The sequence below is a fragment of the Lepisma saccharinum genome, chromosome 11, assembly GCF_977018435.1.
Source record: "Lepisma saccharinum chromosome 11, izLepSacc3.1, whole genome shotgun sequence".
NCBI classification, from domain to species: Eukaryota; Metazoa; Arthropoda; class Insecta; order Zygentoma; family Lepismatidae; genus Lepisma; species Lepisma saccharinum.
In genome coordinates this window covers 46786320-46930498 of record NC_139239.1, presented here as the reverse complement: position 1 = coordinate 46930498, position 144179 = coordinate 46786320, and the positions used below count along the sequence as shown (strand labels likewise).

General features: G+C 38.9%; 1 protein-coding gene across 1 annotated transcript; it reads right to left on the bottom strand.

Annotated features, from left to right (window-relative positions):
• Positions 1-47650: 47650 nt before the first annotated feature.
• Positions 47651-118046, bottom strand: LOC145995229 (5'-nucleotidase-related protein-like). Its single transcript, XM_083131793.1, has 11 exons — positions 117611-118046; positions 77866-78050; positions 74367-74573; positions 73124-73223; positions 72494-72586; positions 69313-69486; positions 64295-64555; positions 63019-63147; positions 61115-61294; positions 49610-49756; positions 47651-47917 (listed from the first exon to the last, which is right to left on the bottom strand). Exons 1-11 carry the CDS (start codon positions 117876-117878, stop codon positions 47808-47810), a joined length of 1854 nt encoding a protein of 617 aa, XP_082987919.1. The 5' UTR covers positions 117879-118046; the 3' UTR covers positions 47651-47807.
• Between the last annotated feature and the right edge of the window lie 26133 nt (positions 118047-144179).

Here is a 144179-nt window from a genome sequence, read left to right as displayed (position 1 = left end):
TCCCAAAAACTTCGACGGCTAAAACATCGACGGCTAAAACATCGACGCCAAAAACATCGACACCAAAAACATCGACACCAAAAACATCGACACCAAAAACATCGACACCAAAAACATCGACACCAAAAACATCGACACCAAAAACATCGACAGCAAAAACATCGACGGCAAAAACATGGACACCAAAAACATCGACGGCAAAAACATCGACGCCAGAAACATCGACGCCAAAAACATCGACGCCAAAAACATCGACGCCAAAAACATCGACGCCAAAAATATCGTCGCCAAAAACATCGACGGCAAAAACATCGACAGCAAAAACATCGACACCAAAAACATCGCTATTTTTTGTCATTAAAGTCGTTAATTTATAGTGCAGTCATGTTTTATTATTATTTGAGGAAGGCGGAAAGTAGGAGGAGCCGAGTAGAAAGACTGGGGTGAGTAACAGAATGGAAAGTAGAGGGGCGCTAAAACTCCAACTCGCCCAGGGGAAATTTATATCTTGATTCGTTCCATGAATAGGATTTTGAGTTGTGATAATAGCATCATGAAGCTATAGCTCTTCTTTGTTTCGACCAAACATGCCTACATTCGTCGATCTTTTTTTTAGATTTCTTATCAGCCATGGTTGTTGTGCAAGAGCGGCATTTTCATTGATTCGATTATTTCGCGCTGCACGCGCACCTTCTGACATCAAAACAATATTATTATTAGCACCTGATTCTTGCCCCAAAGCTCAAACAATGGAATCGTAAACAATGCGAAGTGTCATGTTTCCTTCTGCTGCTTTTAACTTCATAGACGGGATAGTTGTATGCTCGTTATATTGTGGATGTGGAAGAAATGTTCTTTTATGACTATGGTACGAACCGACTGAGGGCCCCTTTGCTTTTCCTCCCCCGCCCACCTTCACATAGCAGACCCCTTGTGACAGCCACCGGACAGAAGCCTTCAAAACATCGTCTCTCACAAACATCGGGGTTTATCCGCAACTGATATCAATTCTGCCAGTCACACCAGAAGGGTTTCAAGAATTTTTGTCACAAATGTAGATTGTGCATGAAGTGTTTTTAACAAACAACGTGTTTTATTTTTTAAAAATACACAGCCTTATATGAACTTAAGAAAATAAGGAGAATAATTTAGCTGTAATTTTTTGCTAGTAGTTTGTGTTAGACATAAATATACAGGTTGTCGCCATATACATAGGCGGATATAGAACGTGTTTCTGAAATGATGTCCTCCTGCATCCACATATTTATAGGAAATTTTCACTAACACGTATCAGTTCCTCTTTCGAAATTGCTTCAATTTATTTCTTCATATTTTCTTTCGATTCTTCTGATATATGGCTTCCGGTATAAAAGTTTGGCAGCTCGCCACGATGACGTTAGAAATATGTATGTTTCTTGTGCAAGGCATCGGAGAGATTTCTGAGGAGTATGTTTCATTCGTGTTCCAACGTCGTCTAGTTTATCCTCAGTAAGCACATGCCGTTTTTATCTTAACAAGAGCATACCCTATTTTCCTAAATTTGTTCACAAGTAACAGATCACTCTGTCTGTGTGAAACAGGAACATGTGGGAATTCTGCTGCAAAACGCCTTCTGACTTCCCTACAAGAATCCGTAATGACATAAGAGTCGTATATAAAAGTTCGTTGTTTAAAATTGTACGGATAGCGTGGCATTATTAGACTGCAGAAAGAACTGGCAATACATAAAATAAAACAAAACAATCTAAAACACTTGTTAACAATTTAACACTTCACAAAAACGTGCAAACTGGACAACAGCTGTCTGGATACTGAAGCACGGACGTGTCCAATGTCAAGGTCAGCGTACAGTTGTGGGTTTAAATGCCGGCAGATGTGCTCTTACTTTCCGACGCGCTAGCCGCCGCCCAACGGCCACCTCGGCCGTGAAAGGCAGTGTATACGTATATCCTTATCGCTAAAAATTTCGAGAGAGAGAAATACGACGTTATGAAATCAAGGAGTTAACAAACTATGAATTAGAAATATTAAAATTAAGCTCCACACCCAGGTAGTCTGGCAATAAGACTGTTGCCTTGTAACCAAGTGTACCCGTGTTCGATCCCTGGTGGGGGTACATTTCATTAAGTGGCTCGAATTCCACTATAAAATACTGCAATTTGTGCAAAAGTCAGCACGATTGGGCAAGTTAATGCTCTTCGGAGTCTTAGTATGCCTACATTCCCCAAGCGTGCTGATTTTTGCACCGTATTGCAGTATTTAGTTGGTTGGATTTATATTAACCTCATTTCTGAGGTTAGAAAATAATTTGTGCACTGTCATAGTAGCCCATTTCGATTCCACCATGTGAAGAGAATATTAAAATTATGATTTATTAATTTCTAAATTAAGGGAAGGCTTTACTAATTGTTAATTGGATTTGGCCGTTTCAATTTAGAAAGTTCCGAATTTATGAACTACGGAAAGCTGAAACGTTCAAAATTGCCTTTAACGAACTTTATAAGCTTTGTGTTATTCATTAACAGTTAAATGCAGTGGAGGCGATTGGGTTACAAAAAACTTGGGGGGGGGGGGGCAAGAACAATTTACTTTCTCACCGTACATACGGTTTAGCATAATGCGGGGGCAAAAGCGGCCAAAAGTGTGTGTGTGGGGGGACATTTGCACCCCCGTGCCAACCTAATCGCCGCCACTGCACTAATCGAGAATCAAAAAGTTGTTCCATCCCTTAAAAATAATATCCAGGACTATTTTGTTAAATAACTGTTACATTTGAAGGAATAAATACAGCACTCAACCTCCAGTTACCAATCCCATTACGAAGGTAACCCATGATTTGCTGGAAAGTAGAAAAATGTTCTTTCACATTTAACTAGTGGCGGAGATTATGGGGGTTTCAATCTCAGGTTCAGATTGAAAACAACTACACATATATATATACACACACACAATATATACTGAGCTTGAGCCTCGAAATCTCTTGGCTACAGTTAAACATGGAGGTGGTGGCGTTATGGTCTGGGGCTATATGTCAGCCTCAGGTGTTGGAGAACTCGTCTTTATTGAGGGAACTATGGATAGATTTGTCTATTTGGATAAAAAAGGTAAAGTGTTCCCCTGTGCATAGCAACACGCCATGAAGGCGTATAGGGGGTGTAGGGGTAACGCCCCACACTTTCTTGATCCGGTCGTGAGTGGGGGTGATGTGATCAGCATCACGCCCCTGACCGCCTTTACACCCCAGGGTTTCCCCCAGGTACCCATGTTATTCGACGCTGGGTGGGCGCCGGGGCCGCTTCCATCGTTAGAAAAGTTCCCGGATTTGAACCGGCCGGGGATCGAACCCGGGACCTTTAGCATGGTAGTCAGACGCGTTACCGACTGAGCCACCGCGCCACCATATCCAATATCTATTTGGATATTCTGAAGAATAATTTGCAGCAGAGTATCAATCATTTGAGTCTTGGGAATGATTTTTACTTCCAGCAGGACAACGACCCTAAACATACAGCTGAGATTGTCAACCTTTGGTTGTTATATAATACTCCCCACACACTCAAAACTCCACCTCAGTCCCCCGACCTTAACCCCATTGAACGTCTTTGGAGCCATTTGGAAACCAGACTCCGAAAACATGACATAACAAGCAAGAATAGACTGAAAGAGGTCATTTTGAATGAGTGGCACAATATTACATCTGAAATAACCACGCCTCTTGTTCATTCCATGCAAAAGTGACTGATAGCTGTTCTCCATAACAGAGGAATGCATACTAAATTCTGACGACATGGTATTTGTTTCTTTCTTTTCTTCAAAGTGAATTTTTATGTTGGTGTATGAATACTTTTGTCCAGCCAAAGAAGCGGGTATTGAGAATGTATTGCATTTTATTTTTCTACAAGCAGCATCTGATATTTATTTTTGTTGTCAATATACTGTTTGGTGCATACATGGTACAGCATTAACAGTTTTGACTTCCTTATTGTTTTCCTAGCTGCTGCAATTCGTCCTTTCGTCCTTTCAGTTCCACTGTATGATTACTTTTGTCCATCACTGTATATTAAGAGCCCGGTCTCTGGCACCGTGAGCGATCAACAAGCTAATTATTCTCGTGTGACCCACGAGGGGTTAATCGGAACTGAACCTATAGTTTAAAGAATCCATACCACTGTGCAACTTTCCTCCACCGGGGATCGAACCTCGGACCCCTTGAATCAAATACAAAAGCAGTACTGATACACAGTGAAGGCGCTTCGTTGTGCGACACCCGGGGAAAATGTCTGGAGAGGAAGGGGGCAAGGCAATATTGCAAGGGGGCAGTTGTATTACTTGCACACGGTGTATACCAGTGCATGTACCAAAAGAAATTACTACGGTCTCCTGCGTGTAATGAACAAGGAATAACAATAGTCGGTGGTCTTTTCATCTTTCATACGGAGGAGCCTTCCTTTCCCTTTCCCCCGACCACAAACGCTGCCGGCGAGAAGTAATAAATGGTTACCAGAAACTAAACAATCACGTTCACTGCGCAACCTCATTGTTTGTAATTTTATCAATAATAATAATAATAATAATAATAATAACGTCTTTATTGAGAGGGCCTGTCTCGGCCTCGCGGACCGTTCTTACAACAATGAACATTATACATTGGTAGCACGGTAGCACTATAAGTTGGAAACTTGAGTTCGCTCATTACACATTGTTCGTTTCACTGAAACACTTTATAATTTAGGGTAGCCAATCTCAAAATATTCGGGATTAGATCTGAATTCATTAGTGTGGAATACTTTGTCAAAAACTGATTTTCCCGTCGATGTTTTTGGTGTCGATGTTTTTGCCGTCGATGTTTTTGATGTCGATGTTTTGCCGTCGATGTCTCTGGTGTCGATGTTTTTACCGTCGATGTTTTTGATGTCGATGTTTTTGATGTCGATGTTTTTGATGTCGATGTTTTTGGTGTCGATGTTTTTACCGTCGATGTTTTTGGTGTCGATGTTTTTGCCGTCGATGTTTTTGATGTCGATGTTTTTGGCGTCGATGTTTTTGGCGTCGATGTTTTTACCGTCGATGTTTTTGCCGTCGATGTTTTTGCCGTCGATGTTTTTGCCGTCGATGTTTTTCCCGTCGATGTTTTTGGTGTCGATGTTTTTGCCGTCGATGTTTTTGCCGTCGATGTTTTTGCCGTCGATGTTTTTGATGTCGATGTTTTTGGCGTCGATGTTTTTGGCGTCGATGTTTTTGGCGTCGATGTTTTTGCCGTCGATGTTTTTGCCGTCGATGTTTTTGCCGTCGATGTTTTTGCCGTCGATGTTTTTACCGTCGATGTTTTTACCGTCGATGTTTTTGATGTCGATGTTTTTGATGTCGATGTTTTGTGCTGTCGATGTTTTGTGCTGTCGATGTTTTGTGCTGTCGATGTTTTGTGCCGTCGATGTTTTGTGCCGTCGATGTTTTGTACCGTCGATGTTTTGTACTGTCGATGTTTTGTACCGTCGATGTTTTGTTGGCGATGTTTTGTCGGCGATGATTTGACGCTACACCAGTCAGCACAAGCTCCGGATTCGATTTCCGGTGTCGATTTGTTTAAGTGCCCAGTAAATTTAGTCCCGATTAATGTATTTATGCTATATTTGTTTTATTCTTGTACTATCTAGAAAAGGATTGCTTAAATATTTTTGTTTGTTGTAATATAATGCTGTCAATATTTTTTTCAAACGCTTTGTCATCACTTTTGGATCCTCTGTGCCACTCTTGCTAAATCCGCCAATGCACACAACCCTTGTATAATGATATTTTTTCAGCTTTTGCTGATGAGAACCCTAAACGCCGATATTTACACAATCTCCTAGCTCACAGTAGCACTGAAAGAAATAAGGAAAACTTGAATCGTGTTTGTCTTCTTAGCACGAACACCACATCATTTATAATTACGTGAAGTCACATTCTCCAGAGAACAACTTTGAATTGTCACTTTCAAAGAAGGACAAACCACCACAATACATAAGGATGCATGTGAAAGTGGTGCTATTGTTGCCAGGTCTACAAAATTAACCACGTAAGTTAATTACCATATCTTTGGGAACAAAATTATAGTTCTAAAAGCTTCCTGTAAAATGTAAAAATTCCATGAACATATTTTGCTTCAGTCATGAATGCGCTGTTTTTAAGGGTTGTAGTTCAAATTTTGAGTACAGCTTATGCTCGTCTGGGCTGCTTGGATCCGGACCTACAGTTTAAAGTTGTATCTCAATTAATGAATTGTTTGCCTAGCGGAAATCGAGCCAGGGACACATTGCTAGTCGGAGTTTATGTTACAGGTTCATAGGCATTGAAAGACTAATAACTTCATGGCATCCATGCATTAGTCAGGGTTTGTATCCTTCGACCTCTGGCTACATAGTGCGTTACACTGACCACTAAGCCACGGAGCCCGGCGTCAAAATGTATTTTTAGTAAATTCTGATTGCTTTAATTACTTCTCCTCTAATTATGCTTTAAAGAGGAGACTCATACAGCCGTCATTTTCCTTACACATCAGTTTTGCCCTGTTTCGAACCCTAGTCTGCATGAAAAGATAGTAACATGTGGAAGTAATTACTAAAAAAAAAGAAGCTTAAGGTTTGTTTTCCACCTTATGCACAGATAGGTTAATCGGGACTGCACCTCCAGTTTAAAGTGGGATCCGAACTACTATGTGCCTCCACCGGGTATCGAACCCGGGGCTCTTTGATTACAAAGAGAAGACGTTACCACTACATCATCGGGGCAGTAGCGGATTCTGCCTATTCGCACATACGCACGTGCACACCCAAATAAATCTGTAATTACAGCGCCTTGAATAACGTAGTGTGGAAAACGACCCAAGAAACTGGTTCCCCAGACGGATGAGAAACATAGATGGCAGTGCGAGCAATCTCGGTGCTAATTTTCTTATGAAAGTAATGCGGCTTTGTTAGTTTTTGGAATATATTATGTAGATTTGTTTGTCTTGAAAGGCGGTACGTGAATTGATGGAAACAGTTATATTTGTGGAGTGATTTGCAGTCACGAAATGACATTAATTTGGAAAGAAAAGTAAAATAAAATTAATAAATAAATGGCATCGTAACAAAAGAAGACACATCGCAAAGTGATTACGGACGTCAGGTGTTGGATTGTGTACTAGAGTTTTATTTTTCTATGTTATTAGAATATAAATAGTATCCTGAGAGATATTTCATACCGAGGCGACAAACCACAAGTGTCGCTTGGAAGCGAGCAGTCCGTAATCAATGCAGCCTTTCGAAACGTAGGGACACAAGCTCTGACTGCACCGTTTCCTCAAGGAGATTTTACACCAAAGCGACACGCGACAAACGATACGAGGATTTCACACCAAAGCGACACGGGTCCTTCGGTCCAAGGCAACTTTCACACCGAAGCGACACATGTTGCTTGGAAACGAGCCAATCAAGAGCAACATTTCACATCGTAGCTGCATGACGGGAAGCACAGGCCAGCGTTCGGTTGGTGAAATCCTCAAGCGATAAGTGTCGCGTGCCCCTTATCGCTTTGGTGCACAATCTCCCTAAAGCAAGACACTCATTGCATCGCGCATGCGCGAACAACAAACCACGGCAACACGTTGCAAGCTATTGAGGAAATGGCCCAGTTTGAGCGACGCACAAGCGACAAAGCGACACGCGTGACTTATCGTGTCACCTAGATCTGTTGTTGTAATGTGCGGTTTTTCGTGTCGCCTATCTGTTGTTCGCACAATTAGCAGCGAACGCTTGCCAATAGACTGAAGGCACCATGTCGCTTGTCACTTAGTTGGGAACTACCCCTGTAGCGCGTCGCTTCGGTCTAAGCACCCTTCCTTTAAGGAGCTTTCCGACCGAAGTAACAAGTAGCACGCGAATACGCCATATGAACGTGTCGTTTGCTGTTTGGACCCTCATGTGCAATGAATGCTATTTTACAGTCTGGAAGTGTGTTGCACTAGTGTGACAGTGTGAACATCCCATGTCGCTTGTCCCATTGGTTTGAAAGTTTCCTTACACTCATGTCGATGGAACTAAGAAAGTTTTGTGGGGTTCCCCTTGTCGTTTCATGGAATCATCATTATCATCATCGCCGCGATTAGTTTAAAGAGGAAGAAAAGAGACAGTAAATATCCAAAATGCAAATGCTTCAGTGTGTATATCTTTAAAAGAAATGATGATGATGATAATAATAATGAACCTAATTCATACACAAAAATTTAGTTGTCAAGAGCATTCCACGCGTATTTTTTCTCCCGTATTATTAACGAAAATATGACGATAACAGGACGTGGTCGGCTGTCTAGAATGTTCGTTAATATCTTCGCGACCACTGTACCAAATATCATAGCAATTATCACATTCATAGAAATGCTTCATGGAAAAGAATCAGACGTTGCAGCGAAAACTCCATTTACTTCCATTATAAGCAGACGAATACCAAGAACCGGGTTCAACACCAGCGCCTCTAGCGGATCATTTTCGAGTGGAACCAGCCAGAGCGCGCAGAACTGTGCCGTTTTCCACACTATGTTATTCAAGGCGCTGTACTGTAATGCAAATCATTATTATTATTATACTTATTTAATGAACTCTATTTTCTTCGGCCTCCCCGATGGCGCAGTGGTAGCGTCGTCCCCTTGTAAAAAAGGGGTCCCGGGTTCGATACCCAGTGGAGGCACATGGTGGTTCGGATTCCTCTTTAAACTGTAGGTCCAGTCCCGATTAGCCTTACTGTGCATAAAGTGGACTTAAAACACCAAATCAATCAATCAATCTATCTCCTTCGATACATCAAGTGTTCCCACGCCGCTTCACCAAGAGAGGTGGAGGAGAAGCATGCAATCAGTGATATCAACCCGCGTCGACCGAGGCACGCTCGCACAATGCGAGTTTCGTTCCCTCTGACGCTGTTGCATCATTTAGGAAACCCATGAAGGCAGCTGTCGGTGTGTTAGCAAATGTAGTGTTGCAAACCCATTCCATTGAAGATTATGTAAAGGAGTCGAGGCAACCCATACATCATTGCAAATTGAGGGATTTCTTTTTAGAAAAGCGAAATTTCGATGGTATATTGTCCCTCTCATTTTATCCCGAGCATGACAGGAGCAAGAAAGAAGGGGGAGGGGAGAAGGGCAACTGAAAGCGAAACGGGTGTATTAAACATGCCTGGTATTGCCACGGAGCATATGGTAATAAACTGTCCCTGTGGCGCAGTAGCCGAATTGTCAACCCGCGCGGAGGGAGCATACATCAATCAGTCAGCTGTTTTGCATTGTGTGCCTGTTGAAGTGAATTGTTGTTGAATTGGTGTTTTAAGTCCACTTTATGCACAGTAAGGCTAATTGGGACTGGACATACAGTTTAAGTGGGATCCGAACCACTATGTACCTCCAGCTAGTATGGAACCCGGGACCCCTTGAATACAAGGCGACGACGCTGTGTGCCTGTTACTGCGTTGCAAAAATTGTTTAGCCCTGTCAAAAAAGTCGTTCCTGTTTCAGTGCAAATTGTTTGACTTCATGATGAATAGGGAAACTGTACATAGCGAAAGCAGAGACTTCATATTTAACGTTGTTCAATTTTTGGGAAGGGAAGGCAAAATTATGAAGTACGAAGCAGGGCAGAGTGGACTGAGTGAGTACAGTAATTTTCTTTAAGATTTATTATTCTCTTGATTTTGCTTGATTTACTTGGTTCGATCAGTCTGTCATTAAAAATAAACAACAGCTAGATTGATTACAACTGATTTCCTCCATGTGACAAATTTCGTAGATTAGTATATCCCGTAACATCCGTCACTTGTGTTTGAACATGCATTTCGATTATAACACCATTTAGCCTTGTTTCCATGATATGAAAAACTCAATATGCTGACCAAGGCATAAATTTAAAATTCCTGCCTTTGTCAACATATTGAGTTTTTTCATGTATTTCGAGTCTGAATATGTAGAATTGCAAATGTAAGCTCAGTACCTTAATTGATTGATTGATTGATTGATTTAGGTTATTTTACTTCGCGTTTTGTGCCTCTTGGCTAATTTGCGAAGATGGGGATGAGTGATGAAATGATGAAATTGATGAATGGACATTCACAAACAACGAAGCCCGAGCGGGATTCGAACACAGGGTCCGGCTCCGTACCTTATATTAAATATTTTAAATATATGTACCGTTTAATTAAATTGATTTAGAATTTTTGGACATATTGGAATCACAGAGACCCTTTATATTGTTAATACGTATATTTGTGTGTTCATATGCGTTAATGGTGAGATTCGAAATACGTTGATATAGAGACATCTGCTTGTATACCTTTGAAGTTTTGGAAAGTTCACGTTGAAAGCCGGAAATTATACTTTAAGTTTATCATAATCTTAGAGTGGTCACCCTGTATTAATCTCCTTGTTCATCAATATCAGTGGGGCGGGGGAGGAAATTTTTACGAAATAATACAATAGTATTGATATTGTACATCGGTATTTCTATGTTTTGAGTGATTTTGTCAGGTTATCGAATGTTGAATTACATATTGCACAATAACATCGCTCTTCTCGTGATTGACTGGATAATTTCCGAAATATTTGAAATTTGTAAAAAAATCCGTGTTAAAAAATCATGAACTATAACTCTGTCATAGCCTCATTTTCAGTGAAAGGTGACCAAAACTTGAGTTGTCAATGCATTTAGCATCATTATGTACGCAAAAACGGGTGCAAATATTTGAGAGGGGTGATATAATACTTCTTCTGGATGTAAGACTCAAGTGTACACCCATAGAGCCAGACGACCAGTCGCCACTGCATCGGGGGACTCTAAAAATACGAGAAGTCAAACGACACCAACCTCTGTGAACTTCCCGTGCAACTCTTGGCGATAGGACAACCCTATTCTTGGGCAAAGGTTTTTAATAACGTCAAAGCATCTTGGCAATGCTCAATGCTCTGATATACTTGTACTGGTCGGAAAACCATATCAGATAACTCTAAACCGATTAATATTCATATAACTTTGGTTGTGCAATCTTTCACGCTCAATTGCATGCGGTTCAAACTTTATTGCACAGATAGCCCAGACGGATATTAATCTTTGACCAGGATTTGTGAAATACCAAATGGTTACAACATTAGCGGCTTTAAGTAATAGTGTGTATAGGTTTTGTCTAGTGGATTGCGTTGCCATGGTGCATATATATTTTTTAGTCGTAAAACGATAACTTCTGTATGTTTCGGATTTTTAGGTTTGTGCATTTGTGAGACACAGACGTCTGCTCTTTCTTGATAACCTGAGTAATGTCAAGACTCCTATCTTGGCACGGTTACATATTCTAAACCATGCAGGTAATGGGTGGTGGCCCAGCAGTGTTTCTTAAGAGAGTTAATAACTCCAGATATCAAACGGAGGCCGCCGTTCGCCATCGGACGATGGTTATCTATTGTCCTGGTAATCCGCTGGTCGTCGTAGGCAGTAGTAAGGTTAATCCTTTTTCCTAGAATTTCCCTCCGTGAAAATAAAAAATACCCTTTTCTTCACAAAAAGTATTGGCTCCCTTTATTAAGTATAATTATATATAGGCTAATCCCCTATTATCTGTGGGTCGACCAAACTCCCAGCCAGTGCACGTTTGTTCTTTCACCAATTCAATCTACTCAACATCATTGTCGCCATAAGACAAAAGTAGCAAAAAAAAAAAACAAAAAAAAAACACGTAAAATAACAAAAGTTGAAAATGTAAATACAAAATTAAATCTTTTCACATTCTAAGCTACAAACGAGCCTGCTCCATAAGTAGGAAGTCTTCAACTTCTTCATAAATTAATTGAATTCTCATTGAAGCATATGAATTAGACACGAGTCTTCCGTGCTTGACGTTAGTTTTCAGTCCTGAAACTGGATACTTTATAGATTTTTTTAAGGATGTCTTTGAACAAATCGATAGCATTCGTAGAAGCACTGGCTGAAAAATTCACACTATTCCAACTTTGAACAGCAGAAGAAGTACATAACTTCGCCACGCGTAGGCGATTTCAAATATTCCAACTAGTCAAACAATGCCAAGCTGATCCATTTCTGAGCAGCTTTCATTTCATGTATGTCAAGTTTAATACTAAGATTTTGCCTGGATATTGTGCAAGGATTCATGTAGGGTTATGAGGAGTTTATTTTTAAAATGATTTACTTCATAAACTGAATTTACACTGAATAAATTCATTTGCACTCTCGGGTAACAGAAAGATTAATGTGAAGATTCAAAAAATTAATCACAAAACCTACAGGACAGACTCTCTTGATTTAATCATTGTAATTTATGTTTGAACATAGTCACCCGAAGGATCTAGTTTCAAGTAAGATATGTGTAAGCTTAATTCTGTGTGTTTGTTTTCTCATCACCAAATATTATCACATCTCTTAGCAACAATAGCCAACACAAAAGATCAAATTTATTATATGTATATTTTAAACGATTGTTGCAAATGGTTTTTCAAAATATGTGTTTATCTCAGACTGTACGTTTCATTCGATCTATGTTTTAAAGATATATTTTACGCATATTATCGACTGAACAAATGTTTTAAAGCATGATTCGAACTACAGAAATACATGCCTGCATTCAAGAATTGAGACCCAGATTAAGAACCACTAAGCTATCGGATAGTGCAATTTATAGAAAGAGACGACGTTGTTTTGCTGTTGAAATGTCTTTATGACACCCGTAGCTTCTCACATTTGTTACTCTGACGACTGAACCATTGCACTTATAATTGCTGGATGTCGAAATTGAAGCAATCTACAATTTGTTCAGCAGGTCAGATTGTGGTACTGTTTAAGACGCGCCATTTATTATTTCGACACGAGGATAATAGTTTATCGAAGTTATTAACGTCATCGTATCCTAAGCATCGCCCTTGGCGCGCAAAGAATGCTTGACAGGACATCTCCCATATCATACGCAAATGCCTGCTTGCACAATTGTGTTCGCGTTCAGATATATCTGGTTTCGCAGTGCTCATATCAAGGAATGTCTTTGATTGCTTTATGTTGCGGTCACACGCTTGCTGCAGGGAAAATTGAATTCAAGTGACCACACCGTATTCCTTAGGACACCGCAGTCGCTTGCATAAATCCCTCTCTATACCAAGGTCGAGGTGGGGTAATAAAAAGCTAGAGGTCTGAAGTACCAATAACCAAAAATGTCGTATATACATTCCAAAGCATCCGGTACTAGAACGTTTTGCTCACCTAATAAGGGAAGATAGAACTTCACGTCCAAGCCTCCAGAATTTCGCAGCAGATAAGCATAACACCTCCTTCTCCTGACGCTCTTTTTTTTATTTGTTTTTGTCTCACCCTTTTCTGATCGCCACCCCTCACCTTTTTGTCCTCTTCTAGTACTTCCGACTTCCCCAATTACAACCAGGTTCACTCCGGTAGTAACCGGACATTTCCTTGAAGACTCATTCTCATCACTTTCGTGCCGGCCCCTGTGGCGGAGTGGTTAGCACATTGCGCCAGGGGTCCCGGTTCGAATCCTGGCCTGGGCATGGATATTTGTGACTGTCCATTCATCAATTTCATCATATCATCACTCATCCCTATCTTCGCAAATTAGCCAAAAGTGGCACAAAAAGCGAAGTAAAATAATGCAAAAAAAAAATCATCACTTTCGTGCTGCGATACTCTTGCCTATACCAACCAGCATTCCACCATTCATAAATGAATGAATGAGTTAAATGACCTAAAAATTCTTACCTGAACGTTAAGGGGGGGGTCAAAAGTGCAAGGCTGTTAAGGGATTTGCACAAGACATACACAACATGTTTAAAAGTTAAGGGGACACTAAAAATGTCCTCAGAGACAGTGTAAAAGGCCCTTGCTTCTGAAAAAACTGAAAGCATTGCTAGAAACGCTGCCATCTCCCAACATGTATGATAAGGGGTCGGAAATATGAAAAGTTTGTCTGAGGACATTAAAATCGGCACAGTCGATAAAAATGTGGCAAACACTTAAAACAACGTTACATACATGGGACTGCGGAGAGTCCAGCCCTTGCAGCAAATGACGATGCCTGAGACGACTGTGTCCAATGCGAAGCCCAGTTAAAATGGCCTCTTTTCAACCGGAGAGACAGTACGAGGAACGCCATGCACCGAGTAGTCCAAAAATGCGCTACACTCAGCACTATGGCCTGGAAGGGAGTAATTCCAGAGTACACTAAGCGAATCAGAAGAAAATGACGACTCTCTGCAAACTGTGTCTACGGTTTATACATAAAGTATAAAGTATATAAAGGGAGAACCCCCTGAGAATGCCCGCCTCCACCCGCATACTTTCGGGGGTATGCGCTTTATGCCCTGTGTACCTTTATATCTCATATATTTGCTCAGAATTTACCGGTTCTCCCGTTTATTTTATTTTTCACTTTATTTATGTTATTGTTACAATTAGTATAAAGTATAAACATACATAAACATAATTGGGTTATTATATGTGAGTTTATACAGCTAGGTTAACGGAGAATTGAGCGAATGCAGGATAGAAAACAACAAGATAATGGGAAGCGTCCGTATCTTTCATTAAAGGTGCCAGCCATCCTTTACCTCAGGGGAAGGCACGGGAAATACTCAGTTAAAATGGCCAGTCACTGGTTGTAAATCTGCGACCTTCTGTTTCTCGTCTCCAGGAAAGGAGAGTCAAGACATTGCACACCAAAACCTTCTCCTGATGACTGGTGCTGGAAGTATAAAGACGGTATCAAAACAAGACGTGACTCGCCAGAATCTCGTGGTCTCGTCTCGAGATGTAAATCGCCGTCTCGTTCTCGGTCTCGTCTTCAATGATATAATACGTCTCATTTGGATTTATAAACATCCATCTCGCTCTCATCTTCAGTCCCAAAATATTATGACAACATAGACAGCGTATCACGGCACAAAGAATATGGAGCAGGTTCTCAAAAAGGGGGGGGGGGGGAGCTATTCTAAATAAAGTATTTTCCTTTTGACACCTCGTTTCAACTCTACGAAACATTGGAAAATGGAATTTTATCCTTAACATATGCAACCGTGCAACAAATGCTCAAATTGCCACTAGTTAACGGTCTTTGTATTTACTATAAACAAGATATAATTCATCTATGCATGATGATATCAGCTTAGTAGCATTTGTAAAATGACTCTGGTTTGGATAAGTTTTTCAAGAACGAGACCGAGAGTCTCGGACTCTAAGTCACGTTCTCGGTCTCGTCCCGACAAGCCTCGAAGCGTTTGGTCTTGTTCTCTTTTCGAATTTTGCAATGCCATCTCGGTCCCTTTAAAAAATAAAGGTCTTTTCTTTCTGATTGTGATCTATCGTCTATTTAAAAACCTTACCCATAGATTCACTACTTGTACTTGCAACGTGAGGACATACACCTAATTCGTACCCTTTTCATTAATCGTGCATATTTTGACGATCTTGAAGTAAATGGGTAGCTTTTAAGAAGTTATACCTCCTCTTTCTTTAAGTATGTAATAGAAACGTTTTTAGTGAGGCAGCAGGAACTTATTAACATCTCTCCCTCCCCTATATTTTGATATAATGCCCAGTGGAGTCGCCAAACTTTAGGATTGGCGATGATTTTACGTCTGCCCCTCTAGATTAACCGTGACGAGGAGAATTAATAAAATAAATTAGGGGACGAACACAAATGTACAACCATGTCTTATCCAGGAGTCGAACCAAAGAACCCTCCACATCGAGGCCGGTAGGAAATGTGTTAATAACATGCGATGAAAATTTGTACCTGACATCAAGCTTCTTAGTGAACTATTCTTTTTTTTACCGAAATGCTAAAATAATCGTTACAATATTGCCACCTTAACCTCAGCAAAGATACCATGCTATTCAAATTCACTTGTCCCACCTGTTTGCCTCCTGGTGGCTTAGCAGTAACGTCATCGCCTTGTAATCAAGGGGTTCCAGGTTCGATACTCTGTGGAGGCGCATCGTACCGTGGTTCAAATCCCAGTTTAAACTGTAGGTCCAGTCCCGATTAGGCTATCTGTGAATGAAGTGGACTTAAAACAACAATTCAACAACAAAAATAATGATGACGATGAGGATGAAACTGTGATTAGGTTAAATATATGAAAGAATGAAAGATAGACAAAGTATCCTTGCTGAGATTCAAACCCAGAACCTTCTTAGACAAGATTGTGTTGAACACTCGATGCGAGGTCAGCTCGCTTTCTTCTGATAGCATAATCTAAGAGGGGTCAAGACTTAATGTCTTTTTTACTCATCAACAGATTTAAAATATCCAGTTATACAATGTATGTGTGATAATATGTAGGGATTACACAAGCAGGAAGCAAATTTAAATCTCGATCAGTTCATGACCTCCAAGAAGCAATTCGTTAATGTCATTCTTAAAATTATACATTTTGTTCCATGTGTTTTCTAGAAAAAAATGTAAGTTCAAATTTACCGTTTTACTAACTGTTTTGGAAAGAGTAAATTACCAGATCTTTACATGTATACAAAGATATACATTGACATGTGAAAAAACGCAGAAAAAAGGTTTGCGGTAATCGGAAGTTTGAAAGTCGAAATTTCGTTCGCATTTTACACACAATAGAATTCTTTCGCAACTTATTTATGGGCCACTATTACGAATTTTATAATTTCCTCCTGTTTGTATTTAATAAGAGCAAATACTTGGCAGAAGTCAAATTATAATATTGACTTCTGTCATACTTTAGGATATTTTATGAGGCGATGGCTTAGTAGTTCCGCTATCGCCTTGTAATCAAGGAGTCCCAGGATCAATACCCGGTGCAGGCACGTTACACAGCGCTTCGAATCCCACTTCAAACTGTAGGTCCAATCTCGAATAGCCTATGCGTATAAAGTGGACATAAAACAAATTTTGACAAAATCTGTTTAGTTTTGCCAGCAGTTACTACAAGAAAAACACTTTAAATCAAATAATTTTGGCACTTACTATATCTCGTCGTATGAGAATCATAGGAACGTAATTCCAAAAATGCTTTAGTTAAATAATCCCCTCTGAGGAGTTCTATTTGCAGTCAGTTCAACGTATCTTCACTAATCCTTAGCAGTTAGGCGGAGTCACGCAACATAAATTTGCTCACTATTTTTAAGAGTCGGACATATTCCTAAAAATATGTACATTATTTCCTCTCCCCTGTAAATTTGATAAATTGGAGTTACGTCCCTCTGTTTCTCACACGACCATATAATGTGTTTGTTTCCTTCTCGAATCAAATGAATGATGTAAATTACTCCCCTTCTGACCCCCACCTCCTCTCCACATCCACAAGGAACTCTGTAACCCCTTAACCAAGCGTTCGGCAGAGGTCACGAGCTATTTATGATAACCACCTACTTAGAGCACGAGACCATTGAACGAAGATTGCCCTCACAGGTGTTAAACATTAATGACATGCGTGCCACTTCTTCAAACAGTGCGGTACAAATTCCTTTGAATGTTAAATCCATAGGCATGTTAAATCGACTTGAAATGTCGCTAAATGCCATAAAAGAGAAAGAAAAACATCCGACGATTGTTTAACTCCTGCACAAAGGAGGTTTTCGACCTAGTTTTTGCACGGTAGGGAATGTTCCAACTCGCATTCACTTGTTCCCTCTGTTCTTGTGACAGGAAAATAAAACACGCAATATCGATCTATTTTGTGCTTGACAATCGTCATATTGGGAAAACTCTTTCAAAGTAGCTAAAAACTGTACATTTTGCAGCTCACCATAATTTGTGATTTCACTGTTGAAGTAAAGTTTTGTCTTTCCAGTAACTTAGTGTTTATTTGGTTTACGAGAACTAATAAACTTAGACCAGAGGTTCCCAAACTTTTTCGTTTCACGGCGCCCTTAGTGTTCCAAGACATTTCCGCGGCGCCCAAGTCAGAGTGTAGGCCTATCTAACACTTGCAACGCTCAGTTAGTGTTGTTAGGTTGCTTGCCTTAAGTTAAAAAATAAACATATATTTTAATATTTAAAATCAGAATGATTTTACATGTAAAAAGTACTAAATAAACACATATTTGGAACAATCGTATCATTGATTGAATTTCAGTGAAAATATTGGAACATTTCGCGGCGCACCTGTAAGCCAGCCATGAAGCCTCTTCTCAAAAAGCTAAAAATATTTGTTAAAACGCTGTCAATCATCTCCCAACATGGTTGATAAACAGCTGGGAAGATTAAATGTTTGTCCGTGGAATGTAAAATCGATACATTCGGTAAGAGCAACGAATCCCATTCTGCAGGTTCTTGGCTGGCAAAAGTTGTACTAGAACATCTCACTGACAATTTTTAAAGATGTTTTATCATTTAGATTGAATAGGGAAGATTTTGGGTCCAAGATTGGTTTGAAACAGACAAAAAAAGAACTGAACAAGAAAAAAATTCTCTAATATTAGAGTGCATTACCAATCTGACAATTGTGTTATCATGATTGACCTTGAACAATAACATATGACATTACACAATCTATCACAATCTATTAGATGTTACTTTAAAACATATATTCATATCTCAAGTCTATAATACCAAGGATTCTACACGTTCGAGAATAATGCATGATATTGTTTTTAAAGCTAGCAGAATTGATTAATTATAATTGTAATGTTCATTTCGCTTTGATACGACTGTCATTCATATTGAAGTTTACATGCGTTGCCATTACAATAATCAAGATATCATAAAATTGCTTCGCGACAAAGATCAGCAGCGTGCTATCTTAAGATGAATTGTGCTTCTAGAGAAGAATTATGTTGTTGCTGGTAGGAAACAAGACAATGGACTCACTTTAGTTAAAATGTTGATAATTTCAGTCAGAGATTGATTTCCTTGTGTAGTTCTTCTACCTCTTTCTGTCAATGACGTCACCTGAGAATTCCGTTCGGGTGAGCTGAGTTTGGACGAAGCATTTTCAATTGGACTTTGTTTCGTTGTTTGGGCCACTAAGCAGGGCTCGAAATGGACCGGAGCGGCGTTCCAGTTCGTGAATATCTGGAACCTTTCCGTTCCGTTTCGTCACAAATGGCAACGGGCCGTTCTGTTTCCTTCATTATTTTTTTCTTTTTAGATATTTCACTACGCTTTTCTTTTCAGTGTGAACTAAATTGTCATTCATACGTATAAGCTTCCTCTATACGTGGAGATGCGTTGTTGCCTTGAGGGGTTTAGCAAAGTATGAAAGCGTCTATGTCGTCGCCTTATCGTTTTGTCTCTTGTAGTCCTCGATATTACTATTTTAATTGTTAATTCTTATCATTATTTGTCTTGCGATTGTTTTGACAGACGTATCCTCTTGCACACGATCTTTACACAAATTCGACTTCTCTTTTTACGACCGCAGTTTCATGGCATCGCTTTTGTGGATTGTCTTCTTCGTGATCTTCGTTCATTCGTGTCCCTTGTCAACTCCATTTCGCAAAAACATAGGCACCCTGCTTGTTAACAAGTAAGATTGATTCACATCGCACTATCTTTCTGTTATAAAATAACGTTATTATTATTAGTACTTGTATTTTATGTAAATTACTTTTCTTTATTTTCACAATTGTCATTTTTCATAAAAAAAAGTAAAGTGCTCCCCTGTGCTTAGCACCACGCCATGAAGGCGTATAGGGGGTGTGGGGGTAACGCCCCACACTTTCTTGATCCGGTCCTGAGTGGGGGTGATGTGATCAGCATCACGCCCCTGGCCGCCTTTACCCCCCAGGGTTTCCCCAGGTACCCATGTTATTCGACGCTGGGTGGGCGCTGGGTGGGCGGGACCGCTTCCTACGTTAGAAAAGTTCCCGGATTTGAACCGGCCGGGGATCGAACCCGGGACCTTTAGCATGGATATCACGGTATCTAGTGACATGTGAAACGCAGTTCGATATAAATTATTTTTTGTTTATTGATTCATTTTATGCACAAACATGAAAGTGTGAGGTTTGATCTTATTTTGTGAATAAACTCGTATCCGAGCCAGACGTCGGGAGTTGGGGACGAGTCTTTCCTGAGTGACAGCCGCCGCTTAGAACATGACATATTTGCACCAACGCGAAGATAAGGGAAGATTATTTTCGCCGCTACCAGGCTTGAGTCGCAGCGGGCGGGCTAACCCATGTTCACGGATGACCAGAGAGATCAGCTGGAGCTCAAGCCTGCAAGGATCGACGACGCGCACTTGACCGCGTTTCAAGACAATGGACAGAGGTCATTTCCATCCCCTGAGAAAGCGAAGCCAAGCTACCTGAGCGTGGGTTTCAACGGACGAATTTGAATCTCTCTTAAATACGCGGTGCTACCATCCCAGAAACAGTTTTTACCCGGATTTCACAGAGAGAGCATCTCCGCGCTACACTCTCACGTGATCATTGTTTTGTGTCCGTGGACTTTGTTTCCTTACGTACTGTGAGCGACTTGCGGATAGGGAGTTACCAGTGTGCGCCTTATTTTGGTGAAGATTACGCGGTGATTTGTTTTTGCCAAGCGTGGACTACATAAGGATGGAGGGCTAAAGAAGATAGAGAAGGGGGGCGTCGCTTCCCTGACGCCTGCAACGACGCCGAAACCAAACACTGCCCAGAGCCCGAAGGACGCTTTCAGATCGACGTCCCAACCAAAGCCCGAAGGACGTTTCCAGAGAGAGATGATTTCAGATCGACGTCCCAACCAAAGCCCGAAGGACGTTTCCAGATCGACGTTCCAACCGAAGCTAGTTACCAGAGAAAGAGAGGGAAGGATGATACCAGAACGACGCCCAAACGAAGCCCGGCACCAGAGATTCCTGACCGGCGCGTGACCACGTACACCCGACGCTAGTGACAAGAGGAACGCCCGAAGTTCTGAGGAGGTGCAAGTACACCATATCGTCGCAATTATTCTTCGTCGCGATCGACCTCGGAGGACAATTTCGCCACAAAGGAACCGTGTGCAAGTCCCGCGTCCAGGAGAGATGAAGGACCACGCCGTGTAGCAGAGCCTGGTACAGTATACTTCAGAGGGTCTCATGTACATGTAAACGTGCGCCGTTATTATCAACACCGTACAGTTAACGCCGACGTCTCACTTATTTGCAAAGTTACTCAGGAAAACCCAAACCTAACTTCCGCGTCTAAAAATTGTTTTGGTATTGTTATAAAAAAGGGTTATTTCATGTTCAGATGTTCTAATTTAATTGTCTGCATTCAGGGTTAGAAGCTCCATTTCATTTCTTTAATATTTAGTATAAATTGTCAAAGTGTGCTCCATTTTTGTGTAACCGACCGCCCCGTCGCGCCATTTAATTTGTCAACAGTTGACTGATGAGTCCTTTTTAATTGTGGAAAGCGTAGTTGTTTTTATTGCAAGGTCGTGTGCGTGAAATAGTATTATTTGTTGCATAGTGGTTTTTAAGGTAATTTTTGCTCGCGCCGACGATTGATTAGTGTATTCCGGCAGCTGGAGCCAATTAAGTTTTTGCATCCCTATGTAATTGAGTAGTTGTTCTCATTGGACGAGAGAGGCTTGTGTCTAATGCCCCCGTCCGAGAAACTTGTATAATGTCGTGCATACGACTGGGTGCAAACGTTCATTCGAACGAAAGATTTAACCACGCCGACCCAATTGTCTTAGTTAACCGCTTTCCGAGGGCTGGCACTTAAGTTAATTTAAAAGAGCACAGGAGCTGGCAGACAAATGCCCTAAATTCACATAAAGGTTTAAAAATTAAAAGGAATGCTATGTTAATGAGATCCATGATTTGTATCCATACTTCACATGTAAAAATACCTCAGGTGTGTGAAAGAGAGAGAGAGTGAATGAGTGAGCGTTTGAGGAGGCTTTGTAAACAGTGGTTGATTGCAATATTTCTTTGTTGTTACAATATATATTCACTTTTTTACCGTTCGTCAGTGTTGTTATTGGACGTTTTTCAGGTACCAGATATTATGCTATTAGTGTTTTATGAATGTTCGAATCTACATATCAAAGGTAAACAAAACAGTGTAACATTTCAAGGTATTAATCTCCGCCTCGCAATAGTATGACAATAAACGACCGTCTCAGTACCGAACTTGATAACTGGACCGTGAGTCACGACCGGTCTCCCGTACACGTAACGACGTTTGGCCCCGTGCCGGGGTATGATTGACACGTCATTTCGGGGGCCGTGGGTGCACTCGTTACATTTGGCGCCACGAACATGGGACGGCAACCTTTGTCATTCCTTTCCAAGCAAACCAGGTTGCGAGAGCGGTAGAAATTTCATTGTTGTATACGTCACGCATAAAATTCTTGTGTTAGGTTCCTGATGATTTTTGTGTTTTTCGCTTTGTATTTCGAGGGTTATTTTCATGTATTTGTCATAGGTTCACGTGTAAGGACACGTTATTGGGCGTAATTGGTAACAATAGGGCAGATATTTTTTTTTCGGCGAAAGCAGCAAGGGCAGCTGCATAGGGCATTTTTATGTACTTTTTGTGTATTTTTTTTTGGTTTTTGGCGTAATTTATGGCATCAGGCTTAATTGCGGGATAAGGGATTCCCGACGGACCTCCTTTTTCTTTTTATGTATCGATTCGTAATTCACATTTTGTGTGAGCTCGCGTAAGTTTGCGTAACTGTTCCTAAGTGCGACAGAAGATTGAGCAGATAATTAAGGAAAGGCCTTCATGAGATTAAGAAATCGTCGCATAGACTGTTTGAACAAGAGTGACGTCATGATGGTTTGCAAGGTTTGTGGGCAGGAATTTTATGATTTCGAAGTCGACAGCGAGGGAGATTCCGGACCGGTTTGTCTCCAGTGCAAGAGCCCGCCAGGAATGGAAAGGGAGATACCAAGTGCCCAGGGGGGTACATCGTCACGTGCGGACAGCGACCACAGCAAGGAACAAGATGACGTAGGAAGTGGCAGTGGTGCCAACCAATTCCAGCTTATCCTCCAGATGCTCCAAGGGATGCGTACCGACTCCGAGAGGTTGCAAGCCAACATGCAAGAAATGCGGACCGAGATGCGGACGATGTTCCAAGGAATGGAAACCAGGATGCAGACCGACGTACGAGGGATGGGAAAACGCCTCCAAGGAACAGTTCGCGCCTCCGGAGAAGAAATGACGCAACAACTCCTCCCAACGATCCAAGAATCCGAGGCTCAAATCAAACCCAGGACCGAGGAGACCGACGCTCGCATCATGAATCAAGGAGCCAAGGTGGCAACACTGGCGCAGAGTGTACGTGAACGAGAAGGAGCCTTGCAACACATCGGCCAGCAAGGTGCACAGCTGGAGTTCCTTTGCAATCGGAGCAACGATGCCCTCGAGCGACAGGTACGGCGAGCAGCGGGTCTAGCGGAAGGGAATTCCGAGAAGATAAAGGGAATCGAGGAAAAACTACAACAATTGAACGTAGCCGACGTTCCGGGATCACCGCGAGAGCCGGCAGCTATGATGTCATCGCAGCCAGCTGAAGTTCCTTCGCCTTCAAGGAGCACGAGTGACGTAAGACCGACTAAATGTGTCAGCCGAGGAAGCGAAGTGGAATCGGGACTACATCTTCCATCGCCGCGACCGTTCGAAGCCCAAACTTCAAGCCGGGACGACATACGGCCTGAACCACTGTCGGCGGGGAAAGCTCTGTTCCCGCCCGAATATGAGAAAAACTTCAAGAAGTTCTCCGGGGACGTCAGGATATCGCCGTCTGCTCTCGTCGAGGAATTCGAAGCAACAGCCCGGGAGTTAGGACTGGCGGATGGAGAGCGATTGCTTGTACTGAAAGGCTGGGTGCAAGATCGAACACAGAACAAGCTGGATCGGAATGAAAGACACTTTCATTCGTACTCGGCGTTTAGTGAAGCCTTCCTGACGCACTTTCCACGCTCTATGCAAGTGAAGGGAAAGATCAAGAAGCTGTTTTTCATATACGACGGGCCGTATTTTTGCAGAGAAATGCAAAAGGTGGAACTGCTCCGACGAAAAGCGCCAAGAGTGGTTAGCGCGATATAAAAGCACGAGCGCGTCTTTGGTTTGAATTCTGATCAGGATGTGAGGTACATTTATCCTATTTTTGTGTAAATTATTGAGTGTATAATATGTTTATCTATTATGTAAATTGGAGGTATCATTTATATCATGTGTTTTGTGTTATCGAACTGGTTGACTTTTCTCGTACAGGGTGTTAAAAAATTTGTAGTCAAAATTTCATGCCCCAGAGTAGTAAAAAAATTTTATTCGCCTACAGAATTTTTTGATCGGAAGGAGGGCGAGATATCACGGTATCTAGTGACATGTGAAACGCAGTTCGATATAAATTATTTTTTGTTTATTGATTCATTTTATGCACAAACATGAAAGTGTGAGGTTTGATCTTATTTTGTGAATAAACTCGTATCCGAGCCAGACGTCGGGAGTTGGGGACGAGTCTTTCCTGAGTGACAGCCGCCGCTTAGAACATGACATATTTGCACCAACGCGAAGATAAGGGAAGATTATTTTCGCCGCTACCAGGCTTGAGTCGCAGCGGGCGGGCTAACCCATATTCACGGATGACCAGAGAGATCAGCTGGAGCTCAAGCCTGCAAGGATCGACGACGCGCACTTGACCGCGTTTCAAGACAATGGACAGAGGTCATTTCCATCCCCTGAGAAAGCGAAGCCAAGCTACCTGAGCGTGGGTTTCAACGGACGAATTTGAATCTCTCTTAAATACGCGGTGCTACCATCCCAGAAACAGTTTTTACCCGGATTTCACAGAGAGAGCATCTCCGCGCTACACTCTCACGTGATCATTGTTTTGTGTCCGTGGACTTTGTTTCCTTACGTACTGTGAGCGACTTGCGGATAGGGAGTTACCAGTGTGCGCCTTATTTTGGTGAAGATTACGCGGTGATTTGTTTTTGCCAAGCGTGGACTACATAAGGATGGAGGGCTAAAGAAGATAGAGAAGGGGGGCGTCGCTTCCCTGACGCCTGCAACGACGCCGAAACCAAACACTGCCCAGAGCCCGAAGGACGCTTTCAGATCGACGTCCCAACCAAAGCCCGAAGGACGTTTCCAGAGAGAGATGATTTCAGATCGACGTCCCAACCAAAGCCCGAAGGACGTTTCCAGATCGACGTTCCAACCGAAGCTAGTTACCAGAGAAAGAGAGGGAAGGATGATACCAGAACGACGCCCAAACGAAGCCCGGCACCAGAGATTCCTGACCGGCGCGTGACCACGTACACCCGACGCTAGTGACAAGAGGAACGCCCGAAGTTCTGAGGAGGTGCAAGTACACCATATCGTCGCAATTATTCTTCGTCGCGATCGACCTCGGAGGACAATTTCGCCACAAAGGAACCGTGTGCAAGTCCCGCGTCCAGGAGAGATGAAGGACCACGCCGTGTAGCAGAGCCTGGTACAGTATACTTCAGAGGGTCTCATGTACATGTAAACGTGCGCCGTTATTATCAACACCGTACAGTTAACGCCGACGTCTCACTTATTTGCAAAGTTACTCAGGAAAACCCAAACCTAACTTCCGCGTCTAAAAATTGTTTTGGTATTGTTATAAAAAAGGGTTATTTCATGTTCAGATGTTCTAATTTAATTGTCTGCATTCAGGGTTAGAAGCTCCATTTCATTTCTTTAATATTTAGTATAAATTGTCAAAGTGTGCTCCATTTTTGTGTAACCGACCGCCCCGTCGCGCCATTTAATTTGTCAACAGTTGACTGATGAGTCCTTTTTAATTGTGGAAAGCGTAGTTGTTTTTATTGCAAGGTCGTGTGCGTGAAATAGTATTATTTGTTGCATAGTGGTTTTTAAGGTAATTTTTGCTCGCGCCGACGATTGATTAGTGTATTCCGGCAGCTGGAGCCAATTAAGTTTTTGCATCCCTATGTAATTGAGTAGTTGTTCTCATTGGACGAGAGAGGCTTGTGTCTAATGCCCCCGTCCGAGAAACTTGTATAATGTCGTGCATACGACTGGGTGCAAACGTTCATTCGAACGAAAGATTTAACCACGCCGACCCAATTGTCTTAGTTAACCGCTTTCCGAGGGCTGGCACTTAAGTTAATTTAAAAGAGCACAGGAGCTGGCAGACAAATGCCCTAAATTCACATAAAGGTTTAAAAATTAAAAGGAATGCTATGTTAATGAGATCCATGATTTGTATCCATACTTCACATGTAAAAATACCTCAGGTGTGTGAAAGAGAGAGAGAGTGAATGAGTGAGCGTTTGAGGAGGCTTTGTAAACAGTGGTTGATTGCAATATTTCTTTGTTGTTACAATATATATTCACTTTTTTACCGTTCGTCAGTGTTGTTATTGGACGTTTTTCAGGTACCAGATATTATGCTATTAGTGTTTTATGAATGTTCGAATCTACATATCAAAGGTAAACAAAACAGTGTAACATTTCAAGGTATTAATCTCCGCCTCGCAATAGTATGACAATAAACGACCGTCTCAGTACCGAACTTGATAACTGGACCGTGAGTCACGACCGGTCTCCCGTACACGTAACGACGTTTGGCCCCGTGCCGGGGTATGATTGACACGTCATTTCGGGGGCCGTGGGTGCACTCGTTACATGGTAGTCAGACGCGTTACCGACTGAGCCACCGTGGTCACCGCGGTCATTTTTCATTATTTGTCATTTATTTTTTAATCCTTCCTCGTATATATTCCCTTCCATCGTCTCTCTCTCTCTCTCTCTCTCTCTCTCTCATTCACTCACTCACTCACTCACTCACTCTCACGCACATTGACAAGGATTGATTGTAAAAACATCCAAGTGGAGAAAACACATCAGCTTCAATAAATATTATTATTATTCTTAATCATCATCACTAAAATGTTTTATTTAAAAGTTGAAAATTTTCTCAACATTGTTGTTTTGGAGAAAATATGGAAAGTTAGAATCCAAAATATTTCCCTAAGAGAACTCGGGGATCCTTTTACGTTTCGCAAATTATTCCTTGCATGTGAATGTGATACAAGGCAAAGCGTCTCTTGTCCATTCTTTTCCTTACTCATTACGGCGATAATAATATTTTGCTGCTTTTCAAGGATTTCTGAAAACTTGTCTTCCCTTGCGTGCGTACGTATATAAAAATATATAATTTGTGACGTGTGCTCATTGTTTTGTCATGACGCAAGAATGCAATCATGCATGTCTTAATTACTACTAGTACACAAGCTGTTAGTGGGAAACAAAGGACATATGAGAGCGTTAGCAACTACTATACGGGGCACGCTTTTAGAAGGAACATGAGTTCGGCCAATACCCAGCCAGTGCTACTGCGCTGTTGCCAAACTAACTGCCAGCGCAAGGGAAGGACAGAAGATTCGCGATGTGTCCATTATTTTGATAATGCATGCACAGTATATATGAGTAAAGTGAAATTATATAGTGAATATTTCTACACAGGATTATAATATCATATCACTGTAGCATATACGAGAAACCCATATTACCTGAAAGAAGCTTGAAGGTATTTATTCATCACCGCTCTCATCGTCTTCCTCCGTCTCCGTGTCACTGATTTCACTCATTTCTGAGTCACTCTCCTGGAGGTTAATGATTAGATTTTGCACCCTTGGTGCCTGTACTACTGGTGCTAGGTTTTGAGAGTGACATTATTTAAAATAAAAAGAACACACGGAACACACACTATTGCAGGAAAGGGCTGTATTTAATCTTTTCACAAACTGTTCTTTGTAGCGCACGAGGGAAAGATAAGCGAATAATTTTACACCGGCCTTGCTACGAAAACGCTGAACTCAAACAGACCCAGACTTTCAATGTTCGAGAACGCCCAGAACAATGAAGGGTCATTGTTTATATCGAGACGTATTTAACACCCACAGTTTTCCCTAGACACAACTCAGCTGCGTCAACACGGTGGCAGCGAAAAACACAGGCGGAAGGAAATGAAAGGTGATGTTTCCCTTGTTTTTTCAAGGAACGCTAACTCCGGCTGTATGCGACGGAAATTCACGGGACTTGGACAGTCAGGTTCAAAATGTATTTCCTCATCTTATGATGAACCTTAATGTGGCGAATTTTATGAAAACTTCTTGCGCGCAAGAAAAATACAGAACACGGCTTTTACAAGTAACTTCCGCGCCGCAGTCTCCTAACTGTACAACGTTGCACTCCTGCCATTGGTTGATCGCCATACGTTGAAATCCACATTGATAATCACCTATAATTTCATTAGCATATGGGGTTAGTCTTGTTAAAAGAATGTTAGATAATATTTTATATGTTGTTGAGAGTAGAAAAATTCCACGGTAATTATTGCAGTTCATTTTATCACCTTTTTTAAAACACAGGAACAATTATGGATTCTTTCCACTGTTGAGGTATTTCTTCTTTATTCCATATTAAACAAATTAATTTATGAATTTGACATATTAATGAATTCCCACCATATTTAGTTAACTCAGCTGGTATTAAATCAATGCAGGGACGTAGCTAGGTTAATCAGTTTGGGGGGGCCAAAACGTATATTTTTTTCTATCAAACTATTATAAATTAATAAACTATTTATACACCATATATATGTGTGTAAGGCAAGGGCCTCCTCGGTGGCGCATGGTAGCATCGTCGGACTTGTAATCAAGGGGTTCAGATTTCGATACCCGGTGGATGCTCATAGTGGTTCGGATCCCACTTTACACTGTAGAACCAGTCCCAATTAGCCTTACTGTGTATAAAGTGGACTTAAAACACCAACTCAATCAATCAATAAATTGGAAAGGAACATCACTTTCTTTTGTAGCCCCCAACAGTCTGCGGATATAGAGTCGCGAAATCCACAGCCATTATTCGGGAAACTAAATGCAGAATGAACCCATTAACTTAATTGCTGTACACCAAGAACAATGCTATTAGTCTTTAGATTTGTAAATTTGTTCGAAGAAAATTCTTCTTGTTGCTACAGTTTTAGTATAAAATGGTCTTTCAGTACTGTATCTGAAACTTTAAATAAATAAATAAATAAATAAATATATAAAACCCTCTTTCGTGGTTTTAAATGTAAAGTGCGGGAACCAGGTTTACATGTATTGGCAACAGTGCAAATATGAAATGTGTGTGTAATGAGTTCAAGCTAGGCATCTCATGTAAACAGTTCATATGGAATTGAATCCGGTATCTCTTAGTTCAAGAAAGGGAAAAAGGGACAAGCAATAGAATTCTGTTCTTGGAATTTGAAAAGCATGGGGATATCTTTTGTGAACCATAAAATAATTAACCCAGAAAGTTCTAGCCACCCGCAGCTAAATCTTCCTGTTCCTGTCGTCCTTTCGACGCTCACGGTGCCAGTGCAGAGCCAGATGAAGAGAAAGTGCGGGTTTGGAGGGATCCTGGATCTGGTGTGCAGCAGGGAGGAAAAGTGAATTTTCAATAGGTGTCAGACTTCCCTGACCGGGGCGAACCACAAAGCCATTAACCCTCCAGTACTCGCGCGGGTGACCATTGCCACCCAGCCCATTTGTTTTTGTTACCGCCAAGCAGTGTGATGGAAGGGAGAGATGGGGGCTTCAGTACCTTCCCCCTACATTTCCAGCTACCTGACTAGTGTGAGTTTGTATGTTGTAGTGAGGAGTGGCCCGTGTTATTGCTCTTGAAAGTCAGTTGGGTGACACTTGTCCCCCGCGCGATTAACGGCGTTATGAATGCACCAAACCGTCCACGACTCTGTAATAACTCTCTTATTTTGGACGTATTGCTTGGTGAGAGTTCCGGTGAGGATGATGTTGTGGAGAATGATAGTGACGATGGTGGAGATGACCATTTAGATGTCCAGGACTGTCTCTTTGACACAGAAGAAGCAGATGAGCCACAAACGGACCAAGTGAAAAATGCCGAAAATGACCTGCCGCCAAATGCGGAAGAAGAATCCAGTGATGAGGAGGACATCCCATTTGCAAATTTATACATTTTAAGAGACCAGTTTAAGACTGTAATGAAGTGGAAGAACTATCCTCTCAGCCCAGAAATGTACGAACCATAGCTGACAACATTATTTTGCGGCTGCCAGGACCAACTAGACAGGGTAGGGAAGCACGCAGTGCACTTGATTGCTTTGTACTTTTTAACGTTATTGGAACTATAGTTACATCAACCAACATTTACCTAGGTATATTCATCATATAAAGGAGCATTTTAGCCGAGAGCGGGACGCCAAACACACGAATGTTTTTGAAATTCGTGCTTTCATAGGCATTTTGCTACTAATTGGCTGTTTTGGCAGTAAAAGGAAAAAACTAAGCAATGTGGGACAACTCTGCAGGGACTGGTGTGGAAGTCTATGTTGTTAGTGAGAATAGATTTCATTTCCTCATGCGATGTCTTCGTTTTGATGACATCGGAGATCATCAGCAGCGAAGAGAAATTGATCGGCTTGCGCCTATCAGAGAAGTCCTAGAACTTGTAGGGCAAAACTTGTGGTCAACGCCTCAATCATTTACAAGTTCAACAAAGCTGCAGCTAAGCCACCTGCAAGACGAGAATTCCTGAAAAGTTTGGCGTTGGAACTCATACTAAAACCTCTGATTGAGAGTCTCATCCAGCTTCCTTTCATCCCTGCACATCTGAAGAGAAGAGGAAAGGCCCTTCTTGCAATCGAAGAAACTCTTCAGCCTGAGCGCAGACAACAAGGTAACAGTAGAGGTCGCTGCTATCTGTGTGGGAGGGTAAGAGACTAGTCAACCAGAAAACATTGTTGAAAATGTGGACGTCATATCTGTAGTGATCATTCATCAATTCTTTGTCATTGAAATTTTCAACCTACAATATGCATAAAAAAATATTACGAGTAACAAACATTGTTGTGACTATACTCTTTCTATATGTAAAATGCAGGGTACGCTTTAGCGATTTATTTTGCCCTGTAATAAAGGCCAAGTTATGATAATATATATGTTTATGGATTCTCAATAAAGCAGTCTTTCAGATGAGCAAGGAGTTTTACAATGTTACCCTGCATTAAAAAAAAGTTACGGTAGCCTAAAGTTTAAGATATTTTTTCCATGCAAAATTTTGTTAAAGAACGATTTGGTATTGTTTTCTTTACAATACCTGTTTCATACAAAAATAATTAAAAAAATATTTTAAGTGTCCCTAGAATAGATTGTAAATATAACAAAACAAAAAAATCCACCATACTATAATTAGTCTTTTCGAAATAAATAAAATAAATTATGGGTGACAACTGTCACCCGCGCGAGTATCCGTGTTACGGGATGCCGCGCGAGTACTCGAGGGTTAACTGCATCCTCTGCTATCTCCTAATACATCTGTTTGTGTTCAACAAGCAAGAAACAGGGAAATAAAGAAACGCCTTGCTTGGGTTCGTGCTACTGAAAATTGAAGAAGTGTTTCAAACTGCAAGCAAAATTTACTGAAGAATTATTTTGCAATATTTGTCATCAAAGTAAAATTTCCAGCAAATACAGAACAGTTTCCCGGGGCCACGTGGACGTTTGCCGGGGCCAGTGCCCCCGCCTGTCCTCCCTAACAACGTCCCTGAATCAATGCCAGGTGCTTTGTTATTCTTTAGCCTTTTAATAGCATCTTTAACTTCAGTCAAGTTAGGTTCTGGAACTAAAGGTTCTGCTGTGTGTACTTCATTTACTTCTGATTTATCTCCTACATGAACATTTAAAAGGTCATTAAAGTAGTTCTTCCATCTATTTAGAATATCGCTTGGGTCAGCTAGAAAATCACCGTCTCTATATTTTATCAAGTTTACTTTAGGTTGCCACCCCTTTCTAAATTCATTTACACCTTTATATAAATCTCTGATAATTTTGTTTTTGCTGTTTGTTTGAATTTCGTTAATTTTGCTTTTCAAGTAATCTCTTTATTTACTTCTAAATGTGCGGTTAACTTCTCGCTTTATTCTATTATAATTGCTTAGATTTGTATCGTCAGCGTTATTTAACCACCTAAGTCTAGCCTGATTTCTTATTTCTATTAGATTATGACATTCCTTATCAAACCATGGCTTACTTTTTCTCGGTTTATGGTATCCTATACTTTCTGTAGCTGCTGATTCTATTGCATTACGTATGTGCTCCCAATTCTTATTTACATCTGTTTCATTTATATTTTCATCATCATTTAAATCCTGCAAAACATCAAATCTATTTGACAGTTTAATTTGGTAATCTTTCTTAATTCTTTCATCAGCAAATTTTCCTGTATTAAATTTTAGAACTTTTAGATTTTGTTGCTTATGATTTATCACTGAGAGTCTTTCTCTTAATTTAGCAATTACTAAATAATGATCACTGGCACAGTCAGCACCTCTATGTGTACGAAATAATTTCCAGTATCAGAACATAATTTTAAAAAAATACTAAAGATGCTGACCAGGGCAATCCTTATTACATAATGAGACACTATACTCGTATCCTTTCAACCCTATATTAAAGTCTTCCTCAGACTAAGAACGGAACTACTTTTATTTTCTTAAATGAAAAAAATAAAATGAATTATTTCATTTTAGTTCGGTTGTTAGTCTCGGCCCTGATATAATGTTGGAATGTTACGTGTTTTCTTTGCATAATATTATAATGTCTTTTCTAACATGAAAACAAGGCTTATTAATCTTGTTAATTTTAAGGTGAAAAGATGATAATTGTACTGCGAAACATGCCAAATCTTTGTTAAAAGATTATAAATACTGGGAATGCAAGTTATAGAAAGTTATAATTTTAAGAATAAAATTGATTTGAATTCACTTTTTTAGGTAAGTCATTTTTTTTTTAAACAACACCTAAATATGGAGAAAGACATTTCTGAAGCCTCCCCCCTCAAACTGCATTCTGGTAAAACCGAAGACTGATCACTAGTTAGAATCATCCTGTATTTTTCCTTTTCCAGCTTTCTAAGAAAATATAAAGTAAAAATTCGTAGAAAACTGCAGCTGGAGTGCATAAACTGCGAATTAAGCGTTCGCGGAAATGTAATTTCCATCCAAGTCACTAGACGCATCCACTGCGCTGTCATTAAAGCTTTGCCTCCCGAGCATTACGCCTTGTTAAAGAGTTCCTGACCCAATTTTTCAGCAACGAAAGGCCTGCTCTCTTCGATTAAGTGACGCTTCATTACTTGCCCGTCGCCAACCTTAATCTGACGTTCTGTAATTGCCTCTAAACGCTCTTGGCTCATTGGACGGGTCGCTGAACCCAAGTACGTATGCTACGGCGAGACTTTTCTGAACGAAAGAGAATGAACCAATTTTTTCCAGAAACAGCCGACTTTTCAAATATACGTATGTTATATTGAGAAGCAGCAGTTGTGTCCAGGAGACCCCACTGTGCTATAGGGATTAGGGACCCCCCAGATAATCCCACCCCACTCCCAACGGTTGGTTTCGTACCACGCTCATTGCTGATGAACATATTTAAAGCAGAACCTAGCTGGAAGGAGAGGCATCAGCACTTTGCTCACTCTGAAGTTTACAAATCCATGCACACTGAGAAAATTTCCCACCCTGAAAAGAACACTCGCCCACCTGTCTATGGCACTGTCTATACTCTGTCTTCGGTATCTCTGGAGCAAGCGAACGAAAACAAGTCTCTGCGCAAGTAGTGACCAATGAACACGTGAGAAGGAACGGGATTGCGTGGAGGGAGGGAAGTGACTGAAGTTACCAGCCTTCGCAGCAGCGTGTACTGCCCACTCGATCCCTCCCCTCCTTCTCTGCCGCAATGCTCGGCGTTGTTCCACAGATTCCGGGGACAGAGCATATAACCATGACAGATGGAAGGGGGACCATGATGCGCGCTGCGTCATAGGAATTTCTTGAGTTTGTGTTTAAGTCCACTTGATGCACAGATAGGTTAATCGGGACTGGACCTACAGTTTAAAGTAGGACGAATCCTGTGTCTCTCCACCGGGTATCGAACCCGTGACCTCTTGTTTACAAGGCGACGACTCATGAATTTTTGAATACGGACAAAAATAGTGAAGGACTTCATATCATTTCGAAGTTCGTTTGCAAAATTTTCTCAGAAGTTCAAACCAGAACATGTGTATGGGCAGTGCTCGAAACATTTTCTTCAAAGCTAGGCGCCAGCTCTGAAAATCAGGCGCCAGGAAACCACCTATTAGAAATTGTGCATACTACGTACAGTATGTTTCAAAAGTTGCGCAATCTAAACTATGAATAAATATAATGAAAATCGTAAGAGATATTTACACCGGGTTTTCTGCACTAAACTAATCCTGTAGACTATCACTGGGTTCATAAATTAATGTTAGCATTTATCTAAATAGAAGCAATTACATTATTTTAAAAACCATTGTTAATTTTCTGAAAACATCTGAGAACTGATTTTCAACAATAAATACCAACTCAAACAATTTGTGGGATCATTTGTTGGTGTTTGACTGGTTGTAAAACAGTTGCTTTGTGAGGTACAGCAGAAGCAGGGCATTTTTATTGGAAAACCTCTTGCACATGAGTGTAAGAATGAGTAGTAAAATACTTCAGCAGTGCACACGCACTGCTCCAATGAATACGCCATGCTGAATCAATTTAAAAAACGGGCACAGTAGCGGCGAAAGTGAGCCAGGGGCAGCCTAGGATTCTCTGAAGAGTCCAACTTCGGCACAAAATCTTGATTTACGATTTTTCACGTAAATGTATAGCCAATACTTACGAGTAAGACACATGTTGCATGCAACTGTTGGCATAATTTCGACCGGCATTTTTCACTCAACCCATAAAATCGCCAGTCAAAAATTCATCAAATGTTGCACGTGACCAATATTGGTCGCAAATGACAGACTGACATGGCATCAGTCATCGAAGGTCTAATTATGACCCTTCGATAATTTCTTACATATTTTTTTACTCAGATGTTCATTTCTGGAAAAAAATTGAATGCTGCTTTCCGTCAGTTATTAATTTATATAATTTTCTGTACGGAGTGAACTGGTGATTTTAAGCATCAAAAAATACCTCAATGGATGAGGCTTTATAATGCAGAAAACCCGGTGTAAATATCTCGTACGGTTTTCATTATATACATTTCCAAAGTTTGGGTTGTGCGACATTTGAAACACTCTGTATAAGATGCTGAGCATCACTGTATTCAAAACATCGCTAAATTATTTCAGAAAGCAGGAAATGGGGGGACTAAGAAATTGTTACTGACTCTATGGAATGTTCACAACGTTGACAAAAAAAAAAAAAAATAATTTGCTAACTTACGCTGTACTGCAATTTGAACTTAGAATCATCAAAATTTCGTACATATTACATCAAAAGATCACAGTCGCCAGGCTGAAAGTTTTAGTCGCCATGGCGACCTGGCGACTGGAATTTTTCGAGCCCTGTGTATGGGTATATATTATTTTGAAATGATGTCATTACGGTGTATACATCTTAATCTACCAATAAATGACTCCTTCCCAGGAACGTTTAAATCGCATATTGATGTTCATATTCACCTTGGATAGAGGTCACACGGTGCTGATTACGTAACATATTTCGTCTCGTGTTTGTTGTTTACGTGTGTGAGTTGCTCGGCACCTAACTACTTATTATGTAAAGTACTCCAATTTATTCCCCTTTCTGATTTTGTTTTTGCCAAGGCATTTCATTGGTTTGCTTTCTGAGCCTTGGTTCAATAGATAGCATGCATGCAACGAATGTACAACGGTTTAGTCCTGTGCAAATAACGTGCCGGGTTCATTAGCTTCAAAGATGACGTAGATCAGGACAAAGCGGCGGCTGGAATTGATCCTAATATAGATGTCGCAATACGTATTTAGTACGAGCTATAAAAAGTATCCTTTCATTTCTATCCACGTTGAAGTCACGACATAACTGTAGCAAGAAACGTGGTTTCCTGGGGTAGCGCGTGGATGGGTATTCCCAAAAATAACGCGTTACTGCTACTCAGGTTCGCCGTTATGGGTGTACGACGTATGTATGTCACCGAACAGGGCCTCGTGCTTTGGGTGGAGGGTCTCGCGCGTATATACTATATTTAAGTCTTTTATTCACATTCATTTATTGTGCAAATGTGATCACATTAGATTAGATAATAGAAAAGAAAAGAATCCTTCATTAGCGATACACCTCCGTTTCTAATAAGCATACGTTCTATAGAAAAAGAAAACCTACGTTTCACACGGAAACAGCGAGCCTGCTGTGGAAAAAAAAATGTAACGCAATTGATTTTTTTTGTTTGTGACCTCAACCTTCTATCGATTTCCTGCCATAAACTCTGTTGTTCTAAGCATCTTCGTCATTCTTTGCGTTCAAGCTAGGAGGCCCCGCCCTCAAATTTGAGGATGTAGAATTTACGATGAAGGAAGATGACAAGAAGAGGATAGGCCGTGGCAGAGAAACTTGCCCCGGCAGGATGTGAAAATAAAGATCTGGAGATACTTTTATTTCAACATCGTTTTCAAACCCAGATTATTACCGAATATTACCACTACACCAATGAGCCAAAAAAGCTTACCCAGGGTGGTATTTGAAGAGTGGATGAGAGTGAGTTGCCCCTCTAGTTTCTTCATCCCCTCCTGTGCTAATTTTTTGCTCCTGGCGAGAAGGTTATGTATGTAATTTATATAATATCCTAATGTTTAAGGAGCAGTTATTTGAAATTCCTTCCACTGGAAATTTTTAAGTAGCACACGGGGTTCATCTAACCTCGCCAGATTATCAACAGAAGGTGATGTGGCGTCCAAATTCGACTTCGATGATATGATTGACGACAGCTACGCAAAAGATGAGAAATATGAGAGGTAAGCATTTCCCTCAACTATACCATACCAAATGAAATATTCATACTTTCACAATACCAATGTATAAAGATCCGTGTTCGTAATGGAAATGGTTAGATGGGGGATATTTGCACCACAGTAATCTTTTGAAGTATTGGCGAGGATAGGAACACATTAACTACAGATCAAATTTTTCACATCAGACAGACACTTGAAAAAAGTGGGAATATACGAGTAATCAAAATGTTCATTAGCTATTCATTGATTTCAAAAAAGCATATGGTCGGTCAAAATAGATAAATTATATAATATATTAGTAGAGTTTGGACTTTGGAATACCTAAGAAGCTTGTTAGTATGATAAAAGTATGCACCAGTGAAACAGAAAGTAAAATTCGTGTGGGTATTAATGTGTCTGACAAATTTACAATTCATGATGGGTTAAAACAAGGAGATGCATTATATCCCTTGCTCTTTAATTTTGCCTTAGAATATGCTGTTAGGAAGGTAAAAGAAACTAAAGAAGGACTAAAATTAAATGCCATGACTCAGTTGTTAGCATATGCAGATGATGTAGACTTATTAGGGGATGATATAAATACAATTAAGAATAATGCTAAAATATTTTTCAAAACTGCTAAAGAGATAGGTTTGGAAGTTAACAAAGAGAAAACTAAATATATGCTTACAGGCCGAAACCAAGTGTTAGGTAATAATCAAAATCTAATTATTGATAACAACTCGTTTGAACCAGTTTCCAAATTCAAATACTTAGGAGTAATATTAACAAATAAAAATTATATTAAAGAGGAAATAAAAAGTAGGCTTAATTCAGGAAATGCATGTTACTTCTCTCTTCATAAACTTTTGTCTTCCCGTTTAATATCTAAGAAACTAAAAGTTAAAATATACAAAACAGTAATTTTGGCCTGTAGTATTATATGGATGCGAAACTTGGTCCCTTACATTGAAAGAGGAACATAAATTGAGAGTATTTGAAAATAAGATCCTTAGGAAAATATTTTTGGCCTAAAAGGGATGAGGAGACAGGTGAGTGAAGAAGGTTACAAAATTTAGAAGTACATAATTTGTATTCATGTCCAGATATTATTAGAAAAATTAAATCAAGAGATTTAGGTGGGCAGGCCATGTGGCACGAATGGGAGAGGAAAGAGGAGTTCACAGGATTCTTGTTGGGAAACCTGATGGTAAGAGACCAGCAGGAAGACCAAGACGAAGATGGAGGGATAATGTTGAGATGGACCTAAAGGAAATTGGTAGGGATGGAGAAGAGTATATAGATCTTGCTCAGGATAGGGACAAATGGAAGGCCTGTGTTGCTGCAGCCAGGCACGTATCCAGAGGGGGGCTTAGGGGGCTCGAGCCCCCCCCCCGAAAGTTTTAGGTTTATACTAGATAAAATGAGGTTTTTGGTTTCTTGTGATGTGAAATAAAATAATGTGACAATAATTTAAGGAGAGAAATAATTATCGAGGCAACATGAAGCATGTTTTATACCCTTGTTATTGTTAATAGCACGTATCCAAGGTGGGAATGAGGTAGCTCGAGGGGCCCCCCCCACTCAGGAAATTTTTCAATTTACACTAGATAAAATTCGATTTTTGGCGTCTTGAATATATGAAGATAATAAATTTATAAATCTGAGAGAAATTATTATCGAAACAAGACGGAGAGCGTTCTATAACCTTATTATTGTCAATAGCACGCATCCAAGGTGGGAATCAGGAGGCTCGAGCCCCCTTCAGGATTTTTTTCTGTTTACACTAGATAAAATTAGGATTTTGGCTTCTTGAATAATGTGATGATAATTTGGGAGAAATAATTATCGAGACAAGACAGAGAATGTTCTACAAGTATAAGCCTGTTATTGTTAATAGCACGTGTGCAAGGTGGGGTCGAGGTGGCTCGAGCCCCCCCCCCCCCTCAGGGATTTTTTTTATTTTTCACTGGATAAAATTAGGTTTTTGGCTTTTTGAATAATGTGACGATGATTTAAGGAGATAGACAATTATCGAGGCAAGACGGAGAATGTTCTATAACCCTGTTGTTGATAATATTGCACGTAAACTTTTCTTGCGCTTTCGGTGTTGTCGCAGCGCACTTGAGCACTATGTAGAAACTTGTCAGCATTTGGAAGCTGCACAACAAAGGTTCCGCCACACGTAGGGCGATTCGTTGTAATTTCTAATCTCTGGAAGGCAGGAGAGGGTACGTTCTTGAATGAGAAAATGAGTCAACTACTGGCAATATTAACGAATCGTTTTATCTGCGGAACGTTCTAGAATATAATGAGGATATAAATACGCAGATTCAATTTTTCGGTTGATCTGTATAAAGAATTGGTTAATGAGATTTCAGAGGTAAGTGTGACAATTCATACAGTCGATTGGTGATCAGATCAGTCAGCGTCCTCTGGTTGCTTTATAACAGTGGTTTCCAACTTCAAAAGGTCCGAGGGCCAAAATTATATCCAGCAGTTGATTGGCGGGCCGCATTTTTTTTTTGGGGGGGGGGTGTTAAAAATTACAAAAATTGTAAGTACTGAACTGAAAATGTAGTACTTTCGAATGACCTAAATTTCTAAAATGAGGCAATAAAAACAATGGAATCACAAAATCAAAATGGTATAATTACAATTTATTTCACAAAAACCCGATACCTATGGATGAATTGAAAGAAATGAAAAACACACCTTACAAATAAGAGTCCTTCATAGTAAGTGTTCAATGTGAGAATTGAGGCCGATCTGCTTCTTTTATTAAAGTTGGAATGTCCACTTCAATTTCTGTATTTGAAAGTCTCAGAAGGTGAAGCAGTGAAGAATCTGCCAGTCGGCTTCTGTAGCGGTTCTTGATGAACTTCATTGAAGAAAAAACACTTTCACACGTGTAAGTGCTGCCGAACATCGATGTCATTCTTTGCCCAAAACTACGAAGGTTTGGAAAGCGTTCCTTTGAAAGGTATTTGAAAAACTCTGGCCCCTTTTCTTGCCTAGTTTGAAGGAACACATCGCCTTGCAAATCACACAATTCAAGTTGGAGAGAAGCTTCTTGTTCTTCGATGTTAACGCCAAGAGGATTGCTAAATAGCTGGATGCTGCTTTTAAGTTCTTCAAAATCTTTAAATCTGGTGTCAAACTCATCCATTATTTCTTTAATATTTGCACTGAATTCAGAAAAGTCCAGTGTTTCTTCATCTTCTGCTAGCCGCCGACAGCTTGGAAAATGGACCAGGTTATTCCTCTCCAAAGTAACGTTGAAAATCTTCAGTTTATTACGAAACCCATTTATGTTTCCCATTAAATCTGACACCAGCTGGTTTCTTCCCTGCAGTTTCAAGTTCAGTTCGTTCAGATGGCCTGTGATATCTGTTAGAAACGCCAGTTGTTTAAGGAAGTCCATACTCTGAAACTGTTCCAGTTGTCTTGCGTCCGATGAGGCAAACTGTTCAAGGAACGCAAGGATTTCATTTCTTATTGCAAAAAATCTCTGAAGGCACTTTCCTGCACTCAACCACCTCACATGGTTAAAAAGAAGTAAGTCGTCATATTCTGCCTCCTTATCCTCCAAAAACTCTCGTAACTTTCTATGTAGAAGGGCTCTGTTCCCCCCTCGAATCTTGTTTATTATTTGTATAACTGTTTTAAATTCTTCATTTAGTTTCACTGATTTCCCACACAGAGCCATTTGGTGAAGGATGCAATGAAACGCTGGACAATTTACTCCACTTTCCTTAAGCATTCCTACAAATCCAGATTTATCTCCTGTCATCGATTTTGCTCCATCTGTTACAATGCATGAACACTTATCAAAACCTCCGATCTTATCTACCGACATTTTTACCGCATCATATATGTCCTTCCCTTTAGTGGTTCCGTGAAGAGAGCAGAAGTCAAATAATTCTTCGTTTGTTGAAAAATCGTCTTGCGTTATACGTACAAATATCAAGAGCTGACTCACATCTGTCTGATCTGTACTTTCATCCAGACACAACGAAAAATAGGAACTACTTTTAACCATGTTATACATTTTTTCTGTTACTTGTTCTCCCATATCCATAACCCGTCTTTGTACAGTCTGGTTAGAAAGTGAAACTGATTCAAATTTGCTAGCAACGCTAGAGTCCCCGAAAGCCTTTGCCATTTCAATTGCGCACCTTTTCACTATGTTTCCATCAGAAAAAGGTTTCTTTGCCTTAGCAAGTTCAAGTGAAACTGCATAAGAAGCATGCAGAACTGACGTCTGCCCCTTTGTAAAACTGCTAAACATACCTGTCTGCTGTTTGACTTTCTTCTTCAGGTCCACAATTAACAAATCCCTAGACTCTTCTTCATATTTTCCGTATCTTTCTTCATGCTTAGTTGTATAATGTCTCTTCACGTTATATTCCTTGAGCACATATAATTTGCAAACACACCAAACACTGCAGCTTTCCATTGTTGTTCGTAACGAGGTAGTCCTTTTCCCAACGTTCTTGGTAGGTTCTATTTTCATTTTCAATCTTACGTTTTTTGGAGATATTGCTCATTTCGATATTTGCACAAACTTTAACAATTAGTTACAGTACAATCCGAATTGGAACACTCGAACTCACTTCGTACTTCGTGCGTAGTAAAACAGATCTCTTTAGCGCCGCTCTGCAGTTTGTTTCTAAACACACAGAGTGAAGCCTTCGCGGAAGCGGACGAGTTCATTCCGCATAGCGAAGGGGTGAACTGCATGATGTGAAGAGAAAGTTACGTCACTTTAGATTCTTCTGATGATCATTATTGACTGCAAAATAAATTCTATCTGTGATATTGTCTTTCTTCACAGAGCTTCCGTTCCTTCAGTAAAAATACAACGTATTTTAATAAAAATACATAAAATTAATGTATTTTGCAAACTGACTTCGCGGGCCGCAAAAAAGGGCACCGCGGGCCGCCAGTTGGAAACCCCTGCTTTATAAGATATAGTGATACAAGTGATACGAAAATGACGACAGCAGAACTTCCGGGGCCTCAGTGTAGTGCTAGTTCGGTTCGAGGCCGAAGAGATCAAGGTGTGTCTCTCTCTCTCTCTCTCTCTCTCTCTCTCTCTCTCTCTCTCTCTCTCTCTCTCTCTCTCTCTCTCTCTCTGAAGTGAATATTTCAGCAGTACCGGAGATTAGAGTGGTTTATTAAAACAGAAATAAGCTGCATAGTTCAACTGAAAATCAAAGTTTTGAGTGATGATTTAGTTTTGCCAGAACTAAATTTCGTATATGCAGTCCGAGAATTTCATGGTATAAAAAAATACTTTTGTTTAAGCCTACAGGGTTCGAAACATATTCAAACACTTAACTACCATAAAGAGACAGCCGAAAATTTTATGAATGTCGAGAATAGAAAGCAAGAAGATGTTGCATATGTAGACATTTTAGGTGGAAATTGCAGGCTCTACCAGGGCCCAAATCCGGGCTCTACCAACTGAGCCACCTAGCCATCCTTGACTTCAACCGATTTTTCGTTAAAATGTCTACATAGTACATGTCCTGTGTATATCAAATCGTAAGGTGTTGCCTGTGTAGTGAACAAGCTCAGAAAATATAGGAGAGAGAAGAAAACCGAGGAGCATTCCCACCGGTTGAGGATAATTTTTTTCTGTGGTCAACAAGAGCTACTACTTCGAGGTGACAATGACAGTGGCCTAATAAGGGAGATTTCACACCGTGTCGCCTGAAGATTAGATTTGTGCGGCCTTTTGTGTCGCTAAGGTGTGAAACGTTGCTGTTCATGGGCCCATTCCAATCGACATGTATCGCGTGTCCCTTCGGTCTGAAACCTTCCTAAGTCTTGAAAATTCAAGTCACAAGGATGGAAAATTATGGCCTTGTTAAGGTTAGGTGTGAAAGCAGGCAGACGACAGAACCCTAAAGGATCATATCCAAACCTGTAGGAAGAACGCATCTTACTTCAATCTCCAATACGGAATGATAAAAACTTCTGGTGAGTTGATTTTAAAAAATGTGTCCGAGATAAAGAGAGGCGTGCCCAGGATTTTCGGAAGGGAGAGGGGTTACGCATACTATTTTTGGTGGTCAGTCCTGATTTTGCCATTTATTTCCTGTCTTTGACGTTCCTCTTTTTTTTTTAAAAAAAAAAAAAATGAATACTGGGTCAAATGGGGTTATGACCTTACCAACCCTCCCTTGGACACGTTACTGGAGATAAATGAGTAAGCATTTGATCATATTGGGAGAAGAAACATTAGATGTGTTGGGAACGGAAGGGTTTTCACTGTGCATTAATTGTTTCGTGATCCACCTGTATTCGAGAAAACTTCCTTTGTTTCGTGCCGATATATGACAATACAGCAGAAGCTGTGACAGGCATTTTTGAACACTTGTGAGTGCTAAGGCCTGAATCTGAACAATTTGGTGGGTTTCGGCTTTTATAAGAGCTGCAAGCATGGGAGGACAAGACACGTTAGTGGTGTTCAGGCTCGAATCAGAGAGAAATATTCGAGAGTTATCTGCGTCCAGTTCGCAGCCCACAATTTGAATCTCACGTTGTCGAGTGGATTGTCTATCCCGTGCATAACAGCTTCGTAAAAACACTCAAAGACACCATAGATGTTTTTACGCCTGAGGAGAAGAAATGGACAAATACACATACTGAGATGGTTCCGGCACACAATGTTAATGCACGGAAACAGAGGAGTCGAGTGGTAAAAAATGTTCCGATTTCACGTTCTGATTAAAATGACAGCCTTACAGTGGCGACGATTTAAGGGATAGTTGCTCCCCATTTTTTATTTTCTTGCCTCAATTATGGCCTCTTAATGTTAAGCCTTGTCTACCAAGAGAAAGTAAACTTTGCTTACAACACCCTCCGCATTCCCATCCCCCTTACGTTTTGGAACCCAATTGCAACCACTGGTCTTGAACATACAATTGTGAGGTTCTTACATCCCTTAAAAAATGGTGTTGAGCCCCCCCCCCCCGAAAGGAATTCCTGGATACGTGCCTGGCTGCAGCCATGAACCTTCGGGTTCAAGAAGGCTAGAGAGTTAGTTAGTTAGAAGGGTGTAAGGGTGATCCTCTGCAGAACTTGTGTTGTGTCCTGTCCATGTGTGACTGTGATTGTCCTGTCATCAATTGCATCTTATCACCATCCATCCTCACCATCGTAATCAGGCAAAAAGTGGAGGAAATAAATCAAACCGATGTAGAGGTTGGGAAAGGAAATCCAGAGGGGAATTCACCAACTCCACCCTTCCTTAAATTCGAACACTGAGTAAAAAGACAGAAATTGAAGCATTTTCAATCTGTGAGCAGATAGATATTAAATGATAAGAACGCCTCCATTTTTCACAGAAATGAGGAAATTATTAATTTCGATTTTTTTAAATTGCCTGTTAATCCATCATTTCCTACGATCAATTATAATAAATTGTATATCCCTCGTTTTAGAACTATTAGGGCCTCCCCTCCGTGCTCCCAGAATTATAAAGGTTTTTACTTACCAAATTCAAGAAAACAATGCTCAAACTTCCTTCCATGGGCGTCCGGAAGGGGGGGCAAGGGGGGGCCGTGGCCCCCCCTGGAAAATGAAAGTCAACAAAAAATTATATATTTCACACATATAATTTAATTTCAGCCACAATAATGTGTGTTAATTATTGCACGAACATGATAAATTCAAATTTAAGCAATGTTTTTTGAGGGATGAACACTATTATTGGGGAAAATATGCCATGTTGGCGCCCCCCTGGAAAAAAATACCTTCCTTGCCCCTCCCTGGAAAAAATCCTGCGGACGTCCATGCTTCCTTCCTTACTTCTGCCCAACACTAACCACTGCATTCCTTTAGGAATTCATGCTAAGATTTTTCTTAGAAAATTTGGAGCCTCTGAACTTAACATGCTGAATCGCACACAATTAAACAAGACATATCGGCATAGTTGGACAGCATCCAAAGTCGCAATAAAATAAAATTAGTAGAAATGAAACATGGATTTCAAATAACTCAATAAATCTTCCTCCTATCTGTCTTTACAAAATTCAAAACTTTAGAAATCAAGCACGTTAATTTAACACGCCTAAGTAATATTATTTCATACAGACTGGTCATTCAGAAAGAGTGCACGAACACAATGGAAAATTTAAGGGAGCTTTCAGATCGAAGCGACAAGCAGTAGGCGACAAATGACACGTGACCAGTGCTGGATCTACAAGGCGCAAAACCCCGCAGTGCGGGGGGGGGGGGGTGGGGACAGAGACAAGTAAGTTTTTAGGGGGCCCTCATCCATTGACATAGTACGGGATTCGCGTATATAAAAAATATACGTAGTTACTCAGGAGGACAGAAAGAATACAATATATACAGGTAAAGGTAAAGTTAAAGTTCCCTGTGAACATAGCACCGTGCCATGAAGGCACATTTAGGGTATGTTGGGGGTAGGGCCATACATATTTTCGAACAACTTGGAGCTGATGTGATCAGCACCACGCTCCGGCCGCCTTTACCCCCTCCCCTCCACCACCGTATACCATTTGATTTGAGGCTGGGTGGGCCCTGGAGCCGCTTTATGCGGGGACAAAGCCGGAAAAATTCCAACCTTGGATCACCCACCTCGGGTGTGGGAGTCAGGCTAGAATTTCACGAGAAATGCAGTGGTGAAGTTTTCTTCAACCTATCTTTAACCAGAAAAATGTTGTGACTGAATGATTGTAAAAAATGTATCATTTTCCAGGTGTGAGAAAACAGTGTGTGTGTGTTTATATATGTATCTCATCACCACGGGCGCCGAAACCGAAGGGGGGGGGTGCGGCCCCTTCAGTCCTAGTTTGGCACCCACCTATAGAGGGCCCAATGTATATCTTTTAACATATTACATACGTTTTGCACACAGAAACTTCGCACACAACAGGTGGAAAATTACACAGGATTCTGCTCTGAAATGGGTGGAATCAACAGGGGTTATAAGGGGTGTTAAGGGACTTTTGAATCACCCTGTAGGCCCTTGTATGCGAGTGTGTGTGAAGGTAGGGAAGTACCTTTGGTAATATTTTGCAGGGGGCCAAAGATTTGTAGATCCGGCACTGCACACGACATGGGGGTTTCACACCGAAGGGAGAAGCGATACGCGCACTTCCAATCCTTACACACTAGCGCCCATCAGACCAAGGTGACACGATGCACGATAGTGAAGAAACAAATGTCTTGCATATAATAATAATACAAATTATTATTAATAATATTTTAAATATTATTATTTATAATAATAATAATTATTGTCGTAGTTATGATTATTATTATACAATAATAACTATTATAAACAAACAAAAATAAATACATTTTATTTCATATTTTTCTTAGTGTTGTTATTATTATTTATATACTTTTCTACTTGGTCCCCCAGATGAGTGAATATCCAGCACAATTGTTTCCCATTATATTTTACAGTTATTGTACTGAAATGCATAGTTATTCTATTTTGTTATTAACTTTTACATGAGAAAGCTTTAAAAGTTAGGGAGAAATTTCAGTCCAAATTTATTTGTCCTCTCACACAAAACTAATTTGAAAACTGTGAAACCATTTTGTCATCTAAAATGGTAGAAAATGAAAAGATCATAGCCTGTTTCTTGTATTTTACACTCATTCTTTCCATCTAATGTATTTGTTACTTTCTGTTAATTTCTGTTACTAACAATAAAAATAACAAGTTTTCTGCTTCTTTGTAACTTCTAATGAACGATGCCAATTTCCAGGGGAACGGCGGACCAGTTTGAACTCACTCCCCACTTTCCAATGCCCTTGTTATTACAGGGAAAGTAAAAATATGATGTAAAAAATATAGATATCTAGCTTATTTCTCTCTAAGACCCACGGAAATTTGTATTAAAAAAGCTACTCTACGAAGGAAAATAATGAAAAGTAAATGGGAAATTCAAGAGTAATAAGAATAAAAAAAAGATGCTATTTTCTACTGATGAAATAATCCATTGTTATTAATTACTATGATGCATAAGTTTTCGTACACACTGTTAATACAAGACGATTCATCCGAATCCAATCCTATCTTTGCATGGGCAGCAAGCTATATTTGACAAGAATGAATAAACTTCATTATACATAACAAACAGCTTAGGGGTATTTTGCTCATTTAATTTTTAGTGCTGAAATACCCATTCTAATGCTATCAAGTAAAAAAAAAAACTTACTTAGTTTTATAACGGATTGATTTGGTTTATTTTAGTTTGCTTTTATGCCACTATTAATGAGAATGATGAAATTGATGAAGGGACACTCGCAAAGAACATCCATGTCCAGATTCGAACCCAGGACCCCTGGAATCGTATCATGCTGTGCTAACCATTCTGACATGGAGGTTGGCTTGTGGTAATATTGTCAACTTATAACAAAGGTTATAATCCCTTCCTTGATAGCATACTGGCAACATTGTCACCTTGTAATCAAGGGGTCCTGGGTTCGAGACCTTGTGGAGGCACATAGTGGTTTGGATCCTATTTTAAACTGTGCATAAGTGTACTTAAAACAAACTTCAAGTTTGTTCTGGTTTGGATTTCCAGTGTGGCCACATTGCACAGTTATTCGCATTCCACCCAGAACTGTATGTCCAGTCGCTATTGGTTTATCTGAGCATGAAGAATTGTTTAATGTGCAAGAGCTTTTCTTTTTAGCTTGATTACAAGCATTACAGATGTATATTATTTCTAGTTCTGAGAGTAAAGCTGGAGTTTAGATATTGAGATAAGACCATGACTAACAGAACCGCCCTTTTTCCCACGGTGCTGCATCTTCTCTTGTCTGGGATAGTTCCAACACTTCAGAACATAAATTTAAAAACTGTTATATCTCTAACAAAACTGAAAGTGATTTCCACTTTATCGTTAATATTTTATTCACATTACTTTTTATGTACAGAATGTTACATCTTTCACCACTCACATACACTGAAATATCGATTCTAACTATCACTTGTAAAACATCTACAATACAATTTAAGATGTATCCACCAGATATCGTATGTCCTTACGATAAGAGAGCAGTTGTGGAATCTCTTCTTTGCCTTATTCGAGGCATGGCATATCTCACGAAGAGAAAAGCTGCAATGCTGAGAACAAATACGACCACCAAGGTAACTGCAAACACAAACAAATGCTTAAGTGTTGGGGTAAAATCACACGCAGGTAATTTACCTTTAGTTGAATGTACATAAAAGTTTAGAGGAACTTCAAAGAAACTGAACCAGAAAGGGTAATATAAAATTCATCATTTCATTATTTTATTCTTCAATTCTTTTGAAACAATTTTCGTAAGGGTTTGTTTGAAATTAGAGTGACCAACTTTGACAATGCCAATCCAGTATAGATCCTTAACGATGGAATTGGAACATGTAACATAAGCTATATTGTTTTGTATTTTTTTACTTCTTGTTGTGAGACTGTTAATTTCTTAAACGACTCCTAACAGAGGTATTTTCAGTAAAAGTCATCAAGCAAAATAATCTTAAAGAGAACCTTTATCACCTGTCCTCTAATAAATTACTTAAACTTTCAATATTGCACTCAAATTTCTTTAAACAAACACAGACTTAAAGTGGACACAGATAGGCTGCACAGTAGTGGTGAAGAGTCCTCTTAAGAAGAAGGCAAGCAATGCAGTACTCCAAACAAAAAGGGGGAAAATAAATTATACAGCCCATTGCCCCAGTTTTCCTAGGAAAGAAAGGGTATTTCAAATAATAAAAATAATAACAACAACTCCTCTCTCAAGGCTTTTATTTCTGAACAAGGCTTAGCATTAAGAGGCCATAGTGTGGTTGCTGCTCTGTAGCATTCTGTTATCTTTCAGGGTTGAACCAAATGTAGATGGAGATTTTTCCAGATTTTTCAGTGCCTGCTTCAAACTACACATACATATCTCCTCAACCAGTGAATCTACAGGCACGAAACAAAATCCATTCTCTAGACGAAATTAAGAGCTATGAATTTGGTCCAGTGACTTAAGGACGTAAATTATATAGTCTGTTACAAATTTGCTGTTATTTGCATCAGAAACCAACTTTACGCTAATTCTAAAAATTAAAGAAAATATTTGAAGCTTCTTAATTCAATTAAGATTGATGGTAGCTCTATCAAACAAAAAACATAATTTATCAAGCGAGATATATATATTATATTATTTTTTACTTTCCAAGGTGAATTTTCATGCCATTTTTTCAAGATGGCGGCGAACATACAGGTCAGAGAGTGGTGGACTCTTCAGAATCGGATGCTTTACATATTTTTACTACAGAAGCAGTTGGATTCATTTCTGTTTCGATTATTTTCTCAGTTGGCCAAAAACATTATTCGACTACATTAACATTTTAAAATTTTGTTAAAATTAATCAGAAATCGTTTTGAATAAAAGGTATTATTTAGGCATCCCAGCTAAGGCTTGACAAACAGGACAAATTTGCCACCTTATTCATAATATTTGTTCAATTGAATCAATTGGTGTTGGTCAATTATTTGCCAATACAGTGTCTTGTTTCAAGGTTTCGTTACCCTGGAAGAAGAGAAACTGATGGTTGCATAATACACCAATATATTATATGTATGCTGTATTATTTGGGGGTGTATGTCACCCTGCTAATGATGTCCATGGTTAAAGATGATAGAAGTAATCTGAAACATGGTTACTTGCATATATTCTGCTGCTGGAAACTCAGTTTATTAAAATTTTGAAAATTTGAAATCCAAACTTTTAACATTGCAGATCTCTCTTATTGATTACATTCTGTTCAGTTTCAGTCCGTTAAATTTGTTTATGTTAATAAGTGTACTTACTAATCACAACTTCAGCTGTGTCGTTGGGGCAGGAACAAATTTCCTTTGGTTCTGGTGTTACAATAGATATCCTTCCTTCAAAATGAGGCATCATCCATGAACTAGATTTTTCATATTGACGTCGAACGGCCTCTGTGATTGTGAAGCCTATTTGTGAAATATACTTTTGTTAGCTCATTCCTTGCAATATATATACAGGTACCAAGAAATATACCAAACAGAAAAGGTAGCTGTTTGCATCGAATTCCACTTTTTTTCCCTTTAAGGTCGATTAACATCATAATCAGTACTCAATTGTAAGACTATATTTTGCAGTGCTGAGTGAATGTTGCCTTTTTTTCCCAACAGTTAGAAGTATTCTCACAACAAAATATAGACTGGTATGCACTGGAAACGTCTTTGTATTTGCTAATTTTACACTGAGAGAAAGCTTTTTGCATTGAAATGTTCTGTTTTGGGGACAGATTCATCTTATTATTTTTACAGTTACTAAAGGAAAACATTAAGATGAAATTAGTAACTCGATAATAAATCAAGCATTTTCTCACATTAATCTATTTCCCAAGTATTCTCTGTTCCACTGCTGGCTCTACTCAATTTCTATTCTTGATACATTATTGCATTTTGAACAACTTTCTTAGATTCTTTTTCAAAGGAAAGTTATTTTTATGGAACTAATACCATATTTACTCATGTATAATGTGCACTTTTTTCCAAAAATTTTGCTCCCAAAAACTGTGGTTCGTATTATGCACGGAATAATTCAGACAGCCAACATGAAACCATACAGGGTCATTCCATAATTTTGGGACACTTGCATTGATTTTTCATGTTTACAGAACCCTATCATGTTATATATTGTTGTAAAGCTTAAAGCCTGCAGTTTCTGAATATGGCAACAGTATTCCATTCAAGATAAAGACACTAATGTGAAATGCGGTTGAAATAAGTTCATCACAAAATGAAGGAACGTTCGGATTTCCATGGTGCTTTGGATGAAAGAAAACGTAAGGAAAAAGAAAACAATAATTAAAATGTATTACTGGCCAGATAATATATATATGGAGTGTGTAAATCCCTTGATGGAAGAAATCTTGTGCTGCTAACTGCTAGTTTGAAGGTCCTGAATGTGCCTCATATAAATGTGACGTTAGTCATGGAAAAAGTATATATTTTGAAGTTCTTTTAGAAAAAGTAAAGATGGAATGAGCAAAACCACGTATAAATGTTTGAAGGACATTTCACACGATTTTTCACTATGTAATGTAATGTTCTGTGACACCAAGCAAAGCAGTGCAACTCTGACGGAATTCAAGCATGCACCTTCTGTCACATGGAATGCATATCAGCAGTAATTGTTGGGCAAGAAATAATAGAAAATAACTAACTTCCTGCGGACTGCAAATCCATAATGTCATTTTGATCTCGCTTTCTACTATTTATTACAGAATAAATATGGTATTTAAAGAGTGAAAGCTTTGGGATGCTAAACACAGTGGAGGGAGAGGGGGGAGGTGGCATGGGTTGGAGACTTATTGTTTACACAAGAGGGTATTCTCCTCTTGGTCCACATAGCAACAGGTGACTCATTGAATAGGTATGATGTTATTCACTCTTGATAAGCATAGCAACAGCTTTACGACCTACAACTAAGGAAGCCATTTCTTGAAACTGGATTGTACTGCACATTATATATGAGATATCATTTTTTGTAACTTTTGTAACTCATTAAAAACCAGGGTGCACATTATTCACACACGCGCTCTATACACGCGTAAATACGGAATCTAATTTCCTTGAATATTTACATATACAGGGTGTTTCGTAAGTTCGTTTACAACGCTTGGGAGGTGATTGTACGAGTGAAAATAAGGTGGAAAGTTCATGTAACGAAATTCCGGAAACGGCTTTGTTGCTGAGTTATTGATGTTTGAAAACGTGGGAAAATGATTTTCCAAAGTGAATAATGGCAAAACGGGTGGAGAGAAGTAGTGTTGTTCACGGGACGGGACATGTCCCGTCTCGTCTCGTGTCTCGTCTCGTTTTCGAGACGAGACACGAGACGGGACAAGCCTTTTGAAATTCGAGACGGGACGAGACGGAATGCCTTTCTCGTCTCGTTTTCGAGACGAGACACGAGACGGGACGGGACGGCTTTTGAAAAGTCTCGTCTCGTCTCGAATGTCTCGAAAAAATAAAAGCAAAATATTTAATCAGTTGCAAATACTTGTTTGCTTGGGAAAAGGTATTTCAATTAGAAACGTTGATAAGCGCGTGTTAAGTCAAAATAAGACTATTCTAGAGAGAGGAATGAATGAATGAATACCTAAACTTATTTTCAATACTCTTTCGAAACACAGGGTTACTCCCCATTTTTATTTTTCAATTCATTCCAGGTTAATAATTTTATGTTACGATAGTACTCCAGATACTAATACAATTCTGAATAACATCAAGTAAAAGGGCAGGTAGAGAAGGTGGAAGGAGGGGCCAAAAGATCGTGGAGTATCTGAGTCCGAGATTTATCTTGTAAACATAGTCTCAGCTCTATAGGTTGGAAAGATAAACGGACCGACGGATAGGGTTTATTATTATTATTTAATTTTTACATCAAAGGGTGTACAGAAGTGAATGTTATTAGGAAGTAGGAAAAACATTGCGGGAAACATGGCAGTACAAATTGATAAGGAGTTGTTGGGAAAGTTATTAAGGAGTCCAAGATATTAGCAAGACTAAGAGAAGGAGATAATTAGGAACAAATAATCTTGCATTATCCCACTCCGAACAGCTGAGAGCTAAAGAGGAGGAGAAAATACGGGAAATATGGAAAGAAGTAATTTGGTGATTTTAGTGTTTACAGGGAACCATGACAAGATTTTAACAGATGGTTATTTGCGCGGGTTGCGAAATTTTTAGAATGTTATGGAAATTTCGGAAATGTCTTTGTTGAGAAAATTCTTGTTGTTTCTCTCAGGCATTCTTCAGGTGGTTGGATTCGATTTTTTTTACGTCCGTTTGAAGATTATTTCCAATGCTTTTTTTTATTTATTTATTTCTTATTTAAGGAGAATACTATTCCTTGGATTGTAATAACGAAATACTGAGGTTGATATAGAGTAGATTTCAAATGAAGGAAGTGCACTAAGTTCTGTATAATCGTCGTAGAAGGAAACGTTGTTCTATGGGGACTCCCCAATGGTACAGTGGTAGCGTCGTCACCTTGTAATTAAGGGGTGCCGGGTTCGATACCCGGTGAAGGAACATAGTGATTTGAATTCCACTTTAAAGTGTGGGTCCAGTCCCGATTAGCCTTTCTGTAAATCAGATGAAGGAATGTTGTAGCTGTTCTTTTTATTCTGTGAATTTAGCCTTCAAGTTTATGAGCAAAATACATGTAGTATCTACTGTCTACATTTTCAATCGTTACTAAACAAATTTCACAAAGTAGTTTTATCAAACTTCAGAGGGAAGCTGACACCAATGTCAGGGTGGCGGGAGCCTGTTTACGGCCAGGGTGTATTCCAAGACTATTTCTCGCCGTTCCTCACTGACAGAGGTTTCGCTTTGAACAATGGACATCGTTGCTTCAGGGGTTAAACACCAAACATAGGGGCGAGGTTGACCTGCAGTAGCGGGTAAGTGCCATAAATCCAGGCATAAAGTAGGAATGAAGGTTGATGCAAGGGAGGGGCAATAAAAATTCTGTAATTTGCTTTGCTTGCTGACAGGAAGTTTTGCAGGAAAAGCTGAAAAGGAAAACGGCACAAGCTTCCATTTCAAAGGTGAGGCTATCAGCAGCGAAGTTATTAGAGGGTTGGAAGCAGTGACGACGCCAGAGGAGGCAGGGGGACACCCCATGTCAGACACTTCGCCACCCTCCCCCCCGGGCCCTCCAACTGAAGTTAATTAAATATCGAATAATAAGAGAGTTCATTTATAAAAGTATGACGATTTTCACCTTTTCAAAGTGGTGTATTCTGCATGATATCACTTTCCTGCTTATACCAACTTGATTAACAAATATTAATTTGTTTAGTATATATATAGCTATGTGTATGTGACTTTCGTTCAAGATTCGAGCGCCGACCTGGCCATAGGTGATTTCTCATTCATTTATGTCCTGCAATAGTCGAGATTAACCTAAGTTTTGACCAGTCTTAAGAACTGGGAAAAAGTGTTGAATGTGGATGGTTTTAAAACATCACGAATATTTTCAGGACCACAAGACATCATCTGTAGTACGGGCAAATTATTCTAATCGTGGTCGTTAGTGACAACGCAAATTATTAAAAGACATTCAAAGTTGATTCAAGATTTGGTTGGTTGGTTGATTTGATGTTTTAAGTTCACTTTATGTTCAGAAAAGCCAATCGGGATTGGACTTATAGTTTAAAGTGCCTCCACTGGGTATCGAATCCAGGACTAAAGGTGATCGAAGAAAACCCGTCACTCCATGTCAGTTTTTGTGGATTCATCGCGGTTTCTTACTATTCAGGGAATTGAATTTCGAGATGATGAGTCTGAGGAAATCGTAACAAAGGGAATTTCTTCGATACTCTTGAAGTTAATGAGGGGATATTATTTGGAAATATATTGAACGTGAACCTTAAAATGCAAATTACACTTAAAATTCGATTCAAAACATATCGCGGGCAGGTAAAAGAATGCTTATTAGGATTTGCCACTCTTCAATCATTGAATGCAGGTTCGCCCTTTCTCGTACATATCAAAATCGAAGAATTTCTTCCCATGAACCCCATAGGTGCCTGTAATTGTGTAGCACAGACATACGTTGGAGTGGTAGAGTAAGAGTAAGTAATGTCAGGGTCAGAATATTTCTTGAATTATGAGATAACTGTAACCTTTGTCTGATTTTTTTATCCTGTGATAACATTTCCCTGAAAGGTGAAACACAAATTTTGCCCAAAACTCTTCAGCATTACGAAGATGATTGTCCTTAAAATCTTTGAAAAGGCTTGCTCGAAACAGGATGCTGGATGCAAACTGCCTCATTTGGCTGTTCTTGCCATTGAGAAGAAATGTCAAGTCCTGGACGTACCAAAGGTGGGCAATGTGTTCTCCAAAGCACATAGAGCAGAATTCTCCTACAGGAGAAGTGCCTCACATTGTTTCTAATACTTAAGAAGATTCATTTCTTCCAACGTCACGTTTAAATTGCAAGAAAATTAAACTCTTCGAAGCATTTTTTCGTCATTTATATTATTATCTTATAACTAAAATATTTATATCAGTAGTTTCATCTCAAGAAAGACGATGAATTATAAAATTATGAATGTCTTCCAATACTGAAATAGGCCACTAGAGACAACGCAACTTATCAATAAATAAGAATTAATGTATTTATTAAAACGAATCATGTGGAGATAAACTCGTAATCAAGAAGTAAATTTAGGCAGTAAACGTCAACTCTAAATAAAAGACAAACACAAAACACCATACATGAATATAATAATAATTATAATAATAATTATTTTTATTATTATTATAAGTATTATTATATAAAATATGTGTATATATGTGTAGTGTTTTCGGGCGTTTTAATGTGACTGCCCCCTTACAATATTTTGTTGACAGCCTTCCGCCCCCCCCCCCCCACCATCCAGTCACATTTCCCTGGCGCCGTCACTGGTTGGAAGTAAATTTATTAGGACGAGGAAAGTAACATTAGCTGTTGACAGTGTTGCACCAAAGGACGTGATGTGTGCTACTGTTTGTATAAATTATAGGAAATTTAAGCAAAAAATTGTAATTGTTGAGACTTGAGAGTCGTTTCCTTCATTTGATCGTAGGAAGAGGTTTTCTGAGACAGAGTGGGATTATTTTACACATACATGAGAAAGGGTGGTTGTTTAAAGATAGAGGCGTATTTTGCACATTTTTTAAAAGTTCAGATAAAACGAGAATTTAGCCTTACTCTTATGAAAAGAAATAACGCAGTACAGGGAAAGAATAACTCTACACATTTCTCGCACCTGGTGGGATGCAACCCACATGCACAAGATGATTGCAGGAAGTCTATGAACGAGGATGAAGAGGGATATGTGAAATTTGACTTAGCTGCGGGTGAATTAGTGGGTTCTAATATTCTTAAGGTTGATATTGGGTTTTAATCCACTTGATTCACAAATAGGCTAAATCGCGAACCGACCTACAGTTTAAAGTGCGATCCGATCCACTTTGTGCCTCCATTGGGTATCGAACGCGGGGACCCTTGATTACAAGACCTCGACGTTATTACTACGTAATCGGGGAGGCACCCAATTTGCACAAATATGTTGATTCCAATAACACGTTATATGTATAATCTGATAATGATGTACTTTTGGTGCATCTAAACATATTTTTTTCAACTATAGCATGTCTAAAAGAATCATTGAAGTTGGGATTTTTATAACTTCAGGAGGCACGGCTCTGTAAATGTGCGATATAAAATATATGCAGGTTTGCCTTCCATACGTGGTGGTTTTGTCACGTTTCTTCGCTTCGTACAACATACACTTTTGCAGGAACGGCTTCTTGCATCCTCCTGGGGCCTTGCTCTAGCTAAACAAAAATATATTTCTTTAGCATAATCGAGGGTTACTTTTTTATGCCGAACAAGGATTTTATTGCGATCGTACGGCTTTGAATGACAGTATTAATGAAGATTTATGTACACTACTACTTATAATAATGAGAATAAAATATTAATCAGGAATTTTATTTTTCGTCAAGTGGACTTAACATCCTTTTTTGTTATTTAGCAAATATTCAATTCATCACCTTTTTTGACATTAAACTTCTTGCCAGGACAGTTGTTTTTATGCAAATTTTGGCGATCTTAACTACACGTAAGCTAGATATTAGCTAATATTCGTGCTGTTATATTACTATTCTTCTACAATCTTTGTAACATTTCATGTAATAACAATAATAGAATTGATAAATTTACATATTCAAGTGAATAGACCTATGAATTATATTAATGTATTAATTTAAACATTTGCTTAATTGTTGTCGTTAATGTTATTATTATCATTTTTTCTGAAACACTTGGCTCGGACACCCTCCCCCGACATATATTTCTACATACGTGCCTGCCGAAGGATAAATTAGATCAAGCGGTGGTGGTATCTGACTTAGAGGCTAAAGAGAAAACAAAGAAGTATGTGCGTCATAAGCTGAGCATAAGAAACAGCACAATATCACATAGAAACACTTTTTGAAACTTATGTCATAGAAGATGTTTAAGAATATTAAAAACAATAAATGCTTTCTATTTGTAATATACTAAGTATTGAAATTTTAAATAGTTTTTTGTGTTCGTACTACACATTTAAAAACTTTTTTGTTGCTCCCGAGCGCCAAACTTAGAATTTAAAGAAGAAATGTACATTTTCATAGTGCACGGAAGTTCGACATTGAGAAAGATAGGTCTAGTGGAAAACATTTCAAAACTTCCAGAAGGTATAGCAGTAATGAAAAGAGCACTCTTGTATGGAAGCCAGAAAAACCACAAGGTAGATTTCATAAGATACCTAGCAATCAGTAACCAAGAAACTGCATTTTTAATATTAATGTCCTCATGATTAACGAACCTTATTTATTCTCACCACGCAATGGGTAAAATATTTGGAGCTTTATCCCACTTTCCGGAAAAATATTTCGTGTTTCTGCTACTTTTGACTTTTGTTGGCATGATATCCCGGATCACTTTTACGAGACGAGACGAGACAAAACGAGATGGGACGAGACGAGACGGGACAGAACCTTTCGAGACGGGACACGAGACGGGACAAACGAATATTTTCGAGACGAGACACGAGACGAGACAGCATTTTCACGAGACGGGACGGGACAGACCAAAGTCTCGTCTCGTCTCGTCTCGTGGGCAACACTAGAGAGAAGTCGTCGGTGTTTGGCGGTCCACTAAGAAATTGGGTACGCTCTTGTCAAAAAATCACGAGGCAATGTTGTGCAATGTTGACGCAAGGGATTCCCCAAAGGATGCGAACGAAGATGTTGACGGGAGTGGGGTGGGTGTGCGTTCTGCATGAGCTGGTATCGACGAAAAATGGCATGTGTTGAATGGCACCAATTAAAAAAAGAAAATTTAGTGAGCAAAGGGCACCATGACGTAAAAACAAAAACAAAAATGAACTGTCATTGGTTGCATACCCTGAAGGGCACACAGTATGCTTAATGGAGATGTGAAGGGAACCTCATCACAGACGGTTTTCAAAGTGTCCACCATGTACTTCCAAGCAGATGTGACAACGGCAAATCAAGGATTGTCTAGTGCGACCCAACAACCCTGGCGTTTCTGCTATCGATGCTGCAGCTACATTGATACGGGCAACGAGGTCCTCGGCTAACACAACAGGTGTTTCGTAAATGAGGCGTTTCATCTCTCCCCAGGGGAAGAAATCCAGGGGCGTAATATCAGGCGATCGCGGTGGCCATGGCACAGGCCCTCCCCTGCCAATGCACTGGTTGTGGAATACGGTATTGAGGAAATGGCGCACATTCCGATCGAAATGTGGGGTGCACCGTCATGTTGAAACCACAGTCTTTGTCTCAGTGCCAAGGGCACGTCCTCTAGTAGTTCAGGCAAAACCTCACTGAGAAATGCTTGATAAGTGGGTCCACATAGGCGAACAGGGAGAATGTACGGTCCAATCAAATGGTCATGCAGTATCCCGCACCACACATTCACTGCAAATCTGTGCTGATGATGTGCCACTAGCAGTGCATGTAGATTTTCATGTTCCCACACATGACTGTTTTTACTATTGAACACACCAGTTTTCGTGAAGATAGCCTCATCAGTCCATAATACCGTATTCTGAAAATTGAGGATAGTTTCAATTTGATGAACAATCCATTGGCAAAAGTCCTCACGTGGGCCAAAGCCGAGGTAAAAAGTCTTGCACTTTCTTCCATTTGTACGGGTGCCACACATTCACATGGGAGGTGTTTCATTCGTGGGCTAGTGCGCGTGCACTGGTGCCTGGATGATCCATCACTGCAGTTAGCACTTCTTCCACAAACCGTCGTGTTCGCACACTTCGCGGTCGTCCAACTTCTCGACGAGGTGGCAACACTGATCCTGTTTCCCGAAGTCGAGTGTCTACAGTTTGAAATAAGATGTGCGATGGTAACACCCTACTTGGAAAACGTGCCCCATACAGATGCCTTGCAGCACGGCTATTACCTCCAGCCTCCCCATAAATCAGATACATGTCCGCCAGCTCTTCGGACGTGTATGCAGCCATCCACTATACTGGGCTACAAGTGTTTATGGCCGTTAACACTAGTACACTTCACAGAACACGATGGGCTGTGGCTAAGAATTAACATGTAACACTGCTAGGTCAAATGTTTGCCCAACACTACTATCCAAGAACCTCACGTCTTTCCATTCAAAAGTGAATGTTTAACAACCTGCTGCTGGCACAGCACCTGAAGCACGAATGGCACAGACACGTGCGCTCCTTCATAAGGAAACCTACACTGTTGGCGCCCCTAGCGGGAAATGTGGTACTTAACGTCAGATCACACGGACACCCATCTGCCATTCAGGGTATGCAACCTATGACAGTTCATTTTTTTTGTTTTTACGTCATGGTGCCCTTCGCTCAGGAAATTTTCTTTGTTTTTTGGTGCCATTCAACACATGCCAATTTTCGTCGATACCAGCTCACACAGAACGCACATCCACCCCACTCTCGTCAACATCTTCGTTCGCGTCCTTTGGGGAATCCCTTGCACCGACATTGCCGCATGATTTTTTTTGACAAGAGCGTACCCAATTTCTTAGTGGACCGCCCAACACCGACGACTTCTCTCCACCCGTTTTGCCATTATTCACTTCGGAAAATCATTTTCCCACGTTTTCAAACGTCAATAACTCGGCCAAAGCCATTTCCGGAATTTCGTTACATGAACTTTCCACCTTATTTTCACTCGTACAATCACCTCCCAAGCATTGTAAACAAACTTACGAAACACCCTGTATATGAAATATGAATGTAAATATATATTACGAGTACAGATGAAAACAGTTCATCAACTCCATCTTCTTGTGCAAGCATTTAATGAAAGACAAAATGAGGAGCCTTCCATAAATTTTATACATTTTACTCATTTTTAGGAATTAATTACATGAAATATTTTTCAAGTATTTATTCATCTTAAGTTAGTTATATTCTGACAGTTTCACATAGCACAATAATGTCAGTGATTGTACATGAAACATTTAAAAGTGAAAAATGTACTTATTTCATAAACAAGTTTGCATTTAGGAAATATTCGTGTTACAAATGTGACCATTCTTTTTTTATGGAGGGGAAATCTAACCTTCTTAGGGTGACCAGACACATATATTGAAAAAAGAGGACAGAGCATGGCGAAAAAGGAGGACAAGGTCATGAAAAAGAGGACACTGCAAAATATGGCAACACATTTGCCATTATTCCCCAAATAGCATGTAAGTTAACTGCAAGTTAAATCGACATTCGATTTAACTTGCAGTTAACTTACATGCTATCGGGGTCATAATTTAATCAATATTAACATTCCAACATTTTGCTCACAGGTACTTTTCAGATGATCTCTTTCAATAACTTCGTCTTATCTTTAAGCAAAGAAAGCAATCTCCTAATCTGTTATTTAACAAATGGCAAAGAATATCTACAATTTGAAGTACAGAATTTTACTCCTTTTCTAATTCTTGGATATTAGAATGAAATATCACCACAACTGAATGCAAATGCAACAAGTAAGATTCGCTTTAACATATTTCCAAAAACCGAATTAAAATTTTAGGTAGTTTAGATTGGGTAGAGAAATATGGTTTTATTGCCACAAACATTTCTAGCACTCTTTCAACAGGGTGTCTTTTCAGTGCCTATTTTCGTGGCTTTTCTTAGTTTTAGTGCCTTTGTAAGTGCCTATTTTCATCATTTTGGTGCCTATTTGACTGCCTATTTCAGAGGTTTAGTGCCTATAAATCCACACCCTACAAATGACTCAATCGGGTAAAGTGATCGTATTCAGCTCCCAGATGCTAGGTGAGCATTGCTCGAATACTGAACACATCCCAAGTGATATGCCTTAAATGATGATCATTATGTGTGGAAGCATTCTCTATGCAGCACATTTGCTATGGTCAATGCTATACTCTTTCCAAAAAAGGAGGACATTTACCGATTTCTGAAAAATCCACCCGGATGCCGGACAGACACCTAAAAAGGAGGACATGTCCAGCTAAAAGAGGATATCTGGTCACCCTAAACCTTCTTGTCGGGAATGGTTGGGTGTATTGGGGTGGAGGGCAATCCCTAGGAGCCCTGCATTGGAAAATGCCAAATTTATTTGAATACTTTATTTTGAAAGAACTGGGAATATCACCATACACTCACAAATGACTGTTCTAAATTAATCTAGAGATCTCGTGACAAATTAAATACTTCAGTAATTTTATGTCCTTTTTATGCTACTTACCCAAAAAGGTACTATTCAATGTTTTAAGTTTTCCATGTGCAAGAGAAGATGGAACAGCCACAAAATATATGTTTTTGTCTCCCACTCGTTCCAGTGTGGGAGTTGGACAAGCTTGACAAGTCACGTTGAGGTTGAGTATTGTCAAGTTAGAGTTCTTTGGTTCATATTCTACCTTCATTCCTGAAATTATAAGAAAATTTATTATACAAACAAAATGGCAAAGATTTTTGGTACAGAAGAATAATTTTTAATAAATTATATTTCTCCGATTCAGAAAAAATAATTTCAAACTTCCATGGCAGGGTAGTTAGTGTAATGTGCTTCATAGCCAGAGGTTCCATCACATTATTGCAATTCATTTCATGAGTTATCATTCATTCTCATTGTTGCAAATAACACAGCAGGTAGAAAGCAATTGCAGTAATAAAATAGATAGAAAGAAGAATGATTACACTAAGACAATAAACATTGCCCCCACCTTTTTTTTAAATATACAAAATTCAAGATGAAGGCATAACTTCATTACCATATTTAAAAATGTCATACATTTGTGTTATACTTTTATATGTTATGATTAGGGGTACCAGATCACTGTAAGGGAAATGTAGGACATGCTGTCCCAAAATGTAGGACATTAAGTCAAAATGTAGAACAAAACACATTCTCAATAAATAATACATATTTCTATAGAACACGTTAGAAAGTAGTTGAAAAATGACACTTTTCAGTTTTAAAAAAATGAATTCTTAATGAATTTTTAAATACAAAATTTCAAAATTTCAAACAAATAATCAGTGATTACTGTAATTTAAAATGGTTCCAGAAGTTTCATCTTGGTTAGTCTTAGTTCAATAACAGGGTGTCTACCAAAATAATACATCCAGAAATCTTGACTTTTTCTGGGCTTTTCTAGACCCCTACTTAGGTAAAGTTGGAAGTTAGTAATTAAGAAAATAAATATTTATTTAATGAAAATCCCTACCAAAGGGCCAGTTAAGATGAAAACTGAAGCTGAATTTAAGGAGAGAATTTGATCTGCTATCTCGTATTAATGCATCCTGAACTGTGTTTGGCATACAAGTAAGGCTTTGGCGTCGTCGGGCTTGTGTCAGTTGTCCCTATATGTTTGTGACTATGCCTTCATCCATCTTATCTTACCACCATTCATCCTCATCTTCGCAATTAGCAAAATGGACAGAAAAAAGTGAACTAAAATAAACTAAATCAACCAATCAATAGCAAAAATTCTTGACCACAAGAATAATTTATTGCCTTTTTATTGAGTTCTTGACCTACTTGTTGATTTTTTTACTTTTTCTTGACTTCCCTGACTTTCTTGACTGGCAGACACCCTGAATAACTTTGTTCTCTATACCCCTGCTTTACAATCAAATTATATTGAATATTGAATAAGAAGGGGCAACACCTTGTTCCTTCAGTATAAACCCTAAGGCAAGAAATTCTGCTCAGGCATTGAACAGTGACTTTATCAGAAAGTGGTCCAAAAATTTTGTTCATTAATTGCTTCCATTTTCCCATTTGTTTTATAGCAAGGCAAACTGTTTTCTTTTTGTGCAATGACTGAATCAAAATAAATTTCAGTATGAGTTTGGAAGCGAAGTCCACAGACCTTTAACTTGCATGATTTTTCTGTTACGTATTTTCCTAGTTAATATTATGTGACGCTCAAAATGTAGGACATTTATGATATTTTTCAAATTACTCCCGGACACTAGACATAAGGCTAAAATGTAGGATATGTCCAGGTAAAACCGGACGTCTGGTAACCCTTGGTATGAGCCCACCAACTTTGGTCTATTGAAAAATACTTTTAAGTGTCATATAAAAGTAACAACAATTCCAAATGCAAATCTTTCTACAAAAAGTAAATAACAGGAGCTCACCAAACACTTGCATGAAGTCATTGCTTACACTTTCCTCCAACAATTTCTTCAACTGGGTACCATTTATTGAAACATTATACACATAATAATCTTCAGTAAGCATGTTGAAAATTTGGTCGATAGGTATATCTGCAAGAAAGCTCGGATTAGAAACTGCATAAGTTCACTCATAAGCCTCATATATATGTGATAAAGGAAAGGTAAAGAAGCCTGAAGGGTGAATAAATCAAAATGGAATACCATATATCAAAAGTAAAAAAGTAAAGTGTTCCCCTGTGCTTAGCACCACGCCATGAAGGCGAATAGGGGGTGTGGGGGTAACGCCCCACACTTTCTTGATCCGGTCGTGAGTGGGGTGATGTGATCAGCATCACGCCTCTGACCGTCTTTACCCCCAGGTTTCCCCAGGTACCCATGTTTTTCGACGCTGGGTGGGCGCCGGGGCCGCTTCCAACGTTAGAAAAGTTCCCGGATTTGAACCGGCCGGGGATCGAACCCGGGACCTTTAGCATGGTAGTCAGATGCATTACCGACTGAGCCACCGTGGCCACGAATACCATATATCATGATGTAATATTGTAAAACAGTGTTAAATGTTAAAATATGAGCCACTGGGGCGACCAAGGGAGAATATACCCTCCTCAAGCCCCTTTTCAGACTTAGTAATTGACAGAGCTGGGTATAAATTACTAAAAGTATTAATACATTTCAGTTATGTCTTCTCCAACAAGATACTGTCATTGTTACTTTTAATTTGTCACACAATAAGGTCTGCTTATCTAATTAATTTTACATTCATAAATTTAGAACAACACAACATGGCATGTTTTGTCCTGGCAAATAAATCCTCCAGGAAAAGTAATGCTAAATAATGAGGTACCATTACAATTACTAATGGAATTTTGGTAACACGTTACTGATGGAAAAGTACAAAAAGTACCCAAAAAAGTTGAATGTTACTTGCATCATATTACTCCCCAGCTCTGGTGACTGCCTGTGGCTACCCTGTCAATAGCACCATGAATTTCGACAGTCTGCATATCGAAAGTTCTCTTTCCATTTCAATCTTAATTTATATTCTGGCACCATTCTCACTGAATATTTCAAAGTGAAACTTGAAGGTTGGTTGTAGAAGATAAGCAGCTGACGTATATGTTTCTCTGATTATACTTTTTTGTTTAATGTATCATATTTCACGATATGAAGATGGTCTTTTGCAGATATTCCCAAATCAATAGCATTTTTTTTTTTAAATTTATGAGGCTTTCATACTTACTATTATCCTTTGGATTTGGATTCAGTCCCCCATTGATTACACCAGATGGTAGAATCGCCATTTTTGTAAAATAATTCCAGCCTTGGCTGCCAGAAAATCCCTGTGCAGCTAGGATCACAGAGTCTGTAATCAGATTACCCAAGAGGCATTCTTCTTTGGTGCATTGTTCCTTGTCCATTTTGAAATGCGATTTTCTGTTGCTTTCTTTTTCTTTAGTAATTGCATCATTCCATTCATCAATAAGCTGTTTGGTTGAATTGTCTAAAGAGAAAATTAATTATAATACATAAATGGTGGATTAAAAATAATGTAAAAGTTTAATATTAGAAATGGGAACATGGAATTAGAAACTGTCTACAGAATTGCCTTGCCCAACCAGTGATTATAAATCAGTTCACTCTCTTAAGGAAAAACCGGAAAGTGAAGTGTGTGAAGTGCAGTATAATACTAACCTCGTAACTCCAAACAAAAATGATGATAAGGTAGAAGGTGAAGAAAAAAATTAGTGTCAGCACCACAGACAGGCCTTTGAAAAGGAATATAAGAAAACCAATCAAACTAAGGGACTCTTTTTTATGGCAAGTGAGAGTTAAAAAATGAGCAAAAATAACACTTCCTTAAAAACTATGCATAACAATGTTCAATCCATTACCAACAAATTAGATCAGATAATAATATCTCTAGAGGAATTACAACCAGATGTTTTTACTGTAACTGAATATGGACTCAATGAAGAACAAACAGAATTCTGTAGGTTAAAAGAGTACAAATTGATCTCATTCTTAACAAGAAAAGAGTTCAAAAGTGGTGGTATAGGCATATTCATTAAAGAAAAACTAATTGGATGGAAACAAATACACTGGTTAGAATCACTATGCACCGAAAAGGTCTTTGAAGTAACAGGTATGGAAATTGATATGGGAAATTTATCTGTGAAGATGATAACCCTATACCGTTCTCCAAATACTGACTTAACGACGCTTTTATCAAAAGCTAGAAATCATGTTAACAAAATTAACAAAATCTAATTGTAAAATCATTATCCTGGGAGATATTAACATTGACCTCCTCAAAAGCAATAATAAAAATACAGAATACATTGATCTTCTTAGACCCTGTGGACTCTCACAGATAATCACAGATCCAACTAGAATAACATGTAACTCCGAAAGTCTAATAGATCATGTTATCACCAATCTCCCCTCTGACACAATACAGGCAGAAGTGATACACAACTTAATATCTGATCACACAGCACAAATTGTTGAAGTTAGTGTAATCAAACCACATTACAAAACAAAAAAACCTATACAAATAGAAAGCCGAAACATGGGGGAAAACAACATAAACTATTTGTTACACCTGTTAGGTAAAGCAAATTGGGCTCTAGTATTTCAAGAAAATGAAACCGAAAACATATGGGAGAAGTTTATGACCATGCTAACTTACTTCATAAACCTTGCATACTCCTTAAAAATACAGCATGTTCAACCAAACAAAAAGAAAACAAAAACTTGGGTCACAAATGAAATAATACACAAAAAGAACGAGCTCAAAGATATTTATGATAAAATAAGCATAACTAAGGAAAACAAACTTTGTGAGTCATATAGAATAAAGAAAATTAATATAAAAAACTAATAAAATATGAACAATCCAAACACCTCAAAGAGAATATCAGAAATAATAGTAACACATCAAGGCAATTTGAAATATCATAAATGAGCAAAAAGGCAAAAAAGAACAATAAGCGTAATGAAAATACCACATTATTTGAAAATCAGCACAACACACGTCAAAAAGAGAACTTCCACATGCAAGCACACAAACTTGCTCTTTCAGACAAATCACCTCATGTTGCAGGAATAAAATACCATAACAAACTTCCCACACACATCAAACAAATTACAGAAACTCACAAGAAACTGAAAGCAATTAAACAGTATTTAACAGATATATCTCTATATAATCTCAAATGAATTTAAATAGTTAAACTGGATTAGTAAATTGAAGCATTTAAATTATTTTGATATTGTATGTCTCCTATATTTCTCTTTTACAAGTTTAGTATGTGACACTTATAATTGTTTAACCCATATGATTTATTTGTATTTTTGTGTTTGCATTTTGTTCTTTTCATTGTAATCCTACTCCATTTGTAATATTTAGTATTGTATGACGTTTTCCACACCCATGGATATACAGAAATAAAGAATTTATAAGCACTAAATACAATAAATAATTAGAAAGTTTATCTAGCTTTACTATTCCTCTGAACATGGCCACATGTATATATAGGGAAATAATGGGAGGGATTCAACTTCCAATAGTCTAAGGATAGTCACATTTAAATACCTATAATGTTAATAATTATTACTGTTGTTTTTAATCAGTGTTCAGTTAATAAAATTTATTTTCTAAATATCTCAATGTACATATCAGTTAGCAGCACTAATTATAATAAAAATTATAAATAAAATTGTTATGTACATTTAGAGTTTTATTTTCATTTTTTTCTCAAATTATTTATGGAAATACAATGTGTGGTCAATGAGTATCTTTTGTTCACAGAATTCTGGGGGAGGGACTGTGGAGTAGTTGGTTAGTGGAAGTCTGTCATAAAATCGGCCCTCAGCACTGGCAAAAAGAAACTTATTCACCTAAAGATGAGAGAAGAGGTGCTCTCTCAAAGCCAGTGGCATGCCCAGAAATTTTGAAAAGAGAGGTATATACCACGTGAGGCACCTAAAAGTACCACCTGAAATAGCGAAGAAACCAGAAACAGTAGCGATGTGAGGTTTGCGGGGCTCGTAAATCAGAGGTATGGGGTGGGTCGAAAAATATCTACAAATGGGGCATCTGGAGCAAAGTCATATTTTTTTAAATGGAAAGATATACAATAACATGCATAATATAAAAGAGCACACGCAGAGAAACACAACGCCGTTGGTCTCGTGCATCTACTGCACATAGGAACGAAGATATGGCCATGTGAAAATATGTAAACAAACTAACAAGTGGCCCACTTGACCGTCAGTACCACGGCATGTAAGACTTCTCAGGTGCCTGACAGAACTGCCTTTACGCAGAGCAAGTTTTGATAGCAGTTCCACGAGATTGTGTTAGTTCATAGCAACCATCGTAGTGGTAAGAGCGAAGATTATGGTGTTCACAAACATAGAAAAAGCGGACATGATCCTGATTTATGGGGAATGCCGAAAGAATGCCTCAGAAGCCTACCGTGTGTACGCAGAGAGATATCCGGACAGACGACAGCCATCTCGACGTCTGTTTGGTAAGTTATTTATTAAATTAAGAGACACCGGAAATGTAACACCACGAGCACGTGTGCGGAACAAGCCAACTACAGGTGAGGCAGGTGCAACAAATGTTCTCGCCGCTGTTGCTGTGAATCCGCACGTTAGCTCCCGTGAAATTGCCAGGGATGCTGGGATGAGTCAGCGAAGTGTATTGCGAATTCTGCACACACACAAGTTTTACCCATATCATATCTCCCTCCATCAGGAACTTCACGGGAATGATTTTGTGGACCGTGTTCGGTTTTGCACATGGTTGTTACGACACGACACACCCGATTTGTCATGTATCCTCTTCACTGACGAGGCAACTTTTACCAATCATGGAAATGGCAACCTAAGGAACATGCACTACTGGTCGGTGACAAATCCACATTGGCTTCGCCAAGTGGAATGCCAGCGTGCATGGAGTGTGAACGTGTGGTGCGGTATAGTGGGTGAACATCTCTTTGGCCCTTTTTTTATACAAGGGACACTGAATGCTGACCGATACATACAGTTTTTACAACATGAACTGCCTGTACTATTGGAGGACATACCACTTCAGACAAGGAGGGACATGTGGTACCAACATGACGGGTGCCCAGCTCACAGTGCAAGACGTGCTACAGCATGTGTGGAAAATACATTTCCAAATCGTTGGATTGGACATGGAGGGCCTGTCAAATGGCCGGCTCGTTCCCCAGACACCGTTAGACTTTTTCCTGTGGGGAAAGCTGAAGGACATTGTCTACCGTGATGTGCCAACAACTCCAGAGGATATGCAACACCGCATTACTGCGGCCTGTAGGGACATTCCCTACGAGATGCTACATTCTGTGCAACGATCATTGCGTGGGCACCTCGTTGCCTGTATCGCAGCTGACGGCCACCACTTTGAACACACACTTTGACAGGTTTTCGCTTCTTACGCAGTGGTTCTTCGACATACTGTCATGGTCATTTTCATTATGCTGTAACACTGTCAAATACATGGTGCTGACGATGTCTACTGTATTTTTTCTTCCTTTAACACGTTCTGTCTTCATCTTGTCCAATGGCTTCCGACATCTCATACTTGTACATGCCGTGGTACTGACGGTCAAGTGGGCCACTTGTTAGTTTGTTTACATATTATCACATGGCCATATCTTCGTTCCTATGTGCAGTAGATGCATGAGACCAACGGCGTTGTGTTTCTCTGCGTGTTCTCTTTTATATTATGCATGTGATTGTATATCGTTCCATTTAAAAAAATATGACTTTGCTCCAGATGCCCCATTTGTCGATATTTTTCGACCCACCCCATACCTCCGATTTACGAGCCCCATTTGATATTATTGTTTCCCGCAAACCTCACATCGCTACTGTTTCTGGTTTCTTCGCTATTTCAGGTGGTACTTTCAGGTGCCTCACGCGGTATACTTTTTTTTTAGTAGCCAGCCATTATTTTGTCATCTCTTTGTGCCTTTGACATTCATTCTTTTAGGAATACTGGGACATGAAAGGGGGGTATGACCCCCACCCCCTTGGGCATGCCACTGCTCAAAATGTGGAGTTAGAACAAATATAGTTAATAATCTCTCTCTCTCTCTCTCTCTCTCTCTCTCCCTCCCTCCTCCTTCCCCTCGCTCTCATTCAAAAATGTGTGATTTCTTTAGGAAGATCTTTTAACTATTTTCACATAAGACAATGAAATCATTCATATATATAAAACCATACCTTCTGTTGTATCACTTGTTAACACCTTTACTGATGCTGCTTGGACCTGGAAGGTCTGGTTCTCAGATGATACTGTGATTTGTCCCACATGTTTATTGCTGAAATCCAAAATGCAAATGGTCATATTCTTGCCTTTCTTGTTTGAATAGCAGGTTTCGTTTTTCCCCTGTTGATCTGTGTAAACAAAATTAAGGTGTTAGTCAGGCAAAATACATTTTATTAGAATGAACAATAAAATTGGTAACCACACATATTCCAATTGTTTAGTTTGTCTGTGTGAATGATGATTTATGTTTTGGACAGTAAGCCAGTGTTAAAGCTTGTAATATATTCTATGTGATCAAAAGTATCCGGACACACTGTGAAACGTGTGTTTATCGCAGAGGGTGACACAGTACTGCCATCTACCACATGGAACACATGGTCAGTGATCTGAGTAGTCTGCAGACAATGCGAGACAGTAGTATGGGATGGTCTGAGGAACTCACGGACTTTCAACATGGTCAGGTGGTTGGGTGGCACTTGTGTAAGAAATCTGTGCTTGAGATTTCCACCCTCCTGAACATTCCTAGGTCCACTGTTTCCAATGTGATAGTGAAGTGGAAACATGAAGGAATGTGTACAACCTAAAAGCATGCAGGCTGACCTCCCATGTTGACCTCCAGACACCGTCGAGTGTTGAAGAGGGTCGTACAGCATAATCGTCAATCACTATCTTCACCATCACACAGGAATTCCAAACTGCATCAGGATCTACTCCAAGCACCATGACTGTTGAGGTGCGGCATCTTGGTTTCCATGGTCGAGCTGCCTATGAGCCAAGCATCACACAGACAAATGCCAAATGCTGCCTTGCGTGGTGAAAGGAGCGTTGAAACTGGACCATATAACAGTCGAAAACCATTGTGTGGAATGATGAATCATGGTACACAATGTGCCGATTCGATGGTAGGGTGTGGGTGTGGTGAATTGAATACCTGGTGAACGACATCTACCAGCCTGTAGAGTGCCGACAGTGAAATTCGGGGATGGCAGGGTTACAGTGTGGTCATGTTTCTCCTGGATGGGGCTTGGCCTCCTTGTTGCTTTACGTGGCAATGTCATGGCACAAGCTTACGTTGACATTTTAACCACTTTCATGCTGCCTACCATCGAAGACCAGTTTGGGAATGACCATTGTCTCTTTTAACACTGCCGATCATCTGTCCATACTGCAGGGCTTGTGGGAGAGTGGTTTGATGACAACAACGTCCCACCAATGAACTGACCTGCACAGAGTCCTGATTTGAATCCCATAGAATATCTCTGGGATGTTTTGGAACACCGACTTTGTGCTAGACACTGACCCACATTGATACCTCTTCTCATTTTGGTGCTCCACGAGGAATGGGCTGATAACCTTCCGCCATCAGGTTGAAACTATGCCTGCAAGAGTGAAGGCTGTCATTAAGGCTAATGGTGGGCTAACACCATATTGACTGCCAGTGTTTCCGATGGAGGGCGGCCCAAACTTGTACTTCATTTTCAGGTGGGTGTCCGGATACTTCTGATCACATAAAGTATATTTAAATCCAATATTTGATATTATTTGGCAGGCAAAACAAGATGGAAGCAATAGCCATTTACTCTGCCTTAATTGATGGATGATATTTTCTTGATTTTAGACATCTTGGGGAGGAATTACCACTTAATTTTATAGTCAGGGGAAGGATCCATCTTTTCAGATTGCAAAGGGGAGTGTGATTGCCATTTACTCATATTAATTGATGATTTGTTTAAATTTAAAACATTGCAGTGAAGGCAATTTTAGATATTTTATTTGTAAGTTCACTTTATGGTAGGACAGGTTTATCAGGACTGGACCTACAGTTTAAAGTAGGGTCTGACTTAGTGTATAACCAGCAGTGTATACTCTGGGCCATCTACGTAATCGAAGATGACCTGGCTATAATTTTTTAAAAAGTTGTTTTTTATTTTTTTGCAATATGCTTCCGAACCAATCTTTGATTCATACATTTCCTTGCTTCCAGCACGCGAATGTTTGCAACCATTTGCCGCTGAATCTCGGCAGGGTGAAATTCCACTGGCTCCCTTTAAATCCCTTTGTGAGGAGGGAGGGGAGGGGGGAAGGAAACACTGCTTGTCAGGTGGGGTAATTCCGTGGCTAGGGTAACCTCCTTCTGGAGAAAGTCCACCAGTCGCACTCTCCACCCCAGAGCCTTTGCCATTCCCTCGGCTGGTGCCCTCTTCTGCTATTCTTCCCCGATGAGCTTTGTTGCATAGGAGCTGTGTTGTTTACGACAGGGAAATTTCTGAGGAATGGGAATTCTGGGTTCACAAATTACGAACTGAAAAGGGAAGTAGGGAAAATACATATGAAAGCTGGCGAGAAGCAGGGAAATCTGAATAACATTTGTGAACCAATTCTATGTTAATTCTCATTTTACATTTGCTTCTGTCTTCCTGATCTCTGCTATTTGAACAGAATTTGTCAAAGGGAAAAGGCTTACATATTGAAGATGAAGGTAATTAAATAAATTAAAATTTAAACTAGAAATTCAAGAAATTACACCAACCTCCGTGACGGAGTGGTTAGCACAGCTCCCTATGATGCCAGAGTTCCAGGGTTCGAATACCGGCCTGAGCATAGGTGTTCTTTGTAAATGTCCTTTCATCAATTTCATCAATCATCACTCATCGTGATTAGCCAAAAGTGGCAGAAAAGCGACGTCAAATAACACAATTTAGTCAATCAGCCAATGAAGTTATTAAAATATTTATATGCTTACTTTTTTCCATTTTTGTATTTTAAAGTGCATGATTACTTTCTCTTTGTAGCCTTCAAAACCAGTGAGAGTGCTTCTTTCACGGAAATGAATAATTTTTGAAAGGGAAAGCTATCAGAAATAAATTATATATAATTTACATTGCTTTTCCCCCTCTTTAGGTTAATATGTGATGATATTGATAGATTTTAAGAATCTAATCAGGGGTAATTATTCACCTTGCTACCCAATAATCCACCAATCGGATGAAGTCTGGTTTCTGTGGCAAGATAGATACAAAATGTAATATTTAAGTGAGTCTTACTTTGACAATGAAATATGAAGTATGGTAGAAATACTGGTGATGTATTTTAAGTTATGTTGAATACAATTCAGCTACCCAATTGTACACTTACCTTTAGGAATAGTAGAAGAAGCACCACTAATCACAACTACATCAATTCCATCAATGTTGGAAATGTTATTTGATAAATCATAACTCCCACTTCCTGCAAAGAGAATAAAACATTAGACAATATGTGTTTAAAAGTTTTCTCTTCTTGAAATTATTTCAATTACTTGAAATAAAATAAAATTCTGAACTTCCAATTGGAAGAAATGAAATTGCAGAGTTTGTTTTAGATTACACAAAATAAGTTTTAAACTTAATGCACAAAATACTAAACACAATGTTTTTATTTGAACCAGAATGATATAAATTTCAACATAATTAGTTATTAAAGTATTTACATCTTACATCGTGTATAAATTGATAGAAAATGTGTCAGTACTACATACTACACACATGTTACAAACCATAGAACTGCATTATTCATTTCATATTTTGAACAAGTGGAATTAGAAACACTTTATTGTAACCAATTTCATTTCACTTTGGCTTGAAATGTTCAATGGATATTCAAAGCATTTTGCCAATACTGTATTTCAAAAATGCTGAATCTTCATTTTTCATAACATCACCTTTGAATGAAATATTGCATATTGTCTCCACAACTAGAAGTATGTGTTTTCTTCTAAGTACCTACCAATGGCTATTGTGAAATTAGCTGGATTTTTAGCTTTAATACTCTTTACTTCCTTAGTGACACTTTCCACCTCATCCTCTATTGCCATATTGAAAGAATCCTAGAAAAGAGAGGAAAATAAAGAAACAAAAAGTCTGTTTTAACTTATACCGATACAATTTGGTGCTGATTTGAGCAATTCCACGTCAAACATGAAAATTTTGTGGAGTATATATCAGTTAATTTCCTTATAATATCAGTTTTCTCAAAAATGGAAACTGTATGCTCAGTGTGATAATTTAAATATTTCCAGTGTGTGTGAAAGGAGGGGGGCTCTTGAAGCATTTGGATATTATATAAATTTTATATATATATATATAAACCCCCCCCCCAAGTGCAAACACTTAGCAACCAGAAGGACAGAATGCAGAAAGCAGAGGGGAATTCCCCTCAACCAACTCTTTGAATACTGCCATGTGTATGCTCATCCTCCTGCAGATGACAATCATGGCCAAATAACCATTTAGGGGCATTCCACGAAAAGTGGTCCTACTCCATGTGAATAACAAAATAAATTAATATGGAATTATTATTGTTTTTAATTGCATTATGGTTTCGATGTTTGTGAATGCATATAATTCGCACATATCCTCAATAAAGGTCACTAGCATCTGTAGCCCAGTGGCAGCTGACAGCTAATATGATGGGTAGTGCCAATGTGATCAAGAAATCGAAAAAATCTTGTCAGCATATGTCATAGAAATCTAATGAAGGAGGTAATTTTAATGGAACTTTGTTTACTAAAATTGCAGACAAGAATTCAGAGTTCCTAAGATTGGTGTATTTTACTTCACATTTGTACTACTTTTGGCTAATCACAAAGATAAGGATGGGGTTCTTCTTCTTCCCTTTCCACCTCAACTAAAAAAAAAAAGGATGAAGAACTGTGCTCAACCACTTTTCCTTTGATTTCTGTGCTGTCTGATGAGTGGTAGTTCTTTGGGGTGTATGTGGATAAATCAGTGAGGGCCTTGTTAAAAAAAAAGAGAGAGAGAGAATGAAATGAACAAAAAAAAAATTGGATCCTGACATTTGGTTGGGGGAATAGAGATGATAATGTCTAACCACCAAAATTGTTGTACTGATGGCCAGTAACATTTTCAAAATTCATGCCATACCACTGGGTCTGGGCTGTAATGATTCCATTGAATAGGTTGTTACAATCTGGAAGTGTCTGTGACTATACCAAGTACTATATTATTACCACAGTTGAATTTCTGCCAAAGAATCCAATAATGGTGACATTGGCCATGTCAGATGTTCCATTTATCAAAGAGCTTGTAGTATTGACTTGAATTGTGATGGATGGTAAGAAACTGTCTATATTTGCTGCTACAACCTTTCCCTGCCATGCATCAAAATAACCTTGGGCTGCATCTTTACCATAATGCAGATCTTCTGGCCCAATAGCCTGAAAAACAAGATAATAATAATGTGTGAAACAAATTGCAGAAAATGGGATAATGAAGAATGCATTTATGTAAGGTTAAAATGGATAAAATTATGAGAACTTCTCACATGAAGAAAATAAATAGAAGTGTTCTTAATGAAAAGTAAAAGAGCTTCTTGCAGAAAATACGAGGCATATTCAGAAAGTAAGTACTGAAAGGGTGTAAAAAATAAAGTAAAATGGTTTCGTATCTTTTTTTATTTACATTGCATTCTACAGACCCTAAACTACTTTTCTACGTAGTTTCCATGATTGTTCAAGCATTTGTCGTAGCGTGGCACTAGTTTTTGTATCCCATTATCATAGAATGTTCCCGCCTGTGATGAAAACCATCCATGCACTGCTGCTTCAACGTCGTCATCCTCGTCGAAACGCTGACCAGCAAGAAACATCTTCTTCAGATGAAGAAAGAGGTGGTAGTCACTTGGTGCCAAGTCAGGGCTGTTGGCGAATGAACAAATTGTTCCCAGCCGAATGACGTGATGACATTTTGAGTTTGTTGGGCTGTATGCGGACAAGCATTGTCGTGAAGCAACACAATACCTTCGCTAAGCATTCCACATCTTTTGTTTTGAATTGCACGACCCAGCCGGATTAATGTGTCACAGCAGGCATCTTTGTTGGTGGTCTGTCCTCTAGGCAAGAAAATCATTCTTGCATTGAGAAAACAAATCACAGACCGGACTTCACAGTCGGCGGCCCGATTGATTTTCTTGAACATTTCAAACTTTCAGAAAACTACGAAGAAAAAGCATGACCTGCTCCCACACGTGGCTGTGGCTAACTAACAGATGAAGGACGTCAGCGAGAACTCACACGGTCGCGACTGCATCGCTACAGCGGCAATATTTGCAAACGATACTTACTTTACGAATATGCCTCGTAGTATCGTCAGATTACTATTCGTGCACTTGACTACTATGAGTAATTCAATACTCCATTGGTAGAGATGCCTTTACAAACTTTGTTTGCAATCAAGATTTGATATTTCTTGCCTTTAATCAAACAAACAAGAAAAAACTGAACTTGTTTGATCATATCAGGATAGCACATTAAGTTTGCTTCAAGCTTGTTTCTGCATGCTATAAGCTTGTAGCGACCTTAAATCAAGTGCACTAGTTACTACATGCAACACTTGAGGCAAGCTTACCAATTGATGCTTGACCATGCAAGATAAAATCTCACTTCAAGAAAAATATGACACAAGAACAAGCTCACACTAAGCATGCTATACCAAACTAACTTTGACAAGCTACACACAAGCTTTCATGCTATCTGGGTAGCTGTTCAATTTATCATTAATGTTCTACAAATCATCAGCACCAGTTTTACGATGTTCATAAATGAAGCTAAAATATATATCATTGTGAGATGTTCATGTTAATTTGCTAATATCTCAGAAGCTATTATACTAACAAAGATAAAAATGAATGAACAGATATGCACAGTTACAGATCAGCTAATTTGGTTCTCAAGGGTGCTAGAAATCTATACATATGAAACCTGTTGTCATCTCATGAAGTAGAAACTGAAGCAGGCCTGAAAGATGTATACATCACTAGTTCTGTCTGTTCATGGAATTTATCTGTCAAAGTCTCGGGATTCTGCAGTGGCATATTCTCCCATGTTACTTGGTTAACTGCCAGTAAACCAACTTTTTCACATATACAATAGATATATGTATGTATTAGGTATGCCCAAATGAAAAGGAGACCTTTGCTGTAGCGGCGTTGTATCTAATCAAATAAGGTAAATATGTTTGCCGATAGATGGTGCAGTGTTTGTCCCAGTTTGCAGGTATAGCGAACGGTTTCGCCTGCTGTTTCCTCAGTTGGCGAGAGTGGTTTTGCATGGACGGATGCATTACGGATTCCTCCAGATCAGTGCAGAGAGCTGTAATCCAGTTTCTTCGCGCAGAAGGCGAGCATGCTTCACAAATTTATCGCAGGATGGAGGACCTCTACTCATCGGCTGGCGGTACTGCAACACGTTGCTGAGTCTTTAACAGGCCATCAAAAACAAGCGCAGAGGTAAGCTCTTGAAGGGGATAGTGCTGTTGCAGGGCAACGCTAGGCCACATGTGACCAAGAAGACCCTTGACCTGCTGAGAACATTTCAATGGAAGTCCTCACACATCCTACATCCAGCCTCAATATTTCCCCATGTGACTCCCATATCTTCGGCCCCTTAAAACAATCACTGAAAGGTCAACGGTTCACCTGTGACAAGGATGGCAGAACACCATGGAAAACTGGATCCGTAAGCAACCCAGGAGTTTCTACACTGAAGCCATCCACTTCCTTTCTACGCGCTGGGATCAGTGCATCAATATCAATGGCAATTATGTGTAGGTATCATGTTACACATTAATTGTAATTCACATATTATGTAGTGCAAATATTCTGTAACATAATATTTTTTAGATATAACCGTAGTCTCCTTTTCATTTGGGCATACCTTATATTATGTATAGAAATTGCTGGAAAATTTGAAGTTGTCGGACTTCTGTTCTTGCCTTACTTGCATTGCTTGGCTGCATTGGTGTTTTATTTCTAATAAATCTAATTAATGTATAATAAATATACACAATAAATAAGAATTGTTGCAGTATAGCAGGTTAAATTTTCAGAATATCTCACTGGGATGCTGATTTGTATAAATGAGCATAATGTAGTTATGCATTGTAAACACAGCTCTCCCTTGCCTTTAAAAGTAAAAAATAATGTAGCTCATTCCCATTTAACTATATATCTTCATTGAATTTCTCTCTCTCTCTCTCTCTCTTATTTATCTCCATCATTTAATGCTCTGGGTATTTTGAGGTGAATGCTTATAGTTGCATGCACACATAAACGTCATTACCTTAAATTAGTTGCAGGAACATGCTGTAAAATGCACCAATATCTTACATATACGCAGTACATTTTCCTAGATTATTGAAGAAGGATGCATCCCCTGTTTCCTACATCCACTATTGCCTGTGTTGGTACATATTCTTTACTAGAACAGTCTTTTCTGTGAGGCTAGTATGCAGTTTCTCTTCTAATCTCTCCTGTGGCTTCTAAAGTCACTAGTTTGTATATAACCTTCTCCTTGTCTCTTTGTGTAGAAAAATATTTTGAAGGTTGGACCAAACCCACAGGAAACATAGGTCCATAAATTAAATTAAACTGAAATTTGAGGATTAGTATCAAATTTGAAAAAAAAAAAAAAAAGATCTAGAGGAAAGGGAACATGCATTTGGCATACTTACAATGGCATCAAAAAGCATTGTAGCATTTGCTGCCTCAGCAGGACTGAACTTCAATATATCAAAAAGAGACTGTTTGTCCTTTCCTATAAAGTTCCCAGCATTGATCCACAAAGAATTTGTTGAATTTTTTGCGATGTCTGCTTTCAGTTGGACAAGTCTTGCCAATCCACCATAGCAATCGGTTTCTGGATAAAAATAGAGAAAAGATAACTACAGAAAAAAGTCCCAAAACTGTACCACAATACGTATGGTATATTAGCAATCATCAATCTCTACAAAACTAGATCCAATTTCAATTTTCAAACTATGGACAGAAGTATGTAAGGAGTTTATGGTATGTAAATGTAAAATTACACCCAATTAATAAATACATAAATAAATAAACAAAATATAAATAATCATGATGGTTTGTGACATAATTGTAGGATAGTGTTGAATAGAAAAATTAACATAGTCTAGAAAATTCTCCTTTCATAATACATTAGGTAAGATCATAGACTTTGATATATTTTCTAAATACACGGTAATTTTAATATTTGGCATAATTCTACTCAACTGCGTAAGTCTTTCAGATTAGTTGCAATTTCATATTTTGTGGCAAATAATTGTGAATGTTTCATTATTGAAATTTGATATTTTCGAGACCCTTGGAGGAAGAGTTTATGGAAATTAATAAAGAGAAATGTAATCACAAATCTGAATTGATTATTGCAACTGGTCAAAAGTTCTACCTCGGTTTTGTGCTCCTGTCGCTAATCATGATGATATAAATGAATGATGACTTCATGATGCATCATTAATCATAATATTTGATAATGTTTCCATTTGGATTCATGAATTACCAACAGAGCTTGCATAAAGCACAAAGTGTGTGTGTAGAAGGGGAGAGGGGAGGTTGTAAATGTTATATAGCAATGTGGATAAGTAATTTTGTGTGTTCTCCTCTGTAACTTTACTTTTGTTCTAAAGAAGGCAGTAACACCCTACCTCCACCTACACCCTACCCTTTACATGAGACAACTGAAAGGAAACAGTGATTTCGACTATAACTAAAAATTTGTTCAAAGATATAAGGCTAGCATATATTCAAATAAAATTTTACGTATTAGTAGTATGACTGAAATTTTACTTTCAAACGACAATTTTGTTTCTGCCGACAATGATGCTGGGGACTTCCTCCTGCCACTTAGACCTCTAGATATCAAGGGAGGAAGGGTCAGTGTGTATTACCATTAGCATGAAGCAAATTCACCTCATACTCATGAAAGGAAAATCACAAATATTGCTGATGATGAAAATGAATTTGGAATTGGCCTTCTTACAGGTTTTCAGTTTAAATTTGAACGTGAGCACTACATCAAGAAACTTCCACATGGTTAGAAAATAACATGGATGTGACCTTCCCAATAAGGAACTCTGTTCAGGTCAGTAAATCATGCCTGGTGAGCACATTCATATGTGGTCACTGTTGTCCTCGAGTTGAGTAGAGACCAGCAGTTTACAATTTGTTTGTGACTGTTTAAAATCAACACAAAGTGTACATGTGATCTTCTCGGTCTAACAGCTTTCTCCAAATCAGCAAACCAATCCAATCTGCGAGCTGTATAGAGTAAAATAATTCATATCTGAATGTGAACATGGGCTTCAAGGTTATGAGCAAAATAATTGAAGCTCAGGCAGACAATGAGCTACATTGTCTGCCATGTAAACTAGCTATAAATCATGGCTGTAGACAGGAAAAAATTTCGGGGAGGGAGGTTCGCCGGACATTTTTTAGGAGGAATCAGGCCATTGATAAAATTTGAATAAAAATAGTAATGAATACTATACAATAGTAAATAAAATCTCATAAACTAATGTTATTCCATTTATTATTATTATTATTATTGCTGTTGTTATATCCTTGAGAAGACTTTTCTACTCGAACCAACAGATAAGTGAATAGCCAGAACAATTGTTCTTCATTGTCTTTTTTACATTTCATACAGATAGTTTACTCAAGTGCATAGTTTTCTATTATGTTATTAACTTTTAGTTTCCTTGTTCAAGAAAAAGCTTTCAAATTTGATGTAAATTATAGTCATATGGTTTATGTTTTTGACCTATCGCATAAAGCTTAAAATTTTGAAACCAGGGACATAACTAGGCTGGGGCAGCTGGGGCGGTGCCCCGAAAGGCTGGAGGATGTCGAGCAGGAGCTGCTGCAACAAGAGTAGGTGTGGTTGGAGGTCAAGAGTTTGGCGAAGAATCGGACAAGATGGAAATTCTTCACGGAGGTCCTATGCTCCACCAGGAGCGATAGAAAATAAGTTAAGTAAGTCAAGTGTGATTAGGTTGCTTGCCTTAAGTTAAAAAACAAACACACATTTCAATTTCAGAAACATTTTTTGCATAAAGAGACGCTGTGGCACACTTTGGGAAACCACTGCCTAATGGAACAGGGAATTTAAATGTTGGAAAGGGAATTTCCAGTCTGAACCAGGAACAACACTGGAAAGAACAGCAGAAGTGAAAGTGGAGGGGTCGAGGTTGAGCTGTGATTCCTAGAATAACACCTCTTATGCACCAGTTTCAGGAATACCAAATGTTTCAAAATTCTAGCTTGATCATCTTAGCATTCTCTCTCTGTTGTATTTTTGTAAAGCTTTGAATAATTTTTTCAAACTGAGTTACTGATTTTAGTTTATGAACTTTCATAAATCCAACATACCATAAGTTTAAGGGGGGTTGAAACCCCAAACCCCTTCCCCTCTAAATACCACCATACTATAAACCTACAAGTTCTCTTGAATAAATTAAATATCTTCTTGAGATAAAGTTTCGCAGAAGTAATAGTTCAATCCCCAGAAGGGGTGCCCATCCCCCCGAAGGCCCATGATGCACTCCCCCCAAAATGGTAGAACATCCCTCCGTTTATGCCGAATTAATTACTCAAATTATTTTTGTCAGACAAAATTTGCAGAGAAATATAATATCAGAGGTGCAACCACAAATTTTTGTCTGATGGAGGGGCAAGTACCAGGATAAACGTACCAATAATAATAACATTAATAATATATTTATTATTATTATTACTACTACTACTACTACTACCGGTAGTTATTTTCCTCATAGATTACGCAAAAAGGGGGTAGAAGTCTGTGTTAAAGCATTTGTTTGGAACATACGATTTGAATTATTTTTTTCAGCACCGTCAATTTCACATTAGCTAATAATGGAAATCAAGCACACAAACTGTATTTTTGAACGGCAGAAAATGAATGATAAATGCATTCCGAAGATACATGTGTAACTTCCATGTACAACATATGTTTTACACATATGCAACATGGAGCGACATAAAATGGAAAATACGTATGCAAATACATCACATCACAGAAAACAAGCAGAATGCGAGGGAAGCGAGTAAGAAAATTTTTAGATCCAATTTTTGTAATTGATAATAATATTGATTAATAGGGCGCAAATTATTTCACTGGACGCCATGTCATTCTCTCTTTTACAACTTCTTTTTTTAGATCATTCGGCGCCCAAGGCCGACCCCCGCCGCCCCTAGCTACAGCTCTGAACTTGACGAAAACGAGAAAAGCAGATAATGCGAGTGAAGCAAGCAGAAAAATTTTACAAAATGAATTTTCATTTGCATAAAATTTGAAATCGAAGGGGTAATTGCTCCTCTGTGCCACCCCCCCCCCCCCCGCAGGTGTCCTTGGCCGTCAATGTTTTCCCTCCTTGCTACTCTAGAATTGACTTCCGTTGAAGGTCGGGGGGGGGGGCAATGACCCCCTGTTGTGGCGTCACTGTATAATATAGACATATTTAAGCAATATATGTTTACTTTAGATAATTTAGGCTCACTGCCATTGTTAGTGAACCGTATTCTTCACAGTCTGTCTGCCCGACTAAGCTTGTATTAATGCGAATCCACGCCCCCCGATTCTAAAGGCATAAGAGGTGGTGTTTCATTTCAACCCTATCGCCGCCATCACCCACAGGTAGGTAGAAAAACTGTACATAATAACCAAAACTAAAACTCAATAACAAGTCAATAAAACGATACGATCCCCCCACCATTTTTGTGTGAATATATATAGAATCGGTATAAAATGTTGTCCCCCAAAAAATTTCCAAGGTGAAGTTCCTTATTGGGGGGCCTGTTTGTTAGACCCTTTCTGCTCCTGTTAGGACGTATAGTCTATAGGCCAGCCAAGATGTTGGTATAATTTGGGGGTACTAATTTTCCTTTATATCACACCGATTTTATTTTCCTAAACAGTATACAAGATATGGTTACATAGAACGATTATTATTTTTATGTATACGGATCGATAAAAAAAAGGTAGTCAAACTATGTACTTTCGGAGGTATGCGCTTATGCCCTGGTATCTGAAAACTAACCCAGGGCGTAAGTTCCCCGAATTTTTTACGTATTCCCCCGCTTTTCTTTTTCCATTTTTTATTATAATAATTCACTGTGACATTGGCATGAATGCCCCAGTGTGAAGAACCAAATTTGTTCGGTTTTCCTGAACAAAGGTGGTTTTACATCATTCTATAAGCTAAGAAGATTAGGATAAAGGTTAGTAATAGTAGGAAGTAAATATGTGTTAATGTTTAACATTAATATTATTTATGAACACAGATACGAAATTACATAAGTGTGTAATTGGGTGGGTAATGTTTTGTTAGGATAAGTTTTATTGTGTGTCGTGTGCATTAGTGTTGAGGAATGAGATGAGGGATAGACATTAACACGATTCTATGAATGTTAAGCAGGGTCTATGTTCTAGTATGTTATGTTTGAGATAGTGAGAATATTATTGGCTTTGAGATGTAAGTATTAATACTAGGAAGGGATATGAAAGAACGAGTGGTGCTTGATGCAAGAAGACTTGCGGGATACCAGCAAGAGTTGGTCGGACTGGGATGAACATCGGTACGACGGTTGGTACCCGGGACATCATTAGGAAGGGAAGAGGTAGGGAAGGATTTCCTGGGAAGTATCGGGTACTTTAGTACGTTCGGTAGTGGAAATATGGAGAATTGTCAAGAATCAGTGAGAGAAGTTTGCAGAGTGTTTGGTAACGAGAATAAATGAGGGGTGTATGATTACAGTTTAAGAAAGATAAGAAAAAGAAAAATTTTTATACCACAGTAACGTGGTTATGAATGGATGCCAAAAAAACATGATTTCTATCTCAAAGTGGTAGCTAATAGAAATTACGGCCAATCATAGATGGCGGATGTTGACATTTGAAAAAAAATAACTATATCTTTGAAACCAATGGCCCGATCTCAACAAACTATTTTTTCAATGAAAGCTTAATATATGTTCTATATTTAATGTTATCTTTAGTGTTTCGATAGGAGCAACCGTTAAGTAGTTAATCATGGATTAGTAAAAAATAATCGTATTTTTTACTATTAATTTTATATTTATCATTAATTTATTAATAATCTAGGCATCTGAGAAGAAAATGTTCCAAACAAACATTGTAGCGTAAACGCTTCTCTTTAATTTGATATATTACACTTGTTGGTTTTCACTTCACTTGTTGGTTGTTGGAATTCATATAAAACAAATGAATTATGTAGTGTGTGCATCGAATTCTTCTACCAGCATGTGTCCTTAGTCCCATTTAATTACACGTATTGTAACTGGTATTGACTATTGAATAGTATATTATTGTTATATACATACAATCACATTTAATAATAATCATAATAATTGATATTATTATTATTATTATGAATAATAATAATAATAATAATAATAATAGTTGTTTTTGCTGTTGTAGTACTAACTAGCCATTCATTTTGTTTAATTGTTACCGATGTTCATGGAAGAATGTTATTGATTGATTGAAATTAAAATTTTGTATGCGTTAGCACTTAGGCTATTTTCACCCGTCATATTATATGAGGCCAAGCCCCTTAAAATGTATAAAAAATCACCATGCGTGTCTCTAAAATCTCTTTACCCAGGGTAAAAACCGAAGCGGTACTGGAGCACTCAGCACATATATCCCTATGAGCAATACACAGGAGACCATACATACAACGATACAAAGGTAGCCTCCCCGATGGCTTAGTGTAACGTCGTCGCCGTGTGATCAAGGGGACCCGGGTTCGATACCCTGTGGAGGCACAAAGTGGTTCGGATCCCACTTTAAACTGAAGGTTTAATTTCATCATATGATCACTCATCCCCATCTTCGCAAATTAGCCAAAAGTGGCACAAGAAGCGAAGTAGAATAAAGCAAATCAATCAATCAATCAATTATCTTGAATTGAATTGATGTTTTAAGTCCACTTTATGCACGGATAGGATAATCGAGACTGGACCTACAGTTTAAAGTGGGATCCGAACCACTGTGTAATGTGCCTCCACCAGGTATCCTACCCGGGGGCCCTTGATTACAAGGCGACGAAGTTACCACTACGCCATCCCATCGGGGATGCTCTCTCACACTTATCTTGTGCATGTTGCTTCATATCGCTCTCTGTTCAAATTATATCGTAATTTCCAAATTAGTGCAGTTTGAAGCCCACATACGTGCATTATCTGCAAGTAGCAGACGATTTTCACTGAATAATAAACTAGCCTCCCGGTCCCGAACTTCACGCATTGCACGAAAATCGACTTAAGGAACAAGATAACTAAATTCACAATCTTTACTCCAGGACTTAAGGAATTGCCAATGACCTTAACTAGAAAAAGCGCCTTAAAATCGCGCAACGCGACCTAACTATAGTTAGTAGTGATATATCAACCATGAATGAATTTAGTGGTCGACAGCTAGGGATAAATTAATGTTAATCCACCAGTGGACAGATGATAACCCAATCCATACATTCTTGCAGTTTCCTACGTGCGAGCTCTCAACTTTCCGTTCATTGTCTGACATTCCTGTTGATAACGTGGTGTAAACAATGGTTCGCATTGTATCTTGTTTCGTTGCTTAATTGACACGTGATGGCGCATTATATCAAGTCATATCTTTGTTTGCTTCAGGAAAGTACAAGAATAGACAACGCCCATATCTACCTTGCTTTGCAAGCGATAACGGCTGTTGCTTTTATCAAGAATTTTGGGACACCAGAAGATTGGCAAACGATTTCTTTTTCATAACATATAAAAACGTCTTTAGAGATAAGAGAAGTAAATGAAGGGATATGTAGATCGAGAACCGACTAGGTTCACTGACGTTTTACTGTTAGTTTTCAACGTTTCGTGGGATTCCCTTTCTTGGAAACCGGTAACCGCCGGGTGGAAGGAAGAAGCAAGGCATTTTTCCAGAGGGAAGGAACTCTATCAATGATTTACATCTTCCGTCCGCTCTTTCTGATTTCACTATCTTATGCATAAATACGAATAAGTGTATTCAAAGTGTCGGTTGTCCTGTACACCCAAATCTTACTGTTACTGTTAGCTTGTCGCTTCAGGCCGAAAGCATGACTGACGATCTCGTAACGAAAGGTTTCAGGTTCGAGTCCTGACCTGGGCGAAGGTGTTTATTTGTTAGTGTTCCTTTATCTACTTCATCTAATCATCAATAATCGCAGTGGCAGCTTCTGTCTATTCGCACAGTTGCACATGCATACCCAAATAAATCTGTAACGCACTTAGTTTAATACACACACATACAAACTCACAAGGACGCTTATTCCTTGGGAGGATTCTTCAAAACATCAAATGTCCCTAAGTCATTTCACCTTCCATTTGCTTCCACATTTCACCGGCGTTTCTACTGCATTCGATCCCTCGCGTTTTCTCAGCACGCCAGTAGATAAAGCAGATAGGCTCCTCTGCAGGGACGGCGCTACAGGGGGGCTAGGAGGGGCTGAAGCCCCCCAAAACCGGTCTCAGCACCCCCTGTAGCCCCCTAGATTTTTGTAGTATCGTGTACGCATTTCGACCGATAACTTAAAATGTAGAAGTTTACATTTTCCATTATAAAACTTCCATTGGAGCAAGTACAATGTCCATGTACATTTTCTGATTCGGTTAGATCGCAAGGCAACTTTATTACGATGTGTTCTAAAATCAAGAGGGAGAGGGGGCAACTGCTGATATGTCTGGATAACAGTGGCCACTGATCATTTGATACTAGTAACTGACCAATCATGTAGGCACGTAGCCCAAGAGTGGGCTCGAGGGCTGGAACCCCCTCTCAAAATCCTACAAATATCTAATTTAAATAATGTATAGTGGTAATTAATTTGACTTCCTTAGCAGGAATGAACATCCTGTACAATAAGTTGAAATATACTGAGAAATTCATCTTCAGGGCTTCTATCTCCCCACTTTTTCGCCATTAGATGGCAGCTTTCGATAAGGGATTAAGCCCTCCCAAAATAATATTCTGGCTACGAGCCTGCAATCATATGAGTCGCCCAACTTGTTACGAAATCTTCTGCCTGCCTGGTAGGTGGACGTATTCGGTGGCTGTGCGATTGTTATTTGATTGTTGGCATGTGCAACTAAATGTGTGCAATTAATTATTAACCTCCATAAATCGTATCACCATATTTCGAAATAGATCCTACAGGTGTGACATTTTTTTTTATATAAAGCCGACGGCAATAAAAATCTTAAGAAGCGTTATGCTTCATTTCTGCTTGTTAGTTTCTCATTGGAGTACCGACAATTGCATGAGTGTTAGCAATGCTTTCTCATTGGTTTCATTGTTATATGTATCCTTATCGCTGCAAATATTCGAGAGGAAGAAATACGATGTTAAAAAATCAAAGAGTGTACGAAGTACGAATTCTTAAATGCTAAGATTTGGAAATATTAAAATTGGGCTCCCAGCTCTAATAGTATGTCGATAAAATTGCTGCTTTGATATCAAGGGGACCCGGGTTCGATTCCGGTGGAGGTAACATTTCATTAAGTGGTTCAAATTCCACTAGAAACTGTAGCTCTCGTCCAGATTAGCCTCTGTGCATATACTGGATCTTAATACAAATCCAATACGGTGCGAAAATCAGCAGGCTTGGGCTATTTTATTGCTCGCAGTCCTAGTCCTATATGTTAATTAATTATAATTTGTGATGTTAGAAAATAATTTCTGCAGTACGTCATGGTCAAATTTGATTCCGTGCAGCCCTAAGTTCTGAATTCCAGTCGTAAGATATTTCATCATGGCAGAGAATCAGGTGCGGCGCCAGAGGGGAGCGAGGGGGTGCTTGCGCACCCCTTAATTTTCTTCCGCACCCCCTAGTTCAACTGAAAACACTGTGTCATATTATGTCATGTCATATTGAGCGCCGAATGTTAGGCACTAAAGTAAGACTGTAATTATAATATATACAACAGGCAAGCATTGATACTGCTCTGAAAGAGATGCCGATATACAGTACATAGTACTTTTCTGTACTGGCGGCAGCCTCTATAAAGATCAACGGCCGTTTTTTTTCTTTCGTCAGCATTGTTGTTATGATTTTTTTCTTTTGCTTCTTCAAGTGGTCTGTTTGTGGTTTTCGATAATTGCGTACAGCTTAATGTTATTTTTTTTTCTCTCCTTTTTCCTTTTTGCATTGTTGATAAACGGTTTATTTTCCACCTACTTGTTCTTCCTTTCCTCACACTGGAGCAAAAATTTCAGCTGCTTTCAAGGTATCACCAGGTCGTGCTCGGGAAATTATTTATTGCGAGTTGTAACATGAAGGGTAATTTTCTTCTTAATACGTTCTAGTTCTATGTATTTGTTCCAAGTAACATGTCTAGTAAACATACCATTTCAGGCTTTTTCAAAAACTATTAGGAAGAGGCCCAATGTTCGCGAAGAAATTTTGCAGTTCGTTGTTGGGGATAGTGCGGCAGAAGGGATTTTAACAAAGACGAAGTTGCTGTGCACTTTGCGTTTTGTCCTGAAGTGGCAGACGGAAGGTATGTACAATGTGCTATATGTTTTGTACCTCCATGGGTTGCATTGAAAAGATTAAAAAATTGTGATTTTAAGACAAGGATAATTCCATTTTGTATTTCACTACATAGTTCAATAAGGCTACAACGTGTATCTGAATGTTTACACTGTACGACCACTTTGTTGGAGTATAAGACTTAATACATATCATCATGGACGTCGAGGGGGAGGGCAAAGGGGTACAGACTCCCTGGAAAATGAATGTCAATCTAAAGTTATTATATTTCACTGCAATATTAGCTGCAATTAAGGTGCAGTTGACCCCCTTTTTGCTATTTTTGCCCCCGCACATAGGCGCCGACTCCATGGGTCTTGGGGAGCTCGAGCCCTCTCAATGTTAATGATGTTGGTGCAGAGCCCCTCAAATAATTTTTCTTAAGAGGATCTAATGTATTATTTTGCTTCTCTTGTAAAGTTTACTCTGTATTGTGCCACATGTACTTAACTTTAAATACACATTTGAAATGTTCTAGACCATCAACTTTGGGGGACTGAGACCGTTAAACTATCAACTTTGGGGGAGCTATGACCGTAGACAGCAAAACACATGACTTATTACTATATACTAAGTATATAATTATTAGTATGGTTAACATTTTTACTAAAAAGAGTTTCAAAATAACGAGGTGATATGACAATTATACCAGTATGTTGTTTAGTGAATTCTGAACAATTTGAGGTCGTAAACACAACTTTCAGGCAATATTGATATGTACGATAGCTATTTAGTTATCCTCGAAATCTCTTCCTCTACTCCAAAGAATAAGAGGAAAATAATTCTGAAGTCTTTGAGTTTATTTAACACTGGCTTGCAGTAAAGTACGCAAGGAAAGCTTATGAAAAGTCTGCATTGCGAAAGCGGGAACGGCTATGATCAAAGGCATTATTGCTAAAGCACGGCGTGCTATGTGTTTTTATATTATTGCAAAAATTAAATGAAAAAAAGTAAAATATTGTAGCAAGAACAAAAAAGTAAAACTATTTTCTCCTGCGATTTGTGTTAGCATTTATGTAAATAATTAACTAAAACTTAAATATTCGTTACTTTTATGGGTACGTCAACACTAAAGTTATTTGCACCTGTCACATGTCCTTTATTTACAAGTCTGTTGCGGACATTAAAACACACCATGCCCTCGCCGGGACTCGAACCCGAGACCTCCGTCCGGATCAAAGCGAGTTGAGTCGACTACCCATCACGCTCGGCTATCGAGGCCGGCATAAAACTGTTAGGTTGGCCTCTTAATGTAAATACATAGCCTATTTTTAAATAAAAATGTTAATTGTTATGTAAGAAAACAAATGAGCAGACACAAAAGACATAAAAAGACTTTGAAACATTTTCTAAAAGTTTTTCATGTTACATTTCATTTGCATGAGGAATATAATAGCTGCTTAAAAACTGCTATACGAAGACGTAATTTTTATTTTTGAAGAAGGGAGGGAGTGAGTCATTCATTCATTTATTTCAGTGTACAGAGTCCCCCCAATAATTTTGACAAGTCGGCGCCCCTGCCCCCGCACCATGCTAAACCTTATCTACGAAGGGAAAATAAACGCTCCTTGCCCCCCCCCCCCATTTTGGCACCTTGCTCCCCAAGTTTTGAAAGGTTGCATGCGTGTTTCATGTGTTCCTTATTTTCAGCATCGCACCCCCTCAGCACCCCTATGATTAATCCTGGCGCCGCCGCTGCAGAGAATATGGTATCATTAACACACTTTCTATCCAAGTGTGGTATTGTTTATTTGATGTCTACTTTATTAAGTTAGTGCCGCTTTTCTGAAGCACGAAAAGCTACAATCTTTCGCCGCTCCCTACTGTTGTAATGTGAACAGTTTAGAGTTATATGGTACACTTTGAGGGAGAAAGGAACTCAAAATAAAGACCTTTAAGCAGATGCTTGCCAGGCGCGGATTCACAGGGAGGGCGATAGGGGCGATCGCCCCTCCCAACTGCCATGTTTTTGGATATATTATTATTTCTAATAATATTCAAGACTCATTCGTTCTGTATTTCTATCAAGACATTTAACAGGCTCCAGAAGTCCACTGTATGCTCACGATAGGCTAATCGGAACTCGACGTACAGTTAAAATTTGGATCAGAACGAGTCTACAAGGTGCCTTAAAATGGAATCTGACCTGAGACCACTGCAAAGAATGCGATTTTATTTCTTTGTTTATTCTTTTTACTCCTCGTATCTGAGCTTCAGTTTACCGTGACAATGAGAGGAATTATGATAACAACAGAGGCGTAGCAAAGGGTGGGCAAAGGGGCCTCGCGCCCCATGGGCTTATTATTATTTTTAAGTGGAACCGGTTATAAATTCTAGAGAAACATTATACTTTGATTGAATACGTCAACTATTTAGTATTTTAAATAAACCGAGTGATAGCCATCTATTTTATAATATTCAGGAAGCCAAAAAACAACAATGAAACGTTCTCTTACAAAGGTTGATAAGCATAAACACAATTTTTGACTTCTCATAACTTAGCGGTTCGAGAACATCGAGAAACTTTATACCCAGCAGAAAGAACGAAAAATTCAAGAAACTTTACATATTTGGTGAAAATTTCTTTCGAAATATGACCAATTGCCACAAGAACATTTCAGACGAACACAATAAAATGAGATTCACAATAATTATCCACGTTCTGGAATTCAAAATGAACTGATACAGGTAATGAGCAACGAAGTCAAAATGGCTATATTAAAAATAAAAATTAGCCAAGTCCAGAGATTTACTAACTTCACGTTCAGTTTCAATATTTACTTTCTTTATGTTCGAAACTTCTTTTACATTCTAGATTACTTTGTAAGTGAAAGTCATCTAACACACAACAGCACAACAATGTTTTTAACATGCAACACTTATTATTCATTGTTGAAGCTCGTTACAGTAGCTATGGAACTACATTCAAAAATCTATTGTACTTTTACTTAAGGTAAAAGTTTTTAATACCGGATTTCCATTCAGAAGTGGAGAGATGCTGACAGCTGCAGGATAGTACGTAAGTTTTTGAATTTTATTATTTTCAATCGCCTTTCTGTAATTCTGGCTAATAGCGACGATGCGAATTTAGTGATGATGTGATTTTAAATTAAGGAAAGGCACTTACAAGGACACCCATGCCCAGATCGAGATTAGAACCCGAGAACTTCGGTATCAAGATCGAAAGTCGGCCACTTAACACACTCGGTCACCGAACCGGCGTGTTTATGTTATTAATGCTACATTGACTTGGCTTATTATACTTGGCTTTTCTGCCACTTGAAATTTGATACAGGAAAGTTTGCTGATGAAAGAATTAAGAAAGATTACCAAATTAAACTGTCAAATAGATTTGAGGTTTTGCAGGATTTAAATGATGATGAAATTATAAATGAAACAGACGTAAATAAGAATTGGGAGCACATACGTAATGCAATAGAATCAGCAGCTAAAGAAACTATAGGATACCATAAACCAAGAAAAAGTAAGCCATGGTTTGATAATGAATGTCATAATCTAATAGAAATAAGAAATCAGGCTAGACTTAGGTGGTTAAATAACTCGGATGATACAAATCTAAGCAATTATAATACAATAAAGCGAGAAGTTAACCGCACGTTTAGAAGTAAAAAAAGAGATTACTTGAAAAGCAAAATTAACGAAATTGAAACAAACAGCAAAAATAAAAATATCAGAGATTTATATAAAGGTGTAAATGAATTTAGAAAGGGGTGGCAACCTAAAGTAAACTTGATAAAATATAGAGACGGTGATTTTCTAGCTGACCCAAGCGATATTCTAAATAGATGGAAGAACTACTTTAATGACCTTTTAAATGTCCATGTAGGAGATAAATCAGAAGTAAATGAAGTCCACACAGCAGAACCTTTAGTTCCAGAACCTAAATTAATTTGTTTAATATGGAATAAAGAAGAAATCCCTCAACAGTGGAAAGAATCCATAATTGTTCCTGTGTTTAAAAAAGGTGATAAAATGAACTGCAATAATTACCGTGGAATTTCTCTACTCTCAACAACATACAAAATATTGTCTAACATTCTTTTAACAAGACTAACACCATATGCTAATGAAATTATAGGTGATTATCAATGTGGATTTAAATGTAACAGATCAACTACAGATCAAATTTTTCACATCAGACAGACACTTGAAAAAAAGTGGGAATATAATCAAAATGTCCATCAGCTATTCATTGATTTCAAAAAAGCATATGATTCGGTCAAAAGAGATAAATTATATAATATATTAGTAGAGTTTGGAATACCTAAGAAGCTTGTTAGTATGATAAAAATATACACCAGTGAAACAGAAAGTAAAATTCGTGTGGGTAATAATATGTCTGACAAATTTATAATTCATGATGGGTTAAAACAAGGAGATGCATTATCTCCATTGCTCTTTAATTTTGCCTTAGAATATGCTGTAAGGAAGGTAAAAGAAACTAAAGAAGGACTAAAATTAAATGGTGTGACTCAGTTGTTAGCATATGCAGATGATGTAGACTTACTGGGGGATGATATAAATACAATTAAGAATAATGCTAAAATATTTTTCAAAACTGCTAAAGAGATAGGTTTGGAAGTTAACAAAGAGAAAACTAAATATATGCTTACAGGCCGAAACCAAGTGTTAGGTAATAATCAAAATCTAATTATTGATAACAACTCGTTTGAACCAGTTTCCAAATTCAAATACTTAGGAGTAATATTAACAAATGAAAATTATATTAAAGAGGAAATAAAAAGTAGGCTTAATTCAGGAAATGCATGTTACTTCTCTCTTCATAAACTTTTGTCTTCTCGTTTAATATCTAAGAAACTAAAAGTTAAAATATACAAAACAGTAATTTTGCCTGTAGTATTATACGGGTGTGAAACTTGGTCCCTTACATTAAAAGAGGAACATAAATTGTGAGTATTTGAAAATAAGATTCTTAGGAAAATATTTGGACCTAAAAGGGATGAGGAGACAGGTGAGTGGAGAAGGTTACATAATTTAGAACTACATAATTTGTATTCATGTCCAGATATTATTAGAATAATTAAATCGAGAAGACTTAGGTGGGCAGGCCATGTGGCACGAATGGGAGAGGAAAGAGGAGTTTACAGGATTCTTGTTGGGAAACCAGATGGTAAGAGACTTGTAGGAAGGCCAAGACGAAGATGGAGGGACAACGTTGAGATGGACCTAAAGGAAATCGGTAGGGATGGAAAAGAGTATATAGATCTTGCTCAAGATAGGGACAGATGGAAGGCCTGTGTTGCTGCAGCCATGAACCTTCGGGTTTAAGAAGGCTAGAGAGTTAGTTAGTTAGTTTCTGCCACTTTTGACTACGCGCGAAGATGACGATGACTGGACAGTGACAAAGAGCACCCATTCCCAGGCCGGCATTCGAACCCGGGACCCTTATTAATGCTATATACGTTCAAAGGCGTTTGTCTTTAAAATAGATAAAACCTGTGGCCGGCAGGTCTTAGAGTGCCAAAGCCTGCCAACCAGCTTTAAGTTAGATGGCGTCTAATCAACTCATAGAATCGCATCACCGCTGCTGTATACAGCTTGATAGATTAGATTGCAGAATGAATGCTAGTTATTCTCTTTATCTGCTAATTTATCCACTAGTTATATCCTGTGTGTTATATTATGTTAGCACAAAATATAACACACAGGATTTTTCTGAAGTAACTTGGATTCTTTCTGTAACACGATTACGCCTTGTTTCCATATTGAACACACTAGAGTTGCTAACCTAGGCAGTTTTTTTTAATTTATTTATTATTTTTATTAAAAGCACTTTACACGTTACGTTTCCACCCTATATCTCATGGATTCTTGTTATTCGGATGTCAGGAAAAACTGTAGGATTTCTCCCGATAAGGTTTTTTTCCCTACCGTTTGGTAGGAGACGTCGTGGAAGTTCCAACTAGGACAATGGGCCTGCCTATGCGTTGGTGGCCCTATACTAGTTGTGATAGTACATGACGTTTTCCGAGCTGTTCCAGTTTGTCAGCTATGGTATATTGCTGGGTCGGGAAGGTCCTACGTTTGCTCAGCATCCACTGTTGTTATGCTGGGGTGAACTTGGCCAGCTTGCCACAGTACAATTACAGTAATAACAGTAATCCCTGAGATTTTTTTCCACGTCACTTCAGGAAATGTAGGTGCGTAATGAAGTAAGTCTTGATAGCTAGCGTGTATGTGTAGATATGTAAATAGTAGGTATGTAATGTAAGATTACTAACGGTTTTACCTTTTGGGACTGCGAAGTAATTCCTTAAGGTTAGCTTGAGTGAAAGGTATTCCCAGTGTCTTGTGCATTATTTATTACCTTAGATTTAAACATGTCAATATTGCAGACTCAAAAGGAAGATTGGTGTATTACAAGAGATCGCTGTGGACATGAAAGCGAGATCTGGTTATACACAGATGCAATAGACATATATATCGAGTGTATTTGCAAGCGATATATCAAGTTGATTGCAGTTGGTTCTCCGGCGCAAGGCTGTAAGTACAAATAGCCTTGCGTCCCTCTTTCAACTGAAAAAAAGAGGCCCTCACAGATGGTAGAGACGTTGACGGCGTTGTGAGGCTTTGAACTGACATCTACCTGTACCAACCAAGTCGCATCTTTTCAGGATCTTAAGAGACACAGATTGCACAGAATTATGGAAGCTATTGCGCCAACAGGAAAGCATATCAGATGTCCTAAATTCACGGCCTCAAAATCAACAACAAGGATGTTCACAGAGATGAATTCTAGGTCCAGAATTGTGGAATCTAAACTTTGAACCATCTCTAGGAAATCTTTCAGGATCAAAAGAACAAATATACTATGCAGATGATTTAATATAAGATAATTCAAGGACAGGGTTGAGAGGAAGTCCAATATTGCAATAAGCCTTTTCGAGGACTTGTGTGATACGGCGAAATTGACGATTGCCACCCAGGAGACCCACTTTATATAATCCTAAAGGGTAAGCTGAATGCTAATAAACATCCACAGATAAAACTCAGAGAAAAATTTAGAAGCGTAAAGAAAGCTGAATATCTAGGTGTGAAATTACGAGAAATGCAAAGTTGACATGGATTACGTAACTTCAAAAGCTGAGTCAGTAATAAATAAATTGGTTGCAATAAGTTCTAATACATTCAGGCTCTCTATGTCGCTTATGAACTCACACATATTCATAATCTACAACGCGATTGTTTCTTTCTACGGGCCAAGTAGACTACCTAAAATATACAGTGCGTTCGTTTTGACTCTGGCTCAAGATAGCGCGTGACATGGCGCAGATGCCGGCATTTTTGTCTCGTAACGTCTCGCTTATTTACGCACATATCTTTAGCATGTAGACAATTATGTTTATATTGCATACCGAGTACTAACCTGTGTTATAATAGTTTTTCAAAGTTGTTCACGCGCTATATCGGCCCAGAGCCAAAACGAACGCACTGTACAACGTATGTAACAAAAATAACATCATCACAAATGAAGGCGATCGTTAGAATGACAGGTGCATTTCGAACAACATTACTGATAATTATGGCGTTATGGCCTATCGACAAAATAATAATAACAAAAACAGAAGGAAAGATTAATCATATTAACCCAGAACCACATAGAGCATCACCACATCAAACATAGAGCCGCCATATGCTGGTGCAAGGAAGGTCAAGAAGAGAGAGTTTACAAAGTAATTGGCAGATATGCCCCTACCATTGCCGAATTAACTCCCAGATCATCCAGGAGTGGCAGGAAGAATGGACGAAAAGCCTCCACGCCAGGAGACGGTACCACTTCTTCCCACGTATAAGAGAGAGGCTGATGGATGAAGACAGATTGCTGTCAGTCACCTTTCCAACGACGAACGGACACTTCACTTACGGTAAATTGTCGACCGTAAGAATACTGAACTCATAGAACAGAATAAAGAATATACTGGACTGATTTTTCAAGACAAAATTTTACTAATTTTGTTTCCTGAGTCTTTTGCAATGATTGATTCACAGTTTCCAAATTCCTCAGCACACAAAATAATTTTATGTTTAAGTACTGCATCATATGAGTGATGCTTCTGTCTCTTCATTTTTAATGTCCTTTTCATGTGCATTTTGCAAAAGTTGGCTCACTGACCACCACGTTACGGCAAAGAGCATAATGACAAACCACAGAGTTCACCAATAAAAATAAACTGACTCTTTGTTCTGAAACGTTGCTTGTTCTAACACAATAAGTTTAAAGGAAACAACATTTCGTTAAGGGTAATTTTTTTTTACCAATACTTGTAGTTCGGTAAAACATCGAGGAGAAAAGTTCATTATTGAAATTTGCAAATACTTCATTCCATATTACACTACTACCATGGTATATTTATAGACAGGGTTGCAAAGAACTAAAACTGATTCGGGCGCCAGCTCCTTTTTCTCAGGAGCTAGGTTTTCTTTTTCTTCTTTTTATTTAATGTGGTCTAAGAACGCCATGAATAAAGCTACACATTTTGATATATGATCTTAAAACATTTAATTTATTAATTGGGTTGGTTTAAAAGTAATTAATTGTTGTAAGACAGTGGTCTCCCTCAAGTAGACTCAACTGGTAACACCATGATAAACTATGCAATAATTCTAATATATGGCCGACCCTGCCATATCGCCACAGATTTTAAAATTCGGCTAGCAACAGTGAAAAAATATAGAATAGCATGTATTGTATATTATTATAATGTAATGTTACACATGATACAGAAAACACACAAACATTAAAAAAACATATACAGTGCTCGTAATTTAAAAGAAAAAATGCAATGGAAATTTCCATAAGCGAACTAGAAATATTAAAAAAATACTAATAATATTTTTTAGCACTGAATTTGAAAATTCAGGCAGCAGGTGACAATTTTCAGGCGCCCTGTATTTGGCTAATTGCAAAGAGTGATGTGATGAAATTGACGAATGGACATTTACAAACACCAATGTCCAGGCCGGGATTCAAACCAGGGACCCCTGGCTTCGTAGTGTGATGTGCTAAGCACTATGCCACGGGAGCCGGCGCCCTGTATTTTTGTACCCCCGTTTATGCATACGTACTCTGATCAATATGCAATCGAATCCACGGTTCACCTAAATTTTCAAGATCAAAGACCCCAGAAAAATTTCCGCCTGGGATTCGAAGAAATACGGTATTTACTTTTGCTGATGCATGCCTGAAGATTTTGTATTTATTCACTTTGAGATGTAAATTTTAAAGAACGGATTGAGGCTTTGTGCATTCTGGTCTCGCCAAGGGCCCCGCAATATGTCGCTACGCCAATGGATAACAATGTACAATAAATAATCCTCTATCCGCCCTGCTCCCCTTTAAAAAGCTAATCCGTAGAGCATAGCTGTCTCCTGCTAAAAGAACCATATAGCTATTGTTTATATAAAACAGTGCAATTGTAGGTTCGGTGAGGTACCCGACTCTGAAATTCGCCCCTCCCAACAGGAATTTCTGGATCCGCCACTGCTGCTTACAATAGTTGAAACATTCAAAATTGCCTTTTACGAACTTTATAAACTTTTGTTATTGTAATCGGCACACCCCCATCAACGGCTGCTTGCGGAAAATCAAGTGCTACCTTCGTAATCGAATTGGTAACGAGGGTTTGAGTGCTCTATTTATTCTGTTCTTTTAGAAAGAGCTTGCAAGATATTTTGATTTGGATTTAAACAAGGTTATACATGCTCATAAAAACATATGTATCTTATCGTAGTTTCTTGCTGTGGTACATTTTCTCATTTTAGCCAAAAAAAAAGGTAGTCACACTATTTCCATAGAGATAGTGTTACATGTAGTATTTATACATATATTCAGCGAGTTGATAATGAGTAGTTTTTATGGTGTATTTTTTACTGTTCATATGGATAGCAAGTCTGTGATATTATTCCACTCAATAATGGCTTAGGAAAATAAAACCATAAAATTATTGCATTTTATTTGACACAAAAAAATCGTGCTCAAAAGTACTTTTGTATATGATGGAACATTACCTTTCTAACATCTGTGATTTATCTTTCGATAAGACTGTAAAGTATGTCACTGGTAACATTACACCGCAGTAGTATTATTAGCTGGTATTAGTTAGCCCCCTAGAATTTGACTTCAAAATCTGTAGCCCCCTACTTATTCCAGGCTGACGCCGTCACTGCTCCTCTGGCTTGGCTCAGTGGGGGCTGAATTCACACAAAAAGTTCGTGAGGGGTCTCTCTTATCGCACAACGCAGGAGCAACCTTAAGTTCTGACGTCACCGTGGAATGGTTTCGTTGTTACTCTAAATACCTAAGTTGTTAGGTTAGACTTGTTGGGTTTAGTTATCTTAGCATAAACAGTACATTTTCTGTGTATTTATGCCAAGGGAACCAAACCTAACAGGCATTCATCGTATGACGTCAGGTCACGAAGTTGGTCTACTGTATATAGCACAGTCAATGAAGGACAAAGAATGGCCAATGTCGGGAATAATTCCGTAAAAGCTGAATTTTGGTAAGTTGTTAGAACACTACTAGTATTGCAAAATCCCAAAAGTATCCGCCCCTTCTCGCGATGCTTTCCCCCCAGCGCCACCCCCCCACCCAAACATCAATTTCGCAGACTCTCGGTCATTAACTTATCGTCGTTGGCAGGTAATCTTTTTTCCGTCTTAATCCTCATTAGATGGGCTGCAAAATGATTCTATTTATTTTTTCGATAATATCGGTGGTTTGGCAGGCAGTAATTTAAAAAATAATCTTCAAAACGGGAAATTTTTTTAGTACTTTTTAAAGTTTTCGCCTTTTAACTTTTGAACAAATTAAATGACAAGAAATTTTTTCCAATAAAAGTTATAGCCTATTCTATAAGCTTTAAAACTATATAAATTTTAATATAATTTAATGAAGGGTACACCATAAAATGTGTATCCAAATGGAGGATAGTACCAAAGAATTCTCTCCTTATCACAATCCGGCGGTTATGTCGGGAATCATTGACTTTTTAATAAAAGCAGGAGGCTTGGTAGAATTAATTGTTGTACCACCTAAGATATGTTCAGTCGAATAGCCAATCGCCATCTGCGTTCTGACGGCCGTCATCTTCAAAAGAGTCCGCCATATTGAATATTTTTGATTTGATATATATCGGGAACGGTAGCACCTATCAACTTCCATTTTTTTCAGAAATGTTCCAAATAGTGCAAACTTCAAAAATACATTAATAAATCTATTTTTGAAGAATTAAAAATAGTAGTTTTGTAGAAAAACTCACTATTTATAATACTTTATGTGAATAACGGCAAGTTTATAGTTTTAATAATTCTCCAACTAAACAATAGTATTTTATATCTTGTAAGGTTACGAGATGTTTGTTAGAAGACTTTAGGCGAACTGAACCCTTAATATACGATTTTTTATATTTATAAATTTATATTTAATAAAAATTTAACTAAGTATATAATTTATTTACAACCCAATTTGATTTATGAAAATTGATCGAAAGAAAAATACATATTCATTGTAATTAGTGACACGAAAATAGTGAAAATTATTTAGAAAATATTTTGTTATGAATTTTTCATAAGATCGTTTTCCGTCTTTGATCAGATTTCAAAATCGTTTCCTTCACTTTCGCATGATGTAGTGGAAGCAAGATTTTCCATTCAACACCTAGAACGTCCAGTGTACTGTTTACTTGATTTCTTATGATTTCTCTGTAGTTATCACCCACAAGTGCATAGTATTGTCAGCCATTGAGGCATCCAAAAACCACTATCGCTCTGTACTTCTTCATTAGAAATCAGCAGATCTGGGTTGACAACAAGGCCACTTACAACAAAGATAACGACCCTATGATTATAAGTGCTGAAGGTTCTTTCATGATAGAGAAATTTTATTATTCTAACATCCTCATGTTGACAAAAGTGGATCAAAATAGCCCATTCTAATCACGTCAAAACGAGTATACTAGATTAGGATGTTTCCCAATAACTATACATTTCCGGAAAGCCTTAAGCTCAGAACACTTTTCTCTTCATAAACTTTTATTTTCTCGTATAATATCTAAGACACTAATATACAAAACAGTAATTTTGCCTGTAGTATTCTATGGATGTGAAACTTGGTCCCTTACATTAAAAGAAGAACATAAATTAAGAGCATTTGGAAAAAAAATCCTTAGAAAAATATTTGGACCTAAAAGGGATGAGAAAACAGGTGAGTAAGAAGGTTACATAATTCAGAACTGCATAATGTGCATTCATGTCCAGATATTATTAGAATAATAAATCAAGAAGGCTTAGATGGACAGGCCATGTGTCACGAATGGGAGAGGAAATAAGAGTTTATAGGATTCTTTTAGGGAAACCTGATGCTAAGAGACCTGTAGGAAAGCCAAGATGAAAATGGAGGCATAACGTTGAGATGGACCTAAAGAAAATCTGTAAAGATGAAAAGTCTTGGATTGATTTTGCTCAGGATAGGGACAGATGGAAGGCTTGTGTTGCTGCAGCCATAAACTTACAGGTTTAAGAATGCTAGAGAGTGAGTGAGTGACTTAAGCTCAGAACCTTTCAGCCTTCAAGATCGGATGAGTTAAGAAATTGCAAGTAAAGAAACCGCCTGGTGTTACCATGTTATGAACTTCTTTAGCTCAGACGAGTTGATAGCAATTACACTGTGCAACATTGTTTGGATATCATTTCAAACCTCAACACATCCATGTAATGCAACAGCACTGCTGCTTTCGTTTCCTGATGACTAAATAAGTTGCAATGATATGACATGGGTTTGTGGTCACTCAAAAAACCGTAAATCTTCTGAAACCATGACAGTTCTAAATATTGCTTGCGGTCAACAAATATTCAAAATATCTAACCGGATTCAGTGGTTCTGAGCTGGCCACAACTATATGGAGACGATAAGAGGGTCATCATGTTGGGAGGCTCCACGTTGAAATGGCCGACTTAAAATGCATTGTGGTGTTCTTGCTGGAAGAAGCTAGATATAAACTCTGGAGCAAACCAAAAGTACATCTTACTTGGTACAAGGGATTCATTTCCTAAATCCTGATATGTGAGAAACTACAGCAAGTAATCATCAGACTTCAACGTGTGCACTCTACAAACTGCAAAAGCATGTATACCTTGCAGCGGCGTATACTCTGGGTCATCTAGGTAATCGCAGATGACCCGGCTGTATTTTTTTTTTTTTTTTAAATATATATATACATTTCTTCGCAATATTCTTCCAAACCAATTTCGATGCATATATGGTTCCAGCGCGCGAATACTTCCAATCGTTTGCGGCCGAATGTCCGGGAACCTTTCTCCAGCTGGTGGAATGACTTCAGGAAATCTCACCCTGACGTCATTCCTCCCGCTTTCCTTACAACCCTTGGCGAGGAGGGAGGAGAAAGGAAAGAGGGGGGAGGAAACACTGCTTCTCAGGCGCGGTGATTTCGTGCCCAGGGTAAGCTCCTTCTTGTGAGAGTCCACCGGTTGCACTCTCAACCTTCAGAGCCTTTTCCATTCCCTCCGCTGAACTAGGGAAAACATACCCGGTAGAGTGCAAAGAACAGGAAAACTGAATAACATGGGCAAACCAATTCTACGCTAATTTTCACTTTACATTTGCTTCTGTCTTGCTGATTTCTGTTACTTGAACATAAATTTATCAAAAGGGAAAAGCTTAAATATTGAAGATGAAGCAAACTAAATGAAAATTCAAAGCTCAAGCAATTAAAGCATCTATATGCTGACTCCCCCCATCCTTGTATTTACAAAAATAGTGATTGTTTCTCCTCTCTAATCTTCAAAAGCAGCGAGAATACTTCTTTCACGGAACTGAATATTTTTTAAAGGGAAAGATATCAAAAATAATTTATACATATATATTAGTTAATTTAAGTTGCTATATTCCGCCTGTTTAGATTAATAGTGATGAAGATGAACGAATTAAACATAAAACGAAAAAACACATCAGGCACGTAACCAGGTGGAGGACTCGAGGGGGCTGAAACCCCCCTCCCCGAAATCCTACAAATATCTAATTTAAAAAGTGTATAGTGGTAATTAATTTTACTTCATTAGCAGGATTAAACACTTTGCATAATACGTTGTAATAATCTGAGATTCATCTTCAGGACTTCTAACCCCACTGTTTCAACTTTATGTGGCGGCTACTAACAAGGGATGTTCCCCATCCCGAAATAAAATTCTGGCTCTGACCTGCAATGATTCAAACTTTTAAAAACCTGTCATTTCGAGCTAGGAAAGGGATTCTTTTTTATCATTCATAGGGAATTTCATTCTGAGTCAGGAACACAACAACAGAAGTTTGGCGCGTGAAACTGAATGCGTGTAGTCGTTGGCTTCGTGCTGTGCTTCGTGTTTAATATTTATTTAGGTGTTAGTGTTTGTCGTGATAGTGCTGTGTTAAAGGGTAATGGATGTGATACAAGATTTGCTGGTGAAACCTTTTGGAACAAGATCTTTTCAGGAGAAGTTGCAAATTGTTAATACAGGTAGGCCAGTGTCATCGCTTGAACTTATTTCTACACACAAAGACAAAAATCGGGAATATGTGAGGCATTTTCACAAGCAAATTACGACAAAACACCATGGTTGACAGGAAGTATAAGTGTTAATAAGCTTTGCATTTTTGTTGGCCGTGCTTACTTTTCGGGGCTGAAAAGAATGTATGGACGCGTGGCTGATACTGTAATCTTTGCAACGCTTGTGCCAAACATGAAAAATCCAAAAGTCACATAACTTCCTTTGTTAAGCTGCAATCTTTCGCACAGACACGTATTGACGTGCAACTGGACAAACAGCGTGCTTTGGATGTGGTACGGCACAAGTAATCGGGTCCTGGAGTAAGTTGAATTTTGCACTTAAATTAATATTGCGGGTTTTCATTTCACTAGTGCACGTCTTTCATTTTATATTTCACAGGCTGTTCTTATAGCTTTATAATACTGTCTTGTTTTATTATTTGAAATTCTACACGTATAGTAAACTGCAATAACGAGAATTAATTGATTGTGATCGTAGCAACAAGACAAATATTCCGACACAATATTCCTAAATCCAATATGGAGCTTGACATAAATTGCACGGAAACTTTTGGAGTCTGAGGATCAAAAGGTGGGAGATTACCCACTCGTTAGAATCAGCATACGCCACTGATACCTTGTCAATTGTAATGCAGAAGCTGACTCAAGATAGTGCAAGTAAGAAATTAAAAAAGCCCAAAACTCTCAGTGTGACAAGTTAAATGAGACAGAACTTCAAACTGTTCACCTGGAAAAGAGCCTTCATGAAATAAACTTCTATTTATACCTCAAATCTCTGTGCAATCTGCAGTGGGTTTTTCACGCTCAGTCAAGACCACTATAACCAAGCACGATGTACTATACTCTGTCCCTGGAATCTATGGAGCAAGCGAACGAAAGTAAGGCTCTGCGCAAGTAGTAGTAACTCGAGAGGGTTCGACCAATCAAAACTTTCGAGAAAACGGGATTGCGTGAAGGGGGAAAAGGGACGGTGTTTACCAGCTGTTCGCATAAGCGTGTACGGCTTTGCTCCGCCCTCTCGCTTTCTCCCCTTCTCTACCGCTATACGTGACCTTGCTCCAGAGATTCCCGGGATAGAGTACAGGTAATTGATGTTGAATGGGAAATCTTGCTTGTACTACGTACTACATTATCCAAATGTATGATTTGAATTGAAGACCTGAACAAAAAGAGAACCGATATAATGAGAAATTCATATCAAAATATTTTGTAACAAATTTCAGTATTTTCGTATCATCAATTACAATAAATATGTGTTTTACTCTCAAATAATAAAACAATTTAATACTGTTTAAATTTCAGTAAATCCTACTTTCAGAAATCAAATTAGGTTGTATATAAATTGTATTTCCTTTAAAAATATTATTTAAGGTAAATTTATAATTATAAAAAATCGTATATAAAGGGCTCAGTTCGCCTAAAGTCTTCTAACAAACATCTCGTAATCTTACAAGATAAAAGAGTCCCGGGTTTGATACCCGGTGGAGGTACATAGTGGTTCGGATTCCACTTTAAACTGTAGGCCCAGTCCCGATTAGCGTTACTGTGCATAAAGTGGACTTAAAACACCAAATCAACCAACCATCCAACCAACCTTACAAGATATAAAATACTATTGTTTAGTTCGAGAATTATTAAGACTATAAACTTGCAGTTATTCATATAAAGCATGGCCGTAGGCAGGAAAAAAATTCGGGGGGGGGGGTTCACTCATAATTCTTCCCATGTGCGTCGCAAGAAATTTGAATAATAGAAATAATAAAAATAATAATTAAAATTTCATAATAACTATTTTTTCCAAACATATTATTATTATTATTATTATTATTATTATTATTATTATTATTATTATTATTATTATTATTGCTGTCCTATTATCCTTGAGGAGACTTTTCTACTCTATCCATTAGAAGTATGAACATGCAGCACAACTGTTTTTATTATTATTATTTGTACGTTTCATGCAGTGTGTACTGAAATGCACAGTTATTATATTTTGTTATTAAATTTTAGATACCTTCAGGAAAAAGCTTTAAAAGTAAGAGAAATTTTAGTCAGAAAGTTTAAGTTGTTTGACCATTCCCAAAACTTAATTTCTGGAATTTTGAAAACTGTGGAATTGGTTATTCTTTGGATTAAATGGTAAAACATAACATGGTGCCTCAATTGTAACCTCAATATTTCGATCTAACGCTATTTTCCTTTGGTTTTTCTCTTCGAATACTAACTAACTGGACTTTATTTCCGTTATTAACAATAAAACTAACAAACGTTCTGCTATTTTGTAACTTGCAATAAACTGTGTCAATTCAGGGAGAGGGGGTTCTATGGACCAGTTCGATCCCACTGTCCGACGCTCATATTGTCCCTATGCTTACCAAACAGCATTATATAAATTTTAAGACTTAAAATTTAAAAACGCGTTTTGAAAATATCTATAAAATTTGGAAAAGTCAATGTGTGCTTGAAGTCCACTTTATGCTCATATAGGCTAATCGGGACTGGGCCTACAGTTTAAAGTGGGATCCTAACAGCTTCTGTCCCTCCTAGGATAGACGTCACAGAAAACTTAATTACAATGTGACAGCGTTAACAGTACGCCATCGGGGGGCTCTTTGGATAGAGTAGAAGAAAAATTTGCATATTGTGAAAATCAGAAACGTTCCTACGCCTTAGGTAGATGAGTTCCAGGTTCGAATCCTGGCCTGTGAGTGTAATTTCATATAAGTTAAAGTTTAATATAATCACCACTTATCTTCATCGTCACGAGTAGCCAAAGGTGGCAGAAAAGCGATGTAAAGTAGGAAAATAGATCTGCAGAATTATGGTTGCCATATTTCTCCTAGGTCCTCCTCCGTAGTCGAGCGGGTTAAGGCGTTCACTCGTCTTGAGATCGTTCGCTGCGGGACGGCGTAGGTTCGAATCCAGCTCTGGTCGGAATTTATTCGGCCTACGTATAGGGCCGGTGGCAACCCACCATCGTGAGGAAATTGGGAAGCTCCGAGTGAGTGAGCGTAACCTGGTCAAGAAGACCTACAATAACGGCTGGGGGTTCGTCGGGCTGATCACCCGTCACCCCAATACTGGTCTGAGACCTCCACGCTATAACAGGTGACGGAGGAACAGTGTGGGAGGGAGACCAGCAGTCGGTAGGTAAGCCAAGGCCCGTCAAGGTGCTGTAGAGCTGTGGGTTATGTTATATTTCTCCTAGACAGGACACCAGTTGTTATACCCTAACCACCAGTGGCGTGCGGTGATAAATCAGGCAGGGGAACAGGTCACCTGCACTTGCTCCCCATCGCATGGGTGTCTTAATATAATACAATAGATCAAGTAAAATTCAACCCTTATTGAAATGTCAGAAGTGACAAACATGAGGCACTTTAAAATTATATGACAATAATAATTTTAAAGCAAATGTGATATAATATAAAGAAAACATTAAAAATAAAATTGTTAATGCGCAACAAAGAAAAATTTGATATAAATTTGTGAGTCATCAGAGAAAGAAAATAATATTTTGTTGTGACCTGTTTCATCTCTTTATTCGTAGATTAAGTTGACGTTTTTTCATAGAGTTGAGTATTCTTGTAATTCAAACTTTCTCAATCCAATAATGGCACACAGATGGTTGAGTTTTTCATGACGTTCACTAGATTAGTAAGGGTTGCTACTGTAGGACCATAATAAAATTCAAGTATAATTCCCGGTTTTCATAGCGAACTTTACAAAAATTCAAGCAGACGTTTTCTCTATTTCAAACTAAGGTTTTACAGTATCTCACCACCCACACACATACACACAAACAAATACTTATATTAACAATATATGGTTTGTGGGATTCCAATGAATCCAATAATTCTAATTCACTTGGACGGTACATATATATAATTTAAGGCGCGGATTTTACATTTGTCATTTCACAAAGCTACTCGGCAGTGGCGTGCCCAAGGTGGGGTTGGTAGGGGTTATACCCCCCTTTGGCCCAATATTCCTAAAAAAGGAACGTCAATTGTAGGAAAATATGCCAAAATGAGGGCGGACTACCGAGAACAAGTACAGCTGGCAGCCCACGAGAAGAGCGCTGGCAGAAGTGGTGTGACGTACTGCCAGGCGACTCCACTCTTTCGCGTGGGGGAGGTGCTCTTCCGCCAGACCTCTTCTCGTCAGCATGCCTTTTAAACTTCGCGCGCGGGAGCGGGCTGTCTCGGAAAGTCGTGCTTCGGAACGGGAAGTTGTTGCTCTGTTGAGTTTGAAACTGAGGTTATTAAAGGAAACGTGGTAATTATCACCATATATAGCAGATGTAAGGATTGTATTTTCACTGCGAAATGTATGTGATTAATCGATGCATTTACAAATTGTAAATAGAAATATCAGACCTCCGTGCGGGATTGGTGAGCGTAGCGAGTTACGACGCCAGGGGTCCTGGGTTCGAATCCCTGGAAAGGCATGGATATTATTTTCGTTTGTCTCTTCACCCATTTCATTATCATCAAAACCATCATCATCGTCGCGATTAGCCCAAGAGACAGGAAAGCTATGTAGAATAGAAAATAACAAACAATAATAACAAATAGTAAAATAATAGAAATAGAATTGAAAAATAATAATTGGTTAATTTACCTCATTTAAGGCAAAGGTTGCGCCAGTTCGTCATCCTCTTCGACTTCTTCTTCATCACAACTTATTGTGCCCTCCGAGTCTGAGGAAATGTCACTGTCTGCACCTCCAAAAGAAATAATCAATCTCTCCACCTCGTTCTCCACCAATCCATCCGTTTTCCAATATTCCTTTTCCAGTTTTTCTACGTGTTCGCAATACCCTTTCCAGTCGTCTTGATTGCAATATTCAATGCCCTTAACCGTATGTTCCTGCAGTTGGGATATCGATAGCGAACCGGTCACATTTTGATCCCGTACATATTTTTTTACTTTGGACCACGCTAATTCTATGGCGTTCAGGTCGCACGCATACGGTGGTAGACGAAGCACTGTATGGCCATACTGCTGTAAAGTTCTGTCCACACGGAAAATTTTTTCCTGTGGTTTGTTAGCCTGTATTAAACTGTACAGTTCTACTTTCCTCATATTTTCATCAAACGGAATGTTGCGTGATGATAGCCAAGCTGTCATGTCAGATTTCAGGCTATATCCTGAGGGAACCTTATCTACCTGTACGGTGTGATAAGGGGCGTTGTCTATGACGACAACGGACCGATTCGGTAAATTTGGGATTAGTCTCTCTGTCAGCCACTTTTCAAAATTAGTGCAGTTCATTTGTCCGTGGTAGTCACCTGTGGAGCAACCTGCTTTGTATATGAGGCTCGCATTGGGAATGAACCCGTCACTGCACCCCGCATGCACGACGATAAGCCTATGTGCTGAACTTGCATTATTCACTACACCAAAAATATCACTGGACTGCCAACATTTGTTTGATATTATGTTATTATCCACAGCCGTTTCATCTACATACACAATTGGCCGATTCTCCTGGCGAAAACGTTTTATAGCCCGTAAATATTTACTTCGCCATGACACAATATCGGGTCTTTCCATTAAGATCTTCCTCTTGTTCTTACACCTCTTCCACTGAAATCCGACCTTCTTCATCAAACGTCGCAAAGAATCCACCTTCCAAGGAAAATGAATTTTTTGTTGAACAGCTGACAAAATTTTATGGCCTGTCGGTACATTTTTGTTGCAATAAATATCGCGAATTACGTTTCTGATTACGCTAATGTCAAAATCATCAACGCAGACATTTCTATGTGATGGCCTTTTTCTGATCTTTCCGGGGGACACGAGTTTCCTCATCGGCGACCGAGCTTTCCTCTCCCGCAACTCCTTTCGAATCCGCCTGATGGTCATCTCTGACAACCCTGTTGCTACAGACGCGCGCTTTGTGCTCTGCGTAATTGGCACCAAATACTGTTTCTCTCTCGATTCCCTATCACAGAAATCAATTACTTTGCTCACAATTTCACGCCCTTCACTGTGCACAGTATAGATCGACCACAAGGAAAAAAACCTTAGGAGGACAAGTCCCCGCGCAGCTTTCCCTTCTTCCCTCCACCTCGGGCCATAAGGAAGCATGGTCAACTCTCCCCCTCCCCTACTCGCGGGGGTACGGTGCACAGGACTCGCGGGTCTGCGCAAGTTGTTTTGCTCGTGGTTCCACTATAGCACCTCTCTTCCTCACACTCGCCATAAAACACCAAAATAAAGAAAAAGCAAAAAAAGAAAAATCAACTTCCCCGCGGTTCTCACGGACAATGACCCAAGGAATATCAATGACCCGCCAAGAAGGAAACAAGACTTCCTTCTCCTCGACCACCCCCAACCACCCCTAAATTCTGCAAATGAACCTGACCCTCCCTTTCCCTCCGTTCCCCGTCTCCCTTCATTCAGCGATATTCTCGTCGGCTGCCGGCTATATAGGTAACCCCTCCCTTACAAAAATCCTGGGCACGCCACTGCTACTCGGGACTATAAATACATCTACAAACAAAAGTCACATATATTACGGGAAATAGTAATCTACGAAAAATTGTTAATTCTATAAGAATTTTAAATTTACCTAATCAACTTCAAGATATTTTATCTTGCAATAATCTTCAGTCTATCAGATGGATTGTTCTTCAAAGAACACTAACAAAGCAAATGGATTGAGAGAATTCTGTGTTATTTTCCACGCAGCTTTATTTACCTTCCTCAATAAAAATAAAACCTAAACTGTGAAAAACTTGTTTCAGGTCATTAATAAATATGTATAAATTCAATGGAATTGGGATTTTAAAAAGTTGCAATTTTTCATGTCTACAGAGAAAATTTCAAGCAGAATTCACGCACAATTCCCGGAGCCAATAATTCACGCATAATTCCCGGAATTCAAGAAATTCCCGGTGAGTAGCCACCCTGTTAGTAGAAGTTGTTAATGTGACAAAACCCGACCTGTTCCAGACTCCCTTCTCAGGATTAAACAAGGACAACAATATAATTTGCCACTGGTAGAATATCCAGTTAATAATTGCTCTGTGTATGATTTCGTTTTAGTTTTTAATTCAGTTAGAATATGTGTTGATTTGTTGTATTTTCTGCAAAGTTGAATGAACTAAAGGCTTTCGTCCTCAGCCGGTCGATCATACAACACTCGCAACATTCGCTTCTTGTCCTGCCACTGCATGCCTTGAAACTTTGGTCTTGGGGTTGGTGGAACAGGTGGATGAGAGCTGTTCCCTCGGAAGCTATTTCCCAGCGTTTAGCCAAGGCATTTAGCAGACGCTTAGACTGTAGAAGATTTTTCCAGTTCGTTATGAATGACAGACGCAATTCTACAATGAGATTAGGAAACTATAGACTTACTACACTCAAAACCATCACTACGACGCAATTAAAATTTAGAACATAGCAAAAACTCGAAGGAAAACGAATTCGCTACGTCTCTCGTAGGGAACAGCTAGAGAGTTCAGCTTCCGCGGCACCATGAGGATCGTTTATCTTCGAGCGTGGTCGGAAATACTCGGCTTCAGACAGTAGAGGGCATGATACTAAGAGACCATGGTAGAGCATGGGGTGAGAACCATGATGCGTTGGGGGTAGATGACGTCAACAAACGTCCAGCCACGGTGAAAGATTTTCTTCAGTGTTACTTTTGGAAACGTTGATTTCGAGAGAAAAGTGTTCTTATTATGTTAATATAAATAATTTAAATAGCCCAAAAGCGCAGTAAGTAGGAGGGAACAGCCTGTTCCCTCTGTTCCATGGAGGGACCGCCACTGCTAACCACACAATATTATACACTAGATTAGGGTGACCATCCGTACTGATTTTCGCAGTACAGTCCTTTTTTTTTTTGATGGGCTGTCCTGCAGAATGCGAAGCCATGTATAAAATTAAGATATGTCCTTTCTTTCACATATGTCCTGCGAAATGTCCTGATTTCTACTCCGGTCTCCGAAGTCCAAATATTTATTTTCTATTTATATTTTCTTTTGTTTTTTTCCATGTCAACAGTTTATGCAGTACATACTTTTCTGTTGTGGTCGGGCTGGAGAGAATGAACATCCGGTTAGAACAATGCGTAGTTACCACGGCAGAGAGCAGGTTGTAGGCAGTTGCGAACAAAAGGGTCAGGTGGCGCCGATCTGTCCAGTTGTTGCGGGGTGCTTAAATTGGAAGTCTCGTTCCTGAAGTGCACGTCTCGTATTTCAACAATGTCGGGTGAAGATGCCTCCTAGGACGAAATGTGCATTTAATTCAGAACTGAAATCTCTTTATCCATTTCTTAAGAGAGGCAAAAGCGATAGTGATGTTCACTGTGAAAAATGTTCAGGTCAGTTTTCAATTGCAAACAGTGGAAGGTCTGAAATAACACGACATCTGCAAACGGCAAAATACAAATCTGCCGACGCTGCTACTGCATCTAGTGCTACTCTTTCTACAGTTTTTCGAAATAAGAATTTTGGGCCTAAAGACCAAAAATTGGCAGCAGCAGAAGCGTGTTTTGCATTTCATACAGTGCAACATAATCAATCGTTTCGTTCTACAGACTGTAGTTCGAAACTTGTTAAGAAGTGCTTCGAACCACAATATCCTTGTGCAAGAACAAAATGTGAAGCGATCTTGACAAATGTGATAAGCCCCTATGCAATTGCAGAGCTTCAGAAAGAGTTGGATCAGGTAAATTACATTACAGTTTACACAGATTCGTCGAACCATAAAGCTACGAAATTGTTTCCATTGTTGGTGCGCTACTTCCTTCCTTTGAGCGGAGTGCACGTTAAAGTTCTGGATTTTCAAGATCAGTGTGGTGAAACGTCCGATATTGTGTCTTCGTATATCCTGAAGACATTAAATGAATACAACATTGAAACTAAAGTTGTTGGATTATGTGCTGACAACACCAACTGCAACTTTGGAGGTGCAGCAAGAAAAGGTAAAAAAACATGTTTACAGTATTGTTCAGGAATGCTTAAACAAACAAATTGTAGGTGTAGGTTGTTCTGCACATATAGTGAATAATTGTGTACAAACTGCGATGGACTGTTTACCGATTTGCATAGAAAGTGTGGTGCACTGATAGACGGTTCTGCATTGATTGCAGAACTTAAACAAAAATTAGTTGACAGATATAACTGCCTTTTTTTGCCTCTTATAGTGCAGTCGAAACTGAAAAGGCTGGAGGAAAATTGGTTTGTTTGTATGTCAAGTTTTAAGGAACATGTGCGTTCATTTTATTCAACTTGTATTGAATATATTAAGCAGTGGTAGGGTGACCAGATCCTTACCAGCAAAAAACAATACACACACATACCATGACAAACTTTCTTCAAAAAAAGAAAGCCATAAAGGACAAAAGATTAAAAAATAATTATTATTTTATTTGATGAATCCCCAAAGTATATGAGTGGCATAAAACAAAAATGAAAACTAACTGTATTTAAAATTTGAGATATTAAACAAACTACAGTTGTGAGGACATTTTTTTGAGAACATGTCACTTACACTTTAAGTCTTTAAAACAATTCCAATAACTTCAAATTAACAAATATTTCATAATCAAATGTACCAATATTTAAGTATCATCCTTAATGGTTCTATACTTTTGCTTCGAGTGAATAGCATGTAATAACTTTGTATTTTCCATAACCATATCATGGAATTCGCTACAGGTACAACTGAAATTATATTTAGTTATTATTAGGTGTTTCAGAGTTTCAGTTTTCAATTGAGATTTCTCAGCAGTCCATATGTTATTCATTAATGAGAAAACTCTCTCAGTGGGTGAATTTGTGGCTGGAAGGCACAATCTGAACTCTACAATATCAAATACCTGATAAAAGGAAATACATTTTTCTTGAAAATATTGAATATCTCAACCCATCTTATATCTACTCTCATTTGAGCAGTGTTTCATGCTTTCAGTTTTTCAAGAGTAGCAAACGCTCTTACATTTGAAATTTCATCAAAGAGATAAGAATCATCAAGTTGCTTTCCTGACCATTTGTTGAAAAATTGTACGCTATTTTGCACCCTGTCCCATTCGATCATCGAATCTAGTTTTACCCAATCCAACACAGTCATTTCAGAAAAGGGAGAGGACCACTGCTTAATATATTCAATACAAGTTGAATAAAATGAACGCACATGTTCCTTAAAACTTGACATACAAACAAACCCATTTTCCTCCAGACTTTTCAGTTTTGACTGCACTATAAGAGGCAAAAAAGACAGTTATATCTGTCAAGTAATTTTTGTTGAAGTTCTTCAATCAATGCAGAACCTTCTATCATAGAAACATATTGACCCTCTAGAAAGTGAACGAAGTCATTAAAAAGTGCTTCATTGGAATGGATAAAATAAGCCATATTTCAGATAGGGGGTCCTCAAAGAACATTTTAATGATTGTGGGACACTTGTCCTGTGATAGAAAGTATGATTTCAATGCTGGATAGAGTTTAAGTATGCGCTCTACGGCTGGCAACAAAGAGAGCCACCTAGTTTTGCTATAAGAAAGAAGCTTTGAGAACTCTATCTCCACGAAGTCACAAAATTCACGTAAAGCATGTTCACGTACTGTATATGTAAAAATATGAGTATATTTTGTGCACCACACTTTCTATGCAAATCGATAAACAGTCCATCGCAGTTTGTACAAAATTATTCACTATATGTGCAGAACAATCTACACCTACAATTGGTTTGTTTAAGCATTCCTGAACAATACTGTAAACATTTTTTTTACCTTTTCTTGCTGCTCCTCCAAAGTTGCAGTTGGTGTTGTCAGCACATAATCCAACAACTTTAGCTTCATTGTTGTATTCATTTAATGTCTTCAGGATATACGAAGACACAATATCGGACGTTTCACCACACTGATCTTGAAAATCCAGAACTTTAATGTGCACTTGTAACGAGTGCACTCACGGCCCCCGAAATGACGTGTCAATCATACCCCGGCACGGGGCCAAACGTCGTTATGTGTACGGGAAACCGGTCGTGACTCACGGTCCAGTTATCAAGTTCGGTACTGAGACGGTCGTTTATTGTCATACTATTGCGAGGCGGAGATTAATACCTTGAAAAGTTACACTGTTTTGTTTACCTTTGATATGTAGATTCGAACATTCATAACACACTAATAGCATAATATCTGGTACCTGAAAAACGTCAAATAACAACACTGACGAACGGTAAAAAGTGAATATATATTGTAACAACGAAAAATATTGCAATCAACAACTGTTTACAAATCCTCCTCACTCTCACAACATTCACTCTATCTCTCTTTCACACACATGAGGTATTTTTACATGTGAAGTATGGATACAAATCATGGATCTCATTAACATATCATTCCTTTTAACTTTTAAACCTTTATGTGGATTTAGGGCATTTGTCTGCCAGCTCCTGTGCTCTTTTAAATTAACTTAAGTGCCAGCCCTCGGAAAGCGGTTAACAAAGACAATGGGTCGGCGTGGTTAAATCTTTCGTTCGAATGAACGTGTGCATCGAGTCGTAAGGACGACATTATACAAGTCTCTCGGACGGGGGTCTTACACACGAGCCTCTCTCGTCCAATGAGAACAACTACTCAATTACATAGTGATGCAAAAACTTAATTGGCTCCAGCTGCCGGAATACACTAATCAATCGTCGGCGCGAGCAAAAATTACCTTAAAAACCACTATGCAACAAATAATACTACTTCAGGCGCACGACCTCGCAATAAAAATTACACTTTCCACAATTAAAAGGACTCATCAGTCAACTATTGACAAGTTAAATGGCGCGACGGGGCGGTCGGTTACACAAGAAATGGAGCACACTTTGACAATTTACACTAAATATTAAAGAAATGAAATGCAGACAATTAAATTAGCACATCTGAACATGAAATAACCCTTTTTTTACACTAATACCAAAAATTATCAGACGCGGAAATTAGGTTTGGGTTTTTCTGAGTAACTTTGCGAATAAGTGAGGCTTCGGCGTTAACTGTACGGTGTTGATACTAACGACGCACGTTTACATGTACATGAGACCCTCTGAAGTATACTGTACCAGACTCTGCTACATGGCGTGGTCATTCATCTCTCCTGGACGCGGGGCTTGCACACGGTTCCTTTGTGGCGAAATTGTCCTCCGAGGTCGATCGCGACGAAGAATAATTGCGACGATCTGGTGTACTTGCACCTCCTCAGAACTTCGGGCGTTCCTCTTGTCACTAGCGTCGGATGTACGTGGTCACGCGCCGGTTCGGAATCTCTCTGGTGACTGGCTTCGATTCGGCGTCGTTCTGGAAGCGTCGTTCTGGAGTCGTCCTTCAATCTCTCCCTCTGGCTTCGATCGGCGTCGTTCTGGAGTCGTCCTTCAATCTCTCTCTCGGGCTTCGATCGGCGTCGTTCTGAAAACGTCCTTCGGGCTTTGGGCAGTGTTTGGCCTTGGCGTCGTCTGGCTGGCTTCATCGGAAGATGGCGATGCATCGTTGCGGGGTCAGGGAAGTCGACAGACTCCCTTCTCTATCTTCTCTAGCCCTCCATCATTATGTAGTCCACGCTTGGCAAAAACAAATCACCGCGTAATCTTCACCAAAATAAGGCGCACACTGGTAACGCTCTATCTGCGATTCACTCACGGTACGTAAGGAAACAAAGTTCACGGACACAAAACAATACTCACGCGAGAGTGTAGCGCGGAGATGCTCTCTCTGTGAAATCCGGGTAAAAACTGTGTCTGGGATGGTAGCACCGCGTAGTTAAGAGAGATTCAAAATCGTCCGTTGAAACCCACGCTCAGGTAGCTTGGCTTCGCTTTTGGAGGAGATGCGAATGACCTGTGTCCATTGTCTTGAAAGAAGCGGTCGGCGACGCGTCCTGGATCCTTGCAGGGTTGGGCTCCAGCTGGTATTCCTGGTCATCCGTGAACATGGGTTCGAACGCCTGCTGCGACTCAAGCCCGGTAGCGGCGAAAATAATCTTTCCTTATCTCCGCGTTGGTGCAAATATGTCATGTTCTAAGCGGCGGCTGTCACTTAAGAAAAACCCCATCTCTCAACTCCCGACGTCTGGGTCGGATACAAGTTTATTCACAAAATAAGATCAAACCTCACACTTTCATGTTTGTGCATAAAATGAATCAATAAACAAAAAATAATTTATATCGAACTGCGTTTCACATGTCACTAGATACCGTGACACACTCCGCTCAAAGGAAGGAAGTAGCGCACCAACAATGGAAACAATTTCGTATCTTTATGGTTCGACGAATCTGTGTAAACTGTAATGTAATTTACCTGATCCAACTCTTTCTGAAGCTCTGCAATTGCAAGGGGCTTATCACATTTGTCACGATCGCTTCACATTTTGTGCTTGCACAAGAATATTGTGGTTCGAAGCACTTGTTAACAAGTTTCGAACTACAGTCTGTAGAACGAAACGATTGATTATGTATGTATGTATGCACTGTATGAAATGCAAAACACGCTTCTGCTGCTGCCAATTTTTGTTCTTTAGGCTCAAAATTCTTATTTCGAAAAAATGTAGAAAGAGTAGCACTAGATGCAGCAGCAGCGTCGGCAGATTTGTGTTTTGCCGTTTGCAGATGTCGTGTTATTTCAGACCTTCCACTGCTTGCAATTGAAAACTCACCTGAACATTTTTCACAGTGAACACCACTATCGCTTTTGCCTCTCTTAAGAAATGGATAAAGAGATTTCAGTTCTGAATTAAATGCACATTTCGTCCTAGGAGGCATCTTCACCCGACAGTGTTGAAATACGAGACGTAAACTTCAGGAACCAGACTTCCACTACGCACCCCGCAACAACTGGACAGATCGGCGCCACCTGACCCTTTTGTTCGCAACTGTCTACAACCTGCTCTCTGCCGTGGTAAATACGCATTGTTCTAACGCTAACCGGATGTTCATTCTCTCCAGCCCGATCACAACAGAAAAGTAAGTACTGCATAAACTGTTGACATGGAAAAAACAAAAGAAAATATAAATAGAAAATAAATATTTGGACTTCGGAGACCGGAGTAGAAATCAGGACATTTCGCAGGACATATGTGAAAGAAAGGACATATCTTAATTTTATACATGGCTTCGCATTCTGCAGGACAGCCCGTCAAAAAAAAAGGACTGTACTGCGAAAATCAGTACGGATGGTCACCCTAAGCAGTGGTCCTCTCCCTTTTCTGAAATGACTGTGTTGGATTGGGTAAAACTGGATTCGATGATCGAATGGGACAGGCTACAAAATAGCGTACAATTTTTCAACAAATGGTCAGGAAAGCAACTTAATGATTCTGATCTCTTTGATGAAATTTCAAATGTAAGAGCGTATGCTACTTATGAAAAACTGAAAGCATGGAACACTGCTCAAATGAGAGTAGATTTAAGATTGGTTGAGATATTCAAATATTTTCAGGAAAAGTATTTGATATTGTAGAGTTCAGTTTGCGCCTTCTAGCCACAAATGCACCCACTGAGAAAGTTTTCTCGTTAATGAATAACATGTGGACTGCTGAGAAATCTCAATTGAAAACTGAAACTCTGAAACACCTAATAATAACTAAATATAATTCCAGTTGTACCTGTAGTGAATTCCATGATATGGTTATGGAAAATACAGTTATTACATGCTATTCACTCGAAGCAAAAGTACAGAACCATTAACGATGATACTTAAATATTGGTACATTTGATTATGAAATATTTTTTAATTTGAAGTTATTGGAATTGTTTTAAAGACTTAAAGTGTAAGTGACATGTTCTCAACAAAATTTTGCTCATAACTGTAGTTTGTTTAATATGTCAACTTTTAAATACATTTAGTTTTCATTTTTGTTTTATGCCACTCATATACTTTGGGGATTCATCAAATAAAAGAATAATTATTTTTAAAACTTTTGTCCTTTATGTCTTTCCTTTTTGAAGAAAGTTGGTCATGGTATGTGTGTGTACTGTTTTTTGCTGGTAAGGATCTGGTCACCCTACACTAGATTAAAATAGTATAAACTTTCACATAACATAAAAACAGATTGCAGAATACATGACGCCCTGTAAAAACAGGACATCTTCATTTGGCATCCCTATGCATAAGTTGTTTGGAAAATCAAGACAACTTTGTTAAACGAAATGTGCTTTAAAAAGTTAGTCGACTAGTTAATGAAATGAACACGCACAAATTCCTTTAGTACTTACGATTATGTTTACAAATGGTTCCATTTTCATTTTCAGAGAAAAGTTGATACTGGATGTCACTGACAAAATAAACATTGAAGGTTTGATTGTCGCATTGAACGAAGGTGAACAAAATGGCCAGTGATAGGAAACAGGTGAAAAGCATGACTGCCTGAGGATGATGCACACGTTGAACCCTTGCCATGTCCTTGTTCAACTCGAATGAACTATGGAGAGAACGAATTTTCAGCACCTTGTCTCCAAATTGCAGTGGCTGCACCTTTGACATATGTTACAATAACTATTGGCACTCAAAATCGAATGGGAACGCATATACTTGTAAGACGCTCGATATTTTCACCTCTGTCAAGCAAGACAGTTCTGTCACCGTGCGTGATTTGTCCCTTCTTATCACTGATATGTGATAACTACTTTATCTTCATTGCTACGTCGACAGGTGGCAGACAATGCAACTCTTCAGGAAGTTGCGCAATATGCGAGTGAAATATTGCTATCATCAGAGGCGTCTCGTGAACGCATGTGGTGCATGCTGCGCATGTGTCAATTGTGGGGGAAAAGAACAGCTTGCTCTGCGACGACATTCATGAGCATTTCTACATTCTAATTTCTTCATATAGGAGAAGCATTTATTTTTCACAAGAGCGCTGAACTAAGCTTATATTACATTTCTTGGATCTGAAGTGACGCATGCGTCAATTGTGGGAAAAGAATTATTACTTTCTTTCACTTCAGATCCAAGAAATGTAATATAAGCTTAGTTCAGCGCTCTCGTGTAAAATAAATACAGGGTGTTCCAAAATGATCTTTACAACTTTGATCACGCATATTTCAGAAATGGGGATTGATAGAAAGGTGCGGTTTATGGCAGAATGTTCACACACATCTAAAGTTTTGGAGCCATTTAACAGAGTTCGATGTGTGCGCCATCTGTAGCACGCAGGAAATCTAAGTGATATTCCAGTTCCACCACCGTTCGGGGTAAAATGGGTTTTGTAGTCGTTTTTTTTTTTTTCTTATTGTTTCTCATTTGCACGAAGAGAGTTTCGCTCATGTGTACTACTATGAATTGCGGAAAAACTGTTGTAAATTTTGCAATAGTTATGTAATTTTTCTGTATTTCAATACATCTCTGAAATATTATAAATTTTGTCTTAAGGTGGTTATATTCTCCCCACTTACCCTACCTACTGGAAATCCAGTTCCGTGTGATGCAGGCTTTAGGTGGCAAAGTTGTAACTATACAAATATAATTAATCCTAAGTTATGTAGCGAATAATAGTTACATAACATATAGAGAAACAAATTGCTTATGAAGCGCTTTCTGTTATCATTTGCATAATTACTCAAGGAAGATGGCAGAGTGTAGGGGTGTGCAGGATCTCGGAAACTCGGGACCGGGATCGGAAAAAAAATTCCCGTCCCGATCCCGACTACGGGAAATGAATTCCCGACTTTTCGGGATCCCGAGCAGTCGGGAAATACCGAATGGTAATTTTAAAAAGTCGTTAATTCTCGACGTTTTCTGCATTGTAAATGTCTGGAACTTATCGAAAATTGTTAGTTTTTTGTACCAGAAATGCAAAGACAATCACTTAAGTGAAAATGACGTGTAGAATTCGATATTTCCAGAGCTTCGGGAAATTTTGAACATTTCCCGTCCCGTCGGGAAATTGCGAATTCTTCCCGTCTCGAATGTCTGGATTTAAAAAATTTCCCGTCCCGACCCAAAAAATCTGTCCCGCACACCCCTAGCGGAGTGGTTAGCACATCGGGCTACGACGCCAGGAGTCCTGGGTTCGAAAATCTCGACCTGGGCATGGATGTTTGTGAGCGTCCATTCATCAATTTCATCATATCCTCACTCATCATCATGCAAATTAGCCAAAAGTGGCACAAAAAGCGAAGTAAAATTAAGCAAATCAATCAATCATTACTTACGGAAACGGAAATCTTCTTCTCATGGAGCAGTGTACTCAACTTGTGCAATTTCGAGAGAACGTTTTCTAATTCCATTTCTAGGTTGGTTATTATTCGTTGCTTTTCCGTCTCATGAATTAATCGCGGTGGTGAGGTTGAATGATGAACTGAAGAAATGGTGATGGGACAAGCATGATACACCCATGCCTGACCAGAGTTCTGGTTTCATAGCGTAATGCGCTTATACGTCGGTAGTGGAATCCTTAGTAAAAACTGTGAATGTGGGCTGAAGGGAAGTATCATCGCCGGGTGTATAAAAAGCCACATTCGGCTCACGTATAAAAGTAAAATTAGCCATTAGCTGTGCGAAATCTGTTATATCTAGTGCCATCAGATATTTAGTTCTGCACTCACAAACAACATTATTTTGAAGTCCACAACCAGATGACAAAACAGACAGGGACCTCCCCTAAATAAAAGGTGCTAGGTTCGATGGTATAAACTATATACATGAGATGCCCAACAGAGGATTTATTGGAGTTATATTCTGATTCCCATATTACAGATACATCACCGCATTTGAAACCCTAGCATGGAAGTGCTAGGGTGAAAGAAAGAGGAAGAGAAGTCTGTAGTTCCGTTGTTTCAGTTATCTTGGCGCAAGTATACACCGCTCAAGGCTTATGTCGGCGTCTATGATGCATTAAGAAAACTGAAATAACAGACGACATCCATTTCTAGTAAAATTCTACTCTCGAAACCAACATGGTTATTAATATTGTGTAATGATTTTATTGTCACACACTCTCTCACACACACGTGCGTTTGTGGTATCACAGTAAACCACCTATATTATTTAAAATAGGGAGTGGTGTTTACGGAGGGCGCTCAAGTAACAACCTTTCTTCCACATAGTATACCTTGGACTGCTGTGTTGCAGATCAATGAGGCTTCGGTCCCGGCCAGGGAAATCCTATGACGGTTTCTGTTTTGTCTTGTCAATGTTCCTTCGTGATTGTCCTTTCATCTTATCATCATTCGTCCTCAACGCCGCGATTAAAGCCACAGATCTAGATATAATCGTAGAATAAAAGGGGAGGATAACAATGGAGCAAAAACAACAAATAAATCCACAATTTCCAAGTTCTTTCCTGCAATGTAGTTAAATTCACATTTCTTCTTATTATTATTATTATTTTATCTACGAGTAAAGCATTTTTTCTATAATCAATTTCATCTAGCTACTAATCATCATATTCGTTGCGATTAATTGAATGTAAATAAAGTGACGCAAAAATAACAAAAATACAATAAAACACCAAAACACTAAATTAACACTTGTGCCATCAAGTGCCTACGTATATTTTCATCATTTTGGGTGCTCATTTGTCTGCCGTTTTAAAAGTTTTAGCGTCTATAAGTCTGCACACCTGCTTATTACTCTAAGAAACAACAACACTACGTGCGTGTAGTACTGAAGTATGAGATATTCAGAAGCAGGGTCGCCGTTAGGAAACGCGAGGCTCTGTGCGAACTATATCCGCGAGGCCCCTATATTATGAAAATTGAAAATTACGACATCACCCGTTTTTTCGTAAAATTCTATGCTAAAGCAAGCATGGTTATTGCTATTATGTAATTATTATCTATTGTTATACCCACGCGTATCGTCGTATCCCCTTTTACCACAAATGAAATCTAAAATTTGACACCCTGTAGGGAGGAAGGTATGTGTCATCAAGGTAAACAACATTTCTTAATGTTTTTTTGCTGATTTAGACCTCGTTACTGCGCTATAAGCCGTAGAATAAATATACTTTGTGTTTGCAGCCATGTACTGCAAATTTATTATTTAAAACCGACGGTCACTCACCTGATTCTAGAAGCAGAAGCAGAACTAATCTATCATCTGGTGCAGAAGATGAAATACACAGTTCCTCGCAATTTTGTTCCTACATTGCCACCTGGCTCACAGAAGAGTTAAATTTAAGATCACCACTGCCAGTGGCACTCACGGCTGTGACTAATCACCACCAACAACAACAACACTAACACTAAACCCCAGGATTTTGCCATGATTGCCGTTTATCCATCGCGGTGGAATTTGGAGCAAGCGGTATTTAGAGGTAGTAATATTTTTTCGAAGTCACCCTTCTGACTTTTTAAAAGCGCGTTCCCCTTTTTCCCTTTTTTATAGCCTTTTGGAATCCTGATTAAAATGTACGAAATTTGTCTCGTTCCCAAGACATTTCATTTCACACATTCGCGATTCTAAACACCCGCACGCACTACTGTCTCAAACAAGAATGACATTGACAACTGACAAGGAAGGTAGAGAATGATTTCATTGACTTGAAACTTGTTGAACTTAGGCATAGTTGTAGAATCTGGCAAAATCTGCAAACGCCTCTTCTCTGGGAGGGTTTTTGAGGAAATAAAAATAAAATATCTCCAGATCTTTATTTCTATTCATCTGCGGGGGAACATGCTGACCCAAGGGTAGCCTTGAGAGGTCTATTTATAAAGCCCCTTCTTGGAAATGGATAGAACTGTAAAGTTTGACGTCAGAGGGATGAAAGGTCGGCGCAAAAAAAAAAAAAAACGTGTCTGCTTTAAAGTGAAACAGGGCCGTAGCCAGGCAAGGGCCAGGGGGCTCGACCCTCTCTCAAATTTGGTAAATATATTTGCAGTGAAAATGTAGACATCAGACATTATTTTGCTCAAGACTTGATAAAGGTAAAATTCACATAATAAAAAGAACAAATATCACATTTTTTTCATGTGATTTACGACCCCGTAGTCAAAGTAGTGCGAAGTAATTAGAATATTATCTCGGTTTCAGCTACGAGTGGGAACAAGGGGTGTGTGCGAGATATTGAAAAAAAACTATTAATTTGAATGATATTTCTACATTTTCTGTGTCCTCTATTAATTTAATAACCTCCCCCCGCCACACACACACCCATACTGTTAAACGTTTGAAAATGGACTTTGCTTTACAAAGCTATCGCTGATAACCCGTGACACCCCCCCCCCCCCCAATGGAGATAAATTATGACTTCGGGCCTGAAGTGAAATATGCTTGGGTATTTTTTTATTATTATATTCGTCTGTTTCTTCTGAGAAATAGATATGCCCGCAAGTATATGTTGAAACTATTATAGTGGAACCACCAGCAAAAAAACCTACGCAGACCCGCGACTCCTGTGCACCATGGAGGGGAGGGGCCGGGTGGACCATGCTTCCTTATGGCCCGAGCTGAACGGATCGAGGGTAAGGTGCGCGAAGGATTTTAGCTAAAGGTTTTTTTTGTTTGTGGTCCCTCTATGAAATATAATTTAGAAAACCTGATATTTATTTTCCATTTTTCCTTCCGACAAGATATGGCGAAATCTTATTGAAGAGACAAATTTGATGTAGGAAATTGTAAATTTGCCCTTTACTTTTTCACGAGAGTGCTACGAGCGCTGTTAAAAATCTGAAGTGCTTGGAATATCACCCTATAAGGGACTAAATAAAGATGAACGCCAATCCTGTGTTGCGAATTGCTCACCTCGAAAAGCCCGAATGAAAACACCATGAAAATAATTATTGCAAACTGAGTGCTGTGCAGTCACAAGTAAGAGGCAAATGATTGATTGTGCCAGCAATAGGACTGTTCTCAAGCGTATGTTTATTCCAGCTTTTCTTATTTTGCGTCACTTTTCTGCCTCTTTAGGCACTTTGTAACAATGAGCACGAATGATGGTTAGATGAAATTAAAGAAGGAACACTCACAGAGAAACACCTTGCCCACCACTATATGAAAATTATGGATACTCACAATGAAATGAAATTAAGCACTGAAGTCCATGCCAGGATTTTAACCTGGAATTTTCGGTGGGGTTCACCGCTCAACCACCTTGACCACTAAGGTTTGGTCATGTCTTAAAATCACGATGACTGACTTTCTTACCAGAGAACTCAATAAGAATGCCCTAGATAAACTTTTCTTGTCAACTTTGTGGGGTGGAGAATTTTCATTGGAAAAAAAGGAAACTGAATGTTAAGCACACAAATAAACTTGCGCTACAAGTAATGTAAACAGGTGGACAAAGTCATGTATGATTTACAACCAATGTATTCACCAATTTATCGTGTAGATGATGGCCTTGTCTCCTCCTCTACTCAACTATTACAAATTATGACAAGTTGTTAAACTATATTCACAAAGTTTTGCGGGGAAATACTAATAGAGCAAACGTAATTTGAGGTTTGCTTCGATTCTGAAGAATAAATATTATGAAGATAGCAGATTGTTCTAAAAAAAAAAGTGAGAGAATTTTTTTGAAAACTCGATATTTAATCGTACTAGGAGGATATTAATGATGCAAAAGCACTGAACGTATCCATAATTTCGAAGTTCTTCACATTAATGCTGCTAGAAACAACTCCAGTCCTCTGAGTTCTTTGAGTGACCCGTGGTTGCGCATCGAGTTTTTCTTATCATTGTGGTGCCCATCTGCCTACTTGTTTTAGGAGTTTTTAGTGCCTACAAATCCGCACCCATACTCATTACTTGTTTCATTTAATGTTGCCCACGAGACGAGATTTTGGCCTGTCTCGTCTGGAAAATATTAGTTTGTCTTATGACACATGGTCAATCTCGTCTCGTCTCGAATTTTTAAAAGCCTGTCCCGTCTCGTCCCGTGGGCAACACTAGTTTGATTGATTTGCTTTATTTTACTTCGCCTTTTGTGCCACTTTTGGCTAATTTGCGAAGATGAGGATGAGTGATGGTATGATAAAATTGATGAATGGACAATTCACAAACATCCAGGCAAGGATTCGAACCCGGGACCCCTAGCGTCGCAGCGCGATGTGCTATCCACTCCGCCACGGGGACCGGCTCCATACTCATTAGATTACTTTCTAAAACGAGAGCGTTACGTGCTTTGCACTACTTGAAGTACCAAACACTTGAAGACAGTTTCATATTACCGGCAGAGAAACCTTGCTGCGGTTGTAAACACGATGGTTTGAAAATAGCCCACACGGTTCTTCAGGACTTTGATGCCGGCCCTTCTTTTCGTCTTTTCTCAAATTGGCCAGATCGTAAATTCCAAACGCGGGGCTGCACACCCTCAAATGTGTTGTCCCTTGGCTTGAAGAGTAGACAAATAACCATTTTATGGTGCCTGTCCTCTGTCGAGCAATAATATATGACAGGAAATCGAGGAAACTTGGATTCACAAATACGTCGCTGTTCCTTGTTGGCGAATTCTGACTGATGACTTGACAACAATGGACACTGTTATCCGTTACGAGAAATTCAACTTTGTTATGGCGAAGTTTTTCGTTTCACAGGATGATACGCACCCACTTATTGTATCATTTTAAGTGTTTAATATGTTAATTGTCTATGATGACGTAATTTGTTTTGTTCAATTGGGTAGTCTGTTATGGTTATGGACTGACCTTAAAACATTTGATTGTGGGTTGTGAGGTGAGAGATATTATGAATGTTGCTGGATAATGGAAGTGATTTTGGAAATGTGAATGTGCTAATTTGTGTATCAAGAACAATTATGATCTTAATACAATTTTGTTTGTAGTAAAGAGTTTAATTGCGAGTGCAAGTGTAATGGGTCTCACTGCAGAACATGGGCTGCTGTTTTCCTCTAAATAGACGAACAAAATTTATATCCCCTGAAAGTACGTACCTTCTACATCCATTTTCCGGTGTTCCTTTTACGATTACTATTACATTATTACGCGTAAAAATGTTTTTCCTGGTACTAAAAGCAATGCATTTGTCAATTCGTTCGCGTCCATATTCTTTACGAACAGTTGCTTTCATTTGTTTCGGGGTTTTCCTCTTCGCACAACAGTTTGGCCACCTTGTGTTCCGACGTCATATTCTTTAAAAACAGTTGATTTCATTTATTTTCACGAGGAATGCCTATAAGGTTAGGTTAGGTCTGTTAGGTTAGGTTTCATTAGCATAAATACAAAACGCATTAAATTAACAACCTTTTTCCCCATGTGCTCAATTGTTGTGCGATAAGCATTTGTCTTGTGTTCCGACGTCATATTCTTTAAAAACAGTTGCTTTCATTTATTTTCACGAGGAATGCCTATAAGGTTAGGTTAGGTCTGTTAGGTTAGGTTTCATTAGCATAAATACAAAACGCATTAAATTAACAACCGTTCTCCCATATGCTCAATTGTTGTGCGATAAGCATTTGTCTTGTGTTCCGACGTCATATTCTTTAAAAACAGTTGCTTTCATTTATCGCGTAAAAGTGCACAGATAGCCTTACTTTTTTTACTTTTTCTACTTTTATTACTTTTTCCTATGTTCTGTTAAATTACATTATTGATTTCCTTACCATTTTCTTTATTTCCATCCAGGAACGTGCGAAACAATGTCGCTTTCTCGATCGTTTCACCGCTTCGGAAAGCATCTAGCCTGGACATGTATTTTCCATTTTTTTTTCAAATAAAAAAAAATTTCCGCACTTTCCAACTTACTTTACTCGATTACTTACTTCAATACCTTACCAAAAAATTAGGAACCGCATTAACTGACATCTAAATATATTTTTGGTGTGCGAGAGTTAGTAAGGTTTACGTAAACATATCCTTATCAGATTTCCCACTACCTGAGAGCTTCAAAGTAGGCTGATAAGTCTGAGGCTCGCCGTTGAGGAATAAACGTAAGTTGATCCATTGAGAATAATCCGGGGAACGTGACAGGTATAATTTTTCTTTGGCGCCGCAACGCGGGGCTCGATAAATGTGTTTGAGTAGGGTATGCAGAAGCGTAATTTAAGAAGTGATCGTCGTAAGTTAAAAATGGATACTTTAAGTTGTTGTTCCGATAAAGGGAAAGCTGATGATGAAGAGGTCGAGTGCAACGATTGTAAAAGAAGCTTCCACTTACGTTGTGCTGGTTATCCTTTGCCAAAATCGCAGTATAAGGGAAATAATTGAAATGTCTTATTTGTAAAGAGAAGGGTAACAAAGGAAGTCCTTGTTTGGTACAGTTGTTTCAAACCCTGATGGAGAAAATGGAAATGGGAAGAAAATAAGGTAAATATGCGATATCGCCCGAACACCTCTCACTCGTTTATTTCGTTAATTTTAGCATTGATACTTACCTATTCTGCATTGCGGAAGATTCTTTAAGGTGAAGTTATGCCTTTTCCATAAAATAGTGTCAACTTTTCATATTACGAGTCATTATTTGTATTCCTTATTCCGCTTGGGTTACAGACAATATGGCGTGCACGCGTCGTGCTTGTGTTTTGTCGATTTGGAGTGGGTATGCAGTTTCAACCTTCTTCACCGAAAAATACCTACTTTCGTGTTCATTATGTCATCACAAACCATTGACGGATAGCCCCAAAACCCTTTCACGATAGCCCCAAAAAACATTCACGATAGCCCCACGGACCATTTCCGGCAAGGTTAGGTTAGACTGGGTGGGTTAGGTAACCATAGTTAAAAAATAAAATAAAAAAATTCTCGTAAGAAAAGGCACGTTTGGAAACACTGGCGAGACCGCGTGGCTTTCGACGCTCGCGCCATCTGCAGGTACATAATGGAATCAACGGCATAATATCAGAAAATGCAAGTTCCTTACATAAAAAGTGATTATTTCTCGTTCTGCAGCATTCTATCGTGAAGTTTTCAGTTTCCGCGAAAGAAAATACCTCCAAGAACGTCGACAATGCTACAGAAACTGATTTCAGTAAGTAGTTTCTCCTGTAAATTTGAAGAAATCCTTTCGGGCGATATCGCATATTTACCGAAAATAAGATAAAGGATAATAAATGAACAAGAAAGAATAAGAAGAGAAGATAAAGAGGAACAGGAAAGGATAAGAAATGAACAAGAAAGAAAAAGAAATGAAGATAAAGAGGAACAGGAAAGAATCAGAAGAGAAGATAAAGAGGAACAGGAAAGAAAAAGGAATGAAGAAAGAGGAGGATTGATGAAGCTGCCCAGCCAAGATAAGGAAGAATTATTATTTAGAATAGAAGAGGGGCGAAAGGAATGTAGAGAAATTAAGGAGACTCTGAGGAAGGAAATTGCGTGTGAGAGGCAGCAAGTAGCTGAATTAATACTAAAGCTGGAAGAAAAACAAAAGGAGGATTATGAAAAGTGGAACTTACACTTGACACAGGAGAAAACATCTAGAGAAGCTAAAGAAAATAAAATGGAAAATGAAATTGAGGGGAGGAATAGAGAGTGTTGAAATAATTGCAAAGCCAGAAGCAACGCAGGGTTCCTCAGAATTACTTGATAATTTAGAGCTAAATCAGAGAAGGCAAGAAAATAAACTTGAAGAAGTTACGAAGAAAGTCGCATCTGTAGATAGGCAGGTCGATCAACTAGAGATGTTAATGGCAGGCTGTCGGGTTCTAGAAACCTTCTCAAAATGGTGAAGCTGTATTTCAACTGGGAATAAACGCTTCAACAACGAGAGATGATTCCAAGGGGAAGATGAGGAAAAGGAATCGTTACTCATCAAGTTCTTGCTCTGCAGTTTCCTCTAGTTCTGAGGAAACTGAAACTAGGAAAATTACAAAGCCCAGGAAGAGACATAATAATGGAAAGTCTGAGAGATGGAAACAGGATGAGATATCTCGTGACAATGCCTATAAGAATAGTTCCAACAAATCGTTTCACATGTCTGATGTTAACGCTCTTTCAAAGTTTACTGGTGAGATTAATACTGTTCTGCTGAGAGGTATTTAAAAGAGCTAGTAACATACCTGGATCTAATGAATGTCCCTATGATTTTTAGAATGAATTTATTGCCCTCTCTTATGGTAGGAAAGGCTAAGGCGTGGTTTGTTGCAAATGAGAAGAAGTGGAAGACTTTCGAACATTTTTGTGCTGCCTTTAGAAAACAATATGCCTCTGCTGATGCCAAGCAAAGGGAAATGCAGAAGCTGAAAAACAAACCGTATTCAAGGAGCTGTGGCCTCTCACTTGAAGAATATTGCTAGGACACATATGGCTCGTATTGTAACCTTGTCGATAACGTTGACCAAACCGAGGCGCTGAATTTGGTTATTAGTCAACTACCACAGCGAGTGCGTCAGTTGGTACTTACACGTGATCCACAAAACTTCGACCAACTTACCAGCTTCTTGGGAAGATATGAAGCCTCGGAGCAACTCGATGGATTGACACGCACCTTCTGCCTTTAGGGCTTTATGTTAGTCTGGTTATAACCCTTTTATCGGACTTCTCAAAGGCTTCTAAGGGTTAGTAGCACCAAGCCCTTGCGAGGTCTGTGGTGTAGGATTTATTTTTAATTATGACCTATGTAGGTTTGAAATGAAAGATCCTTAAGATCTTTTACTCGAAGATTTATTTATACTTCCGATGTTATACAAACACTTTTTCAAACAGACAATTCACCCGATACAACTTGTTGGCCTACACCTATTAAGCCCCTATCACACAGAACTGGATTTCTAGTTGGAATGCCCTAGTTGGCGATGAACTGACTTTCTAGGTAGAAATTATGGCCGCCTGGCTGACTGCTTGACTGGTTTTGAGGAACAGGACATGTTCTAATTGCTACTAACTTCTTCGACTAGATTCTGTGGAACAGCCAACCAGAGCAAAGTTTGGCCATGTGAAGATAATCTGTGAGTTTGCAAAGTTGCCTTTTTTGTCTGTGGTTTCCGAGTGCACACAGCACGAAAGGCATGTTTACAATTGAAAAAGCTAAAATATTCTTCCATACGTGTATAGCAAACGTTGTAAAGTGTGTATTTTATCAGCGCCGTTCTTCTCCACCTAAAACCATTTAATACGAAGCGACATTCCTCTCGGTTGAATAGTTATCGTATTTTAAAAGTGTGAAGTGATACGTTGTTTACATCCCGCGCGGCCGCCATTATGGGAACGAAAGACTATCGACAAGTACGGTGTAACAAGTACCGTGTGAGGCGAAAACTAGCAAATGGGTACCCAGTCCAGCGTCAACTAGAGCGTTCCTACTAGAAATCCAGTTCCGTGTGATTCAGGCTTTAGTTGTACCGAAGTTTATAACCCTGGTCTTTTTGATGATGCAGGAGAACGCCTTATTCAGAGTTGGGTTTGTGGAATATCTGCCAATTGGAGTACAAGTACACCAGCCAATCCGAAGATTGAAGCAAGATATTACCCAACGTCCCCTGAACCATCAGCCTTTCGGCAACCAGGAGAATGTCCCGTAGGCTTACAAAAGTCTAGCTCTTTTATATCATCATTTTGTTTACAATTTACCATGGTTACTACATAGTTGTTTTATATTTCCATAGTTTCAGCATTTTTTCCTGATTTAAGTTAAACAATTCATTACCTATTGTAACATTAACAATAACACATTTTTAAAGAAAAGATTCCAACATAGATTAATACAATACAGATTGAATAGTTTGGTGCTTGAAAAAGCATGTGTTGACAGGGGCGACAGATAGCGTTCCCCCAGAAGAAAATAAAATTAAATATAAGTGAACGTTATTTAATTTTGTTTTATAACTTTTTCTCCTTTTTTGTATATTTTCATTTTTCTTTCACTTCTTCTTGTTCATGATGTGAGGCGATGTTTCATTTGGGATCGTCTTCTTGGACTTCATTCTTCATTTGCATGTAGCTTCTGGGGAAAACAGGAAATGGTTTTACATCTTGTTCAACACACTCCCTCGTAAATCTTCTTGACGACAATTAGCCAGGTCTTCCATCCATTTAGGTCTTCTTCTAGATTCTCCTCTTTTTGAATGGGAGATGGATTTTATAAAGGAAATACAGGTTGTTCTGCACTTATCTTGCATATTGAAGTATTTACAAGTCTCTGTTTGTGAGAAAATAATGGGCAGTGTAGTTCCTCCTCATCTTCTTGATTCGGCAACCCTGGAGCGAAAGCCTTCTTTCTTATATATTCCTCGGCAGCGGACCTATTGTCTGAATGCGATTCCCTTTCAGCCATCGATAGTTTAACACACGAAGTCTTACCATTAATTGCTTCAAAACTATCTTCTTGGTCATCTGGAATCAAACTTTCTTCAACGACTTGTCCCTTCACCGTTAAATATAATTTATTGGCACCTGCATCCAAATTGACTCTATATCTCTGGAAGAAGGGATATCCAAATAACAAATCTACCTCTAAATTCTTCACTACGTAGACTTGATCTTCAAAAGTGTGTCCAACAAAATCCTTTAACCTTATTCCTGGACATCTTTGCAGTTTCAAGCCTGGTAATCTCTCTCGGAGCTTTACCCAAACATTGTAATTCATGACGGTGCATTAGCTTCCTGTATCAAAAGTACATCTTATTTTTAATCCTAAAACTTTTATTAGAATTTCTGGCTTCTTGCTGCAATTCCCAGTTACTTCGAAAACATTAAACAATTTCTCTTCTTCTGAATTTGGATAAGAATTTAGATCTAGATATAAAACATCTAAATTTTCATTAGTAATTAGTTTGTCTTCTTTGCTCTCACAAACATCAAGATTGTGTCGCGTTGTAGAAGGGAGAGCTTCATCTACAACGACCTCTGGTTTAAATTTGCTCGACTGGTAGAGGGAATTTCCCAAGAAGGTGCTTTAATAGTGGAAGGAATTTCCCATACAGGTGCTCTAGGGTTCAAAGCACAGTCTTCTGGAATTTCGTCAGTCTGTATTCCACATTCTTTCTTACGAGACTGGTTCCAGTTTCTTTGATTCTGGTTCTTATTCCAGAATGTCCTTCTATCGGCATCCTTCCTTTGGAACCTTAGATTTCCATTAAACCTTTGGTTGATCGGTGTGGGCCTCTTATCTTCTTCTCCTCCATTCCTCCTGGATAGCTCTAGATTCCTTACTTGAGGTTGAGGATTTCGTCGTTCATCAGTTCGTTGGTGATCGGCTTTCCATCCTTCCATTCGTTCAGACGCTTCGAACTTTCCCAGGAAGCTCGTGAGTTGGTCTATGTTAGCGGGATCTCGAGTTAGTACCAGTTGTAGCACTCGTGAAGGTAATTGGCCAATAATTAAGTTCAGCACTTCTGATTGGTTGATGGTTTCCGTCAGATTGCAGTATGCTGCATATACCTCCCAGCAATATTCCTCCAATGATAACCCTGCACCTTTGCTATAATGTTTATTCCTCAGGGTATTCATTTCCTCTGTTTTGCTTCTGGTGATACGTATTGCTTTCTAAATGCAGAGCGGAAATGTTCAAAGTTTTCCATATCTTTTCGTTTGCCATAAACCAAGCCTTGGCTTTACCCACCATTAGCGAAGGGAGGACTTTTAGTCGATACATCATGGGCATTTTCATTAAATCCATATAAGTATTTATCTCTTCCAGGTACCTCTCAGCAGATACTGAATTTATTTCTCCATTAAACTTGGTGAGGGAATTGACGTCAGACATTCGGAGAATTCGATTGGATGTATGGTTTAAGTAGGAATTATCTTCTACCATTTTTTCCGTAGCGTAGTCTCTAGTTCGTCTTATTCTGCCACTCCTTCTTCGTTTCTTTCTTTGGCATGGTTCAGAATGTTCGGGAGATTCGGAACTGGAAGAATGAGAGGAGCCAGAAGTTCTTACACATATCTTCTTTGGCAGAGTTTCCATCTCTTCATTCCTATTCTCCTTGCCTGGCTGTAAGGTCTCCAACTTTGAGGTTAACGTTTTATAATTTCCACTTGTTGTGTTTGGACCTCTTTCGTTTTTCTTATTTCACCTTCCAAATTTACGGATATTTCCCTCTGACTTTCCTTCAGTTCGGTTAGTAAACCGCAGTTTACATTATCCTTGTCCTCTCGATTCTTTATTTCTTGGTTCATACTTTCTTGTAGCTGTTTAAAACGGTCATCATCTATCTGCCGATCTTCTCTCCTTCTTTCCACTAGTTCTTCATATTTTTCGTCTCTCTCTTTTCTGATTTCAGCTATCGCTTCGGATATTTCTTTTCCTAGATTTATTTTAAAATCTTCAAACATTTTCTTACTCATTTCTCGTTCCCTTTCTCTTTCTGCTTTCTGTTCAGCATCTCTTTCACCCAAGGTTTCAATCAATCGTGCGAACTTTTGGTCACTCATTTCTCGTTCTCTTTCTCTCTCTGCTTTCTGTTCCACATCTCGTTCAACCAACTTTTCGATCAAACGTGCAAACTTTTGGTCATTTTCTTCCTTGTCCTTTAATCTTTGCTCTTTTTCTTTCTCTTTTAATCTTTGCTCTCTTTCTTCTTCCTTTTCTTTTAATCTTTGCTCTTTTTCTGCTTCTTTCTCCTTCTTAAAATAACTCATAAAGGAGATCATCATTTGCGTCCAACTATCACTTGTTGGGGTTGGCGTAACTTGTTTTTCCACGCACTGTCTACATTTAACGTCTACCTCCGCTGATACGTCAGATACTAGGGATTTATGTGCGCAACTTTCATGAACGTATCTGTTGCAGCCGGAGTATGGTAATAAGGTTTCCTCCTTCTTTTCTTCATTCGTACAGCAAACGAGCATCTCCTTTTGCTGCCTGGTCAAAGGTCTCTGGGAACCTATTATCTTTGTTTCTTCTGTTTCCGGAATAGGCTTCTTCTTCTGTTTCTGAAACAGGCTTCTTCTTCAGTTTCTGAAACAGGCTTCTGCTTCCGTTTCTGGAACAGGCTTCTGCTTCAGTTTCTGGAACAGACTTCTTCTTCTTCTGCTGGGCCACGAAGATCCACAGGTTGTTGCTTCGATGGTCCTGGTCACGGTCGCCAAAAATCACTGACACGCACTTTCTGCCTTTAGGGCTTTATGTTAGTCTGGTTATAACCCTTTTATCGGACTTCTCAAAGGCTTCTAAGGGTTAGTAGGACCAAGCCCTTGCGAGGTCTGTGGTGTAGGATTTATTTTTAATTATGACCTATGTAGGTTTGAAATGAAAGATCCTTAAGATCTTTTACTCGAAGATTTATTTATACTTCCGATGTTATACAAACACTTTTTCAAACAGACAATTCACCCGATACAACTTGTTGGCCTAAACCTGTTAGTTGTACCGAAGTTTATAACCATGGTCTTTTTGATGATGCAGGAGAACGCCTTATTCAGAGTTGGGTTTGTGAAATATCTGCCAAATGGAGTACAAATACACCAGCCAATCCGAAGATTGAAGCAAGATATTACCCAACGTCCCCTGAACCATCAGCCTTTCGGCAACCAGGAGAATGTCCCGTGGGCTTACAAAAGTCTAGCTCTTTTATATCATCATTTTGTTTACAATTTACCATGGTTACTACATAGTTGTTTTATATTTCCATAGTTTCAGCATTTTTTCCTGATTTAAGTTAAACAATTCATTACCTATTGTAACATTAACAATAACACATTTTTAAAGAAAAGATTCCAACATAGATTAATACAATACAGATTGAATAGTTTGGTGCTTGAAAAAGCATGTGTTGACTGGAACGACACAGGATGGAGGACAGAAAACCCGAAATTCGAGGTCAGAAGAACCAACCAAGCTAGAGTTAGGCAATTGACGTTCTCCAGAAATCAACCCAATTCATCGAAGGTGCCTGCTAGTAACGGAAGATCTGATAATGAGAACTTCAGTGGTATCGCTCGACAAAGTAACAATCCCTCAGGAGAAGAAAATAGAAGCTGGTTCTACAGAAGAAGAAACTGCGAGGGATCACACCGTTCTTCTGGAGAAGAAAGAAGAACGCCATTCCGAAGAAGAATTTCGTATGGTAATAATAATTTCTCCCCACATCGCGATAACCGGTATAGAGGTAACTACAATTGGAGGAGGAAAGAAAGTGCTACACAGACGGAAGATTTCGATAGTGGAGAAACTAGTGTTAAACAATTACATGTTACCACTTGGAATACGTCTGCCCTGTCCCACACTCCAAGAAACTGAGAAGCAGTTGTTGAGTTGAGTGGATGGGCCCAGAGTTTGAAAAAGAAAATTTACTCCATTTTCATTTTGTTAATTTTATTTTTGTTTGTGGGAGGATGCCATGATACGCACCCACTTATTGTATCATTTTAAGTGTTTAATATGACGTAATTTGTTTTGTTCAATTGGGTAGTCTGTTATGGTTATGGACTAACCTTAAAACATTTGATTGTGGGTTGTGAGGTGAGAGATATTATGAATGTTGCTGGATAATGGAAGTGATTTAGGAAATGTGAATGTGTTAATTTGTGTATCAAGAACAATTATGATCTTAATACAATTTTGTTTGTAGTAAGGAGTTTAATTGCGAGTGCAAGTATAATGTATTAACATTAACTGGCATCTAAATATATTTTCGGTGTGCGAGAGTTAGCAAGGTTTACGTTAACATATCCTTATTTGATTTCCCACTACCTGAGGGCTTCAAAGTAGGCTGATAAGTCTCAGGCTCGCCGTTGAGGAATAAACGTAAGTTGATCCATTGAGAATAATCCGGGAAACGAGGAAAGTTGGATTCACAAATACGTCGCTGTTCCTTGTTGGCGAATTCTGACTGATGGCTTGACACTGTTATCCGTTACGAGAAATTCAACTTTGTTATGGTGAAGTTTTTCGTTTCAGGAATTATGTTCTTCTTCCTTCTGTTCCCTCTATTCGAATGCAATCTCGCTTGCACACACAATAAATTAATGAATTACTGATTTAGAAGCGCGAGGCCCTATGCGTGGCACGCGTCGCACACCCCTAACGGCATCCCTGCTCAGAAGACAGTTTCATCTTGACGTCAGAGAAACCCTCCCGCGGTTGTAAACACAAGGGGTTGGAAAAGAACCGAGTGAACCTTCAGACCCTGAATGCCGACCGTCTGTCCGTTTCTTTTACTCTTTCCTCACTTCAATCGACTTCAATCTGTGCTCACTTCCTTAAGACATGTGCACGGTGCGGTACACCCTCAAATTTGTCTGTCAGCTTCAACACAAAACAATCATGAATGTACTCTCTCCAGAAATATTTTATGACGGGAAATCGGTAGAAACTTTCTTTCAAAAATATAATAAGTATGCAAACCCCCACTAGCCGCCCCCCGTCATGGAGTGGTTTGCACATCGCGCTACGACGCCAGGGGTCACGGTTTTGAATCCCGGTCTAAGCATGGGTGTTTGTGAGTGTCCATTCGTCAATTTCATCATATCATCACTCTTCCTCATCTTCGCAATTAGTCAAAAGTGGCAGAAAAGCGAAGTTAAATAAATGAAATCAAATAATCAAGCAAACCCCATTACTGGCCTCCCCGATGGCGCAGTGGTAGAGTCGCCGCTTGTAATCAAGGGTTCCCGGCTTCGATACTCGATCCCACTTTAAACTGTAGGTCCAGTCGCCATTAACCTTACTGTGTATAAAGCCATTAAAATTAGCTACGATTGCTATTTTTTCTGAGTACAATTTTAAGCCCCCAGTGGGGTTTATCCACTTTTACAATTCTACTCCCCCGCAGAAAAACATCCTGCGTAAGCTGGTGAGTGGCGCGCGTGTGTGTATGTTGTTTGTTGTTAAATTTCTTAATGGTTTGATGGAGAAATTTCTGACCTTTGCCCCCCCCCCCAACCTACGTCCCTATCTGTAGGCAATGGTGCGAAGTCATATACAACTGGTGGGGAGGGAGAAAGATCTTACTCTACAAACCCCCCTCCCCACAAACATACATATGAATTATACGATATACAATTTATAATGTTACTAAAAGTAAAAATAAATTACTAAATTAAAAATATATTATTATTATTAATAATTACCCATAAATAAATAAATTTATTACTTTCAAATATATCAGATATTATAAAGTAGCAAACTACGTTCTTTACTAACTGGTTAAAGATGTTAATAAATTATGAAATAATTTAAGTGGTTTTATTATGTGTAAGTTTTTATTAAATTTTTGTGTTATTTTAATATAAATCTATTAGATTTCATAGTTATTATTGTTTTCCATCCTTGTTTTACTTTTATTGTGCGTATTGATGTAGATTTGTTAATGATCTCTTGAGAGAGAAAAAGCATTGAACACTCACAACTAAACTAATTTGTGTATGGATTCGATATCATTCTTAGTACAGTGTATTTGAATTAAAAGTAATTGTTTATCTTTTGTTTGTTGTAACAGAACCTCTCCCCCCAGAAAATATTTGGTGGGGGGGATTTTTGAGGTCAAGATTGTTGGTGGGATTTCGCACCCTGAATGGTACGAAATGTCACGCCGATTTTGTTGCAGGGAGGGTGTATAAACTGATTGCAGGCATAAACTGTCGATATTTTTAAAACTAAAACTCCTTCACTTGCACGCAAAGTGAAATAAACTATGCCGATGCACAAAACATTCGTCCGTCTTCTGCTGCAACATGCAGTTAAATTCGTAGTGCATATGGAAAATAAGATGTTGTTAAGTGAAAATATTAGGTGTGTGCGGGACAGAATGTTTTGGTTCGGGATGGGAATTTTTTAAAATCCTGACATTCGGGACGGGAAATGTTCGAAATTTCCCGAAGCTCTGGAAATCTCGAATTCTACATGCCATTTTCACTTTAAGTGATTGTTTTTGCATTTCTGGAATAAAAACTAACAATTTCCAATAAGTTCCAGAATTACAATGCACAAAACGTCGAGAATTAACGACTTTTTAAAATGACCATTCCGTATTTCCAGACTTTTCGGGATCCCGCACACCCCTAGAAAATATATAATATTCATGAAAGATCTGTGATTTAGTCATCATGAGTGACTCTTTCCTAAAAAACGCGAATATGAGTGCGCATTCCGAATCTAGCCTTCATTTGTTGCAGTATGAAACAGGCCCGTAGCTAGAATTGATCTCTAGGGGGGGGGGTTCACGGTTTATCAGGGGGGGCTCACGGTTTATCAGGGGGAGGGGCTTTATAAAATGAGTGACTTTTTTTAAAATAAAAGTTTCACATAAAATAAAGGTAAGATATTGTGTGTGTGTTAAGGGGGTCATTAAGTTAATATAAAACATTAAAGAAATAGAAATATAATACAAATAATACCCTCTTTTTCAATATCTTCTAAAACACGGTAATCTCTCGAAGTGTTAATTGAATGCTACTGACCTCATTCCTTACTAAACACTTCATACACTTTTGATTACACAAATATTTGTATCCCATATGAAAAATGCACAATATTCAATAAGAGTGACTACAGTACATACCTCTGCTTTAAAAAAGTTGGAGTCGGCGATTCTTCATGTTGTTGAACCTGTGAAGCAGTCTCGACATATCTATGTTCGATGCTCGTTTCTCCTCAAATGCCAGAAAAACAAGATTTGCCAGGCGCTTGCTGCACATGGACAGTCTCTGAGGGCTATTGATGCGCGTTAACACAGAGAAAGTGAATTCACACAACGCTGTACTGCATGCAAAAGTTATTATGCCAGCAAGTAGAGCATAAGTGTCTTCATAGGCCATTCTAGTTTTGTACAGTTCTTCAAAAGTATCAGGGGAATCCAGTTTCTTGAGATATGCATTGGCAACAGTTAGTTCCTCTTTTGACGGAATGGTGATTCCGAAGGCTGATAAATATTCAATATTACTAAATTGAAGAGACTCAACCGATGATATAGCGTCCATCGTTGTTATTGGTAAAACGTCTATTTATTTCTGTTACCACAAGATCTAAATGAAGGGCTCGGTGCAATAAGGAGCTAACCCTCACTTCTGTCAAAATTGAGATACGTCGTGCAGTACATGCGGCATGAACGTCTGCTGCATTCACCAAGAAGTGGTGCTGTATCACATTCGGGCGCAATCACGTGGTACCCTTCTTCGAAAGGAACGTACGAACAGAAAGTTCTGTGCAACAAGGTGTCAAGCCACAGGAAAATGTCGGATAACGAGGAAGGTCTGCATAGCACCTCCTCATATATTTGTGATTCTGATGAGGAAAATGGCCCTCTGTGCGGTGACAACAGCTTTGGTGACCCAGACTATGTGTGTGGAGTGTCGATCAGCGAAAGCACCGACTCTGAGGTAAGAAAGAAGTTTTTATTTTTGGTATTTTTTGAAAATGTTGGTTAACACCTTATTGTCTCAGACTTGGGCACGGTGAAAACGGTTGGTAAGTGTGCGTCGTGATGTGCATGTTAATGCGCAAATCAGCTCACTATGTATTCGTCAGGCCTCTTGCAAGTTGGTACAGTAAAATCATGAACTTATTCTGATGACAACTGCTGCTAACATAATGAATGTAGGTTAGCACCATATTGCTGAAATGATTAAGCCTCGGCTGGATGTTGAAAGAAATCCAAATTTCGAGAGTGTCGTTAGTTCCGTTCTAACAACAGTACCAAGGGAACACGAAGGAGGCGCTGACGTCGCTTTCAAGAAATTCTCCTTTTTCCCAGTCACAAACCTCCCATATTCTTACCATCGTTACCCAGTTTCAGCAACCCGACCTCGCTGCTTTTACGATCTGGCAGGGAGAGGGGGAGAATGAATGGTCGTTCCCACTGGCCATTGACCATTGACAGATGTGCGGAAACCCTGAAGAATAACTGTTTTCCTTTCCTTAGTTGAAGAAAACCTTACACATCGTCCTTTGAGATTACCAGCCTATGCACTGTGAAGCTGCATGTTTCTTCTTGTTTCCGTCGGTACATTCATTTTGTTACAGTAAAATGGCCAACTAACATAGATTATGTAGTAAAATACCTAAAATATAAATTCTCAGCTTTGGAATCAGGATTCTGTTGTTACTGTTCTCCATAGGCGTAGCTACGGGGTGTGCCTAGGCACACCCTAATGGGATGCTTTATCAAAGAGAATTAAAGACAGATATTTCAATAAGAGAGAAAATAAGCGTCAGTTTGTAAGAAGTTGAAAATGTCATTACTTGGTACAAACGTGTGCATTATCGCTGATGAAACGGGTGTCTATAGATTTTCGATTTTTTTATGTCATTGAAGAAAGAAGATATTGACTGCATTTTATTCTGTACTGCAGCGCTTTTCTTCTATACCTGTCACAAACTGCACGTGAGAGAGAGCTTTCTCCAACCTTACCCAAGTTAAAACACAATTAAGAGCAACTCAGAAACAGGATAGATTGGAAGCCCTGCTCTTGCTATTTGTGGAACAGGAAAAAGCTTGGTCGATTGATGTAAATGAAGTTATTGATGAGTTTAAGAACATTGTACCGTTTGACAGACGTCTCTTGTTATAGATGACGTGTATTTTGAGGTATTTGTTTGTAACATTTAAGAAAACATTTTGTGTGTGTAATTTCTATGCAATTTGATTTTTTCTACTACATATATTCAGAAATTTTCAACACTGTCCTTTAGTGAATTTATATTCCTTTACAAACATCAGTGCAGTTAAAGAGCCAAGTGATTGTGTTGCAAAATATACTATTAAAAAGGTACAAGACCTCATTTTTTTCTTTGTGCACACACAAATATAAAGTTCTAACTACGCCTATACTGTTCTCGTACAAGAAGCTACACACTTCGTGTTATCAGGGCCTCTCCGATGGCGTAGTGGTGACGTCGTCGCCTTGTAATCAAGGGACCCCGGATTCAATACTCGGTGGAGACGTAGTGGCTCCAGTGACGTAGCAGTCAGCCCCGCAATCCCCGCAACGCGGGGGGGGGCGAGGTGTAGGAGCCCCACAAAGAGCTCTTGAAGTTTTTATTGTATATAATCGCAGAAATTCCACATATAGTGTCGCTTATAAAAAAATCGATTTACGAAACAGAAATCTGGTTCCCAGTAACATCATATACGACGTCTGCGATAACAAGCAGTGACGTATTATCTCAGCCAGAGGAACCCCAGTAACTTGTCATATGGGTCCCCCTCCGAAATTCAGAATTAACTTACTTGCTCGCAGATGTCCATCGATAGGAAAATATCCCTCATCTCACACCTTTGTATCTACGCAGTTTGTGGTAAACGTAGTGTAGCGTGTCAATTGTCTACAGTTATGAATCCAGTAGAAATATTCAGTTGCTCAACCAGTCTATCCTTATTTTACAATAAACATCAAAATTGTTAATTCGTAACCTTTTAGTTTTACACGTGATATTTAAAATGTGACTTCCCACCTAATATTTTCAAGGGGGTCCCAATTCTTTTCATATTGAAATAAGAGCTGAAATGAATTTCCCATATTGTCTACACTTGTTACGTTTTACTTCAAAGGGGACGAAAACCTCAGTTGAAGGTGGGACCCATAGTAAATTATCCCTTTGCTGTAAAGACCATTATCCAATCCTCTGCACCGCAGGGTATACAACGTATGAGTTAAATGTGACCATTATTTTGTGTAATTTTGTAAGTTCATTTTTCTTACAATTTGGCATTTTGTGGACATTTCTGTCGAACTAGTTCTTATTTTCCAATGTGTTACGATTTTTTGATCTGCAGTGTTCGAAGGGAAAATTCCTCGCTGCAAATTTCCTTGTTCGCGTTGGGGATAATAAAAAGGAAAATTCGAGCACTGACGGTCTATTAATAAAAACGTTCTTGTTTCATGAAAAAGTATTTATGAAAGTATGATCACTAGTCTATCGAAAAAAGAATGGCAGCATTAAAATTATTAATAATGATGTTGAGGTCTACTAACCTGTGGCAACCTTCTATTATTTTGTTGGGGGGAGGTTTCAGTCCTTCCAAGCTGCATTTCATGGAGTGACAAATTTTCAGTGAATAGAGTTCCTTCGCAGCTTTATTATCTATCACTCAAGACTAGAGTCCGCAGTTATTTCTTCGTAGCAGATTGAAATTTACCTTGTGATAGGTTACTACCGACAATCTAGATGTCCGGTTCAACCCCCATTACTGAAGGATAAGTTTGTTGCTTGAGTATATTAGGGCTACTCACTCAGTATTAGAAGGCTAATATGAGCGACTCTTACGTTGTATCTTGGCCTGGAGGAACCAGGGGATGGCTTAGGGGCTGAAGGCACATTCACCTCAAAGTCCAAAAGAGGAGTGTTTACTATCTTTTTACAATTCCACCAAAACAGTATTTTTTAATATCTGTACAATATATGTAACTTCATTAAAAAAATATTTCAAGCAAAAATACAAAGCATCAGGAACAAAATATACGGCAGCGGGAAGCTTCCCCCTCCTCCAAAAGTGATTCCTGGCTGTGTCCCTGTGTTGAAGTAGAGAAAATATTTCCAGATTCTTCTTCCAGTTATTTTTCAGAGATTCAGACCATCCTAATTTAGTTTCAAGAAGGTACTACAGTGATATAAGTCGATAACAAAAAAATGGGAAGGCATAATATTTGAGGCAAAAGTTAATTTCTTGTACAACGAAGGGGGGAGGACAGATAACTATCTAACTATTGTACCTCCGTCCCACTCTGGCATCATAATTTTTTTTTTGACACTAAGGGGGCCCCTCGATCAGAGGCGAAGATATAGTACAAGCAATGCAAGCACTGCTTGCATAATTCGAATATCATTTAATGTACTTAATGTTCTAACCGTATTTAGTTTCCATCGCACTCGATTTCGCGAAAAAATGCGGCCGCAAACTCCCCCAGCAGCTCTGTAGCAAGCACCAGCCTCAATGCTTGCGGGAAAATAAGGCCTCCGAAGGAGTCACATGGCGAAGCGTGAAATTCTGGTGGAACCCGTCCACAAAGCTTCTACAAAAAGCTGTGCTTTCCGAGCTTGCGTGATTCCCGAAAATAGCCGAGTTCAACCGAAAGCAGAAGGATTCATCTATGGGTACGTTGCCAGCAAGAACTAGTAACGAATATTTGTCTTCATGAACACGTAAACAAGATCGCAAATATAATAATAATTGTTAGTCATAAAATAACTAAAAGAAGTTATTATCACTGTTCTAAATTCCATATATATCATATTATATTACAAATTATTTTAGATTTCGCGAAATGTAAAACGCGTAAAAAAAAAGTTGACATTGGGAGTTGGGGCAGTGGAATTTCTGCACCCCCGTGAAGAGTTTTCTCAGGGAGGGAGGGAAGATTGGACGGACCTTGGAAAGCGCGTGGGATAGTGTGAGTGTTTGTTGCTTCGTGTTTTGTGCTGTGAATTTATCGGAATGAACGCGTATTTAGGAACGGTTGATGTGAAGTGCGGGTGTATTATTGAGCAATTGAAAATTGCTTCATTTAGCTCGAGAGAGATAAGTGTTAAAATGAAAATCGTGGAAGGGGGTCGACCAACACCAAGAGTTTGAAATTTATTGTGGTGAGTACATCGTCTATGCATGTGTTTCTTTGCTTTGAAATGAATTTTTTATTGTTTGTGTTTAACTTTTTATTTAGTGTTTAAGTTACTCCAATGCGGTTTTTAGGGTGCCCAAAAATACTAAATTACATCATGCAGCGTAAAATAAACAAATGATTCCCATTTTTTTTTTTATCTAAATCGGTTTGGTCACCGTTTGACCATATTAAATAATAATGAACAAATAAAGGTACTAATAAGTAAGTAAGAAATTCCGTCTCCCTTTAGTCGTATGCGGAAAGTTCGCATATGCAAAACGTTTAATATCATATGAATAACGTTACCTGGATTTTTTTTAAAAAGTAAATGTGACGTTTGCGGATCATATGGTTTATTTTTAGTACAGTCACTTTATTACGATATTTTGACAAATCCAGCGACTGGGTAAATGAGGCTATAAACCTTGAATCTTTCCCCTCGGCATGTCGTTGTACTACATGTTTTGTTGTACTGAAACATTGCTTGCCTCCTTCGTAAGACTACGCTTCGCTACTGCCCTCGATATTTTACTTGCGGGGGGGGGGGGGGGCAAAGATCTGCGCTACCCCACTGAGTGGCTCGGATCCCACTTTAAACTATACGTCCAGTCCCGATTTTCCTTTCTGTGCATAAATTGGTCTTAAAACAAGTTTAACAAACAAACGTTTTGCTATCAGTTCACAATCATAATTGGCTGTGTTCTAATAGTTGGAGACATTGATAGATGCACGTAAAGAGTGAGGTATTTGCAAAATTTCCGGCAACTACTCTTGAAGGATCGTTATATTATAAATTGTACATATATAGTCTCCCCACAATAACCCAATATTAGCAAGCAGATGGAGGACTTACCCTTCCCTTTCAAATACCATTCTGCACATAACCACCGAACTCGGGACCTCTATTACTCAAGATTAGTCTGTCCGATACCCGGTGGAGGCAAATGGCACAGTGGTTCGGATCCCACTTTCAACTGTAGGTCCAGTCCCGATTAGACTTCCTGTGCATAAAGTGGGCTTCAAACAACAAATCAATCAATCAATCAAGATTAGTCAAAAGCAGGCACGTATCAAGAAATATATTTGGGGGGGGAGAGTCCGAACTAAGTCTCAGAAATAATAATAATATAAACGATGAAATTAAAGTATTCACATTAGATTAATGACATTAATTAAATATGTAAATTAATTAATAATGTATTATTATTATTACTTGAATAGGCAAAAAGACGGTGTAAGAACAGGTAAGAAAAGGGATATAACAACACATATTCTTTATCTAGCTTAGGTGTAGTTAATATCGCAAAAAAATGAAATGAGAAATGAATGTCAAATAGATCAAGGATCGAATATTTATTGAATATGAATATGGTCCTATTAAATACACACACATGGCATTTAGACGATTAAGAACGTGTTATTTATGGAATCATGCCAGCCAAGACACATTTTCACCTCACTCAAGGTC

Coding starts and splice junctions, on each gene's coding strand:
- LOC145995229 (XM_083131793.1), bottom strand. CDS start 117,878: ATGTCAAAGGTGCAGCCACTGCAATTTGGAGACAAGGTGCTGAAAATT. Junction 72,587..73,123: donor TAATTTCACAATAGCCATTG/GTAGGTACTTAG, acceptor TTCTCTTTGCAG/GAAGTGGGAGTTATGATTTA. Junction 61,295..63,018: donor TGACTTCATGCAAGTGTTTG/GTGAGCTCCTGT, acceptor TTATAATTTCAG/GAATGAAGGTAGAATATGAA.